We start from the raw sequence: 102,446 nt of genomic DNA on the forward strand, positions 1-102,446 counted from the left end.
TCCTCCCCCCACCACCCACCCTCCCCATGGATTCTCCCCTGTAAATCATCCCTGTGTCATCATTCTTCAGTGATGACTGTACAGCTGCAAAACGATAAGGAAGAGCATGAGACTCTCTCTCTCTCTGAGGGTGCATGAATGGGAAGGAATGTTTACTCCTCTGCCCCACACTCTCTGTTTCCATTCCGACCTTTTTCACCTGCCTTCGATTCTTTGATGTGTGTTGATTACTTTGCACAGAAGAAAGAGGGCATTTGTAGGGAGCAGGTGGCTGGCAGGCAGAAGGGTCAAGCATTCCCTTCCCCTCCGCTGTGAATCACAGCTGCCCCATCATTCTTCACTACTGATCGAAGTTCCCAGATTCTGTGTTTGTTACTTACCACCTAATTCTGGCTGGCCTCCTGTGGAGGACTGTAGATTTCATATCTGCAATCAAAACCCCTCTGCTCGTGTGTCTCTTGTTCCTGTGAGTAGAGGGCAATCAAAGGCTCACAGAGTCATAGAATCATGGAGCTGGAAGAGGCCCATGAGGACATCAAGTCAGTGCAGGAACCCAAATCAAAGCAGATCTGGCAGAGAGTGGTCCAATCTGGACATCTAAAATGTATTCCAATTATAGTCTGGTTCAGCATTCATCTGGACTGAGAGCTAGTTTCAAATCAACCTGGTGATAAAGGGACAAACCTTAATATTCATCCACCATTTCAAATATTAAGGGTCAATCCACCAATGTTTTGTGTGACAGAAAGCATGTTATTTTAAATTGAATGTCTCTTACTACCTTTGTAAATCACAGTACTCAAAGAGCATCAATGTATCCCATATAAGCAAGAGGTGAAAATTACTGGCCATGTTTTACAAAGAGTTGTAATAGCACAACCTCATCTTTTCAGTTTGTAGATCCTCTCAGTGGGTCCTGTCTAGTGTCAGAAATATCATAGTGTTACCAAATCCAATTGGATGAGGCTGTTCCTATTGCCATTCCTTCTTACCATGAGATGGTCTCACTGCTGGCTGAGAGATCATGTGTGAAGTTGCACCTGTGAAACTGCTAGACACACATGTGAGATTCCCTCAGCTCATTGTCTTTCTTCTCCCCACAAGACACAGACATGTCCAAGCAGATACATGTTCCTCGCTGATGGGAATAAACTTCACACACTCCGAAGTCAACGCTGAGAATCTGTCTATCTATCTAGCTACTGCTTTTCTCCTCAAACAAGGATCTCCAGGCAGTTTGCAACATTTAAGAACATGTAAAACACAATGAACAAATCTCTAAAAAAGTTGGACCAAACAAGAATTAAAACATATTACATAAATGTTGAAAGACAATAACTGCCACTCACCATCCTGTAAAATATCCAATTCTAAATGACCAATGCCTGCTTAAGCAGGAATGCTTCTGACTGCCAGTGGAAGGAGAGCAAGAAGGGAGCGGAATGAATCTCCCAAGGAAGGGCACTCTGTAGTCTGGGAACAGCCACTGAAAAAGCCCTCTCTTACATTCTCACTGGAAGAACATGAGAAAGTGGTGGAACGGAGAGAAGTGGTTCTCACAATGATCTTCACATTTGTGAGGGCTCGTATGGAGGGAGGAGGGGAACTCTCTATTACACCAGAATTTAAATGTGGAAAGAAAGCAGATGTTGGTTCTAGCCAGGGCAATGGGATTAGGGGTTCTGTCCTCTTGGTGGCCACATTGGCAGCATCCAAAAGTCGACTTCCAGTACTGCAGCAGCAAAATCCAGCAGAACTGAGGGCACAATTAGACGGACTTTTGTCCTGTGGTTTGGTCCAGGTTGGAGACAGGCTGGTTTGCTGTTTTTCCCAGTGACCACATGATGTATGTGTCATCACAACCCACCTGCCCAGGTCAGTGTCTCTTTGCACCCTTTTGGATCTGTCTCGGGGGCTACTGTTTATGTTTGTTATTTTGGTTGTGGCCTTGGTCTTGATCTTGGTTTTTGTGGAGGTAGGATTGCTCCATTTTGGTTCAGTTCCAGTGCATGATCCCTGGGATGGAACAAAACGGGTTGCTCAAAATTGTCCCTTTGATTAAGCCACTTGATAGTCTTGAGAAATGAAAACTTCCTCGCTTCCTGCCCTCAGAAGGAAGGAAGGAAGTTTTCCATTCATGTTTAATTGTTCCTAATGCTGTGTCATTTGGCAACAATTAAAAAGAAACTGGAGACTTCCTCTCCCTTTCCTTCCATAGGAAGGTGGTAAGGAAACTTACCATTTCTCAAGATTTTTAAGTGGCTCAAACAAAGCACGGATGAGGAGACAGAAGGAGGATTTTTGTTTGTTTGTTTTTTCTTTCCCTTTAAAGGGAAAGAGTATCAGTCTAGATCAGGGGTCTCCAAACTTTTCAGTATGAGGGCCACATCATATATTTGACACATTTCCAAGGGCTGAAGGAAGGAAGGGGGATCCAAGCAATCCCCCACCCCCACCGTCTTTGGGTCCTCCTGAAAAGTCCAGACCAAATCCATCAAAAAATAATTAATAACTGTGTGCCATCAAGTCGGTTCTCATGTATGGCAATCCTTTTAAGAGTTTCCTAGACAGACAGTACTCAAAAGTGGTTTTCCATTCCCTTCTCCTGGGGATACTCTGGGACTGTGCAACTTGCCCAAGGCCACACAGGCTGGCTCTTCTCCTGGGACACGCAGAGGGGAGCCAAACTCTCAACCTCTAGCAATGTAGCAAGACACCTAACTCAAGGAGCTATTCAGCCACTCCCATTAAAGTGGGAGAACTATTAAAAGGGAAAGCAGGAAGAGGCCTTGAAGTTGTCCATCCACAGTGAGCACCTAGACAGCAGGTGACTTTATAATCTTCTCTACTGTGGTGAGATTATACAGGGATCTGAGTAGTTTTTAGGGCCGTAGAGCAACCCTCTTGTTGGTGATGATTTCCTCATTCTGGCATGTGTTCACTTACTATTCTAAGGATACAGAGCCTTAAACCAGTGGTTCTTAACCTTTGTTACTCGGATGCTTTTGAACTGCAACTCCCAGAAACCCCAGTCAGGACAGCAGGTGGTGAAGGCTTCTGGGAGTTGCAGTCCAAAACTCCTGAGTAACCCAAGATTAAGAACCAGTGCCTTAAACAATAAGCTAAGGCCTGGCATCTGTGTCTAGAAATTACACACAAGTCTCTGTTCTAGTAAAGAGCTTGGACAGAGTAGTGCACAGTGTAGCCATGGTATGCTTCCCACTGCATAGATATATGTATACAGACACATATACATATAGAGATAGAGATGACATAAACATATACAGAACATATGCATATACAAATACATACAACCAAGTATAAAGATACCTGTTGTAAATTCCTTTTTCACTTAAACCCACAAGACAAGAGGCCTTCCCTGCATCAGTTTGTCAAGTTGCCTACTCACAACCTAACAAGAAGTAAAAGCCCATGGTTGGAGAGCCTTCAGATATTGCATCATGATATTCTTTATGTCCAAATCCTGAATCCTGAAGTTATGTCTCCCTCAGAGAGGTAGCACTACAATCCAGTCCCATCTGGTGCTGTTCTGATCTCATAGAATAGACCTTTGGTCTGGATGGGCAAGGTATAAATCTAATAAAATAAATAAAATAAAATGAATAGGCTGCAATGCTAACATAATCCTAAATTAGGAGGAAATGATATACATTATTCATGGGGTAAATTAGTTCTCCTGTGGAATTAACATCACAAGGGGAGTGTGATTTCACCAGTGACTTCTGGAAGGTGATTTTGTGAGTTAGTCTTCTTCTACGCTAACTTTACATATGTTTTCCTGCAGAAGAACACAATTCATAAGAAGTTTTCACACTATAACACTAAAGGAATTTTGCAGTCTTTGGCTGATTAATCAGCAGAATTGATTTTGATCAAACGATGCCCCTTTCCCGCTTATAAGCCTGCTTTTTATTTTTAATGCAAGTTCCTAAAAATCCATGTGTGAGTGATTCATAGAAAAAGGATTAGTTGTTTTTGTTTTTTAAAAGAATGACATCCTTCCTGGCTCCCAAAGTGGTACCTATCATGACACATGTATGTTTTCTTCTGATTTCAGCTGATACCTTCCTTGGGTTCAAATGGCAGTGGGTGGGATCACCAGAGGCAGAGTCCAACTGCACTCCTCCTCCTTTGCAAAGCCAAAGGGTAAACCTATACCAATCCCCTGCTTCTGATTAGGATCAGGTTAGCAACAGCCCATCTGCCTAGACAATGGTTCCCAACCTTAGGTCCCCTGATGTTCTTGGACAAGAACTGCCAGAAATCCTGGCTAGCACCCCACCGAGTGGTGAAGAGCTGCTGGGAGTTTTAGTCCAAGAACATCAGGGGATCTAAGGTTGGGAACCAGTGTAGCAGGTAGGATTTGCACCTGCTTTTTCTTTGTCATTCAATTCAGACAGTGAAATGCCAATTTCCAGGATTGATTAAAACTCATTTGATCCATCAGTTTCAGTTGCCCTGCAATCTCCAAACCTACCTAAGCATACACATGGATGCATCAAGTTCTTCCTTAGATGTTCAAATTGAACAGAAATATTGCTGGGTGGGTGCATGCACACACATGAAAAATTATGGGAAAATAAGTTAACAGGGTGAAACCTGAAGATAACACAAACATATTCTCTTACTAGCTGAGAAATAGCAATACAGTGAGTAGGTTTACTACCAGTGAGAATGCTGCTGGCTAAACTGGAGTATTATCCCCTTGGCTAAACTGAAAGATGCAAGGGCAAGAAATCCTTCTGATTTAGCTGCTCTTGCTCCTAGCATGCATGTATGCACATGCAATTAGCCAAGTGCAAACCCATGCCTGAAAGCAACACACGGGAGGCAGCATTGAGAATGCCCTTCACTGTAGGGTTAGTTTGAATGCAAGAGGGCTAATGTCCGTTTTCTAGTGGAGTGCCTGGTACCTACACGTTGCTGGGATTTCTGCAAAGAATGCTAGGCAGTCTTTGCTCTTCCTATATTCTTAAGCAGGAATGTCTTCCCAGGCAGTTGATAAAAGGTTAGGTATGCCTTAACAATTAGGCATCCTAAGTCAATTTGCAAACACACTGGTGTCCCATGGAGATGGGAGGACAGTCTGTGCAAGATAGTGATTTGGTTGCGGCAGGGATGCAGAGTGGATTAGCAGGTAGATCTCCGGGTGGTTTACCATAGATCACCACAATTTTCCAACTTATTTAACATCCTTAGAACCAAAGCAAAAAATAATGTTAAGTTTGATGTGGGCAATAACAGTATTACCTGTTGCCTTTGGCCAGATCTTTGGAGATGCTGCGCCTGGCCACTTTTAAAGTTTTATTTTAAAATGAGAAGAATCCCTGATCTAGAATAATTCAGAAGTAGATTGGTCTGCCCGTATGTGCAGATTATTCCAGTGCAAGGCACATGGCACACAGTAGCTGCTCATCATTTGTTCCATTATTTAAATGGCACGTCATATTTTGTATCAAAATATGATACAATATTTCCTCCATTCCACTGAGTATGGATAGTTCCAGAATTTGGGCAGGTGAACTAAGGCCCATCTAACTGCTGATGTTCCTCTGGGGCCTTCCAGAACAAAAGTATAAGACATTATGGCAATCCGACCTCTGAGATACAGTTCAAAAATAAGCCAGGAAGGTTTTTTATGCTGCAAACACACTGACTACACACTCAGCTCAACCCTGTCCCTGATGTAGAGCATCACAATAGCTGATATCATTTTGCAGTGAGCCCGTCTGGTGTAGGGCGGGTAGAGTATCACACTAGCATTCATGAGACCCAGGTTTGAATCTCTGCATGAACAAGGAAATTCACAGGGGAAGTTGTCAGTGACAAAATCACTCCTTAAATATCTCACATACTAAGGAAAATCTCTGTTAGGGTCACCATAAATCTGAAGCAATGGCACATAATATTGTTTTGCAGAATTTGCCAAGAGACTTTCTCTCCCCCATCTGATGTACAGAACTCTACCTCTCCTCAAACACATCAGAGGCCATCCAGATCTATTGGTCTAATTATATCCTAGGTGGGGTCCCACAAAACATCAGCCCAGGCTCTACACAACAAAGGAAGGGTCTGGCCATTGAGTCCTGGCAACTGGACTTCTTTCTTATTAGATTGAAATGTTTCACTCCTCATCCAAGTAGCTTCTTCAGTTGCTACTGAAGGAGCTACTTGGATGAGTAACAACAGGGTCCAACCTGATAAGAAAGAAGTCCAGTTGCCAGGACTCAACTCCCAGATAACCTCACCTGGATGACTAAGAAGCTTCAGATATAAACAGAGGAAGGACTTCACTCATGAAAGCCTCTCTTGGGTTGGGGAAGGCAACCCTCTTCACTCTAATAGATCATTTGCCTTGGGGGATCAATAGTGCAGGCAGTCTAGGTAAAGGTAAAGGTTCCCCTTGACAATTTTTGTCCAGTCGTGTTCGACTCTAGGGGGCGGTGCTCATCCCGGTTTCCAAGCCATAGAGCCAGCGTTTGTCCAAAGACAATCTTCCATGATCACATGGCCAGTGCGACTTAGACACGGAACGCTGTTACCTTCCCACCGAGGTGGTCCCTATTTATCTACTTGCATTTGCATGCTTTCGAACCGCTAGGTTGGCGGGAGCTGGGACAAGCGATGGGCGTTCACTCTGTCACGTGGATTCGATCTTACGACTGCTTGGTCTTCTGACCCTGCAGCACAGGCTTCTGCGGTTTAGCCCACAGCGCCACCACGTCCCTATGCAGGAAGTCTACAGATATATAAAAACACTTGCCTAGCCACCAGAAACAGAGACAATACTGCCTAGGCAGGGGTGGGCAAAATGTGGCCTTCCAGATGTTGCTGAACTGCAACTCCCATAATTCCTAGCCCACACAGCCAATAGTGTGAGGAGAGTTGGGCATAGGCCACACAGTGAGGAATGTTGGGATTTGCAGTTCAGGAACATCTGGAGGGCCGCACTTTGCCCAGGTCTGGCCTAGGGGAAGAACTGAAGAACTAGAAACAGAAACAATACTGAACGAATGGATCTTTGAAACCATTAGAGTTATGTATGGACCCAGGGAGTTCGACTGCTTGGACAGCTCAATGCCAGAGGATGGGAGTTTGAGTCCCCACTACGCCTCCCAGGAGGAGAGCCAGCCTGTGTGGCCTTGGGCAAGCTGCGCTGTCCTGGGGTGCCCCCAGAAGAAGGAAAGCAGTAGAGTAGACCATGTCTCAGTGTCCCTAGAAAACCCTGCAACGGGCCACCCTAAATCGCACTGGGCTTGATGAAAAGTAGTTATTACATATCATTATGCATTTGGGCTGAAACCTTCGGACTGGATCATTCCGGGCAGCTTCAAGGGAAAGCTAAAGCCAATTCTCTCCAGCCACAGTAGACCCACTCTGCCTGTGGGTAAAGCCCCTCAGCACCCATGTAAGCCCCGTAGCATTAAAGGGCCCACTCTGGTTTGGGCTGGACCTAAGATGCAATCCATGAAATCTCACCCCTAACGTACGGATCCGAGGCGCGTTTCCTCGGGAGTCACCCCTCGATGGCACCCAAGCAAGCGTCCATAAGATCGCAGGGTGGTGGGTTGACTTGTTCTCTCCCTTCCAAGCACCCTAAATGATACGCGAGCGGCGGCAGAGAGGAGGGCGGGCCGGCGGGGGCTGCGCAGCACCTTTCCTAACGCGCCACTTGTTGTGTCTAGAGAGGATTCACTCCGAATTCCCCCCCCCCGCTTCCCACCGAGGCAAGCTTTAGACAATAGCCGGGGGGAGGCCCCCCTCCCGGCTCCCCCTCATCTTCCCACTCCTCCTCCTCCTCCTCCTCCTTTCCTCCTGCAACTCCTCTCCCCACCTCTCCTCCACAGCTGAAGGCAGACGGGACTAGCAGAGAGGGGGAGAACAGCCACGGAGCCGGGTAGGTGACCGGGGGGGGGGGTTGCTTCGGGATCTGTGGAGAGATCGGTCAGCCTTCCGACCGAACGGCTGCGCCTGGGCTGGGGGGGGGGGGGTCGCTGGGGTGGGGGGGTCGGGGGTCTGTTGAGGGAGGTTCCTGGAGGGCTCGCCTCTGGATCTCCCCGCGAGGGCGATCCCGACGGATCTGGCCAGGGTCGACGCGCTGGCGAGCTAAGGAGGCGAGCTTCAGTCCAGGAGGGGCGAGGTGGGCTTGGACTCCCGTCCCCGGCCTGGGGTTGGAGGTGGACGGTAGGGAATCGACTGGTATGGTCAATTGGGAGCGATTAATTCCTCACCTCCATATGGGCACTGGTTCCAGCTCTCTCCCCCACCCCATCCCTTCCTTTAATTGACGATTGAAAGATTTCTGAACGCTGGGTTGGAAGAGGCAGCCGGTGACTTTCCGGTTGTCGAGGAAGAAGGCGCGTCTCTCATCCTTTTCTCATCTCTTGGGTTGCATCCTACGGATGAGGTTGGTCTTCCTCCACTTCTACCACCAGATTTGAGGGTGGAGGTGGGGGTGGTTTCAAATCAAAGAAATTGTCTGTCGGTAGGATCTGGGCACAGAAGGGAGTCCAGCGTAAACTGCACCAACTTCATCGTCGTGGAGATGAGATGTGGGGTTAGCCACTGGCTTAAAAAAAAAGATTTAAGCAAAGGTAAAAAGAGATCGGTCAACCGATGACCGAGATTAGTTAACGGCGATTTAGAACCTCCAGCAACCAAGGTAGTGTATCCGAATGTCATCTGCTGAGAAGCGGCAGGAGGTCGACGGTTGCCATCCGGTCACGTCGCAGCCTGGGGGTGCTCACTCGGCCCTTGGGGGGGGGCGGAAACAAAGTATTGGATCCTGCAGTCCCGGGTAGGGTTGATCCAACAGGATTCCTACATTCTGCACAACAACGTCAATTATAGAGCTTGCAGATACCCTAATAAGCACCTTCCCTTGAAAGTAAGCCTCGTTGTATTTCATGGGATTTCTTCTCCAGTTGGGCCTGGAAGCGTCACTGCCTGGAAGTTGCAACCCAAGGACGTTCAAGTGATAATGATAATAAATCTGTTAGTCGTAAATGTGCTAGGAGACGTCCCTGTAATGCCAACCCGTGGGAGAACCTGGCAAAAGCCATTGGTTTGGTCAGGTTTTCTAAAGGGAAAAACGCCAATCACTCTCTCTCTCTCTCTCTCTCTCTCTCTCTCTCTCTCTCTCTTTTTCTTTTTAAAGCAATAACTTTAGTTTCAGTCAATGGGTCTTCCTTTCGAGCGGCGGGCACCAGATAGGCTTGACCCGAGAGTCAGAAATAGCCCGGCGGCCGCCTCAAGCAACAGCATCTCGGGGTCCCATAAAAAGAAGATAGATTTTTTTAAAAAAAAAATCATTTATTTTGGTGCCGCGATATTCTCTCCCCCTTGTATGTTTACAACTCTAAATAGCCCTAGTGGGACGTTCTGTGACTTTCGCAGACCTCACTCGGCCAACTTCGGGGACTTTACGCGCCTTGCCTTCGGTGGGTCGGGGAGGGGGGGCACCCGCTGCTGTTCTGCCTCAGGCGGCAGCCTGCCATAGGCCGGCCCTCATGCACCCCACCGTTAAAGCGCTTTCCAATGCCCAGTAGCACAGGTTTCGGCCAGCGCTGGCGTCTCCTGCCGAAATTCGAACGGGCTTCGTATCTGAGAAGGCTTCGCCTTGGGTATCGCTTGTCTAAAGCGTAAAAGGAAGGGAAGTGGCGGGTGGATGGAGGGGGGGTAAGGTAAACCGTAGAGTTGGTGCTGTGGATAACTGGAGGAGCGAAAGGAGACCCTGTTCTATCGATAAAGGTATAAAGGTTTTTGAAGGGTCATCAGTATTAGGAGTGGGTCCCCCTCCCCCATAGCTTCCTTTAAACTCAGTTTCTCAGTGAAAATTCGAAAGAGAACGCTTAGGACCCGGACTGTGAAAGCGCAATATCATGGCTGAAACCCACGGGTCCGGTGAATCAGTGGAACTTAGTCCCCAATCATTTAATAGGCCTCCTCCAGAGGCGACTTATAACAGGATTTCGGCTATGATCAGGACGGATGCAAAAAACAAACAAACAAACAAACAAACAAAAAAAGACGATCCCTGTCGCCCTGTAAGGTTAATCACTTCACGTGTAGCTGACAAGGTTGGAAAGGTTTATCATAAAATAGTTCCTCCTTCAAAACAGATATATTTGAATACCGAGATGGAGAGGGGCAGAGAGTGAACCTTATAGAATGGTATTTAAAAATCTTCGGAGTTTTGTCCTAGGGGTTGTTTTGTCCTATTCCCGCCCCCGCCGCGCCCCCCCCCAAGAAAAACGCGCAAGGATTTTAAGATCTTCCGCTCTTACTTTATTTTGCGTGAACTTCGGTTGTTTCAGCGTAGCTAGTAGGAGAGGGTGTGGTCTTTTTTTCCACCCCCAATGAGGAAGGTGAGGACCTCGGCTGCGATCCTTAAGCGGCTTTATCCGGAGCCGTAAAATCGACGGCGGCTTTTTCTTTCTTCTTCTGTGGTTAAAACACAAAATACGGGGGAAATGGTGCACGAGGGGTTTCCCACGTCTCTGGAGAATTGTTCCCTATCCCAGATATGCTTTCTCTACATTCCAGGGCTTCATTTGGGGCGGGGAGTGAGGTGATACTTTGCCCGGGGGGGGGGGCTGCGAGAATGTAAGGACAAATTTAGAATTTTAGAAGAGTGTTATCAGGCCAAAATAAAAGATTTTTTTAAAAAAATAAAAAAGTTGTGGCAGGTTAGAGCCTAACGGTAATATTTTAATGTGAGCTTTTTCTGGGCAAAATCCACTTTCTCCGACGTAAGAGGAGTCGATCCACCAGACTTCCCACGACTCACGCCTCTGTCGGCGATCACACCTGTAACGGCACCGTTAGAAGCGCCTTTTGCCGAGGCAGCGCGTAAATTAGAGCGGTGATTCCTTCGGTGGCTGAGATTTGACTAGCCATAAACTCTACTAAGTTGAGGCGGTTGTGCGTATATTTCAACATTAGCCTCCCGCGCTTTATATAGCTAGGGTTAGGAAAGTCGTATCGAAATTAGCGACAACCCCCAAATAAACGTTTTTGTACCGACAATTCATATCATTCTTGGGTTCATCTCCAGGAGGGCACTAAACTGGGGCACGATCCGGTCCAAACGATACCCGTTTAACCTTTCTATCCTAGATATATTAACTCGGAACTAAAGAGGTAGGAGCCAAAGTGGTGTAACAGAGAAAGTGAAGACACGGGAGACCTGGGTTCGCTTCCCCGCTCCGCCCGGGAAATTCACGCGGGGTGTGTGGGAAACCGATCAAACCACTCCTGAAATGCCCCTCTCATACTTCGGAAACCCTGTTAGGGTCGCCAGACGTCCGACGCTACTTGACGGCAGATCACCTTGCAAAAGTTCAGTTGCACGGGGTGGCCTCTATCTCCGAGTAAAAACCCAAGAGGTTCAGACTGCAGCTTCTCATAGATTTCAGCAGAATATATATTTTTATGGATGAAACGCTCCCTTTTTTAAAAATCATGGAACGTAACCTGGCTGCGTTACTCTGAAAGCAGCGTCGCAAAGGGACGCTGAGGGCTTCATTTACACTTTGAAGAAGTAAACTCGTGTCGGTGTGTGTCATTTATGGTTCGGGCGACAAGGCTTCACCTGGCCTTTTTAGAGCAACATACCTAAAAAGTCAGGTGTCCCCCGTGAACCCCGGACAGTCAATTTACTGTACTTGCGGAGAAAGGAACATTTTTAAAAATAAAAATGTGCCATAACTTCAGCCCTTCCTATCCCTTCCGACGCAGACGGAAGTACTGTACCACTACGGATATAAAACTGTTTTCTATTCTCGAGTTTTAAACATTTATTTGTTATTTATTTGGTCAAGCCCTCGCCCAGTTATAGAAACTGAAGGAGTTAAAATAACTTTGGTTATTCTCAAATGAAGTGCGAAGGAGTTGCAGCTAAACCGAATTTTACCTTCCGGACAGAGTAGATGCATGGCGTGAATGGCTCGCAACATTTAAGTAAATCCCAGGGATTCTAGCTGGGACTAATAATTCGGTATAGGCTGTTTACGCGCTAATAGTAACGACCGAAGGTGATTAACAGGAAATATCCAAGTTTTCAAAGAAATGGATCGCAGCTAACGCGCCTTTGTCCAGGACCACAAGGTATCCGTGAATCTGAGGGCAAATTCTCAGAGGGACGGGCGATTCTGCCAATCTATTGCGAGGTAAACTAAGATCCATTTGATTGCCTATGAAGAGGAAGTCGTGCGATCGCGTTTTATGAGTTTTCCTGAGACAGACCCTGCCCTTTAACTTAACCCCCCCCCCTAAACTCACCGGGATCTATTGGAGTAGAATCGATAAGATGTACTTGCGCTATTAGAACAGCATTAGTAACAAAAAGGAGAGACAGGCCTTAGAGAGAAACACCTTTTGTTACCATCCGGTGTCGAGGACTTCAAAAACCATTCTTCTGTTGTAACTGGATTTTTTGGACTCTCTTCTTTCGTCTAATGTTTATGAAGAATGCGTCGTTTGATTATTCTGGTAAGCCACCAGTGTTAGGATGAGGTCCTATATAAAAATCCTAAGTGCGATTTACTCGCTTATCTCTTCGCTGCTTTGTAAACCATGATCCAACCGTTCTTCGGAGGAGTTCAAAGCAGTAGGTAAGGTTTTCCCCGTTCCCTTTTGGCCTCACAACACCCCCGCGAGGTCGGCTAGGTTGAGAGATACTGGAAGCTTCCAACTCGCAAAGGAATTTCATGGTAAACTGGGGATTTCAGTCTGGAATTTCCTACTCCTGTATTCACCACCAATATATGCGCCTGCATTTAAAATGTGGATTATCCGCCTCGAACCCGTTTGCTAAAAGGCGGTTTTATAAGCCTGGCAAACACACGTAAGTGTAGGGACCTATTCAAACGGTCTTGATTGCGTTCTGGGCATGGTTGTTAAGATGCGTGTTGCGTGTTTTCAGCACATAGTGTAAATCTACAGCATCCTGTTTACTCAGAAGTAAGGCGCACAGCGTTCAACGGGGTTTACGTTACAGGATATTTTTATACCAGGCATTGTATAATGTGATATGGGAAGCCTTTTTTTTCCTCCTGTTTGTCATTTAGACGGATCTGCCCTTAATAAAATAGAAAAGGCCTGAACAAACAAAAGATATCAAAATTCATTTCACTCGAAAATTGAGTCCATTTCGGCCCAATGAATTAACCCGAAGATAAACTCGGCTTTAAGTAGGTTCTCCACTTTGATAATATAATAGTGGAAGACGGTGGTCAAAAACCCGAAGGAATAGCCCTACTGCTATTTTCTAACAATACAAAAATGCAAAAAAAAGAGCCCTCTCTTTATATAATTGGCAAAAGATTTGGAAACTGCGCAATATAAAAAAATAATAATAATCCTTCGCTTTAAAACGATCAAACCAAGGATGGATTAAAGAACACAGAATCTGCTTTTGTTATCAGCGAAGTCTTTGAAGAACATCATTTTGAACTTTTTTCAGCTCTACTTCTGGCAGACCTATTAATAAAAGAACCACCATCATCTTCTAGTTTAGGAGGTATAATTATCTCAGTCAAAATCAAAATAGAAGATGTTTGTGTCATTGATACAAGGGGCTCGAGATCGGATTTACTTACATCGAGGAGTCGAGCGGAGGCTTGGGTTGTGAAAACGTTGGCGAGCAACGAGCATCGCCGTATTCGAACGATCGCTACAACAGAAACTCTCGGCCTTTGATGGGCATCGTTACGTTGGAACGTTGCTACTTGCAACGTTCTGATTTGCTCCGGGGTTCCCTTAAGAAACGGCTCTCGCGCCCGTTCTTCTGGCAGACTCTGGGAAGCCCTTTTTAAATCTCCTTCCTCTCCGAATTTATTTTTATCTATACGTCTCCAGATCTGAACAGGTACGCAATGGATTCCTGACGTAGAAGTAACGTGAATCTTAGAATAACCACTGGTACTCGTGGCCCATGTTGTTCTCGAACGGGGGATCAGCTAACACAGATCATCCTCTGTGTTAACAAACGCTTGGGGGGGGGGGGGCGGCGCAGAGGTCCCTTGTCCTTCTCAATCCTACAGCTCCGTGATTTAGGACCCAGCCTTTGGGGGTTCAATTCCCCACTGTACCTCCTTGACAGGGGTTGGACTGGGTGAGCCACAGAGTTCCTTTCCAGTTCTAAGATTATTACTATTATAAACTTGGCATGTCTTTAAATATATACACAGGTAAAAACTACAGTCATATCAACAAACCAGAGATATCATTCCCTCCCGAAACTTGGATTTCTGTGGAGGCCCCTGCTCTGCTCCCATCTCTCCTTCCAACCCACACCTCCTTTTCCAGAATTTAAATTTTTATCCCTGCATTTCTCTAACAATGCAGGAATAACTGATGAAAGTAAATAACCTTCATGCCGTACTAAAGATGTAACTATTTCAAAGGAAATGCCACTGAGTTGGATGAGGCTTCATTTCAGATAAATACTGTAAGATTGCAGCCTAAGACCTTCATTGTTAGTTATTTTGTTAACGGTGTACATTTGTATCCACTTTCACCTTAAAATACTCAAGGAGACATAGAGTACATGGCTCTCCTTCTTCCTATTTCATATTTGCAATGATCCTTGAGGTGAGTGAGGCTCAGAGACCAGGACTCTCCCATATTTATCCAGTGAGCTTCAAGGCTAAGTGAAAGCCTCAGGCTTCATGTTTTGAGGGGTCTCTAAGTTGCCTTTCCCAAAATGCAAGAATAAAATACATGTTGGGTTAAAGCCATGAGGCCTTTGAAACCCAGCCTTGTTAAGGTCTTGACATGTCTTAATCCATCCTTGGCTGGGAGAATGTTTAAAACAAGTCCTCCTCAATCCAAGGCTGGTCCTCTTTCCGCTACATTGCACCATCTCTCTTTTATGCTTTGCATGTGGTGTCTACACAGAAGTAAATCCTCCAAGTTCAGTAGGTTGGATCACAGCAAAACGAATCCAGGGTTGCAGCTTTAACCCGATAGAACCGAAAGCTATAGAGTTGTCCTCTGCAGCCGGATTGTTTCCTTTTCTCTAAAATTTCTCTGGGCTTGGTTCTCATCCCCAATCTTTCCTCTAGCTCCTCATCTGCATGCTGCTGTGAATTGAGTGTCCTGGCTACATCTTGAGACTTTCCTAAGGCAATTTGCTGCCTGAGAAAGGAGAAAATAGTGCAACACTACCACAGTCAGATGGCAGCATCACCCACCATCAGATCCTTAGGCATCTGCCTCATGATAGGGCCCGCCCTGCCTTGCCTGCTTCCAAGCTGCTTTTCTCTCTGTGTAAATCAGTGTGAATGAGTGATCCTGCCTTGCCTTTGGTGGGGTTGACAATGCATCATTCAGACCTTCCAACTGAAAAGACCCACTCACTTTCCAAGGACACTGTTTGTTGCATTTCTGTATGAGTTCCAGGTCTGGATCTGTCACCTTTTTGGCCAGAAGGCATGTCCAGAACAGGGATGCACACAGGAACAGAGAGGGTGGAAGTAGTTTAATTCATGATTTTGCATGCTATGAAAAGGGAAACTTTCAGAAGATGTAAGAGGGAAAGAAAGGCATCATTTTAATTCTGGAATATTTGGCTGCCAGAAGCTTGGGATCTGAAGAAGGGAGACAACCAATAAACAGACTGACGTGCAGAAATGAGGAGGGGGTCATTAGCTCAGTGTGCTGAGACACACGATGAGCATATTCCTGCGTCTCTCAAGCTACAGAGATTGGCCACTTTAGATATCATTGTGATGCTCCAGTTGTGAAAAAGAAAGCTAAGAGAGTGTTGTCTAATGTAGGCTACCTATTAAATTAAGGTGGTTATAAGAATTTGGGACTATCATCCTTAATTTATGTGATCAAACACTTATTTTAGGTACACTTGCTCCTAGCAGAAGTTTTGCTTTACAAAATCGTGACAGCTATCAAGCCCAGCAGAGCAAAAGGCAACACTACCAATGATGTGACCCAGTTTGTTTGTTTTTTAAAAAGTTTTGCAAAACTTAAGGCCTGTGATAGTCTCAACAGCATTGCCACCTAATTTACCAGAGACAGCAGCTTGTCATTTAGGTATTTGGAGGTGAGGATCTCTGCCCCCAGGCTATGAAAAGACTCACTTGCTGATTTCTGCTAATCAAACTGTTAATAAAACACAGAAACAGATTGTTTTTGTTTTCTCTGATCAGTTGGCACCCCCTGGATCTGACCACATATGACTTTGTTTCATTGGCTGGACCTTTTGTCATGGAGCAGGGCTAAGCAATATCAAGATTTTGGGGGAAAGTACCTAAACTATTTGTCATTATTCCCAGTGAAATTTGAATCATGGGCAAGCAATGTATGTACATGTGTTCCCTGGGCAGGAAAATAGGGAAAGGACAGGCCAAGAGGGAGCTCCTTCCTTCCTATATACTGGGGACATCAAGATATATTATAACTGTATTAGAACTCCAGCCACCCACGGAGACCTCTATTATTTTAATTCGAGTTCATTCTAACTGAACAAAATCTCATTCCAAATGGAATCTTATGAGACATTTCCATTCACTGCTAGGATCCAGGCCTAACATATTACAGGTTAATTATAAAGAAATGTTTCTGGGCATATTCAGTGTCCCTTTTCTTCAATGAAAACATCGAAGTCACATATTTGGTATTAATTGTAAACGTTTGTAATTGTCAACCTCCAACATGTTTTCCCTTCTCCTCTCTGTCCCTTTGTTCTTTCTCCTTTGTTCTGTTCTTTTCCCTGAGAAGCAAGTGCCAATCTCCTATCCTCTGAGAAAGGATGTAGTTGGAGTGTTCTGTTTGTTTTCGAAAAATGGTTGTTGTGGGTTTTTCGGGCTGTTTGGCCATGTCCTGGAACACATGTTCCAGAACATGGCCAAGCAGCCTGAAAAAAATCCACAACAACCATCGGATCATGAAAGCCTCCAAGAACACATGTACAGTATTGGAGAACCCTTTTGGAGATTCAGTTGTGGGAGAGCAGTTAGGCAACCTTGCCTGTTAAAACTGCAGCTAAAACTGTGCTCACAACCTGGGGTTCAAATCCCAGGTAGCCGGCTCAAGGTTGACTCAGCCTTCCATCCTTCCAAGGTCGGTAAAATGAGTACCCAGCTTGCTGGGGGGGGGCAATGTGTAGCCTGTATAATTAAAATTGTCAACCGCCCGGAGAGTGCTTGTAGCGCTATGGGGCGATATATAAGTCCACGGTTAGACTGTTGTAGACTTGTAGTTGTTGTTGAGCTCCGGTTCCTATCAGCCTCAGCCAGTGGTCAGAGATACTAGGGGTGATAGACCAGCACTGCCAGGAAGGCTTCAGATTCCATATCCATTCTGTAGTAGATTGGATATGGAAGGCAAAGCGTGGCCAACTTCCAGTGTTGATGGCACACCTGGCCTTCTGGATGGGATGTCCAATGCCTGCCATTTCTACAAATTCCCTGTGCTTGCTAGGGATGGGGATGGGGGGAATTAAGCCCACCCACACCTGGAGAGCCCCACTTTGCCCAGTTCTGTGGCAGCACACAGCCATTAGACTTGCTGATGTTCTGTGGCTCGACAATCTGCCCACTCTGCCCACTTGATGAAAGCAAGTCTTCCAAGAAAGTACCCCGAGATGATCTGGAGTACCTGGGGAGGTTCCTGGTTGGCAAGTAGTTGAGAAGGCAGGAAACAGGGGTCAAATCTTTCCTCTCCTCCTCCTTCTCCATCCCATTGAAGAACGGCAGTGACCATCAGTCTCTCTGGCCCCTAATCTCTTCTGTTTTTATGATGAACTGAGTGTCTTCTCCTCCACCTTGGCAGGCCCACCTTCTGCTGTCAGGCCTGGAAAATGAAGACGGAAGAGGCCCCGTCTTGTCTGCAGCAAGCCACACCAGTCCTCGGCTATGGTGAGTTTCTGAGATAAGGAAAGCTGTGCAGACAGGAGTGGAGTTGGGTTGGTGAGGAGATGCCTATGGGATGAATGCCTCTCCCTCCCCAGGTCATTGGTCTTCATTGAACACTTGCTTTGCTATCCCCCCATTCCAGTACATGCCAGCTGGCCCTAGTTCTGAACATGTCTTGGAAATTTTGATTTGGTCCTTCCATATGTTATAGCCTGAAACTCCTTGAAACCCTACTCAGCACAGCCAAATACAAGAGATTGAGGGAGTACTAGACCAAACATGGACTGACATGGTGTAGTGGAGAGAGTGAAGGACTGGGTCTCAAGAGGGCTGAGTTCAAATCCCTACATGGTCCTGGAAACTCACTGGGAGGTGGCAATTATAAACTAAGCTGGGAACATCTCCCACATGCCTAGGAAACCCTATTGGGGTCCCTGTAAGTTGGAAAGGAATTGATAGTGCTTTTAAAAGAAAGGACCAAAACATATAGAAGGCCAGAGATTCACCACCCCTGATATACACTCTCACTAAGAGAACAGTGTCAGTCTGGCTTTTACCATCCTAGGGAAGAACCTTCATGTTTAATGTGAATTAAAGCTCATAATAAAAATGCTGCAAAGTTGTTTTCGTAAAGCCACAAAAGAGGATACTAAAATTGAATCTCCTCATCTTATGTTGCTCTCCTCAATGCCTGCAGGACAGATGCCTGCAGGACAGAACATTTTCCTCCTCAACTCTTACTAGTGCTTCTTTGATGAGGGAAGGCATCGTTTACTTTTTTTCACTGTAACAGATATTAAATCAAGTATCAACAGCCTGGAGGCATGCGGTGCATCATGGCCTCTCCCAATTTGAAGAAACCCTTGTCCAGCAGGCTGAGGCAAAGAGGCAGTCCCGAAAGCAGCAAAATCCAGGAGCTGGACAGGGGACAGATTGTCTTTGTCTTCAGTGTGGAAGGGATTGTCACTCTTGAATTGGCTTCCTCAGCCACACTAGACGCTGTTCCAAGATCTCCATACAGAGCACATTACCATAGTCTCTCGAGACTGAAGGATGCCTACTAAGTATCACAAGGGGGAGACCCAGAAGTCTTATACAATGACTATCTATACACTGCCTGAAAGCCCTTGTCCACCTGTCAGTAAAATGTTTCTAGGCATAAGGCAGATCAACAACAATCAGATCAGTCTGTTTCTAGCTTGTGTTCCTCTTGCATGTACAGGTATTCATCAGTAATATGTTCTCAGTAAGTCTGTCCCGTTCCATTTCCACAACAGTCTGTTTTTCAATTAGTAAATACACATCATACATAAATACATACTGTATGATCCTTTCTCATCAGAAAGTATTTGGAAATGTATTCTCCCTAAAAATTTGCATTTTATATATATTTTTTGTATATTCCTTGAGCTATGGATTCTACCATAAGATGTTGTGGCTATATGTTGTCAAACTGCTTCTGGCTTAGAGTGATCCTATGGATTAGTCACAAACACCCCCCACCCCAAAATGTTCTATCAATAACAGCTCTGCTCAGGTCTTGCAAAAACAAAGCTGTGGCTTTATTTAAGGAGCCCATCCTTCTTGTATACGGTCTTCTTTTCCTACTGCCTTCAGCTTTTCCTTACACGGCTGTCTTTTCCAGTGAGTCTTGTCCACTCATGATAAGGCTGTATAGAAGCAGAGAATTGCAGTATCATTTATGATTGTCCCATGCCCAGGCTGATTAAGATTTGAGCTGCAGCTCCCTCTTGAAATTTCAAGGTGAGACACTTGACCCACAAGTTGCCCTTATACCCATGAGAAGCAGAACTTTTGTCTTCTGTAAAAACAGAGGGCTCCCTGTCCTTTCCATCTTGTTATTTTAGCGTGCAAGATATGTTGGACAGTAAACCATCTCTATGGAACTTGAGTCTGTCCCTCTTTATTCTGAAGTAAGACTTACTGTGTTCAATAAGGGCTTACTCCCAGCTAAGTGTGCATAGGGAGGCAGGCCCACAATATCAGCCTGCTTTGCCTCTGCAAGCAATGGAGAAGTCTGGGAAAAAATATATCCCTCTTTCAGTAACTTTCAAATAAGCAAACTAAAAACCAGTAATGCACGGAGGGGAACAGAGGGGCTGTTGAAATGGCATCTCGGGGACAATTATGCCAGAGAGTTTCCACTAACACAGCAACGCTTGGCATTTTGCAGTTAAATAAAGTGGAATAATGCTGCACAAGAGAGGACTGTTTTCACAGGGCCCAAATCATTTCCATTTCTTTATGACTTTTAATTTCAATATAATTATCAGCACATGCAGTAGGCTGGAGGTGTGGGTCGAAAGAGACACCACAATTAAAATGAAAGGCCTTGCTCGCAAATATCATGGCTTTCACTTGGCCTGATTTTCATTCTCTTTCTCTGTCTGGGGTAGCGGGGGCAGGATCTGCCACTCAGAGGAGAAATAGACAGCAGAAGTCTGGATTTAACCAAGACATCAAGCTTGTGTGTGTGTGTGTGTGTGTGTGTGTGTGTGTGTGTGTGTGTGTGTGTGTGTGTGTGTGTGAGAGAGAGAGAGAGAGAGAGAGAGAGAGAGATTCACAATCAAGAAATGTGTGTGTGTGTGTGTGTGTGTGTGTGAAAGAGAGAGAGAGAGATTCACAATCAAGAAATGTGTGTGTGTGTGTGTGTGTGTGTGTGTGTGTGTGTGTGTGAAAGAGAGAGAGAGAAAGATTCACAATCAAGAAATTAGAGAAAAGGGAATGTTGTCACCTTAAGGAGCACGGAGCTGAAAGAAGGTGGGGACTGATATTGTTTCTCAGATAGAAATGTACTCAATTTGATTTATAAGAATCAGGTTGCTATTACACTGTGATCCACATTTGTGCACTCCCACACAAACACACAAAAAGAATTTGAGCTACATATTGGGACTTGGAATTTTCTTCCCTTGATCCAAACATTGTCATGGCAAATATCAAAATCTTTCATTCTTTTGATAACCCTGCCACACATCTATAGAAACATGACTGACGTGTTCTCTTAATATGCCAATCCTTAAGCATTCTTCATCATCTAACCAAACCAAATGACACCCAAGCGTACCTGTAGCACAAAATATCCCTACTACAAGGTCCAATGATACGGCAAAGGAGTGTGCGTTTCCTTCTCTTCCCATGTGATCCCGCCAAGCATGCCGATTTTCCAAGTTATGGACCTCAAAAATAAGACATACAATCAGACATACAATAAGACATACAATACAGTCATGCAAACACATATGGTGCTTTCCAAGCAACCAATTACAGAAGAAAGCCAGCTAATCTGCAAAATACAGATTGAGGCAAACTCCTGCCTTAATAAACTGCCGGAGTATTCCTCTTAAGAGAACTTTTGCTTCTAATGATATCTTAAGTGCACTTTGCCCCTAAACATTTTATGTAACTCCCAGACTACAAAACCTATGATGCCATGTCAGTTTGACACACATGCATGTAAACGTGCAGGAGCTTTACATGAAGCAAAGAGTTGATCATCGAAGGAGCAGGCAGGTCATTTAGGGGTTAAAAATTATGTGAAATTAAAACAAGCAGAGGAACTTTCTCTGAGCAATTCCTTTCCAGAGCCTCAGACAAACAATTCAGAGCAAACTTCTTCCTGCAGAGTGTCACACATTGCTAATATCTATTGCAGGCTATTCACAGGCACTGTAGAGAATGTCATAGCCGCGGTGCCATAATATTGTTTGTGCACAGTTGAACAGGGAGGCAACCTTAGCATTTCAAACTGGCTGAATGCCACTTGGTCAATTGCTGTTTCAGAGAAATTAACGCTCAAACTGAGGGTATTTAGAGGCCTAGACAAATTTATCAGGACCTTGCTGCGTTTGGGGTGGGGGGTTTAGCCCCTTTTACAGCTGTTGCGTTTAGTCTAGGAATGTATAACTACACTGGTCAATGTAAGGTATGGTATTTTCTGTCTAGCCCAAAATGGATTCATGTATTTATGATTTATTTTAATGTTTTGATTTGTTTTATTTTAAACTAATATTTTCCTCTTGTGTCAGGCTAGTCTCATTTTGGCTGCTTAAGAATTCATACTTGGAGAATGAGTCTGCTATTAGTAAATAGGATGCTAATAATGTGTAAAGCTTGGAACAAAAGTCCTAGGGGGGAGCTAAGGTGCAAATATAGACTACAATTCTATATACGTTTCACTTCTGAGTGGAAATATATAGGATTGTTTTGTTGTATTAAAGGGAAGGGGGATGTTTCCCCCTCATATCTGAATTTTTTTTTCATTAAACTCTGTTTTTATATAGTTTATTTTCCCACTTAACATGAAAAAGCAAAACAAACTGTATCATACATTTAAATGACACATCATCATTTAGTACCTAAGAATACTACTGAAATTCTACCAAAATGTTCCAAGTACATATTTGTCATTCCAGAAATGCTATCAAATTATATTTTTCTTTAAAAATTAATACTTGTTCAGACTGACTGAATTTCACCACAAATGTTAAACTCCTCGTTTTAAATTTCAAGAAGAAAAACTCAAATCTGTCATATCCATGAACCTGGATTTTGACCTTAAATACAGATGTACCACTAAAATGCAGGTTGCATTAGACTGCATGTGTCTTCAGTTATCTACAATCATTAATAATGAACAGAATGTGATAGTATTTGAGATTGTGTGTCTTGCCCATTTCTGTTCTAAATGTTTTTCACTAAACTTGATAATTTTCACTGGTCTACATTTAATAATTAGCTAAGCTTAAAACTCATGATGTTTCATGAGTGGAGAGATTTAATCAAAGGCATGTTTAAAAAACCCTCAGCAATAGAATTTTCTGGAACAGGCTAGCCCCCCTGTGCCTCCTTGACAGGGGATGGACTCCATGATCCATAGGGCGCTTTCCAGCAGTATAGTTCTAAGATGGTGAAAGCAGTAGTTAGCTACCTGAGGCAAGGTTCTGTGCATCCATCCATCCATCAGCCGGCCGGCTGGCCAGTGGTCCATCTGTCCGTCTGTCCGTCTGTCCGTCTGTCCGTCTGTCCGTTCCTTCCTTCCTTCCTTCCTTCCTTCCTTCCTTCCTTCCTTCCTTCCTTCCTTCCTTCCTTCCTTCCTTCCTTTTTCTCTCCCAGACAAGCACACTCAAGCAACGTGTGAGGCTAAGAGTTCACCCGTAGGAAACACCCTTGGAGTTCCAACCTTCTGCTTCTAATAAACTTGAGCCTAGGTGGACAGTCCCTCGGTTGGCCTAAGGGACCAACCACCAGTGGCCTGTACGTGCAGCATATGGCTGCAACAGCAGTCTTCTGCCTCAATGAATACTTAGTAACTGGTATTCAGAAGCAAGCTGTCTTCACAACTGAAAGATGTATATATCTGTCATGGCTAGTAGCTATGGCTTGACCTATCCTTCAAGAAGTAGAGGTTGAATGATATTTACATACATGGAACTCCAATTGCAGAAGCAAACATAATGATCTCACATAGTGCTAGGTGTGTACCTGGAACTCACTGAGTACACAAATATTGAGTAGGATACTGGTTGTACATTTGAACAGAGGAGATTCTCTTTCTAAATGGAGGTATGAGGCCCTGATTGCGGTCATTTGTGCTGCTTTTGTGAGACTCTGGAGAGTGATACCTATCTTTAACACTGCTCCTTCTTATTATTATAAGTATCTTAGGAGATGAAATCAGGAGGTAAATTTCAGAGGGTGTTTAGGTGTATAGTGGCTACCTAAGTTTTGATGATGGAAGGCAGTGCTGGAATTAAAGGGGGCAAACATGGTCTGCCTCTCAACTTTTTATGATGGGATCTGTAGCCACGTGGCACTGACTCTTCACCCCAATCCATCTTTCTGTAACTGGACTAATGGCAGAGCATAAGGTGTCCGTCTGTATCACTTTATAAAATTTATGCACCTTTTTCTTCCATTAATGGCTACTTTAAAAAAAACTAGCAGTAAGGCACCATGAAGTCAGTCAAACAGTATTGGCAGGAGCTTTTGATGTTGACACCCTCAGATGACTACTTGGAAATGTTTGAGGAATGTGTGTTAGATCTTATAATATGCCTATTCACCTTTTGAACTCATCACAGTCCTTAAAAGGGTAGCACCTTCCATATGTGAAGAGGTAGGTAGCTTTCTTGTGGAGCTGGACCGACTAGATCTAATAAAAGAACAAAATGATCAATAAATAATGTTCTTTGGGTGGCATCTGGCTCAAAGTTAGAACTTCTTTTGTGTTTGTTAAATAACCACTCCAACTCCACCTACCTCTTTTGCCTTTTTGGTGGCCTGCAAGAGAAATGAAGCGTTAAACGAAATAACCCCCACTCCCATCCCTTTATCCTTCCTTGAGTAACTCAATTACCTTTCTGTAAAAATTAAAATGAAGCTATGTCTGGGCAATGAGACCTGCTGTCCAATAATCCCTGAGGTGTGACTCGTAGCCTAATTATTTATGTCCGACACTGTTACACAGCTCATGTGGATGGCGCTAAATTGCAGGCCTGGGTCACATGCTGTAAACCTTGGCAACTAGTTTGGTTACTTCATCTTATAATTGAAAGCCCGCTTCAGCTCCGAGGAGCAAACTTCAAGGGTCTGGGTTGAGTCCAGGGAGGGAGGCAAGCTCGCTTTATTCTAAACCCAGCCCTTCAATCGAACAAAAGAAGTCAATACTGTACTTGGTGTGCGCTAGAGCTAATATCGTGCAGTGTCAACAACAGTGGCTAGACCCGTCATCCAGTGTTTGTTCCACAAGGAAATGGGAATTGGTCTTCCATAGAAGATATATTGCTCTAGAAGCGAAAGCAGGAAGAGGCCTTCTACAGTAGCTTCCCACCAAGCCTAAGCACCTGGGCTTCCATAGGGGGTAAATATCAGCTGGTTACAGTTTTCCCTGCTGTGGTGAACGATACTGCTTTTTAAAATTTGCATCCACGCTTATAAATTAGCAGTGAGAAATATTATGCAAACCTGTACTGTATCTTCTTTTGCCTCCCCCCCCCCCCGGCTGATTTCCTCCTCTTTTTTTTGACTATGGAGAAGCAGTCACCTTAATAAGAGTCATATTTACTCCTGTTCTAATCCAGGAGCAGTTTTACCTTTTTAATTCCCCTCCTTCACGTACATCCATTTAAAAAAAAGCTCTCAACCTCTTTGGCTTTTCTGCTCCTGCATTTCCATTATCTGGTTTCCCATCCAAAAGAGAGGCCTCATCTGGAAATGGTTTTGTAGAGCTAAGCAAACACACAATCCCAACAGGACCAGTGATGTTTGGTTCTGAACGATCCAAGGAATATTAATGAGGATGATTTAAAAATGGGTTACACCTCATCATACATAACATCAGACTTAAAGTATGCCCATTGAAATCATTGGGATTTAAGGAAGATAATGGTCATCAAGTCTCACAGATTTTTAATGAGCCAATCCTAGGTTTGAATAAGCCTGGATCCAACTCAGTATCTTATTGTAAATAAAAAAGATTGGACATGTTGCCTTAAATGAAGCAACTGTGTTAGCAACAATTGCCAGATCCTTTATTTGCTATGTGAAACAGTGAATAAATTTTGACTCCACACCTAATGAAGGGGGGGGGGCAACAGGAAATACTTTTGGTTGTTGTGGGTTTTTCGGGCTTCTTGGCCATGTTCTGAAGGTGGTTTTTCCTAATGTGAAAGCCTTCGCGAATACAAGGAAATACTTTTGTTTACAATCCCCAGATTTCCTGAGATAGCTATCAAGATAAGTAACTTTACTGCAAACCCTTTCATATAATAGCCAGATGCATCAGCTGGGCTCACAGGTCACCCAGGAGTGCAGAGGGTCCTGATGTTTAAAAAATATCACTTTTTTAATCCAGTTCAGATCTCAGGTTTCATTTTAATGAGATGAAAGGGCCAACAGGTTTGCCAGCCGGCTGTGATCGATCTGGGCAATTTTCCAAGAACCTGAACTTCTCTTTCTACTCCTCTGATGCCATCTCAAAATGGCAAAGGTGTACATGGAGCTTGCTTCCAGGTGCACTTCTACATCCATGGGAAACCTGTAAGGTGCCTTTCCCTCTTCCTATGCCTTCATACTGTAGTTTTTACAGCACAAATTAGAAGTCGTTATTTAAAATTTTAAAAACCATGATTTTTTTAAAAAAAAAAACACACGCACACACATTGTGATAGCCAGTGAATGGTTAAACTAGTGGAACACAAAGTCAAACCATCATCTTCTATGCCAGAGCGTTTGTGTAGCCAGATTCACCTGCTTTAGCTCTCCAGTGACATGGCATCCCAAATGGGCATCCTGATCCTTACTTTCTGCCCACCTGGTACTCCATTGACTGGATTTTGTTTATCTTTCGTGGTTCCCAAGTTTGCGTTTTAGAGAACAGAGTCACTGCCTGTCTGAGGAATGGGTTGGCTTGGCTTTACAAGAAATGGCCAAAAGTGTCTGTGCCTGAATGCTCTACTTCATTTAACCACCCACCCCCACACAAACCTGCATGCTGTAATGCGGCAGCGGCGGCGGGGGGGGGGGAATACCTCTTTTTGTAACCCTTTCAGACCCAGCGGGATTTCTCAGGAGAGCAAGTAGATGAGAGCAAATAGAGACCCTGAGATTTCTTTATTCATGATGCTTGTAACCTGCCTTTCCTGCACTGAGCTCACATGGTGGACTTTTTCTCCAATGACATCAAGAGCTACATGGCTCCAGTCTTCGTCACATCCTCCTCTCAGCAATCCTGTGGTCAGCTGGAGAGGAAGAGAGCGAGTGGATGGCCAAGGTCACCCAAACATCTCGTGGCACAGTGGGAACTGGACCCAGGATCTTCCAGGCCCCAACCTAACACTTTGATCACATATATGTAAGCCGCCTAGAGTGGTCTTAACTGACTATATAGGCAGGATATTAAATAAATAAATAAATAAATAAATAAATAAATAAATAAATAAATAAATAAATAAATAAATAAATAAATAAATAATATCATGTAGACTGTATCAACATAGTGACATTTCAATGAGAGATAGGACTTTTATCTGTCTGTCTGTCTGTCTGTCTGTCTGTCTCTATCATCTATCTATCTATCTATCTATCTATCTATCTATCTATCTATCTATCTATCTATCTATCTATCTATCTATCTATCTATCTATCTATCTATCTATCTATCTATCTATCTATCTATCTATCTATCTATCTATCTATCCATCCATCCTAATATTCTCCATATAAACCAAGATACACAAGCGGGAGAAGATGCTGGTCAGATTTTTACGAGAACCTTCTGTTAGCCCACTCAAAACTGGAATGAACCACACCTAACCAGGTGAGACCACCTGCAGCTTACTTTAGAGCACTGGTTCTTAACCTTGGGTTACTCAGGAGTTTTGGACTGCAACTCCCAGAAGCCTTCACCACCAGCTATGCTGACTGGGGTTTCTGGGAGTTGCAGTTCAAAAGCATCTGAGTAACAAAGGTTAAGAACCACTGCTTTAGAGCACTGGTTTCCTACCTTGGGTTCCTGAATGTTCTTGGACTACAACTCCCAGAAATCCTGGCCAGCACAGCTAGTGGGGAAGGCTTCTGAGGATTTTAGTCCAAGAACATCCAAGGACCCAAGGTTGGGAACCATTAGTCTAGAGCAGTGGTCCCCAACCTTGGGCCTCCAGGTGTTCTTGGACTTCAACTCCCAGAAATCCTGGCCAGCAGAAGTGGTGGTGAAGGCTTCTGGGAGTTGTAGTCCAAGAACATCTGGAGGCCCAAGGTTGAGGACCATTGGTCTAGAGAGATGGATCAAGACATTTTGTTGCCTGAATCATGACAGGAAATGATCACCTGAAGTTAAGAAACATAGTATTTTTATTTTATTTATTTATTTATTTATTTATTTATTTATTTATTTATTTATTTATTTATTTATTTATTTATTTATTTATTTATTTATTTATTGTATTTATACCCCGCCTATCTAGTCATTTCGACCACTCTAGGCGGCTTAGCCAAGTTTGGCCAAATTATGTTGGCACTTTATGAGGAAGGAAAAAAACGAAATTCCAAAGGCATTTCTTTCTAGAAATAAAGATAACAGTAATAATATATAAGCAACAATTTGCTGTGTGTTCATCATACCCCACCCTACCAAATTCACTGCCCAATGTGCTGGAAGTGCATGTTGAGTTAGAGAGAACACATGGCATTCAGAAATGAATAGAAGCAATACAAAGAAGCAGACACCCGCGGTCCTCTCAGCTGGCCCTTCCACTGGGCAAAGTAGAGGTGATGGGCACTTAGGTGGCAGTGATCTGGAGGATGCAGTGGTAGCAGCAGTGGCAGTGCCAGGTCCCTGGATGTTTCCATCAGGCTCTGGGTTTTATGTGGATTGGCTTAGACCACACACTCCCATTAGGTTACCGTCTTCTATGGAGGTCTTGCTGGGCATTTCACTGCTAATGGAGATATGGATGGTGAAAAGCAAGGACAGGGTCTTTTTTGTGACTGCACCCCAGTCTTAGAATTCCCTCCCAAAGGCACATCTCTATTTATTTTCTGACTAACAGTCAAGTCGTTTTTGTCCTGTTGGATTTTTAATAGTTTTTAATATGAGACTGACAGTTTTGCTTTTGCTTTTCTTGGTTTTAATGGTGCTCTGGTTTTAATTCTAGTTTGATATTTAAATTTGTTTTTGGCGTTTTGTTTTATGTTTTGCTGTAGAGCATTCTTGACTTTATTAATTTGCCTTAGAGCATTCATTCATGCTAGATGGATTAATTCATAAGCAAACAAGATGGAGTACCAAGATTTGTAAAGCATTAGTTTGGATTTAAGAGAAGGGAATTGATCCCAATGAAACAAACTTGCCTCCATTCAAGCAGCCCATCCAGTCCACCGGAAAGCTACTCAGAAGCTCGGGGTCCCCAGCTGAATAAAGAAGGACCCCTGAATATCAAGCAAAGACACCGTCCATTCACAGAGCCTTTGCACTGTGCATGAAAAGTAGCTCCTGATATAATTCTATGTTTTTAGTACAGGCTTTACAAAAAACCCATGCCCTTCCATATTTCTATTAAAGAGAGGGAAATACTTAAGACAACACTTGCCTCAATGTGTGCCTTGCCCAAAAGCAAAGAGTGATTCTTTCTTCAGAACTGCCCTCTAAAAAAGTGGTTCCCAACCTTGGGTAACCCAGGTGTCTCTGGAGTTATTCCAGTCCATCTTTTCCTAAGGTCCCTTCATCAGACCTTTTTGGAACCACACATTTGACTCTATGATATGGAGTGTTTAACTAATATAATAGCCTTCATTTCCTTTCAACATACTCTCAGTGTTTTTTTTAATGCAAAACTAGATGTGATTTCTTTCATTTCCGCAGATTGATTGGCTTCTGTTCCTCTCGTTTTAGCTTTGTGTCTGCAAATAAAGTCTAGTTAAAAGAAGTGGGAGGAGATGAGATTGAGGATGATTATGCGTTTTAATAAATATTAATTAATTACATTCATGCCATCGTGTCAGTTCCCACTTATAGTGACCCTTTACAGTCCTGTAAACTGTGCAGCTTGCCCAAGGCTACAGAGACCAGCTCTTTTCCAAGAAGGCACATTGGGGAATCAAACTCCCAACCCCTGGTTCTGCAGACATGTGTTCTGACTATCCAGCCAGCTAATAATTATTTCTACAATATGAAAATGTATGCAAATGTAACTAATAAGTATCCAATTAATTCACTAACACTCATACAATTGATCCATTAAGATTCACGGTTGAGAGCCCTAATATTCATGCCTTTTCCTTAAGGCTTAATGGGCTGCTGGAGACCATACATTTCCTTGAGGAGAGCTACCAAAATCCACTGTTCCCACATGCTAAAGGAAACAGTAAAAAGCAAGCGGGCATATATGCTCAGACGTAGGTTTTCCCTTTCTCTTTGCATCTGCTTGCAACTAGCAAAGGCCGATCTGAGCAAAGCAATCTCTGCTCTAGAAATGGATTGGGCCATGCACAGAGTACATGGACCACCCTCAAAAATGGGGGCAGGGGGAAGTGCCTAAGGAAATTCCAGCTACCACAATCCATACGGTTGCTGTGATAGAAGGAAGGATGAAATTCTCTTGGAAAAACCTTCACTTCCCATTTGCTTCAGGCCTATGTCAACTCCGCCACTGAATGGGTTGTTTGTCACTGATCTGCCTGTCTTTATCATTTGCTCTCTCTGCTGGAAAACTTTTGTCGGTCTGCCCCAGATGATTGCCATGATAATCCCAAGGAGTCCACTGCGAAATATAACACTGTTTAAAATGAGTGTGTCCTGCTGAAGCCAAAGTATGAAGTAGGGGGCAGCACGAGAAATTTAGCTGCCTTAGGCAAAAGACCTTATGGCACCATCATCCTGCAGTTCTATCTAGAGAAGTGAACTGGGTTGATGTTGGCTATGGGACGGTGATATCTGCTACATCAGAGAAAGGTAAATTAGACTAAGGGGTATAGGAGATGGCTCCATCCTCCAAGAGAGAAGAAGGTCAGAGAGCACAGGAGAAGGACACTTGAAGCAGTTGCTTCCCTCTGCCAGCCATCAGGGAAGGAAGTAAGACCAGTACCAAATCTTGACTTGCAAGAAGGACGACAAATTCACCAGACAGATGAAGTGATGGATGCCCTTGTGCTGGCAATTAAGAGGCACTGTGCCATCCTTTTACCTTTTTCTGCCTCGGCAGATTTGTGTGTGTTTGAATGAAAAGGAAACAAAATGGAAGAAGAGGGGACAAAACACAGAAAGGTTACAAACAGAATGCAACAACAGCCGTAAAATTCCATTAACAGAGTAAGGCAATTGCATGATAAATGCTTCATCTGGGAATAACTGGTATCAGGCAATGGTAAACATAGAATTGAAATGAGTGATGGCAAATCACTGGCAAATCCTCTGAGTTTCGGGATTTCTCAGAGCATTTCAAGTTCTCCACTACTTGCCATGATTTGTATAAGGGCTTCGAAAAAACAGTCAGATTGATCATTAATTGAAACAAAACTTCATACAGTGGGAAATGTAGAGTCAATTGGTCATAAGTCTATTTTCCAGTAAGGAGGGTTGCAGCTGATTAATAATGCCTGTTGCCAGCCCATATGATTACACAGAGCTTTCAAATGAAAGCTGCAAAAGGAGGAGGAGGAGGAGGAGGAGAAGGTATGGCATTCTTCAACATTTTCTATTTACCTGTAGAACTATGAAAGATCTCCTGATCCAATAACTTTCTTTTGTAAACTTTCCCTTATTTATTTATTTCAAGTGTTTTATTTAATCTCTGTATTCCCCTACAGACTAAAATGTGTTTCTTTGATTTTACACACACACACACACACACACACACACACACACACACACACACACACACACACACACACACACACACAATGCACCTTTTTGATTTTGCATTTTGAAATTGGATGTTACTTTTTTTATTTCCATCAAGAATTAATGTCTTTCTAATGTACAGAAGATTCTTGAGGTGAGGGATATTTTGTCTCATAAGAGGTCTTGGGAGGTGCAAAAACACTATTTCAATCAACACAGTCAAACCCAATAAAACGATTTGCTACCTCCATCTCCAGTCTTCAGTCTCACATTGATCACTTCCTCCTATTGTTGATGGTTCTCTCCTAGCATGGACGAAATGTCCTCACAGCTATTTGGGCTTTGGATATAGCAGCTGTAAACAAAAATCACACCCAAACCAGTCTCCAAGATTCTTCAGCCAAGGAGTTCTTCCTGTAATATCCTTTTTCATTTGCTCTGAAGGATCAGTTTTAACAACCTCTACTTTTTGATTCTTATTGTGTGATCAAAATATTCTAGGTTTCTGCTTCTTATTTCCTCAGCATTATTCATTCAGATTAAAAGTTCCTCACTGGTCACCTTCTTGATCCAAGAAATTCTTAGCATCCATGCATCTATCTCTTTTTGCAGTTGCCTGTGTTAAGATTCATGATTCCGTGTCGTACAATAGAATACGTAGCACCATGCAGTGGGCATATACTGTTGTGCTGGGAGTAATTCCCACTGGATGGAATGGAACTGACTTACTGAATAGATAAATGAAGGACCATAATGTCACTGAGCAAAATGTCCTCGTTCAATTGTGCGCTGGTGGATCTTCCCTCTAACTGGGCTGCTCCACCTCTACCAGGATGCAACTCATTTTTGCTTCCATTGTTGCTGTTGTTTTCCCCCTACATTTTAGGCTCCGAGTCCAAAATGCGAGAAGTTTGTGCTGGGTGCAACACCCCAATCTCCGACCGCTTCCTCCTGAGGGTGAACGAGCGTTCCTGGCATGAAGGCTGTGTGAAGTGTGCCGCTTGCCTGCAGCCTCTGTCGGGGACATGCTATTGCCGCAACCGGCAGCTCTACTGCAAACATGACTACGAAAAGTAAGCCCCTTGCATCTTTTGATTTCTTTCCACTTGGCTTCTGAATGTGTTCGTGTCTGTGGTTACATGTGTGGAGGGAGGGGGGAACCCTGAGAGAGACGGGAACGCTGTCTTTTTCTGGATGATTGTGGATTCAGGCAACCTTGTTATCTGTCTGGTAGATTCAGTAAATAGTTACGTGCCTGGGGCATCTGGCCAAAAACAGCTGAGATGTCACAGTGGAACTCTGTGGGACTGCGAGCTTATTGGTTGCCACAAATTGATTGCTGTGATGTCACAGAGGCTTGGCAAAGCCTGGCATGGAGCCTGAGAACTGAAATGCTAAGGCCAGTTAATATCTTCTGTTCTATTACAGATAACCAATAGAGCAGCACATGGTTGGTGCAAATTGTGTCCGTGATTATGGAATGCTTCTTGACAGATGCTGTTTGTAGTATAGTTGAAGCTTTTATCAGACGTAGGCTTAGAGACAGAAATTCTTTGTCTATCCAAGAACAGAAATCCTCTGAGAGCAGAAGGCTTGCTGCAAATGAACTTATCACCATATGGATAGATTGTTGACAGGTTGCTGAAATGGGGGGGGGGGGCTAATGAAAACCATATGTGTTCAGAAGCAAGATAAATATATGGTTGAGAATCAGAAACCCTCAATTTGAATTAAGAGAATAGAATACGAGTTCTAGATATTCCTGCCTGCTTTACCTTATTTTGGCATAACGTATTCTACTGCCTTTTAAGAGCGGTTTGGGAAGCCAGGGAATAATGGAAAGCATTGAGACATTTCTAAGCTTTATTACATGCCCAGGAGGGGTAGGAATGTCTTTTCTCATTAATAAAAAATAAGCAAAGTAACATAATTCCACATCAGACAGCCAAGTGTGTTTGCACAGCAAAACCGTGAATTCATTAAACCTGGATACCAGGTGAGCAATAGCCCAGTCTGGATATTGTGAAATATTGGCAAGGCATAATGAGTCAGCAATATGAGGCTACCGCATTTAGTATGAATGTAGTAGCTCCTGTTATCCCTGATCCTAGAGTTAGAGATGAATCACCTTCATGGCATCAGTTGAGTTTTTCTCATTCAAAGCAAACAGATTCCACTGAAGGAAGGAGACTGATTTTTTGTTACAGTCTATGTGTGTTCCCAGTGCTCATTGTTTTCTCAGTGGTAAACTGTAATTTGGGCCTCTGTCTTGCATAATTTGGGGGACTAGATTAAAATTAATCAGTAAAAAAAAGCATGGAGCACTGGGAACATCCAAAGAGCACGGTAAATATGAATTTTTCCTCCAGTGGAAATTGATTGTTTTAAGGGACACACACACACACACACACACACACACACACACACACACACACACACACACACACACACACACACACACACACACACACAGAGAGAATGTATTATACAATTTTGTAATGCCGATGTGTGCATTTAGGCTTTGCATGGGGCCTCCAGTTTGGCTCAAAGGCTGTTTTGGTGCTTTACACCAAAATATTCAGGCCCATCTATGATTAATCCACACTTCAAACTGCTATCTCAAAATCTCAATCATCAGTCCATCCATTCACTTGGAAGAAAAAAATATTATTATTATTCCCCCCCTCACTCCACTAATATACATACATTTTTGGAGACACAAAAGACCTTAAAAAGGAAAGTGTACTTGCCAAATTGAAGATGCAATGAGTTGTGTGGTAGGTGTCTTTAAAGCTTGTTTGTTTTAGAACAAATACAAAATGCAACAGATGCATTCAGTTGAGTACTTTGGTCTTTTCTGTTCATGCTGCTTTTTGCCTTCTTTCTGTCTCCCTATTATTGACGGCACCTTCCTAGCTGTATTACTTGAATAGTTGCGCTAAAGAAGAGCCAGTTAAAACGAAAACTGAGTGAGGAAGAAGAGTTAAAGTATGGGCCTGAAAGAGAAGACTGTGAGCGTTAGGCAGTGGTGGGCGAGCATGGATAACAGGTAGACAGAATCCCTTTGCTGGGGCATGATTCTGAAATCCTAAAAAACACTGTTAATGTACAGAGTTACTATACTGCTGCATTGAATAAGGCAATAAAGGCGGAATACAATTTTCGGAGTTGACATGTTTCACTTTAAAGGCAGCTTGGTGAGCACCAGAGCTACAGAGGTGAGGCAGCAGTGTGTGGCAGAGGTGAACAGGCCAAAACACGCAGCTAAATCAAGGGCAGTCTTTGGGGGGGCATCATCCCCTTGCTGGGAAGCACAGTGCTTGAACCCTAAGAAAATATAACTGAAATATTTCACGGAAAGGCAGCTGGCTTGGCAAAGGGCTTGTCTCATGACTGATCAAGGTAAACTCAGGAAGCGATATCACAGTAATATAATGTAACTACTGAAACTGTTAAGAGAGGGAGTTGATGCAGAAATAAATATAGACACATAATTGAGGAGAGACAATGATATGGAAATTAAAAATAGTTCTTCACTCAAAGAAATACAGTTGGAATAGGAAATACTTTTGAAACAATAAAGCTTTTTCACAATATGAATTAAAGATGTCACAGAAGTGTATGTAAAACAATTTATAAATATGAGAGAAACATATGAGAGAGAGAGAGAGAGAGAGAGAGATGAGGAAAGCAAATTAACTCGGGACAACAAGGCAGAGTTGAGGCGGGAGGCAAGAATAAGTTTCACTATTAAAACACACATCAGTTCATACACAATAAACAAATGAGGAAACGGGATTAGGCTAGACTACTCTAATTAATGAGACAAAGCAAGCAAAAGTGGAAAGAGATGCTCAGAGGAAACAATAGAACTGCATTTTTAAAATGCATATATATTGTAATCCACCTTGGGTCCTACAAAGAAGAAAATGTGGAATGGAAATTAAATAAACACACCCAAAGAAGCCCTTCACCCTCAGTGTTGCAAAGTACTGCACCAGCCACCAAATTAAATTGCATGAGGTAACTGACTATATGCTTTCAGTGACTTCATACAATGTCTCCCCCACAAGCACTGTGACTGATGGTGGTGAAATTCTTGTCTGATAGATCTCTTAGGGAGCAAAGCCCAGCTTCGCTCTTTCTTCCTTGTGATCAAACTATGATTTCTTTATTTGGTCACGTTGGAGACGCACTAGCCAAAATCCTCTTCCGTAGCTACATGGATAACGACCATTTTGGAAGCGAATTGGCCCAGTTTAAGAAATCACCACAAATACTGCATTTTCTGTTACACTCTGAGTCATACAACTTAGTATGCAACAAATAGCGGCCAAACCCCTGCTGCTTAATGCAGTAAATCACGCCAGGGTAGTTCCATTGAATCAGTGGGCATTTTATTTCATCCTTCTCTTTTGCCTACAAGAAGTTCCAGGACTGTATCTATGCTGATTCACCAGAAGAACTGTCATGGTGGCAGCAGCAACGGCAGGAATATCACGGCTTCTGCCAAATCCTGCATCTCAGCACCTTCCTATCTCTGGCCCTCCAAAGGGGGTGGACTTTAACTCTCACCAACCCTATGTTAGGAGTGATGAGATTTGTAGTCTGGCACACCTGGAATGTGCTGGGGGTGGGTAAGATGACTACAGCTCAGTGTGCAGTAGGTCTGAAGCATAAAACTGCATCCCCAAAGGAGACTGTTCAATGTGAAAGGGTTAAACTAGCTCCTAACTCCAGGGCAGTTTTGTTGCCATGGTATTGAGAAACACTGCTCCTGGATGTAGAGATACACAGTGTATTTAGAAACAGGCAGACCTTGCAGATGCCAGTATGGCTGCCTACATGTTGGAGACCATAGTCTGAATATACGGAAATGCAAAATGAAACTAATTTCTGCTGCTGACAAATATTGTATGAAGTAAACCTTAAGCTACTGCTAGTGGGCTTCTTGATTGCCTTGGCATTGAATAGGAGACTAAGAGTCTGTCCACATTGACAGTGATTGATTGATTGATTGATTGATTGATTGATTGATTGATTGATTGATTGATTGACTGATTGACTGATTGACTGATTGACTGATTGACTGATTGATTGACTGATTGATTGATATACCATCCCATTAGTGTGAAGCACTGTTTGGGATGGTTTACAATAATACTGTAGATGCAAAATACAAAACAAAATAGTAAATACAAAAAAAAATAAAACATTAATAAAAGAAGAACAAGTGGCACCAAGGACAATTATCTGAATGTCATATAAGAGTCATGGTATATGGTCCTATGATAGCACTTTTTGACACGGATAAAAAGACCTTGTCCACTTGTGTTTCTATGTAAAATGATCCATCCTTCCCCTTTAAGAGCTGGCCTGTATCTTTCTGGCACAGGGCTAGGACACACAGTTTTCTGAGGATGATTCATTGAGATGCAAAAAAGCTCTTTGTTCTGTCTTCATGGATGGGTACAAAGAGTTAAAATAGATTGCAGTGAAGATAAGGCCCTTTTAAACAATCCTGGAGACAGATAGACCTCTGACATGGAAACACATTTCCCAAAGTTGACAGGAGTTCATACTAATTTGTCAGAGAAAAATACTAGGATGTACTCATTTTGTTTTAAACTATTCTTCAAGCTTTTCATCTAGTTACCAAAGACTTTGCCATATTATTCTGTTTGAAGAATGGAAATTTGTGGGCTTGGTTGGCTTTCTGCTTTGGTCTATAGATGTAGTCCAGCCGAAGTGAAGCCAACAGCCACACTGGCTGGGGATTGTCAAAGATGCTGTCCATTATCTCTGTCAGGTATGCCTCCGGGGGAGGCTGTTGCAGGTGGCCTTACAAGCACACTTCCAGCCTTCCTGCTTATATTGTTGTGGATTCCTAATAGAGGCTTTTCAGATAGTAACTTCATAAACAAAGATGAGGCAGGAAGCATCCGCCAGTTCAACTGCGTTTCCTTCAACACTTTTAGCCAGAGTGATAAGCTGGAAAAAGACTGTGGCGATTGCACTCTCTTTTAACATTTTTAGAAAATGATTAACCAGCACTCCAAACTCACCGCTCCTTTCAACTGCCAGGCCACATCTTGTGCCTGAATATACAAGGGTTGGGAAGAAGAAGTGGGAGGTTTATATATCTCATAACAGTGAGAGCTTTGATCATAGCAGGGGAAATCAGAAAGGTGGGGGGGGAGGGAACCCTGCCCTGCTTGTTCCACCAAGCTTCACACTCCCTTTGCCTACAGAGGGGAATAGCTGAGAGATTACATATTTCTGGTTTCATGCTTCAGGGCTTCAACAACACCACAGCAGCTTGTTCAGCAAAACTTGCTAGAAACTCTCACCCAAATCAGCCTCCAGAGCTACTGAAGCCGTGCATCTTATTTACAGAGGACGGCCCTGAATTTGACAGCATCCCTCCTTTCAAGGATGTGGGAAGATTGACCCTCCATATGCTTTGGGGTACTACTCCCAGAGTCCTTTGCCACTGGCAGTGTTGGTTGGGTCTTCTGCAAAGAAGCCCACCACATCTGGAGGACTAAAGCCCTGATCTACCTGAAAGGCTGTACTGCCCACATCCAGTTTAAAGATCAAGGACCATAAGAAGAGAGAGCAGCCAAGGGCTTTGAAGTTGACTGTTGACTATTAGCACCTGGGTGGGAGATGGAGCAGGTGGGCGCACAGGTCACCTGACCATAGTCTTGCCCAATGAGATAACTGTTAAAGAGAAACGGTTCGAGAGAAATGGTCTCTTCAATTCATATTGGTTATTTCAACTATTTGCAACTTTGGCCAGAATCCTCTTGCCCATCCTGCTTATGCAGAACTCTGCTCTGCAAGCAATGGGGCTTTCTTAGAGCTTACACAAAGAGGTATCAAGTAGCTGTGATAGCCCCACTGGAAACAAAGAAGCAGTCTCTGACTCGCACAAGAGAAAACCAAAGATCACCAAACTCTATAGACAATGGTGTTACACGGCACATGCTGCATATGTTGCAGAGTTCTGAATTTTGATTAGAACATACCTCTGTATGTCTGAGAAGAAGTGCTGGGACATACAGAGCAGAATTATATAGAGAGAGCTGAATAGACCACCCCTTTTATGTCTCATCAACTCTTAAAGTCTCAGTACCTCACTCTGATACATTCATTGGTAAGAGAAAAAAAAATAAAAGGTTTCATTTACTTGCAGTTGAATAGATGGAAATAACATAATTACTGCTTACAGAGTTTCAGGCCTCAACAAACTCACAGCCTGTTTCTAGCAGACTCCTGCATACTACATTCTAACTGCAGACACATCACTGCATACTAATTGCTAAGTGCATACTAACTGCTGGCAAAGTGAAGAGAGAGGGGGGAAAAACATCTAAGCAGAGAGGCAGGACTCCCTTTGAAATCAGAGGCAGGGAAGGAACAATTGGTTACTGCTGCATTGACTGACAGTCACCCCATCCCAAAAGTTCCCTCCCAGCCAAACCTACTGAGGGCAGCACACGAAACTGAATTAACTCAAACAGTGCAAGGGAATAAATTTAAATGGACAATGTTTATGTAAATATCCTCCTTTTCCCTTTTCTTGGGGAGGGTTGATGCCTGGCTAGCCAACCTCTTAAAAGCACAGAAACCCAGTATCCATCCAGTCAGATCATTGGCCCATCATGGCTGGTTGGCCCATCACTAACTGAGAGTGGCTCTGCCAGTTTCCATTCAGGCCTTTCCCAGCACTCCCTGGGGACTCCAGAACGTGAGCCTACCTGAGACCTTTTGCAGCCCCATTGAATCAGTGAGAATTTGGTGAGTCAACTGGAGAAGTTCCAACGATTCAGTGTGGCCCTCCTCTAGTTGCAGCTTAGTACACTAAGCCATATGAGATAAGCCACATGTAATAAGCAATTTCTAAACTAAGATGGACACAAGCTTTACAGTGCATCATGCTGCATGATGAACTTGAAAACACACTGCAGTAATATTCAAGCTGGTGATAAATGTATCTTTAAGGTGGTAATCCAGGATTCCCTAATCCCACCCCTGCCAAATGGGTTCACTGGGGAACATGGAAGTTGTAGTCCATGATTTCTTTGTTGGTAGATTCTATGATGTCTGAGAATTATGGGCATTGTAGTGTAACACATCTGAACAGAACCTGTATGGAGAGGAGGCTGATGTTGACATATGAAGCAGCCTTTTAAGGGTTGGGGGGAGTGACAGTAACAGTGTTGTTTTCAAAGAGCAGATCCTTCTTTGGCCACAGGCCCAGATAGGAAAGGAAATGAGGAGATGAGCTCGGAAGACTTTTGAAAACCTTTTGGGGAAAACTCTGCGTATTACTCAGAAGAGTCCTCTGAGTCTTGGCAACCCCCTTGAAAAGTTTTCTTTTAACTGTCCACTCTTATCTCTCCCTTCAGAAGAGAGAGATGCCTCCTCCGCCCCAATCTTTTCAGTCCCTGACGCAAAGCTTTGGCAGCAAAACTGGACCGGGGTAATAAAAATACCAGCGTTTGCCCACTTCTAAGTGATGCATAGCCAGAGGTCATGAGGGAGAGAACGGGAATGGAGGAGAGAATGAGACAGAAACAGACATAAGCAAGAAACCCACAGGACATGGGCTGCCTCCCTGTTTAAAGTAGCCTGGGCTGGAAAGGGGTTAGGAGTTGTAATGGGTCGTAAATCGAAGATGCGTCTGTGATGTTGATGAAAGAAAATGCAGAGGATGCACCGTTTCATTCAAGAACTGGAATAGTGGCTTGGCCAGCATGCTTAAGTATGGATCTAGAAATATTCAGCAGGCAACAAAAGTGAACAAAAAGGTTGGGGCCACAAGAGTCAACATTTTGAATGAACCAAGGCCCCCAATTTACCCTAGCTTTTGGCCACGGAGATAACACTGCCAATCTCTCTTGGATTCGTAAATACCCACTGTATTTCCCATACTAAGATAGGATTCCCCTCCAACCCACCCCAAGGCATGCCAGAGCGCTTTTTCTGTTAGTTGTCAAAGGAAACAGATACTGTACCGGTTTCCTTAGGACACGGAACAGATGGGTATTTATTGACACATTTCTTCTAATTCAGAATCAGTTCTACTGCAACTTACTGTTGTTTAGGGATATATACCATCCAGTTACTATCAACTTATGGTAGTCGCTGGAAATAATGATCACGAAATGGTCCTGTCATTAATACTCTGCCAAACTCAAATCCCTGGCTTCATTTACTGAGCCAATCCATAGCACATTATCTCTTCCTCTTTTCATGCTGCTTTCTACTTTTTCTAGCATTATGGGGGGGGGTTGTCTTCTCATGTTACGTTCAAAGTACATAGCCTTATTTTATTCATTTTGGCTTCCAGTGGGAGTTCAGCTTTCATTCAATCTAGAGCTCAGTTAATGTCTGTTTGGCAGCCTATGATGTCTCTAAAGCTCTTCTCCAACTCCACTTTTGAATGAATCATGGTTTCCCCCATCAGCTTCCTTCAATGTCCAACTTTCACATCTGCATATAGTAATTGGAACTATCATAGTAATTTTTGTCCTTGACCCCCAGCAATACAAACAGAATACTTTTTTTTTCTAGTTTTTCAAAGCTGATTTGTAAATCTTCTGGTTTCCTGACTGCCATATCCATTTTGACTGTAAAGATACAGAATAGCTTTAACAACCTTGATTTCTGATTTGTCATCATTAAGCTTATACTGTATAATTCTTCCATGGTCATTATTTTTGACTTTGCAATGTTCAACGGTGGTGTTGCTTCGGCACTTTCCTCTTTAACCTTCCTCATTAGTTCTTTTAAGTCACTGTTGCTCTCTCCCAGTAAGATGATGCCATCTGCATATCTTGAATTATTGAAATGTCTTCCCCCAATTTTCACTCTTTCTTTATCTAAATCTACTCCAGCTTCCCGTATGATATGATCTGAATACAGATTGAACAGATCAGGTGTAGATATGAGCATGAAGCGAACTACAAACCAGAAAAACCCACAAACTGGGCTGGTCCGTGGTTCAGTTCATAGTTTAGTTCGGGAATCGCATTTTGCCAAATCAAACCAAGGCACCAAACTCTTTTTCCCCGTTGCACTTAATTTTGTTTGGCAAAAGGGGATGCCTGCCCAAAGCCCTTCCCACTGGCCCTGCCAGCTCCCTACCTTGGATTCAAGCTGCCGCCACCTCAGTCCTGACAGGCAGCAGTCCTGGGCCAGTCGTGTGTGTACAAGTGACTGCCACTCAGCTAAGCAGTGGGTGACTGCACAGAAGCACAGGCCCAGGTCCTCAAACTGTCCACTGAGTAGCAGGCCCATGTCCGCATGTACCAGGCCCAGTGCCTTGCAAGGAGCCAAGCCTGCTGCTTCTGCACAGGTGCCTGCTACTCAGTTGACAGCTGGGTGCATGCACAGAAGCAGCAGGCCTGGGTCCTTGAAGCCCAGCCTGCTGCCTGCCAAAATGGTTGCAATGGTGGTGGAGGAGACTTCAAGAGATGGAAGGGAGTTGTCAAAAGCAGTGGGAGTGGGAAGGATGGGCAGGTGGATGGTTCCCCACCGAATGAACCCGAAGGACAAATCATGAAATGGTTCATTTTTCAGGGTGTTTGTGATAGTTTGTGAGCAGCCACAAACCACGAACCATCACAAGCCACTGGTTTTCCCGTTCATGCCCATATCTAAGCAGGAGATAAAATACACCCCTTGTCTGACACCTTCACTACTACTCCATTTTCTGCTTAATCTGGACTAAATATCCAATGTTTCTCACCCCCTGGCCACAACGCTGTTGGTGTTCATGCAAGGTCTGTGTTGTTTGCTGCAGCTGGCAGGTTGGCAAGGTACCAGGGAGTGCCTGGCCACACAACCGATTTTGCAGCTGCAGTGGAGCCTGGCACCTCATTAGCCTCACTTATCTCCAGTGGGTAATGCAAACCTTGCACAGATGCCAACAGGATTCTCATTCATCTGTGGTAAAAATCTTTGTTGCAAAATCCTGAGCATCAGTTTGCTTGTATGGAAAACTAATGTGGTAGTTCAGGATGGGCACAAACCGGTTCATCCCAGTTTAGCCCAGTCCAGAAAGGCAGCAGCGCAGGTGCTACTGCTCCCCTCCCCTGCCTCCTCAGCCAATTCAGCCACTCACCAGGTCCAGCTTACTTGTTTCTTCCACCTCCTCAGTTAATCTCCCAGTCACAAGCAAGAGCACAGACATCTCTGGAAGCTCAGCCAAGAGGGCAGGGCAGAGAAGCCTGAGCTGTTGCTGGGACTGGAAGATCAGTTGAGGAGGGGCAGGGAGCCTCCATGCTGGGCCCGGTGAGTGGCTGATTGAGCCAGAGGAGGCGGGGGGAGGGGAGCAGCAGCACCTGTGCTGTCGCCGTTACGAACTGGGACGAACTGGTTTGTGCCCATCTCTAGTGAAGTCCCATAGTTAGTGCAGTCTTTAATATTTCCTTTCATAGAAACAGGGATAGACATTGAATGTTTCCAGTCTGTGGACTATTGTTTTGTTTTGCATTTTTGTTGGTGTATTGCTGTTACGATTTTAGTAGATTCGGCCTCTATAGCTTCAACTAGATCTACTGGTTAATTTCTATCATGTTTCATTTCTTTAAAGTGCTTTAGTTATTTTCTTTATTTCTATGACACCTTCTCCCAATTATGGGACCCAAAAATCTGTCTTTCAATAAATTGGAACAATCTGACCCACCAACCCCCAAAGACAAGAGAACAGCACACTCCTGTACATCTAATCAGATGAAAGACCCACTGAATTCAATAGGACTTAGTCCCAGGTAAGTTTGTATGCCACAGCAATGTGCAACTCCTTGTATTTCCCCCAAAATAATAGAATAATAGTGATCATTCATAGAAAATATTAATGAAAGAAGTGAAATCCCTCTCTATAAAGTCCATTAACTTCACACACATATGACAAGCAGTCATCATAAGGAACATTTCTAGGGATGTTACCAAGCAACAGCTGAGAAAAGCCCTTCCAAATTAAACCAAAGAGATATTCAGTGCAGCATCTTTCTGCCTAAGTGGCCAGCCAGATGGTTCTGAGAATTCCACATGCTGGCCTTTTTTACTGTTGATCTCTAGCAACTGGTATTTGGAGGTGGCAGGCTGTTTCCTGGAGGCAATGTATATCTGTCATGGATAGTTGCTCCAGGACTTTGGCTGATCCCCTTGTTGGAAGCCATTTAAGGGGAGGACAATCACCACTTCTCAAAGCAATGACTTACAGAGTCCCACAAAGTATGGTGCCAAAAAGAAATACCTTCTATGTGTCCTGAATATCCTATGACTCAGCTTCAAGTTCATGAACACAAGTTGTAGCTTCAGGAAATGGAGAGGTACCTGTAAGTCCATCTTCTCCACATCATGCATACGCCCAGTCATGTCCCTTTCCTCAAGAGTCAGGGTGGTGTAGTGGACAGAGTGTCAGACTAGTATTCCAAAAGACTTGTGTTCAGATCCCCCAGTTGTGGAAACCTGGTGAGATGGGGCAATGCTAAACCACACCTTGAACATCTCATAGACCTCCAAACCCTGTTAGGGGTATTATAAATCAGAAGCTGCCAAATGACAAACAAAAACAACAAGCCCCTCCTTACTTGCCCATTGTTTTATTTTTTTTATTTTTTTGCACTGTTGTGCTGATCATCTGTTTAGAGAGAGTAAGAAGGATTTGGTCCATCTGCTCCCTCCTTCTGCCCCTGGAACATATTCTTTGTGCTGATGCCAATTATCTCTGCTGGAAAAACTCTCACAGGTTCAGGTTTTTGTGGTCACCGTGCCTGTTTCTGTGGAAGCAGTGAGCATTGCATATCATAAGCTTCAGTCTACAGTCTTTTATGCAATCTGATTTTAGATATTCTGCCAATGAGAGGATGTTTATTAAGCTTTATTTTTTTTTCCATCAGCTGTTTAAAACTGGTGTACAAGTTTGTAACTCAGAGACCTGTGATGTAGGGTGCTGTCTTACCCGAAAGCCAACATTCAGCTATAGGGACCTGCACCCATGCAAGGCAGGGTCTTGCACCCTTGTTTCTGACCTGTAACTACTGCTTCTGGAGGCTAGCATGGTTTCACTGAAGGGCTGTGAGCATCCTGTTCCCACCAGCCAGTCAGGCTTGCCAGCTGGCTGTGCTGGGGGCGGGGCTCCTTCCAGAAACTCCAGAGGCAGATTCCGTTCTATGCCCTGCCCGGCTTTTTCAAATTAAAATTATGCCAGCCCTACTCCTGCTCACACAGACAGGACAGATTTAGAGGAAAGTGCTTCCCACACCCTTAGTCTCTAGATTCAATGTGGCCACTAGCTGTGGATTCGGTTCCCTTGCTCAATGAACAGAGTTGGAGAAGAATTTTATTAGGAATCACAAATGGCATAAATTGCCAAAGTTTTACTTCCCTCATAGCATTCCTTGCTGTTGTTTTGTCCTGGACTTCTTTCTCTTGGAACAGCTTCATTATGTGATACTGAAGATTTTGGGCCAGATCCATTCTGAGGAATGGTGAGGTGTGTGTGTGTGTGTGTGTCTGTGTCTGTGTCTGTGTGTCTGTGTCTATGTCTGTGTGTCTGTGTGTGTGTGTACACACACAGATTTGGAGGCTACCTAGGCTAGCCAAGGCTACCTAGGCTAGCTCTTTCACAGCACAGTGGGGAATTGAACTTCCAACCTCTGGTTCCACAGCCAGGTACCTCATCCACTGAGCCATCCAGCTAGCAATTTGTATGTATGTATGTATGTATGTATGTATGTATGTATGTATGTATGTATGTATGTATGTATGTATGTATGTATGTATGTATGTATGTATGTATGTACGTACGTACGTACAGTGGTGCCTCGCATAGCGAGGTTAATCCGTTCCGGATTAACCTTCGCTATAGTGAAATATCGCTAAACGGAATTTAAAAAGCCATAGAAACGCATTGAACTTCGTTCAATGCGTTCCTATGGCTTTAAAACTCACCGTTAAGCAATGTTCCTCCATAGCGCCGCCATTTTCGCGCCCTCGGTAAGCAAGAGCAGGGTGCGAAAATGCGGCGCGGACCTTCCAGTGGCCATTTTGGAACCGCCGATCAGCTGTTCTCCCCCGCTTCGTTATGCGATATTCGCTAAGCGAATCGCTTAGCGAATATCGCAAAGCGAAAAGTCGCCATAGGGGCCATCGCTGAGCGAATGCTCCAGCGATGGCCCAGAGCGCCTCGTTAAGCGATTTCATCACTCAGCGAGGTGCTCGTTAAGCGAGGCACCACTGTATGTATGTATGTATGTATGTATGTATGTATGTATGTATGTATGTATGTATGTATGTATGTATCTCTCTCTCTCTCTCTCTCTCTCTCTCTCTCTGTGTGTGTGTAAACGTACAATTAAAGGCAATTTTATCAGCTCATTTTAGTGGGTAGTACATCTATAACATTGAGTTGCACAACTGAATGTGCAACTGATAACGTATACAGAAACTTCTTAAATTGAGGCTGTTCACCTCGAAAAGTCACAGTTTTTTGAGTAACAGAGCAACAGGATTTTAGCCAGAGAACTGTAGAGTTGGAGGGGATCCAAAAGATCACAAAGACCAACCCCCTACCCGCACAGGAAATCCGCAACTAAGCCATTCCTAACAGATGGTCACCCAACCCCTCTTTATCAGTCTCCTATGAAAGAGAGTCCATAGCCTTCCACATTAGTTTGTTCCAATGTTGAACGGCTTTTGACATCAGGAACTTCTTCCTAACTTTTAGTCAAAATCTCCTTTCTTGTAATTTAAATCCATTACTTTGGGTCTTAACTTCTAGAGCTACGGGGGGGGGCTGACACTTTCCTATGTCTTCCAGATGACGGTTCTTCAAATATCTAGTGATAGACTTCTGTGTGCCAGTTGTCCTGTTTACTACTTAGCCTACTGTGTGCCAAGTGGCCCAGCCATACAGGCAGGCGGCTGGGACCATGGTAGGGAATGGCTGAGAGAACTGAGTGTTCTTCTGGAAGAAGGAAAGATGATATGATAGTTATCGTTTTATCAATATAGTGATATACTGGTTGCAATTTTTTTAAAAAAGTTAATCCCAGGGCAGCCATGCAGCAATCATTTGCGGCCACCTTCCCTGCAGACTGAGAATGGGGAAAGCATCAATAGGAATGTGCACACATGCTATACCAGTAAGGAATGAATTGATATCTCATCAGTACAATTGAACACCAGCTTCTCAGCAAAGGGAAAATAGGCCAGAAATAAACCACTGGCCGGGAACAGGAGTCAATCTTGGCCATGCATCGTGTGCTTGGAAATTTATGAAATTATCTAAAAACCCACCAAATGGGTATAACTGGGGTTCTTTTGCCAGGTGTGAATAAGCCTTCAGTCACTGAATTAAACCTGAATGAAGTCCCTTCATTAAAGTCTAAAGCTAAAAGAGATGCATGTCTCCAACATGCTTTCAATCCCTAGGTGACATTTGTACAAATGAGCTGCTAGAAACTTGCATTGAACTCAGCTTGCAGGTATTTGGCCAGCTAGTAGTGGATTTTAGCTGCAGTATTCAGTTCACTTCTCTCTCAAGATGGAAGAGCTTTATCCAAGGGAGACCCTGCACTTCAGCTCCTGAGGGAACCTCTTTCCCTGCAGCTGAGCCCTTTACCTGGGAGCTTTTAGACAGGTCCAAGCCTTCCTGTGGAATAGGAGAGGCCCAATCAAACTTAAGCACAGAGCTATCTTCATCTAGAATTTCAGCCTCCTGGATCTCTGATGGTTCAGGGTTGGGCACTAGGCTACTGTCATCTGGAAAACCTCTAGAAGATGAAGGTCTGCAGAATCTGGTGGTTCTCTATCTATGTTTTCATCTGAGAGCTTGTTCCAGCAGAGCTGCAGCAGATGATGAAATTAGTGGGTTCAATTAACAGATTCAGATAAGAAAGAATAGGAGTCCTCTCTGATATCATTCTAAACCAGTGGTGGGCAATTACTGGCCCTTCAGATACTGAAGAATCTCAATTCCCATCAGCCCTAACCAGTTTAGCCAATATAAGTTAGTTTTTTTTAATTCTGCATGGATTTTCATCAAGCTGAGCACCACAGATCTCGCCCACCCTTGTCTTCAGATTGTATACAAGAACCACACGGCTCCTTTTCACTTTTGTCAGCATCACTCATAGTGAAGGATCCTGGAAGTTGCAGCCTAACAACATCTGGAGGGCCATAAATTGTCCACATCTTTTGTTGACTAGTCAGATGTGCATCTGTAGCATAAAGAGTATTTGGCCAGCCTCCCCACTCCACAGGCATCCATTCATCCATGTTAAACTGCATCTCATTTCCTGTACAGTTTTGGGTAGTGTGAATTTGGTAAGTTCACATACACATTTCTCCTGAAAAACAAAACAAAAAAAAGAAACAAAACAAAATATTGTGGCATTGTTCCATTTCAATGCGAGCTCTAGTGGATACATCAGAGTGAAAAAGTGGATGTATCTGTGAAGGCTCACGGTGGCCAAACTCTTGTTGCTTAGTAAGTCACCCTAGAGTAGGACCATTCAACCAATGGGGATTTAGTGAGTCAACTCCTTTGCAAGTTCCTGGGTTTAGAATGGGCCGACTCTAACTGCAATTTAAATTACAGTTAGAGTAAGCCCATTTTGAATCAATGGAACAGATGGAGAAGTTGACTCACCAAATCCCTGTTGATTCAATGGGCCTACAGTAGGGTGGCCTACTATGCTAAGCAACAGGATTTTGCCCATTGAAATATAGCAGCTAATCTTCAAAGTGCCACAATGATTTTGTTTTTTTATGTTTGTTTTGTTTTTAGGGATTGCTTTTTTTTTGTGGTCTTTATATACTTATAAAGCCTAACACAGCTACTTTTCTGAAAAACACAAATCTCCCCTGTATTTGGATGCTTACCCCCTGCTACTAGAGCCTTCTAACAGGACATATCATGGGCTGAAGCTCAGACCTTCCTTGTACACTGCTTTGATCCATTGGAGCTTGAGATGTAGTGGTACAAAAGTTCTCAAAGCTGAAGTGTCAGGACATTCTGTATGAGAGAGAATAGTGATGTCATCATGTGCCATGCATTCCAGGTTCTTCTGTTCCCTGAGAGCTTCAGGGCATTCCTTCCAGTATGGTCATGTGAGGCAAATTGGGGTAGATTTTTTTCCCCCAAGCAAGAAGCTATTACTGAGACAGTGAGCTTACCTCTGTTATAATGCAAAGTGGAATTGGCTTGGTCTTCAGTAGACACGTAAGACCTGTTAGGTTTACCAGAGAAGCCTGCTTGTGTTAGAAATGGAAAGTGGTACGGTTTCTTTCTCAACATGGATCAATGCAGCTGCATTTATCTGAGGGTCTTGGCTATGGAAATGGACATGATAAGCTCCTTTACTTCAAAATTTACACCTATACCACTGCTTTACATTGCTCTAGGGTGTCATGCACACATACACACACACACACACACACAGAGAGAGAGAGAGAGAGAGAGAGAGAGAGAGAGAGAGAGAGAGAGAGAGAGAAGCAAGAGAGTGATTTGCATTATTTGAGAAGAATCTCCCAGCAATGCCTACATGGCATCCTCAGCTCCCATCAACTTTCCCACATCATTCCAGCCTCAGCCGGGATAAACCAGGTTCGAGCCCAGTGCATGCTGGACCAGCAAATCATCTCCACATGGGACGGGGAGAAGGGAGGGGAGCAAGGAGGCTCCTTGGCCACGGAGGGCCGCCATTGGAGTCCATCCTGACGGCTCCGGGCCATCCCCCGCTCTCGCCTGCCATTCCATAAAAGCCGACTTCAAAGCCTGAGAAGGGCATCCGGGATGGAGGAGCTGCATCCACTTTATCATGGGGCCAGGCAGGCCCGTTTCCTCCCGGCAATGAATCAGAATTTATAGGGCAGGTGCCCAAAGGCAGTGTAGCCACAATTGTTGGGAAGGAGGGGGTGAGGAGGGAAGAAAGGTGGAGTTAAAGGGTTTGGAGGGGGGAGGGTAGGAGAGAACAAGCTGCGCCCTAAGTCGGGGAAGTAGCCAGACTAGGAAACAACATCCATCTTCCTCCTTAACATTTCATCTCTGCAGCAACAGGCTTATCCTTCCCCCGCAGCCAGCTGCAGCTGTCAGTTTTCTCTCCCTCCCCCTAAAAGCAGTTCCTTTGCCTTGCAAGGAGGAAACACAAAAAAAGCTTGGCTTGTGGAACCGCACTGGAGCAATGAGGCCGAAGAGGGATCTGAACATTAAGCTGCTGGTCCATGTTAGGTCTTGAACAATTGGCACTGGTCGGTGACAGCTCTTTAGGGCACCAGATGCCAGGCTTTTTCCTATCAGGACCAGGATAGAACTGGGGTTTGAAGATGTGACCTTTTGGTCAGAATCCTACTGGCATTCATGCAAAATCTGTGCAGCTTTCAGCAGCCAGTGGTGGCTAATTGGCAAGGTCCTGGTTGCATGCTTGGTCACATGTCTGGCTGGATAACCAAGATGCACCTTAGCTGCAATTAGCCATGGCAAGTTACCATATTTCGTTGTTTCTCTGAGACCTGTGGCCAACACCCAAATGGAATTTTCTCTGCTTCTTGGCACTGTTATCTTCTTTACAACCCTGCAGGATGGATTAGGCTGAGAGCTTGTGACTGTTCACCAGCCATATTTTGTAATGACATTTGGAATCTCTAGCTATGTCTTCAACACCAGTCTGGCCTGGCACGTCAAACTAGGAACAAGGGGAGAGCAGCCTCCCAGATGCTGGACTACAGCTCCCATCATCCCCGGCCATGAGCATTATGATCTGTAATTGGAGAAAATTGGAGATCAAGGATTTCTGGAGGCTGTCCACATCTCCCTGATAATAAAATATTTTTACCCCGCCTTGGATCCTTTCAAGGAGAAAGGCAAGGTGAAAATATTTCAAATAAATAAATACGCTGAGTCACAAAAGTAAGGCCCTAAGCACACCAGGTAGATGTTCCCCAGTTATTCCCCACTGAGATCATTGCCTAAATTTCTGGTCACACGATGCATGGCTGTCACTGAATCATTTTCCCAGCTGGAGGAGCAAGTGGGGAACATCTCCCCCTCCAAGAGAGGGGTGTTTCATTTTGTACCCATTGTGCATTGAAACATTCCTTACCGGTATGGCTTGTGTGAACGTCCTTATTGGTTCTTTTCCCCTTCTTTTTCCCAGTTCTTCCAAAGTGGCCTCCTCCCCATCTCTCCTCCTCCTTTCCCTTCTATTTCTCCCCAATAAGAAGGTTTTTTTTGGGGGGAGGGGGGCTGGTGGCTTCACTGTAGACTAACCTTCCCCTCAAGGAACATTGGCCTTTCCCACCTTTGAGTTCAGGGGTTGATCTTCCAAACCCCTTCCCAGCCAGGCGGCAGTGAGGGTAGGGAGTGTTGTTTGTGGAGCTGACCACTCTGCTGGGGGCTTTTCCCTCCAAACCGGCTCTGCTTTAGTCACCTCCGCTCCATGGCCAAGCTTGGGAAGTTAAACTTGGCAATTGTTGGCCCGAGGAAGGAGGCGGGAAGTGCTTCCTCTGCCTCAGGCACTGCAGCTTCGAGAAACGTTCCTCATCCACTGTTTGGCATGGGGGGCATGGGAGGGCCCATTGTGTGCAAGAGAAAATACATGGATTCCATGGTGTAGCCAGTCATAATGTTTCAAATAGGAGGAAATGAACCAGTAACGTTAAATGGGAACATTCACCCCCATATATATATACAACGTGACCATGATTCAGTACAACAGAGGTATGGAGTGTATCATTAGGAGTGGGGAACATTTATTTGCCTGGCGTGATCAAGCCCTCCGTATGCAACAGATGACATCTATGGTGATTTCTTAGCTTGAGGCAATTTGCCTCTGAAAGTCTGATCCTATCAAGGGAATTATGCTATGTGAGAATACAACCATCTCATTAGGCTTTGGTAAAACTCCCAATAATTGCAGATGCTTATTTTAATAAGCAGCAAGAAGTGAGGCCTTGTTAATAAAATCCCTGGTGCTTGTAAACATGAACTGAGCCTGTGTCTGAGGAGACCCGAAATAAGATTAGAGTCCTGGGCCAAAACTAACAAAATGAATTTCAACAGGGAGAAATGTAAGGTCCTACACCTAGGCAGAAAAAAAATGAACTGCACAGATATAGGATGGAAGACACCTGGCTAGACAACAGGACCTGTGAAAGGGATCTGGGAGTCTTGGTAGACCACAAACTGAACATGAGTGTGATGCGGCTGCCAAGAAAGCCAATGCAAGTCTTGGTTGCATCAATAGGAGTTTAGTGTCTAGATCAAGGGAAGTGATAGAACCACTCTATTCTGCTTTGGTCAGACCTCACCTGGAGTATTGTGTCCAGTTCTGGGCACCTCAATTCAAATTCCACCTGAATCTCAGGAAGATGTTCCTGACAGTCAGAGCTGGTCGGCAGTGCAATAGGCTGCCTCGGAGTGTGGTGGAGTCTCTTTCTTTGGAGGTTTTTAAGCAGAGGCTGGATGGCCATCTGTCAGGAGTGCTTTGATGGAGTTCCTGCATGGTTGGACTTGATGGCCTCTGTGGTATCTTCCAAACCTATGATTCTATGATAATAAATGACATATTCTTGCTCCAGTTTGGGTCTTCCCTTATTTGCATCGTATTTGCTCTTTGGACATTTAAGGAGGGCAACTGTGGCCCTCCACTTGTTTCCAGACTCACCATGGGATATGCTGTCTAGGGCTGCCCCAACATCTCAATAGGCTGGGAAGGGCAGTCTAGCAACAGCTGAAGATCCACCATGTAAGCAGTCCAGCAGGTTGTGTGGAATCCATGGAGCAGCAGGCTTTTGAGTATTCCAGGAACTGGCCTGAGAGGAGAATTGAAAAATATGGACCTTTCCTGCAGCCTGAGAGGTTCTAGAAGATGAGGAAACCTATCTGGTTTACATCCCACCTTACCTATAATAAGAACAGCAGGCTTCTATGCTGGGCTGTTGCAAGATAATTGCATTTGAGAGCACATGCTGCCTGCTTCCCTACCCCCATCCCCAGTTCTACATGGGTGCTTTGCATGGATCACTGTCAAGTTGGTCTTAAGTCGCACCGGTGACTTGACTCAGCTATTTTTTTCCCCCAGTGACTCAGACTTGACATTGTGACTCAGGACCCATCAACACCTCCTTTTTTTCTGGGTGGGGGGAAAGCGTATTTTTAATGCGAACTCAGACTTGGGGTTTGGGACTTGGGCTTTGGTACCAAGAACTTAGACTTGGACTTCGGACTTGGTACCAAAGACTTGGACTTGGACCCGGACCCAAGGAGTTGCCAACATCCCTGGTGCTTGGGGGTGTGTGCGCGCACATAAATGCCAGGGGGGAGTGGGATGGGAGGAAGGGGGAGAGAGAAAGAGAGAGAGAAAGAAAAGCCTGAATGTTTTGGAAATGTGGCCATGCTAGTCCTTTTCAGCAGAATGAAAAGGAAAAGAAAAGAAGCATCTGGTGACACTTTGGAGGGTTGCTTTTCTATCAGATTTTGTTGTGAATTATAATCCATCACTTTCAATGGGCTGTAATCCATAAATGTTTGTGCTAAAATAAATCTGGCGTGCTGAAAGATGCCACAAGAGTTTTTCTTTCCCCTCTTCCTCTTGTTATTCTGAATGTTTTGAGAGGCTGACACTAGCACTCCCTTTCTGGATGGCCAGTCCCTGCTTACACAAACTACATGTTTGTAAACAAACAACTATGACCAATCACCCCTCTCTGCTTGCCATCACCATCATCTACTACAAAGTGAGGCCAACAGAAGCCATTTCAAATCAATAGACCTAAGAGATGCTTTGCTTGGTTCTGGATGGATCCCAGCCCATTTCTCTGAATTGCTCATGCAACAACTGATTCTCTTTTAAAAAATCTGACTCTGGATCTTGCTTCGGCTTGCGGGACATGGGGAGAGCACGAAGCCTTCCATCTTCTCAAACAGAGCGAGTCATCTTTTGCCTCTTGGCTCAGCCCAGATGGAATGGAGAAGGCATTTCATGGCAACGACAGGGCTCTTAATCATACTCTGAGCTCATCTGAATGTTTTGTTTATAGATATGCCATCATTATGAAGTTTGTGTTTTTAATGTCCTGGGCTTTGTCAGTTTGGAAACGGTGTGAAGAAAGAGAGGAATAAAGCTGCGTGTAATTAACATCATTAATCATACGCTTGATGGAGGGAGGCGGAAATATCTTCCTATGCTCTTGCATCCATGTGAAAAGAAGATGGTCTGAAGCATGAGGGTAGAATCTGTATTGTTATTAGTTGGTTGGCAATAAGAACAAATTCAGTTGTTCAATGGGTCCCTTGTTAAAGGCAACAGCAGCAGCACTGGAGACTCATTGCCTGCAAACTGCAGTGCAGTTCCGTTCTAATCCTCCCTGGGCTACAAATCAGGGTTCAGCTCCATGCAAAAGGTCCCTAGGCTGCAAACCAGGGCTCATTTCCATGCAACAAGTCCCTGGGCATTAAAGATTCTCACTTGTAATTACTGACAGAAAAATAAGGGCAGGCCAGACAGAGAACACCAGCATGCCACATACAGCCAAAGGCTAGAGGTCCAGCATCTCTACTGTAAAATATCCTTTTCAGTATCAGAACATATTAAAAAGGCCACATTTCAGATTGCAATTTAGCTGGCATGACCAGTGGGATTCTAGGAGATGCCACCCCAAAAAGTAACTTTCCCAAGTTATGCATATGGACATTAGATTCCATCACTTAGCATGTTAGAGATACTGGGTGACATTCAACCATCCATTTTCTTTCAGCCTGCCTTCCCTCACAGGGTTGTTGTGATGAAATGTTAAAAAAGCTTACATGCCACCTTGATCCATCTGTTGAAATGGGGACAGTGCTGTTATTTCACAGCATTGTTGAGGTTAGCAAACAACAGATCAGACATAATTGGAAGTCTGTATTCATGTTTTGGATGTCCTGTAAAGATCCAGCAAATTATCTGCAGATTATTTGAAGGTGGGACTTTGGCGAGATCAGCCTCGGTCAGAGCTGTGGTCCTTAATTAATAATAATTGTTTGCTGCCACATCGATTCCGACTTATGGCAATTCTTTCCAGGTCTTCCTTATCCACATTACTGTATACTTTATTTTTCCTTCCAGTAACTCGGGATTTGCATAGCTTCCTTTCTGTCCACTTTAATTTTAGAAAAGCCCTATAATGTGGAGCAAACTGAAAGAACGTTAAGTGCCACAAGGTCACCTGCTGAATGTAATGGCTGAGAACCGATTAGAACTTAAATTGTCTATGTCTCAGCCCACCAACATAACCAATGTATTATTACATGGCACGGAAAAAATCAGGAAAAGGTTGCATGGTCATCGAAAGAATAGAAATGAAGGAAAAAATTCACTATTAAGAATAATAATATTTTTTTAAAAAAACAGCTAGCTTTCAATGATAAATCATCTTCCTCAAGGCCTTGCAGCAAGTTCTTGTGGGTAGTTCCAAAATTATAAGCTGTTATTAAAATCCAAAAGTCACATGGCTGATGGTGAGGCCAAGCTACCTTCTTAGCTGGAGATGGTTGCAGTCTGCAAATGGCTTATTGGAGGGGTTTTGGTTTTTTTTTTCCTGGTCGTTTTAAAGATGGTGACAGAACAGGAAGTGACAGCAGGCACCATCCTGTGCACAGACCAGAATCAAGACTACTTCTTACGTTTTGTCCAGGACAAAACAACAGAGAAGAAGAGATCCCTGCCCTGTACATATGTCATTATGTGATTGGACTGTCCACTGAACTCAACTGGGCCTGAATTTTGAGCATACATATGTAGGATTCTTCTGCTGACTTAGAAGTTACAAGACAACTACCATACATATAACCCAGCAAGATCATGTACTCACCTTATGGTTGGTAGTCAAAAAGCAGACCCACACTTTCTGTGGGGCTCAAACCTAAGAGTTACCTATCAAAGGAAGGGTTTCATTTCTCTACTGCTTTCTGCTGCTGCTGCTGCTTGGGGTGAGGCAGATGACACCTCCGATCCATCATTGCCTTGTTGAAGCCATTCTTTATCACATTGGCTCATTTTGCTCTTTGGTGCACAGTCACTTTTCATTAGCTTTCTCCCCAGACTGTGTGGTACAGAGGGCTTCCAGACACTCAGCTCATCCAGAATTAAATACAAACTTCTCTGTGTTGGGGGAAGATAAGCTTTGGGAGATGATGGGTGCTTAATATGTGGATTGGAGGCTGGTGGGTGGAGAGATTTATAATTAATAACAGATAGAAAGGCATCAGATAGAGATAATGTTGTTTTGAAAGCATATGGCAGGGAGATCAGAAAGAGATTTCATTACTTTGCTCAGATTTAAGAAAAATATAGAAATAATATATGTTTCTTTTCCATAAAGTTGCTCATTGGAGAAGCGTGGAAGTCACAAGTTACAAGTAGCACAGGGCTTTCCACTAGTTCCTTTTGCAGTAATGAGTAATTTATCAATTAGTTAAAAATTATAGTAAAGTTACTTTTTAGTATAGCTAGTTTCTAGTTACTTTCAGACATTATTTTCCAAGGAAATTTTAAGGCATTTAAATGCATTCTGAACAACAACAACAACAACAACAACAACAACAACAACAACAAACAACAATGATGACGATGATGATGATGTTTTACAGCGAGTATTTTCATGCATTTTCCTAGTAAAACTAATGCACAGTGCATGGAATTAGCTGTGAGGCTAGAAGGCCACAGTTTCCCCACCTTTGGTTTTGAAGCCATCCTGAATTTGGGGGATTATTTGCTGGATAACTGTGTGAGCGACTTCTTTAAATAAACTGAAAATTCATCCATTAAATGTGTGTGTATCATAATGTCCTTGAGAACAGTGAGAGCAGGGACTCCAAGTCAAAGGGTTCACACACACACACACACACACACACACACACACACACACACACACCCTGCAGAGATTAGGATCAGCAATACTATGGTTTGGATATCTCACTGACCTCAAACCTGCCTGAAGGGACAGCAGTGCTGGAGAGGGCTTGATGTTTAATATAGATATGAAGTTCTGACATTACACTAGCCACCTAAGGTTCCTTGCCCTGCTGTAAGTTCCTGGACCTTGGAATGTTTATTCCAAGAGACTGCCCAGGAATTTTGGCATATATGGCTGGTTCCAAGCCAGACCTCAGCTTTTTAAAATGTGAGCCATCTCTTCACTGAGGGTGAGAACTGCATGATTCATGATGTCAACATCAGGATCAGCTGGTCCCTGATTGTCGTTCTTATTATGCTTAGAGCAGACTCACTGAATTCAGTACAATTAAAATTACTTTAGACTTCATTTAGATACGTCTGCTCAAAGCATAATTAGGTCTAGTGCTGACTCTAGGGTGAAATCCAGTTGTTAATCTCAACTAGATAAAGCCCAATAAGTCAATTGTAAATCATTGCTTTTATAAGACCCATTGATTCACACGTCTTCTCTAGCTGGGATTAACAACTGGATTTAGCTGTACAGTATATATTGCCATTGCTATTGGTATTTCTGTATATTAGATTTAGCCCTATATATTTAATTATTTAGTAGATTTAGGAAACACACCCTGAGCCTACTAAGTGCCCAAGGTGACAAACCATAAAACAGAATTAAAAACTCAACATAAACTTCTATATTATTTTTAAAGCAATAAACACATAATGAAAGCATTCATTACAATCAGATTACAGAGTGACAATAGAGATCAACATAAATTTTACACCATTAAAAGCCCATCTCAACAAAATAGTCTTCACTCCATCACAAAAAGGAAATTCCATAGTCTTTCGTTGATGAAGCAACACTGTTCCCTTCAGAGCTCTCCAGGGTCCTGAAAGAACTGCCTCTGTCTTGCCACTTGGATCCTGCTCCTCATGGCCACCCCTTCCATTTTTAAAAAAATTTATAGTACCTAGGACAACATTCAGAGCTCATTGCAAAGTACATGATGGTCTCTTATCAGATCCAAAGCAAGTCTTTTTCTTTTCTTTCTTTCTTTCTTTCTTTCTTTCTTTCTTTCTTTCTTTCTTTCTTTCTTTCTTTCTTTCTTTCTTTCTTTCTTTCTTTCTTTCTTTCTTTCTTTCCTTCCTTCCTTCCTTCCTTCCTTCCTTCTTTCTTTCTTTCTTTCTTTCTTTCTTTCTTTCTTTCTTTCTTTCTTTCTTTCTTTCTTTCTTTCTTTCTTTCTTTCTTTCTTTCTTTCTTTCTTTCTTTCCTTCCTTCCTTCCTTCCTTCCTTCCTTCCTTCCTCCCTCCCTCCCTCCCTCCCTCCCTCCCTCCCCCTCTCTTTCTCTCTTTATTTTTTTTATTTTTGTTAGACCTGCTGTACCTACAATGCTATGGATTAAGCAAAGGCTGAATGTTTAGCTGGTGGCATCATTATTTAGAGTTCATGGAACATGCATGCTGCTTGGTAGGATTTGTTGGTTTGATTAAATCTTATGAAGATAAATGGGAAGCTGGGAGCTGAGGCGGGAGATTAGCTTAGCAGCTTCTTGCCAAACCTATCTGGCGTCACTCCCCAAAGGCTCTTCCTTTCCAAGTTTGACCCAGAACTTTGTATCCAAAGTACAAGGTGCCAACTCTCAATGGAAACATAAAAAAGTTTTCATCATTCAGAAATCTGTAGAAATTTTTTTAGAGAATTTATCAGTTTCCTTAACAGTTTCATACAAGAGCTCTCAACCTGTCTTTTTCACAAAGGGGCCCATCCGCTTTGTGATGACAGGATGATTACTGTTGCTGTTGCTGCTACTGTTATTATTATTTTATTCCACTTGTATTATACTAGGCACCCTTCTAAATGTTCATGGGTTTTGTTCTCAAATGTTCTTGACTCCAGAGAATTGATAAGATGGGCTTAACAACTATCCAGATGTTGTTACTGGCACCCACACAGTTTCTGGGAAAGTAACTCCTGTGCTGTTTGATCATTGTCTCTGGCCATTAGTTTTATGTGCCTCTTACCCCAGGTAGCAGGCTCAAGGTTCACTCAGCCTTCCATCCTGCCCAGGTCAGTAAAATGACTACCCAGCTCATGGGGGTGGATGGGAGCAGTGTGTAGCCTGCATAATTAACTTGTAAACCTAAATCATCCAGATAATGCTTTAAGCACTATGGGGTGGTATATAAACGACACACTTTGCTTTGCTTTATGAAATCACCATTTCAGGAGTGGCCACACTTAATGACATAACCTGCACAGGTGTTACTGTAAGGGGCAAATATGAATTGCATGGAGAAGGCTTTGATGGAGAATGAATGGGTTGTATCCTGAAGTCCAGAGACTCCTACAGGAACCATTTGCGTTCCTCTCTAGCCAAAGCAACTAGCAAAAATATTGTACATGCCAACATATACTTATAAACACACATATACTCACACTGTAACTTTTCAAAAGTGCATACCTCTAACCAAATGCCAGTTCTACAAATACAAACAGAAAACTAGCTGTAATGTGCCAGTTGGATTAGTTTGTAGATGGAGATGGTCCTTTCATTTGTCTTCTCTGTGATCAAGGCTTTGCAAATATCCCTTATCTTTATGAGCCATATTAATCTTGTAGCAGACAAGGACCCCAACATTTCTTGCACAGCCCACCAATACTGGCTTATGTTACAGCCAAAAGACTATTTCCTCCATGCCCTGCATTGTTCCCCTGCCACTTTGTGACAAGACTTGTATTGCAATGCAACTGATTATAGTAGGCATATTAACTAGTCTAGAAAGAAAAGAAAAGGATTCATGAAAGCACTGTTGCTCAGAATACATCTCAGACAAAACAGTCCTCTCTCTCTTCAGCATGCAGGAGAGATGAAATGGAAGCAGCTTCTCCAGCTCAGACTGCATGCTCTTCTCTCCAGTCCCTTTGCCTGCCCTACTACCCCTCTTTGTTGGACATGTGAGAAATTCAGCTTGTATTACTTCTGACACAGACGATGTTGTGCTTTGGATTTTGCACTTCTCTGAATTGTGCAATAGGTTCTTAACATGCTGACACAAAAATTTATTTTCAGATTGGGATTTGGTAGACATGTGGTGGACATGGAGGGAAATATCATGCATAATGCACTGTCTGTGGCACTGTCTACTAAAAATATGGATTTTAGAAAGAAGTGAAAGAATTCAGAAAAGTTACAGGACATGAGAGAACAGACTTTTGGGGTAATGACAAGATTTGAAACTGACACATGCCAGAGACAGACTGATTTGTCTGTCAAAATAAATTTGGGGGGTGGGAAAGAAAACATGGCTGCTCTCTCCCCTGCTCTTCTTGGTGCCAGAACTGTTAAAAACTCTCCTTAGACCTGGTTCAACTATGTGTCCTTCTGGTTCAATCCTGTCAGCCCTGACTTGCTGTTCGTATCCAGTGTTTTAAGCAAAAGCTTATCCCATTACCTGCTACCTTGGTTTTTTTTTTTTTTTGGTTTTTTTTTTTTGGTTTTTTTTTTGTTTTCAGTTTTAAGTTCAGCTTGTCAAGTATTTGTTTTCAGAGTTCACGCAAATGTTCAGATGCCTTTTTATGCACAATTCCTTTACTGCATATTTCTGGTAGACAGTTGGCATTAATAGGCCTCCTTCCATATGAGCCTACCCAGCAATTAATATCTCATCAGGGGGCCCTCCTGAAAGAGCCATCCCTCAAGGAGGTAAGAGGGATGGCTTGTAGACAAAGAGACTCATGCAGAGTGCGGGCAGCATACAGGTCGAAGGAAGGAAGGAAGGAAGGAAGGAAGGAAGGAAGGAAGGAAGGAAGGAAGGAAGGAAGGAAGGAAGGAAGGAAGGAAGGAAGGAAGGAAGGAAGGAAGGAAGGAAGGAAGGAAGGAAGGAAGGAAGGAAGGAAGGAAGGAATCGTGACTGAGATTCGTCTGGCACCAATATTAATGACATTTCGGCACCAGGTTGAAATCTTCCTGTTCCAGAAGATTTTTAATTGAAATAATATCAACTGTGGGTCCTGATGGCAATTTTTAGAGTACTATATTTTAATTGTATTTTAATTGTTTTATCTTTTATCTTTTTTATTGCATTTAATTCGTTGTATGCCACCCAGAGACCTTTGGGTAGTGTGGGCAGCATATAAAATCTTTAAATAAAAATGGAGACCTCAGTTCCAAAATTCAGTAATGTGCACATTTTGAAGGATTGTTGAGGTTTGGTTTCTTTCCAGTAATTAGGTAAATGTGCATTAAAATGCAAATGGAACAGATTTTTCACCCATTTGTACTTCTTCTGCTAAGCAGAGGTTCCTCTCTTCTCTAGTCGGCTTCATCAAATCCGCATCTGAAACCTGAGGGACATCAAGCAGGGGTCCAACTTGTGCACCCCTTATAGGCAAAGGGAGAAATTGTAGGTTGTCTAGCCAAGGAGCAGTGAAATCCTGACTCAAAGATGCTCCAACTGTACTGAATTGGGACATGTCAGAAGCCACCTGTGTCCAGCACTTCTTTTATGCTGGTGCAACTGCTGTTGTCTTGGCAAAGCCTTCTTGCACTGGCTGATCTCAGAGATCGGCTAGCAGAAGGATCTGCTGGTACATCGGCTTTGCTGGCAACAGATACCCAACAGGCAAGCCAAAGAAGGATGTGTGTGCATGCATGCTGCATGTATTTGTGTGTGTGTATGTGTGTGTGAGGGAGAAAAGCTTACACCAAACCTTCTCCAGCCCATGATACTAGCATGAAATTAGACCAAAATAAGGATAGTCCTAAGTAATGTTTATTATCCCTAGGCTGGAAAGGGTATGGTATTCAGCCCATTTTCAATGGGCCTAGCATCAGTTCAGCTGGCTTTTGGCCTTCTTGGCTTGGAAGAGTGGCAGTTGAAGGCACTTTGCAACAAATTAGGCCAGAGTCAGTCTGTTGGTACTCCATAGTTTCTACAAATGCTTCCATACTGGCTTAGCTTCAAGAAGCACGAGAGGTGTGCTACTATGCTCCTTATGAAATGAGAAGATCTCTTGTCTGAAGTCCTTGTCTGGGCTTTCATGAATCCAAGTGTTCTAATTTCTAACACATAATAATAATAATAATAATAATAATAATAATAATAATAATAATAATAATAATAATAATAATAATAATAATAATAATAATAATAGTAGTAGTAGTAGTAGTAGTAGTAGTAGTAGTAGTAGTAGTAAATTAAGATATAAAAGAGTAGAGGGTCTCCTTTAAACTCTTGCTTGTTCTTTCTCACATGGGGAGGGTGTGTAAGTGTGCATGTGTGCACAGATCTAATCTCTCTCCTCTCTTTTCCCCTTGCTTCTCTCCTTCCCAAGCAAAATTTAATTAAATAATTCTAATGAATGTTTAATGATGTTCTTTTGTCATTATTAAATCTGTAATATAAAAAAAGAAGCTGCAGCCGCTGCAGCCACCGTCTCGCCATGCTTTTCTTCCGCTAATCTCCCCCTCTTTCGCTGTCCCTTCTCTCTGACAACGGCTGGCATTCAGGCCTGCAAACAGGAAATGAGAAAGGGAGAAACAGGATATTGAGTTTGAATACTATCTGGATCAGTAATATCACCCCTAGCTACTAGGGGGAAAGGGGCCTTTTCCCCATGCTGAGAATATTAATATAGCCCACTGCGGCTTGCCAGGGAGCAGCCGAGAAATCAATAGGAATTGATTAGCTCACACAGAAATTCTCATATCTTGGAGGGCGATCCTCTGCCAGTGTGGAGGACCCTGTAGCAAAGAGTTTGTGATGCATGCCTTGGGGGAGGTCAAGGGAGTAGGTGGAATATCAGCCTGGGAGATTTGACTTCATGAGATCAATTCCTCCCCCACCCCCAGCCCCCCACCCCCAAAAAAGTGGAAAGGGAAGACTTCGGGACAGTCTTGGCTAGAAAGAACCCAGTTTAGACCATGATTTGTGATAAAAGTTGGTCCCAGTGCAAATTACCCTGTAGAGTAGTCTCTGGCGGGAGAGGGTGGGAGTTATTTTGTAACCTGAGTGGCATCAGCTTGTTTTGCCTAGGGAAACCAACCAGCCTAGCAGTGCAGAGGTGGAGCAGCATGAGGTGTCAAGTTTGGCCTTAAATCTTGGAGGAGCCAGTGTAGCATAGTGATTTAAATAGTTAAGACTAAGGAGACTTGGGTTCCAATCACCACTAAGCTATGAAACCTACTGGAAGGCAAACCTATTTCCTTAGCCTGAACTCCCTCACAGGGTTGATGTAAGAACTAAGTGGAACAAGGAGGTCATTGGGGGAACTGTGAGATATAATGGAATAAACAAAGAAGAGATTTTGACCTGAGTTCAAGTCCTGCCTCAATGCTGTATCCCACATTACCTGTTGCCTTGTACCTTCAAAAATGTAAACAGGGAATGAGACAAATGTGTGGTAACAGATGCTTAGAATGAAGGATACATGAAATAGAAGGTTAAGACCAGTTGTCATGATGGCGGAGTCAGGTTTTGCCCTGTGTAGAAACTGAGGTGTGAAAACAGCCTAACTAGGATGAGATCCCTCGCTTTGGCCAAAGTTCGGTCTTTTGTCTGTGTCTGTAAAATGGTAACAGTGCTGATCCGTCTCACTGCAGGAAGGAGGAAAGAGGGCAGCTAGTTGAAGACAACAATGATGGTCTTGTGCAAGTGCTCAATTTCAGTAACATGTACACAAACATGCCTACACACGTCATCTAGGTAATCCACCAGATCTTCCCAGGCAATGTTCCTCTGGGTAGCCACCTTGAGGGGGCCCCACGAGTCATCTACAAGAGGTTCGGCCTTCTCTGCGGTGGCACAAACATTGTCGAATTTGCTCCTGGTGGAGTGTGTCCTGGCCCCCTCACTGAAGTTCATATTTAAAAGGCAACTTAAAATGCTGCTTTTCAGTGAGGCCTTCTGCACCGACTCTATGTGATTTATGACTCCAGTCCTGCTGTATTATGGAGAATCTGTTGATGGTGTCACTTGGGTTATTCGTTCAATGTTTGAATCGTTTAGTATGTGTCAGTATTTCAGTTGCCTGTATTTTCTCCATCACTGTTGTAAACCACCCAGAATACTGCATAGCACTAATGGGGTGGTATAGAAGGCAAATAAATAAATAAATAAATAAATAAATAAATAAATAAATAAATAAATAAATAAATAAATAAATACATCCATCCATCCATCCATCCATCCATCCATCCATCCATCCATCCATACATACATACATACATACATACATACATACATACATACATACATACATACATACATACATACATATGTGCCCCAAGCACCTTTTTCTACAGTTGCTGCTGCTGTTAAACAAAAAAACAAACGAAAACCAGAGTCAAGGTTAGATACTATGGTTCTTACTTTACCAAACCCCACTCTGAACTTTCCAGCACCAGTTCTGAAAGCTTGTTTCAGCTGTTCTGTTTCCAAACCACCCTAAATAAAACAATCCTTCTGCATTCCTCTTGCTAAACAGTATTTCTGCCTTTTCACACTGCCCAGGTTCTTCCACTTAGTGTCGGTATCTGAAAGGTCAGAGCAGGATGACCCAGAGCACGTTGGGTATTGGGGATGGATAATGGCTGCTGAGCAAAGCCCCCACACCCTTGATCTCGAAACCAGCCTCCCTGCTGCTTTCCCTGGCCCCGGGAGGCCAACAGGGAGGGTTGACAACAATGCTGTTTTCTTGGGTGAGAGGCCATTTTCCTAGAGATAAATGTTGCTATCCACCAGCAGAAAGATCACCAGGCTGTGCGTCAATGCCATCTTTCATTTTGTGCTAGACAGCCGGGCAAATTGGCGGCAGTGACAGTGTCTCTTGCAGCCAAGGTGGGATCAGGGGCATTTGTGGCTTCCATCTCCAGGACCTATCCTGTGTCCCCTTGAATCATTTTATATTAGACTCTCAGGAATATAATGCTACAAGTGGGACCCATAACAAAATGCTGTGTGTGATATTCCATTCCGGGTTTCGGTCAGTCAGGCTCCCATCCATGATCTCTTCCCCTGACACTCCGTTGTGTCTCCACCGATCCACTGCCAATGGGAAGTTCAACAGGCTGTGGCATGTCCAGCCCTCAAGGGATGGCATGGCAGAATATATTCCTACTCCTACTCCCTACTTTTCTATTTCTGAAAGCCTAGGGTTCCCAAACCTGATACTTTCCTTGTGTTTCTCAGAAGTCATACTAAAGCAGGCAAAGAGTGGCCCTTCTCCAAGATGTTGCTGGACTGAGACTCCTAGATGTCGTAGCCAGCTTTGGCAGTGGTGAAGCAGGATGGGAATTGTAATCCAATAAAACGTACGTAGAAGGCCACTAGCGGGCGTCCTCTGTGTGAAACTGTCTAGGCATCATAATTCAGTACCTGAGCTTGCTATTAGTACAGTGGATGGATATTCATGTCTTTAATCAACCTTCCTTTATTCTTACAAAGATGGGGGAATATATTAAATAAATATACAAACGTTAAACTAAGAGAAAACAGAAGACGTCACCAGATCCAAAGTCTTAGTATTGCCATAAAAATACAGATACACCTCATAAAACTTTCTTTTTGACACAATGATTGTAACGTTTGCAAGGAGTTTGTGACATACGCCTATTTATTTATTTATTTATTTATTTATTTATTTATTTATTTATTTATTTATTTATTTATTTAACCCCACCTTTTTCTTTAAAAAGTACTAACAAATATTGGAAAGTACTAGCAGTCGAAGTATGGTTGTGGGATGCTAGATTGCCCCAGCACAAAGCTGCTGAGGGAATGTGTACATTTTTATGAAATTGGTCTACATAAATGCAGCAGTGCATTGTCTCTCCTCTAGTCTAGCCTCTGTGTGTGCAGCCAGATCTGGACACAGCTTCTGCATATACAAGAAAAAAGTACAGGGCCTCTGCATTCACCCAAGACTTTCCTTCTTGCAGGTCCACTAATTGCACAGACAAAGGCTACATATCTACAATTTGTATGTGTGCGGACTTGATTCACACTTTGCGCTGAGCAGGCAGGAATTAGGAACAGAGTAACAATAGACATGGTCACAATGCTTTTAATTCCATCCACCCCAGCCCGCCTCAGAAGGTGGTTGCTGAATATATGAAATAAGAGAATGGGAGACAGCTGTAAGATGAACGTGCATGCCAGAAATCAGACATAGGTACAAAACATCCAAGAGTGCAGGTTAGGATTAAAGAGGAGTCCTGGGTCAGACACCTTTTTAAAATTACTTATTGGTTTTAAATATGTCCTGGGACATGTATAAATAAAAACACACATACATTCGACTTTTCTCCTAATACCAAGACCCGACATAATTCACAACAGAATTTAAAAAACAAATGCAGTTAGGAAACACAAGAAGTTATGATATTAGCAGATTATTGCATTGAAACAAAGCAATTTAAGAGCACACCAGTTTGTTTTTATAAACTGCCAATCTATTCTTATGTGATGGTCCTTCCAGGGTCACATAAGTGAAAAGCATTCTGAACCTTATGATCTCATTATCTGTTGTTGTTATCTGTGGTCAAGTCAGTTTGGACTTAATGGCCATCCTTTCCAGGTAGAGAAGAAGAGATTTTCCATTTCCTTCTTCTGGGGTCACTGTGGGACTGTGCAGCTTGCCCAAGGCCACACAGGCTGGCTCTTCTCTTGGGACACAGAGCAGGGAATCAAACTACCACCTAATTCACTCTCCAGCCAGCATTCATGATCTGTAGCACAGCATATTATAAAGAGCAGGGCTGGTCCTGCCCTTAGGAAGAGTGAAGCACTCACCTCAGGTAGTATATGGTTGGTAGTGACAATAAGGAGCTATCAGAGATGGATGTGGGGCACATGCCCTAACCTGTGCCTTCAAGGTAGCCTGCTGTCTCCAGAGACAATGGAAAATGCTGTCCAGTGTCCTGTCACCAGAGCAGAAAAAGCATATCAGCTACTGGTCCAGTCGGCCTTTGTACATGGAATAGGGTGGCCCTTCGGCACCATCTAGTTTTTTTTCCTTCAAGCACCAAAATATCTTGCGCTGGCCCTAGAAACCAAAGCTATATCAATCTTCAGGTGGGAATGGTGGGAAATAATACATAATTATTTGGGGATTTTGCAGTATAATATCTATTTTCCATCTTGTTTCTTTGATATATCCAACCAGGTCTGGCCTGACTATGAATTGGTTTTGTTTTGTTTTGCTTTGCATTTTAATAAACACATGCTTAATTTTACATTCCCAAACCAATATGTGAACTGAAACACAATTATACCTTGATATTCACATTTCTTTGAATTTTTCAATAACCGTTATACAGTTAAAAAGTACATATAGAAAAGTGCCCCTCCCCCCGAATGTGTAGGAGTAGACATGTATGAAAATGCCTGCGATCTGAGACGAGACTGCTTGCAAAAGTGTACATATTCATGAAATTGGTCTACAAGGGTGCACAGAATGGGAGAGACGCAGGTGATTCCTCGTGAACTGCAGCACTGCAAGAGGAAACAAATGGATGACCAGCAATGTGAAGAAGAAACGTGCTCAAAGCTGAAATGGACAGATCCTTTTGTGCTCACATTGGAAGGCAAAGCAAGGCCACTGTTTCCAGCAGTCTCTTCTGGGAGAGATGTTATTTCCCGACTGCTGGCTGTCCTTAGGGAAAGGAGGAGAGGGGGCCGTAGATGCAACCTAGTTCAGAGGAGTGGAGCATGAAGCTGGCCTTTCACAAAGGTCTCAGGCTAGCCTGCGTCTTGAAAACTCAAGGCCTTGTTTGTGACAAGGCTGAGATGGGAGGCAGGAACTGTGTTCCCAGCTGGAAGGACACTTAGATCATTAGTAGCTCACCCTGAGGTGGGATATCTTCCGAGGATGGATTTTAGAATGTAAGATAGGATGGGGACAGTGGGCCCAGCAGGAGAATAAGGAGGCAGTCAAGAAATGCAAGTGCTGCCGTCTTTTTTAAAAAAGCAACCTGGGGTTCTGAGCTCCCCGCATTTTATATCCAGACCTCTGTGCCTGCTCAACTGCCTGGTGAACTTTCCTCAGCATGGATCATGTCCCCGGCAGAAAAAGATGGGGAGGGGGAGCAAGACTCGCACTCTCTCCCCTGCACGCACCCACCCACCCCGCTTTCTGTGTTTGATATGACAGGAGCCCTGTGCATTCTGGGAGATTTTAATAAAGAAGACAGGCCTGTGAAATTTAATAAAAGAGTTCATCAGATTATACGGCAATGGCTTTGTGCCACAGCACTGGCAATAATATCCACGCAGCGGGAGGGGGGGGGTGCTTTAACCCCTTGAGGGGCGGCAGGGCGGCAGAGTATTAAATCTTTCACCGGCATCAAGCTTACAGAGCTTTAAGACTCTCTGCAGCCTGGGGAACAGCAAGACCGGCAGTTTGTTTGCATGCTGGGGTGTGTTTGTATGTGTATGTATATGGGGGGGTGGGGTTGGCCCTCACGAAGTGTCGATTTTATCTCTGACATGATGGAAGGATTCAACCCCCCTGAGCTCACTGGTGCTGTTTGAATTAACAGTCTCCTTTTCGGCAGGGCTTCGGAAGTGGTGAGGCTAGAATTTGTTGGGGAAAAACCCCGTGTTCTTGATCGGGCCATCTCAGCCCTTCTCCTATCCTAGTATATCCCAAATCCTTTGGTGGCTGACTGTGGTGAGTCAGTAGGGAGTGGGAGACCCTTTGAGAATGTTCAAAACGAAGGGGAAAATATTCATGCTTATTATATATTTTTAAGGATCATCTAAGGTCCCCCTTCCCATTTCAGCTTGGGGAAAACAGAACCAGCCTCTACAGGAGTGTTGATGATTTAATTATCCCTCTACTGAATTAGACCTCCCCCATCCTAAGTCCCGTATATCTAACATATATTATTTTTTAAACATCATCTTGGCCTGAATCCAGTTATAAGTCCCAGCTAGAGTAGGGTCATTAGATCACTGGAATGTACCTCAGTGTTGATTCAGCACCCAGCACTGAATTTGGTAAGTCTACTCTAACTAGGTTGAACAATTGTAAATCAGGCCATAAATATTTGTTTTAAGCTAATCCTGATTTCATATATAAATACTTAGCTATTTTCCACCTTAAACTCCTGTGGATAAGGTCAACTGAGGGGACATAAACTGGCATAAACTGACAAAGCAAAGTTGGATATGAAAGTGGAGAGCTGGATGTGTGGACAACTTCAAAATACGACTTCAAAAGCATGACAGCGCCTGGAAGAAAAGGGAGTGTGACAATTTATCTTTTGCTCTTTATCTGAACCGCTATCCGTTCCTTGTGCCTGGGAGGAAGAACCTACAGCCCTGCAGATCTTATTGGATTTCAATTCCTGCCTCCCACACAGGGCTGATGGAAGTTGGAGCACACGAACACCTGCAGAGCCAATGGGTTCTCGTCTCTGTTTTAGGGGATAGCTGAAATGAGATTGGGGACAAGACGAAGGTTTCCATATAGACTCCCCATGTACAAGTGGCATTTCCAGGGAACACGCCTAAAATAGCTGCCACCTTCCTCCCCAAAACCAAGTCTTATAGAAGCCTAGCCAGAAAGTGGGGAATGGACAACCATAGAAAGTGGCCATAGAGAGCGTTGTCATCTTTCTCTCAACATATGAAGCTTTGAGATCATCCAGACAATGAGAGCTGAGAAAACCAAAGAAAGGGGTAGGAGTTTTGTCTACACAAGACAGTTACACTGTGGGATTCACTGCCACAAGATGGGGTGAAGTCCACCATCATAGATAGTATGAAGGGGAAACTGGACAAAGGAATAAAGGAGTGGGCTATGGGTAGGTAGAAGCCATGAGGGCTACATGCATTATGCCCCTAAATCATAGATTTTGGAGGAAAATTGAAAGAAAGGACTATTGCCCTTGTATTTTGCTTTTGAGTTTCCCAGAGACATTTTCCTGGCAGGAAATCCCACAGGGCTTTTGGTCTGACTTAGCAAGGCTCTTACATTCTTATTAATTATGATTCTTCTCTGACTTCTTCTTGACTCCTCTCTTCCGACAAAGTCTGCCTCTAAATTCTTTATCAAGCTCTATGAAAGCTGGAATTGTTGTTATTGTTATCGTTGTCGTCGTTGCTGTATTATTTTGAAATTTTGTTGGACGACCAGGCCTAAGAGAGATGCAGGGCAAGGAGCACAACAGGGCTGGGACAGTGGCTCTTGGCAATGAGTCTTTTATACATGCTCACCAAGAATATGAAAATATCTCAGACTTGTGTTTCTCCCAAGCTATCCCTGTTTCATATTTGGCTGTGAGATTCTGTGGGCAGGGCTGCGTGAAAATCTAAAAAATGTTTGTGTGTCTTTTTTTCCCCACAATCATGCACATTTTAACTGTTCTTGTAAAAGTCTTAAAGAGTGCAAAAATGCTACTTTAGTTGAAACTGTTAAATTCTTCCTCTTTTTTAATGTTAATTTCATTTAATAGCAACCCACATGGGGAGAGGGGGTTAGAATACAGTATTCCAAAACAAACACATTTTCTGTCTCCCTCCCCTCCCATATGAAACTATGGATTTTGTGTGTGTTTTGAAATGTGTCTCCAACAGCATCCCTGTTTGTCACACATAAGCTGCTGTGGCGTACTTGCATCCAGGGGTATATCTTGCACATATGGGTGGTCTTTTTGGTTTCTCTCTCAGTTAAGCTGCACAAGCTGAATTCCTGTTGGACAACCCTAAGGTCTTAGGTTCAGGGCTTGAGCGTTTGCTCTGTCAGTGATAATGGATAGTTTCTCCTAATCAACAGAGGAGAAAATCCCTTCTACTGAGTGAGACCAATGGTCGGCCAAGCAGAGGTATTATTTCCTAGTGTTAGCTGGGATGCTGGAAATTGTGCCATGCCCATGAGCATCACTCTAAAAAGGATATCCAGCAAAAACAAAAGAAAAATAATTTTAAAAAAAATAATATTAAAATGTTGTGGCACCCTAAAGACTAACTGTGATATTTTAATTATGAGTTTTCATGGATCAAGTCCAGTTCTTCAGAGATGTCTTTCGTTCTCCTAGATATCATCTCTAAATCACAACTGGATGAAACTCCTAGACTTAAATCAGAGTATATATTCTTGTTGCCTGTTCAGATTTTTTTAGTTTAGAGTAGGGTTAGGAAGTTACGTTTGGGATGATGTGTTGATGGGCATCTGAACTGTAGAAAGAACTGAACTGTGGTCCATGAACCAGAATAATGAGTAGACATTCCCTTCTGTGATGCCTAAAAACTGGCTGCTCATGAATAGTGCTGGCATCTCTGACAACTGGGGGACTGTGGTCATTCTGATAATATTGGGCTAGCCCTTTTTTTGTGTAGCTAATGCTGGAAGAAGATGGGGGTTGCATTCCAAAAAGCAAGGTAGGGCCACACATTCCTCATCTTTGTAATAAGGGTTCAGTTGGAATCAGGAAGATTTTATAGAGTCCAAGATGACATTTGGAGGGGGGTGGTCTAAAGTGGGTCAGAGCTTGGAAGGTGATTCTATTGCATCGGGCATGGTTGATGAAGGCTGCTGGGAGATGTAGTCCAAAAAAAGCCACTTTCTCAAGCTCTGGATTTAACATTCCCAGAGTAGAAGCGTGCCTGGTCATTTTATATAAGCTCACCTGAGCTCTGCACCAGAACAGGGAAATACAGAGGTTAATAATATTTTATTATTCAGAGTGATTAACATATTTTGGGTCACTCCTTGCACTCATGGGTGCTCAGAACAATTTACAATAAAGCCATAAAAAGATAAAGTGGAGAAAAATCTAGCACAAGGGAGAGAGTATGCAGACATTACAATAAAGCAGGGGAGCTCCCTAAACTTAAAGAGTTGTATTAATTCCTGAAAGCTCAGTTAAACAATATCATGTTTGCCAGCTATGTAAACTAAAGCCTGATAGTAAGGTGATGAATTTAAATTCCCCTGAATGGAAAGTTCTGCAACTGGAGGGCTGCTACGTACAATCTCAGTTCCCTGGATGTAGATCCTCGTGTAATGAAAACAGTTCCATCTAAACACTGAAAGGCAATATTAGCAGCCTTGCAAAAATAATAATTGTCTTAAACAGCAGCAGACTTGCTGAAAAGAAAACTTCTTCTTGGAAAGAGATCTCCTTTCTGAAGAACTGCAGTAGCTGAACAGGAATGCTCCAAATGGCAAAACATTGTTGAAGTTTCTATTTGTGGTTGTAATAATGGGAACCAGAGCAGTCAGACAAGGTCTGTTGGGTTCACCTTTTCCCTAGACCCCTCCAAGGCTGACCCCTACCCAGGAAATCTGATGACCAGACAAGGAAGGGGAAATCAGATCCAGAATTTGGAGTCTGGTTGCTTAGACGGATCTCTGCACTGAATTCATTCACCCACCATGCTATGTCTTCTGGTCCCCCAGTCCCTGTGTGGAAGATCAAGAGACCGCAATCTTAAGACCAGAGCATCATCATGAACAGTGCCTTCAGATTTCACCTGAAGGTTCGAAATTAATCTGATCTGGGCCTTTATGGGAGTTTGGATCATGCTGGGCCCACTCCTATTCTTTTTCAGGAGCTTCATCAGCTTCTGAAATTCCAGACTTTCGCTGGCCTTGTATAAATACCTTTTGGAAGTCACAGCTTGTCATCCTAAATTACTTGCTTCCAGATGCTTGCTGTCTGCTTCATGTACAGTATGGTCTTGCCCAGCACCTTGCAAAGGCCCTATCTTGGCCAACAAAGGAGAGGGCAAAGGAGAACGGGCAACCAGGACTGAGATTCAGGAAGACAATCTCTGGTGCCAACTTTGATTGGCTACCCATAGTCACTAACAAAATGCTTCTGTGCCCCAGAATTGGTATTCTCTGTCCCAGAGCTTGGTGTGTGTGTGTGTGTGTGTGTGTGTGTTTAGTCGTTTAGTCGTGTCCGACTCTTCGTGACCCCATGGACCAGAGCACGCCAGGCCCTCCTGTCTTCTACTGCCTCCCGGAGTTGTGTCAGGTTCATGTTGGTTGCTTCGCAGACACTGTCCAGCCATCTCATCCTCGGTCGTCCCCTTCTCCTCTTGCCATCACACTTTCCCAACATCAGGGTCTTTTCCAGGGAGTCTTTTCTTCTCATTAGATGGCCAAAGTACTGGAGCCTCAGCTTCAGGATCTGTCCTTCCAGTGAGCACTCAGGGTTGATTTCCTTTAGAACTGATAGGTTTGTTCTCCTTGCAGTCCAGGGGATTCTCAAGAGCCTCCTCCAGCACCACAATTCAAAGGCATCAATTCTTCGGCGGTCTGCTTTCTTTATGGTCCATCTCTCACTTCCATACATCACGACAGGAAAAACCATAGCTTTGACTATTCGGACTTTTGTTGGCAAGGTGATGTCTCTGCTTTTCAAGATGCTGTCCAGATTTGTCATCGCTTTCCTCCCAAGAAGAAGGCGCCTTTTAATTTCAGGGCTGCTGTCTCCATCTGCAGTGATCATGGAGCCCAGGAAGATAAAATTTGACACTGCCTCCATATCTTCCCCTTCTATTTCCCAGGAGGTGATGGGACCAGTGGCCATGATCTTAGTTTTTTTGATGTTGAGTTTCAGACCGTTTTTTGCACTCTCCTCTTTCACTCTCATTACAAGGTTCTTTAATTCCTCCTCACTTTCTGCCATCAGAGTGCTATCATCTGCATATCGGAGGTTGTTGATATTTCTTCCGGCAATCTTAATTCCGGCTTGGGTTTCTTCCAGTCCAGCCTTCCGCATGATGTATTCTGCATATAAGTTAAATAAGCTGGGGGACAATATACAGCCTTGCCGTACTCCTTTCCCAATTTTGAACCACTCAGTTGTTCCATGACCAGTTCTAACTGTTGCTTCCTGTCCCACATATAGGTTTCTCAGGAGACAGATAAAGTGGTCAGGCACTCCCATTTCTTTAAGAACTTGCCATAGTTTGCTGTAGTCCACACAGTCCAAGGCTTTCGCATAGTCAATGAAGCAGAAGTAGATATTTTTCTGGAACTCTCTGGCTTTCTCCATAATCCAGCGCAAGTTAGCAATTTGGTCTCGAGTTCCTCTGCCTCTTCGGAATCCAGCTTGTACTTCTGGGAGTTCTCGGTCCACATACTGCTGAAGCCTACCTTGTAGGATTTTGAGCATAACCTTGCTAGCGTGCGAAATGAGTGCAATTGTACGGTAGTTGGAGCATTCTTTGGCACTGCCTTTCTTTGGGATTGCGATGTAGACTGATCTTTTCCAATCCTCTGGCCACTGTTGAGTTTTCCAAACTTGCTGGCATATTGAATGTAGCACCTTAACACCATCATCTTTCAAGATTTTAAATAGTTCAACTGGAATGCCATCACCTCCACTGGCCTTGTTGTTAGCCAGGCTTTCTAAGGCCCACTTGACTTCGCTCTCCAGGATGTCTGGCTCAAGGTCAGCAACTACATTGTCTGGGTTGTCCGGGATATCCACATCTTTCTGATATAATTCCTCTGTGTATTCTTGCCACCTCTTCTTGACGTCTTCTGCTTCTGTTAGGTCCCTCCCATTTTTGTCTTTTATCATGTTCATCTTTGCGCAAAATGTTCCTCTAATATGTCCAATTTTCCTGAACAGATCTCTGGTCTTTCCTTTTCTGTTATCTTCCTCTATTTCTTTGCATTGTTCATTTAAGAAGGCCCTCTTGTCTCTCCTTGCTATTCTTCGGAAGTCTGAATTCAAGTTTCTGTAACTTTCCCTATCTCCCTTGCATTTTGCTTCCCTTCTCCTCTCTGCTATTTCTAAGGCCTCGTTGGACAGCCACTTTGCTTTCTTGCATTTCCTTTTCTTTGGGATGGTTTTCGTTGCTGCCTCCTGGAGCTTGGAGAGAGTTCCTTTTTTGAATCCCAGAATCCCTCAACGAGCAGTGTCCATGCTGGGGATGCAGGATTTGTATGCATCTCAGACAGGCAGAAGAATGGTCTAAGAACTAGTGAGGGATGCCCTGAAGCCACATTTAACTGAATGCCTAAGAGGTCTCAGGTTGGCCAGCTGGGCCAAACCTTGCTGACTCCAGAGCAGAAAGGGTGTTGAATTCAGTTTGGTCGGGAGCTAGCCTCTGGGATCAGAGAAAACCCACAGAGTCCCTCTGAGTCCAGGGTGTTCTCAGAGGTAGAAAATATACCAGGCAGCCCAGCCCTGCCTCCCGGATCCAGCTTCAATTCAAACTGCGGCCAGCCATTGATGGTTGAGACTCAGCCGCCTTAATCCATGTTGCTTGACTGTGGCTTTAAGGAGACAAGACTAGAGAATGGGGTGGGGTGGGCGACTGGATATATATTTTCCCCTTGAGACCCTTGTTCATCACAGTGCCATTGTTAAGAGGATTCCTGGAAATGAAAAGGCCTTATTGTTTTGCTTCCAGGCCGCCTCCATCCTTTGCTCCTGGCCCTGGCCTTGCAATCTGGAGAGCAGCTTTCAGCCTTCCCACTTCAATATTTCAGGCAGCGAAGGGTGGATTTTGGAGCTGAGCGCTGAGTAAACAGACCCTCTCTTAAGCCAGGGACTGCTTCATTTTGACTAAATCTTAACCAAACAAGGCGGCTTCATGAAGCAGAGAGCCAAGTAGCCTTGGAGGTGGCCTCAAGTCCCGCTTCATTAACACCTTTTAATCCCGCTGGTACATTTTTATATTCTCTAAATTACCCTTCCCAGGCTCAGGTCAGGGCTCTCTAGGCTGTTACAACAGGCCTAAGAATTTCACAATAACTGCCCCTGTTTCTTCCAGCCACTTGAAGAATGGAGTGTCTCCCTTTGGGACAGCCTCCCTTTGAATGGGTTTTCATTTAAAACACAGAGGGAGCAAGCTGATCCTCTTTATTGAAACAGATATAAGGGAGTAGCTTTGGAAAGTTGCTTTTTTGGGGGGAGAGGGGGGAAAGGGAGAGCTCCCAGAATTCTCCAGCCAAGATGGGAGTTGTAGTTCAAAAATGGAATTTTCCCCATCTGGGACTAAGGCATCCACATGAGCTGTGAGATTCCAGGAGCTGCAGTCAAAAAGATTCATTTCCCCAAGCTTGGCTCTGAGTAAGGGCACGTGTTTCCCTCAAAACTCTAAATCTTAAAATCATCACATTGATATTGGCACCTTCCCTCACTCTCCAAATGGTGCCCAAGGAAAGCATCAGTGGCTTGTAGTTTCTGACTGTACTTTGTATGGAGAATAAGAACTACGAGGCCTCCAGAACAGATCTTGGAAAAGTAACCCATTTGGGCTAAAACAGGCCATTGTTGGTTGTGGATTCTGATAACTGTAGTCCAGAAAAGCAAACTCAAATGTAAGGAGGAGCAGACAGCCCATGGCAACTGTCCAAGATAAAAATTTCCAGCCCACAACTATTGTCTGTAAATATCCAGTTCTTGCCAGGCGCGAAGCCAAGCAGCCAAACAGTGAAAGAAGGTAGGATCACTAGAATATGCTTTTGGCTTCCATTCTTCACACAAAAATGGTGTATTGGTTGTTGCCGGACACTGCCTATCCTATGAGGTTTTCTGGTGCAAAAGATTTTGTTGCTATAAATCAATCAATCAATCAATCAATCAATCAATCAATCAAGGCCACCGTCTTACACATGTGATCCAGAAACAAGTCACTACAAATGTGATTTTCTTTATAGTCACTGCCATAGAGTCCTCCTCTTTCTTTGGCCTGGTGCTCTCTAGATGTGGTAGACTACAACTCCCATCATCCCCACGCAGCATCCAGCACTGAAGCATGATAGCAGGCTGACACAGAAGTGATGTGACATGATGGAGAAGGAGGAGGCAAGAATGTTGACATTACCCTATGGGGAGGGAAGTGAAAGGAAACCCTGTGGTTACTTGAGAAAGGCACTTCTGATGTAGCATGAGAAGCAATTCATAATGAAGAAATGATAAAAATAAAAAGGAAGACCTATGTGTGCGAACTTGAAGATCAGGAGAAACACTCAGAACTTCTTTCTCTTCAGGCAGGCCTTTCCTTAATGACTGGTGGTCTGAGAGGGGTTTTTAACTTCTGTTCTAAATGTGCTTTAGTATTGATAGTTTTTACCATTTTAAATATAATACTTGTTAGTTCTTTTTTCATATTTGTATTCTTACTGTTTTTAGCTTTTAAATATTCTTATTGATGTAAGCTGCCCTGTTTAAACAGAAAGGTAGGATAAAAATATTTCTAATGAATAAATAAATAAATAAATAAATAAATAAATTATAGGCCACTTCCAACTCAATTCTGTGATTCTATGACATTCTGTGGCATGTTTCTATCACAATGCATCATTTCTTCCACAAATTGAACATGTGGAGCAACCTTTTATCCCACTTGCATGCACTCCGTCCTTTCTCTCTGCCCATTCGTGGTATCCTTTTTCTGATGCCACCTTTTGACGGGTGCGCTGACTATCTTCCAATCATCATACCCATTCACCTAAGCACCACTCACACAGGCAGTCTTATATGCTAGCCAAATCAAAATGTTTCCGCTTCAGGATCTCCCCTCCCCTCCATCTCCTTTATCAATACATCAAGTTTCTCAGAGCAGGTACACTGATGTGGTTATTTACAGTCAGTAATTATCAGTGAAGATTAACATAAATTTGCAACTCTTTGTGGGTATAGTTCCTGCTTTGGGTCCATTCACCTTTTATTGGCTCACCTACTGATCCCTATCTCCAGCCACACATAGCTCTTTACACTGTTTGTCGTACACACATTATTGATGCCCTATTAATACATGGCTACTGCAGGTATTCTTTCACACACACAGAGAGAGAGAAAGTTGATGCACTCCCTAAATACTCCAAAACAAGCCCAAAACATTTTGCTGCCTGAGGTGAAGGAAAAGATGATCTGTTCACACCCATTTCATGTACAGAAGCCAACCTGACAAATAGATGAATCTCACGTCATTGCTGGCTACCTCAGTAGAATGGAGAACAACAGAGTTGCTTAAGAAACACCAGGCAGTTATGATACAAAGGGACCTCTGTGCTATGACAGCTTGCTATTGTTTCCCACCAGGCTATAACTAGAGTGAGGTAACCAGGGCCTCCCCCAGACTTCTGCCGAGTGGCCTAGCAGCCTGGTCTACTACCATAGGAAAACATAGTTGCAAACCTGATCTCCAGGACAAACCATCAATTTTTACCATGTCATGCAGCCCATAAGCTTGACCATTAAGGAAAGCAAAGTGCTTAGTATACCAGACGCTGCTGAAGCAGTGGAGGGAGGGCAGGTCTACCATGGTCTCAGTAGACCTGCCCTCCAGCCCAGACTTGACACCAGGATGGCATCCAGATGGAGAGATGGTTTAACTGCACTGTCAGTAGAGCAGCCCTCCCTCTTTGAGAAGTAATTCTACCAAGGTCTCAGTAGACTAGACCTCTGAGCTGGATCAAACAGAAAGCCAGTTTCTTTATAGATGTGGTATGGAAACACACTTTTGATTTGTTTCTGTAGCTGAGACAGTGTTGTTGATCTGCTGTGTACAAGGAGACATACTGGTTCAGTACTATACAGTACTTATGCTGGTTGAATAGCTCATTGGTTTAGATATGTGGCAGCAGAGGCAGAGGCTGGAAGTTCAGTTCCCCACGGTGCCTCCTGTGAGTAGAGCTAGCCTGTATAACCTTGGGCAACCTGCACAGTCCCAGGGCACCCCCAGAAGGAGGGAACAGTAAACCATTTCTGAGTACTCTCTACCTGGAAAACCATGAAAAGGGTCACCATAAGTCAACATTGTTTTGAGAGCACATAATGATGATGATGGTTACTCTAATTATGTCTTCAGCCTTTCCATCCGTATCATAAAGTCCCATTTGACTCTAGTCGAATTGGATAGAGTTTTAACTTCTGAACAGTTGAAATGTTCTTAAACATTCCTAACACCTCAACAGTTGAGCCAGTGGCTGGAATTGCACATAGATCAACTTAAGCCTTAACTCCGATAGTAAGTGGGTTCAGAGCTTTAAAGCCTGCAACTCATGGTTTGTTTAGTTTTTCACCCCTTCTCCTCATTTAACTAATGTACAGGGTAAATGTCCAATCCCACTCTTTTTCTCCAGCTCTACATGTTTTGGGATTTAACGTGATGCTGAGTCTTTTCTTTTGTGCCTCTGAAAAGATTACCCACATTTTGGTTTCATAAGATGATAAAGGAGAGAATCCCGGGCTTACAGTTTCACAGATAATGTATGATACAGGTGTGTATGGAAAAAGTTTGAGGACTGGTTCCAGGACAGGGAAGAAGTGAAGCAAAATGAATTGAAAGATAACAGGACTGCTGAGGCAAACTTGGGGGGTGGGGGTGGTCACTGTTTTCTCCTTGCTACAAGATTTCTCTGTGCAAGATTCTTTTTCTCCTCCAGAAATTTTGTAGAAAATCAGGTAGGATTTTCAGAAATGTGGTGACCATTTTTACTGGAAGAAATGTTAAGTTGTAGAAGCTTGTTATAAGTCTTGTGCAGGATGGCATCTTTCCTGAATAAGATTCCCTGGAAAATATATTAAGCCACACAGAATGTAGAATTTTCTTGCATAGAATAATGGGCCAAAGAAAAAAAGGAAGACAGAGAGAGAGAGAGAGAGAGAGAGAATAAATTAAAAATAGGAAAATGGGACTGGGATCTCCTTTTTGCAGGAATATGGGGGATATTTATGATTTAAGAGAAATGACTTGCAAAATGGTTTGAGCTCTCTGCAATGCTGAACCTATTTGTTTTGCTCAAGAAATTATAGCCCTTGTCTTCTCTCAGTTTTCTTTTTCTCTGGTGAAGCTTAATTTGGTCTTGAGTTGCTTAATTTTTAGCCTTGTCCCTGGAACTTTCATCCTTCCTCCATTTAATTTTGATGGAATCCAATGATGTAATCAGCTTGTTCAATTCCAGTATATTTTTCTATTGCCCTGCCTCTTTCTTCCAGCCTTGTCTTGTAGCATTGTTTCTGTAAGAAAATGCAATTGCAGAATCAGTCTGGAGGCAGAAATAGGCCAAATCATGCTCTTCAGGGCCCCTGTACCTTTAATTACAGATGTCCTGTTTTGCAGGCTTGTTTCTTCCTGATGAGTGCCATAAGGGGGCGAATAATGTATTTTCACTGCTCTGGAACAGCCCTTCTTAATTGTCTCAACATCAGTTTCTTCTTAACCACAAGGAGATGAAAATTTGATTATTGTTTTGTTAACATTATCATGTTTTTCTGCTTCTCATTTTTTAAGCGAAATAGCAGTATTTCACCATTAAAAATTAAATATTCTCCCCTTGTGGGAATAAAAACTGACGTTGAGACAATAAAGAGTGGTTATTCTAGGAGCAATTAATAGGCTGTTCATTTTTAATCCCCCCACTCATAGTAATCAGGAAGCAACAAAACAAACCTAACCCACAAGGGAGAAATTTTCGATTAACATTACTGGGAACCTTTGCTGATAGAAACTTATTTATGAGTAAGCGTTATAAGAAGATCTGAGCCACTGAAAAGGGCATTCCTGGATTATCCAGTACTCTACTAAATTCTTGTGTGGAACCTCTGTTTTAAATCTACATTCAGTTAATTTTCAGAAAAACAAGGTCTCAACTGTGTTAAATAGCTCTGGTATGAAAGCAGCCTCAGCTGCGCCACCCAAAATGGTGGCTGTCCCGTCCTCCACATAATGCTAAAAGCTCTTTCCAGTTACCACGTCTGTCAATCCGGTACCAATAATAAACCAGTTTTCAATCCACTGGTGACTAACAGAGCTGCCTTCAGTTCCCATGGCAACTAAACAATATTACCCAGGCTTAAACGGATTCGGACGATATTAAAAAAGCAGCCTCTTTAGGAATTCCTGGTGCTGAGAATTTTAATTTTGCGTAATGCGAGCTGACACCATGTTTATGAGGTGCTCGCTGCCTGTTTTCTTCAATTAGTGCAAAGAGGAGCGGATTTGTTTTCGGGGCTTAAGGGGAGATACGTTTATTGAGTTATGAAGTAAGGAGGGGGAGCCAATAGATGCGGGTCACCCTGTCACTGCCATCAATCCCATAAGATGTAAATTCAGGGGAGATTTGTGGTAAATGCCATGGATTTTTAGACCTATACAGCTAACTGCTTCACTCCAGCAAGGGAGGGTAAAGTAATAGGCTGCTGTGTTTCTCAACATGCTTCTACAGTGATCTGAGGTAACTTTATAAAAAAAAAGCTACAACAATAGTTGTGATTCTCCAAGAGAAAAACAACAAAATCCTTAGCTAGACACTCAGCTACTCTCAATACTACCCAACTCTCAGAGGGCAGTACAGAAAACAATGTAGATATTCAAATTATATGACCAAAAAAAATATGATTGAACATTAAGATGAGCTTATTGACAGGAAGAATTATGTACTAGAGAAATTGATACCTTGGAAGGTGGTGGGCTCTTCTTCCCCAGAGGTTTTTAAGCAGAGGTTGGACAGCGATAAAGAAATACTCTTGACCATAAATCTCCAGTTCTACAGGCCAGCCTTGTCACCTTGTGCAGGAAAGAGAAGTGCAGAGATACGTACACACTTTACCACACATTTGTCCTCATGGCAGCAAAGATCATGCAACACCCTGAAAAGGATTGAAATAAGTTTCAAGCTTCTTTCAAGCTGGTAGATGCAAAACCAGCTGCCACCCAGCTCAGAGGCTCAGCAGGAGCAGCACTCTTGGCAAAGTGACAGTAACCAGGACAGCTTGGTGCTTACTGAAGGACGAAGCGAAGCGCCTTCCAATCTCTGAATTCTACTGGCAAGTAAAGAGAAGGGCAGGATTCTTGTCTGCAGTTGCCAAACTCATGGGTAGTGCTGGTGGGTTTTCCTGTATCATAGCTTTTGAGATGACCCTTCGAAAAACAATAGGTGTGGTCAGATTGAATAGTGATGACTTAGAATTTCAACAGGAAGATCCCACCCTACATTCCACATGTTTTCAGTCACTCTTCCTGGAGTAGGCCCAAATGTAGCCCTTCTATATGTTTCATTTCTTCACCTGCTCCAGTACTGTGGATTTTTGAGATAGGGGGTGGTCACGTCCCCCTGGTCTGAATACAGTGGACCCTCGACTTACAGATGGCTCAACTTAAAGACTTTTTGAGTGACAGACTTCTCTGGCCGCAAAATTTAGGTTCGACCTGCAGCCGGAGAATCAACCTACAGACCAGGGGGAGGAATGGAACAAAAACACCAGTTACAGATTAATCGGTTTTCAATGCATTGTAGGTCAATGGAGCCTCAACCTACAGACTTTTTGACCTGCAGCCACTGTTCCAATATGGATTAATTCTGTAAATTGAGGTCCACTGTAGGCTCTTTAGATGGGCAAAGGATGGGGGGAGGGTGAGTTAAAATCCCACAAGCCTATTCAGACCAGGGGGAAGTGAAACCAACATGGAGGACAGATCACGAATCTCCTCCCAACTCTCCTCAGACTGAAGAAGCTACTTGGATGAGTAGCGAAACATTTCAACCTAATAAGAAAGAAGTCCGGTTGCCGTGACTCAACATCTAGATAGCCTCACCTGGATGACTGAGAATCTTCACAGTTATAGTACTGTGTGTCCAGGAAGGCACAGATGAAAGAATAGGGGATCTTCAGACATAGAAATACATAGTGGTTTTAATTGTTTATTTATTAGTAATTTAAACACAGGACAGTGCACCCCTCCTTTTTTTACACTTATCTATCAGAGGTAAAATTAATCATCAACTCTTCAGATTCTCACCTCTGAATGGGGCTGGCAAATATGCCACAAATATTGGGTAGTCAGCATCAAGGTTTGACACCCAAGGAATCAGCTGACATGCAGCAGCAGATAGTATTTGACATTTTTCTGACATGTAGGAAGTCAACCTTGACAATATTTGACAAACTGCTATGAAGCGGCAGGCAGTATCCAAGAAAGGGCAGCCAATGTTTGGCAGTCCTTGAAGCAGCATTTGGTGACTTTTATATTCAGTTTCATGTACAGCAAAAGAAGAATAAAAATAAGACAACTTGAAGATTAGCAGATTTATTTCTGGGTGAGCATTTGGAGATGTATAATCTACCTCCTCAGACTCATGAGGACTGTAAATCCACAAGCACTCCCTCTGAAATGAATCTACTAGTCCTTAAGAAGCCACTTTACCTTTGATTTTATTTTCATTCTTTTTTTAAAAATATGTACAGAAACCAACTAATGCCTCTTTTAATTCAGCTTTAGTTACCACCACCCCACCACCAACAGGAGAACTGGGAAGGCCCATTTTTACTTCAGATGCTATATTCACCAACTTTCCACTATCCTCCAAAATGTCATTTTATAATTCAGTTTCTCCATGTTTATTTCTATCCCAGTATTTTCTCCAAGGAGGTCAAGCCAAGGTTCTCTCCCTGCTCTGTTGTTGTTTTTTCACCCTCACAACAAACCTACCAAATCAATTGCTTGAAAGACATTAACTGTCCTTAAGTCACTTAATAAGTATCATGGCTTAGTGAGGATTTACTTATTTGTTTATTTAATGAATTGTATAATATGCCTATTAAAGGTGATAGGCACATTTCTATTCCACCTCTTCTCCAATGAGCTTCAGGTGGTGTTCACGCCTCTCCTCCTCCCCAGTTCATCCTCAGAACAATAACCTTATGGGGGGAAATCAGACTGAAATTGATTCAGTGGTGGCTTATTCTTGAGGGGCCAAGGGACCCCACACCAGGTTCAGGCTATCCCCAAGTCAGACCATTACCTCCTAACCAGAGGCTGTCAGCCTCCTTCCATGTTCCCTTCCTGTTGAACAGTGCTATGAGTATTGTGAGGAAAAAGAGGGAGGGAAGGGAATGCATTTAAGTCAACTGCAACAAGAGGTAGGGACATGTCTAATTATGGGCAAATACAGTATGTATTTTTCTGTCCTGCGATTGCATTGTATAATTAATGAGTGGGTAGTGGGAGAGCTGAGGCTGTGTTTCAATGAATGAATGGCTGTCAGCTGCTGTGGAAGGTTGGGCGAGCAGATATGTGAATGCTTGCCTGTCTCTATGTATGAATGCCCACTTTTTCCCCTGTCCCTACCTGTCATCCCTGATTCCAGCCACCATCAGCTGCTGTGCCTTCTGACCCATCAATCCCAAAGGGGCACCTGCTACAATAGGTGGGACCCAAATCATCTGGATCCAAGCTACCCTGACTCTCACCACTGCACTGGCACTGGAAGCATTGTTCATTGCACCCTCAATCTGTGTAAGCGTGTGCCTTATTCTGTTTGTCTCTCTCCCTGCCCACATCTGTATGCCACATCTGTATTCCCCTTTTCTCTTCCTTTTCCTCAGCAGCCATAAATCCAAGAAAGGAAATAGGGACAGGAACCCCGTTCAACCAACCTGGCCTGCAATCAGAGCAGGCCCTGCCTCTTCAAGCCAAAGTGCGAAGCCAGGCCGGGTGGTATTAAGGAAGCCAGGAGCTCTTCCTGACTAAATCCCCTCCCATCCCATGCTCGGCAAGAGTTTGCTGGGAGGATTAACCCGCGTCTTGTTCTCAATCCCGGTTTATGAGTTTCCCCGCTGGCTGGGAGGATCCTGTGTGTTTAAACAACAGCCTAATTAATCCGCATTTTATTACTTTCGCTTGTCAAGTGGCTAAAGAGAAGCTGTCAGCCCAGCCAGCCGCCCTCCTCCTCGCGTTTGTTTAGCTCCCAAATTGCTTCATCAGAACCATCTGCTGCAAACGTCTTGGCTGGGGTTATTTATTTCTCTATTCAGACGCCTCTCTCTCTCTCTCTCTCTCTCTCTCCATGCCAGGGGACTGGATACTTTCAAGGAAGTTTTAGGGTCAGGGACCCAGGGGTTGGGTGGGCTTGCTTCATCCCCACCGTCATAAGTCTTACGACAGTTCAGTGGAAGACCCACCTGTTTAACTAGACAATCCATAGAGAGGAGGGCCAGGAAACAAGTGGATCTGCTAAAATGGAAGAGTTATTTTAATAATACAATTCACACACACACAAACACACACACCAAAAAAAAGGAAGGAAGGAAGGAAGGAAGGAAGGAAGGAAGGAAGGAAGGAAGGAAGGAAGGAAGGAAGGAAGGAAGGAAGGAAGGAAGGAAGGAAGGAAGGAAGGAAGGAAGGAAGGAAGGAAGGAAGGAAGGAAGGAACGAAATCTGATACTGCCGATGAAAGAAACCAAGCACTTGGGGACACAATGAGAAATTCACAATTTCTCTGCACGGACCTCTGGAAAGAGGTCTCAGGCCCTGATTTGTTTTGTTTTGTTTTGTTTCTTTTTCCAAAATAGTCATGCCACTGCTTCTAAGAACTTTCCTAAACAATGGAATATATAGGAAAGTTCTTAGTAGTAGTATCAGTGGGAATGGGGAAAAAATCTATAAGACAGAAGAGAAGCTGCCCTACAACCAATTCTGGTGGTGAGAAACAACTCACAAGAAACAACTGGATTTTCTTTTACTTCTCCTAGAGAAATCTGGTGAAATCATCCCCCGCCTACCCCAATATTACTGCCCACAAATAGGGCAGAGACTTTTCTTACATCAATGTAATTAATTTTTTTTTAAAAAAAATACACTTCTGAACAGGGAAAATGGAAGGAGGTGGGGAAAATGTAGATATTATCGAAGACACAGCTATCGCACTGTTTGTCAGGATATGAAACACGCTGGCTTAATTTTTGTAGAGTCCATTTCTGTTCTTCTAGTCGTTTCACCCGTTCCTGAGGCACAAGAGATTATCTGTTTTCTTAGCCTGCTCCTACTAACTTTATTTAGCAGTCTTGGGGGGAGGGACAATTTTGCTCAACCCTGTCCCAAAAACTCTTAAATGTGGTGAAGAAGTTTATTCATGGCTTGCACTTTTAAGCCACCCATTAACTGGAGTCCTCTCGGTGGTTACATTATATTAAAAGTATAAAATACAACTACAAAACAACAATAAAAACAGTGACTGTGGAAAGCTGGATATGAAGCCAGCAACAAAGAATGAAAATGTTACAGCATGTAAAACCAAATTAAAACTAAAATTGAATTAAATTCCCCTTGGGTAACTCATAGTGACTCTTCCTTTGCAGTATTTGTTTCATAATTCTACATTTTCCTCCACCTTCTTCCATTTCTCCCTGTCCAGAAATGTGCTTTTCCCTCTCCCTTTTAAAATAATTTCATTGAATTTAATTTTGAAAAGGGGCACACTAGGGCTTCGGTAGTCAAATGAGTCACACTCAACTAAAGTTTTTTATTATTATAAACCTCAGAATTCTATAGCTTATACAAAGAACATTTGCTGAGCTAATAATGTCAGACTAGGGGAGTTGGGGTGGAACAGCTGGACTATCAGTGTAGAGACCTGAGTTTAGAGTTGCTGTGATGCTCCCTAAGAGCGGACTCCAATAATGCCTGTCCATGCAAAGCAGCATCCCGCAGATCTGGGAGTGAGACTGTATTCTGGAATCCTCTATAATGGCTCTGGAAAGTAGGGGAATGCTCCAGATCCATTTTTTGGGGTTGTGAAGAGGAATCAAAGAAGGAGGAGGAGGAGAGCTTTGGAGGTTCCTCCAGTCATGTGTTGGACATGGCTGGAGGTGACCTTGGGTCAGATGCTATTGGTCAGCCTAACCCATCTCACAGGCTTGTTAGGACAACAGAAGTGGAAGTTAGAGTCATGTAGGCAAGCTTCATTTCTTTGACGGAAAGTGGAATATAAATGTAAAACAGAAGCATGCTTGAGGAGGTTTACAGTTGTCCCAAATTCTCTCTCTCTCTCTCTCTCTCTCTCTCTCTCTGTGTGTGTGTGTGTGTGTGTGTGTGTTTTGAAAAAGCCCTACGTAAGACAAGCTTGAACATTCTAAAAACTGACACATTGGCTCCTTTCACTTTGATCCTTCTTTGGATGTGAGATACATTTCTGTCAAATTTCGCTGGAAGTCACTGAGGGGATTTTATTCGGGCTTCTTGAGAAAAGCAATACATTGTGGGTTTGGTGGCAGTCTGAGCAGCCATTCCAAGCAAATATAAGTAACAAGCGGGCAAAGATGAGCCCTTAACCTCAGTATATTTTCTTAAAAGGGACTTTTTCCCGGTTAATCATCATGTTTCAGCTGGGAGACCTTCCTCAGTTTTCTCCAACAAGCAGATTTCAACTCCTCTTTAAAAATAACTGGTTCCCAACATTTGTTTCCACTGCCTTTTCTCAAAGGTTGCCCTCCAAACGGTATGGTGGCAAGTCTTTGGGTCCAAATTCAAGTTCGAGTCTTTGGTAACAAGTCCTAAGTCTGAGTTCCCATTGAAAACAAGTTTTTTCCCCCCCAGGAAAAAAAAAGGGCGGATGTGGGTGGGTTCTGAGTCACAAGTTGAATCGAAGTCATTTTTTAAAAATGAGTCAAGTCCAAGTTGGGATGTGGTGGCACTGTGTGGGATGTGGTGGCGTTGTGTGGGATGTGCTGGCGCTGTCGGTTAAACCGCAGAAGCCTCTGTGCTGTAAGGTCTGTAGATCTTCAGCTGTAAGATCGAATCCATGCGACGAAGTGAGCTCCTGTCGCCTGTCCCAGCTCCTGCCAACCTAGCAGCTCGAAAGCATGCAAAATGCGAGTAGATAAATAGGGACCACCTCGGTGGGAAGGTAACAGCGTTCCGTGTCTAAGTCACACTGGCCATGTGACTACGGAAGATTGTCTTCGGACAAAAACGCTGGCTCTATGGCTTGGAAACGGGGATGAGCACCGCCCCCTAGAGTCGAACACGACTGGACAAAAATTGTCAAGGGGAACCTTTACCTTTACTTTTACGTCCAAGTTGAGTCACCAGTGTGACTGAAGTCCAAGTTGACAACGAATCTCATGACTTGAGTCTCCATCCCAGCCCTCCAATGCAGTAATATCATCACTTCAGCAAGGGGCGAGGCGTTACCTATATCTTTATTAGAATGCAGAGAAGAAGCCAGACTCTAGCCCGAAGGTCTTTGCTTTGATCTTTCCCAATTATCTTTATCCTAATTGTCAGTTAGGATTTATTAGGGGAAAGAGTTGGTACTATTTAGGAACCTCAGTAAGGTAATAACTCTACTATTATCAATTTAAATTAATCCTTGGTAGAAGCCAGCAAATGATTAATTATGGTGTTTGAGAAACATTTGACTCTCAACCTAAAACAAAGTAATAGAGATTGTTTCAGGCTCACCATGTATTCCTAACCTGCACTCCATAAAACGCAGAAGAGGAGGGAGGGAATATTTGTATAGGACAGTGGTTCCCAACCTTGGGTGCCCAGATGTTCTTGGGCTAAAATTTCCTGCAGCCTTGACTGCTAGCTATGCTGGCCAGGATTTCTGGGAGTTGTAGTCTAAGAACATCTGGGGGCCCAAGGTTGGGAACTACTGGCATAGGAAAATAAACAGAAAGGGGAGGTGACACTCTTGCTTGCTTGCTGAGTCTCTTGGGTGGTGTGAGTAACCATAGTTTACCAGGTTGAAGTCTCAGGGCTTTCTCATTGACAGGAACCATGACACCACTTGCCACCCCTCCAGACTACCCAGTCCTCTCTGAGCTTGTCTACAATCCTCAGGTACCTGGGGAAGAAAACAGATTCTCCATAAAAATTGTATTATTGCAAACTATCCTTGGCAAAGTCTTGGAACCTATAGCCAGTTTGACCAATAGCTACAAGTTGCCATTTAAGGTGTCATATCTTAGTTGCACATGTTATTATTTTAGCTGTTGCCCTTGTAGTTCTTGTGGGAATTGTTTGTACTTTCAGTGGATGTGGAATGGGAAAGTTGTTGTTGTTTTTCCATTGTGAACTGCCCAGAATAGTGGCTTGCTACTACATGAGTGGTATATATATATGTAACTAATATATAAATTATCCATGAATTTGTAGATTTGTCTTTTGAAACCATCCAAAGTCCTCTATAGCAGGGGTCCCCAACCCCCAGTCCACGGTCCAGTGCTAGTCCATGGGCTTCCCAGAACTGGGCCACAGAGATGGATCTCCACCCCTGCCCGCCTGCACAATGGGCGTGTCATGCTCATGCGGGGGATGTCACGCTCACGGTGGGTGTCACACTTGTGCAGCGATGTGTCACACTCACACAGGGGCGTGTTGTGCTCATGCAGGGGCATGTCATACTTGTGTGCATGTGTGTGAGCGCAACACCCGCCCCATGAGCACGGAGGTGCCCCTGCCCTTCCGCACACAGCGCACACACCCCCAACTGGTCCACGGTCCCAAAATGGTTGGGGACTGCTGCTCTATAGGCACCTGAGGACAGAACTAGATTATATATTTAGCACATCTTTAGCATTTCCTTAAGTGCAAATCTGCTTCATTATGTGTGTTGCAAACTTGCTTGCTTTTTTTTGCAATTTGTAATTGAGAGGCAAACATGGACTTAATTTGCCAGTCTGATTGCTTTAGCATGAAGCTTTAAAGGAACTGCATGTTTGGAGAGAAATACACATCAACATTAATTTAGATTTGACTTTGTGTGCTCAATTTGAGGTAGAGAAATGGGCGTTCAATAAGAATGAGTAACAATAACCTTTAGATAATCAGAGGAGTGAAACTGGAAAAATTACTTAATTTCACCATACTTGTTGGCATGTTATGTATGACTGAGACAGGTGTGGGTGCAGCAAGCTTAATAAGAATGATTTGTGGCCTGGTAACATAGATACACTTATCTACAAGTAGATGTTCTTCCAACTCCAACAACTTAACTTAACTTAACTTAACTTAACTTAACTTAACTTAACTTAACTTAACTTAACTTAACTTAACTTAACTTTCTTTCTTTCTTTCTTTCTTTCTTTCTTTCTTTCTTTCTTTCTTTCTTTCTTTCTTTCTTTCTTTCTTTCTTTCTTTCTTTCTTTCTTTCTTTCTTTCTTTCTTTCTTTCTTTCTTTCTTTCTTTCTTTCTTTCTTTCTTTCTTTCTTTCTTTCTTTCTTTCTTTCTTTCTTTCTTTCTTTCTTTCTTTCTTTCTTTCTTTCTTTCTTTCTTTCTTTCTTTCTTTCTTTCTTTCTTTCTTTCTTTCTTTCTTTCTTTCTTTCAGGCTCTTCCAGACCAAATGCAGTGGCTGCCTTAAAGCTGTGGCTCCATCTGAGTTCATCATGCGAGTGCTGGAGAATGTCTACCATGTCCATTGCTTCTCCTGCTGCGAGTGCGAGCGGCGGCTGCAACGTGGTGATGAGTTTGTGCTCAAGGAAGGGCAGCTACTGTGCCGCAGCGACTATGAGAAAGAGAGGGAAATGCTGAGCGCAATCAGTCCTGCTCCCACTGAGTCAGGTGAGAAAGTGAAAGAGAGTAGGAGCAAGGGCAGCAGAGGTCTGATGTGAGGGAAGTGCCCCTGAGCATTTGCAGAGTGCTGTTGCAGATGAGCGCAGGCTGCTATAGTCAGCAGCAGCCGCAGAAAGAGAAAGCCCAGGACTTAACCACTGCCCCTGCCTGCAAAAGTATTGGCCCCCAGCAGGCACTTGATTAGGCCAATGGCTGCTGATTCCATCTTCAATTAAATGTAGTTAGTGGATCTTGTTGCATCATTTTGGATTTTTGGTTAAAAATTCCTCTAGCTGCACAGCAGGAGTGAAAGGACTCACAGAGAAGAACAGCTTCAAATTCTCATGGATTAGTTCACCCCTTTTCTCATGGATTAGTCTCAATAACTCACCCAGCCACATTATTAGAAGGAATAGAAGTTTAATCAGTTCCAATGGATCTGATCGAGCAGGAAACTGACAAACACGACTGCTTTCAGCAACAGACCTCAGCAGACTCAGAGAGGAAAAGAGACCCACTGAGCAAAGCGTGAGCAAAAGAGACACTGAGCAAAGCAATTGAGCAGAGAAGCAGGGCTATTTTTGAATTCAGAGGCAGAGAAGGAACAATTAGTACCCCTGAATAGATTGACAGTCACCCCAGTCCAGAAAGGTCCCTTCCAGCCACACCTTCTCTAGGCAGCATGCGAGGTTGTAAACACTCCGACAAAACTCCCACTGTCTCTTAGTCTCCCCTTTAATTTATCTTTGGGAGTGAGGACTGCTGTTGTTGTAGTACTGCAGTCCCTGTCAGCCCTAGCTAGGAGAGCTAATACTGAGGAATCATGAGAAATGTTGCATTTGGATCTGCCATGGAACAAATACTGTTTTAAGCATTACCCCCCTGTCCCCCAGGGCTGCTGGGTTTCTGAAGAGGAGTTGGCAAGCAAATGTAATTAACTAACTAGCTAACTAGCAAATGTTGAGTTGGTCCTGACTAATGGTCACTCTTCCCAGGAATAAGAAGTAGTTTAGCCATCCTTTCTTCTGATGACTTTCTGGGGCCATGCAGTTTGCTGAAGGCTACACAGGCTGGCTCCACAGTCAGGTGCTCCAACCCACAGAGCTCTCCAACCAGCCAAAGACACTTTAGGAATCCCGTATCTCTGGTTCAGGATGCCAGGTTAAGAGGATCATTAGTAACATGTTTTTCCTTTATAGTGAAGAGTGAGGACGAGGATGGGAGCCACCCCCACGGCAAAGGCGGGGAGGAAGGCAAAGACCACAAGCGCTCCAAGCGCCCACGCACTATCCTCACCACGCAGCAGCGGCGAGCATTCAAGGCCTCCTTTGAAGTCTCCTCCAAGCCCTGCCGGAAGGTCAAGTACCCCTTGCTTGCTGGCTGGCTTCATTCACAAGGCTTAGACTGTATTGCATTCCCATTGTTTTGCTACCCATAAGCGCTTTCTTAAGAAGATCTATGTCAGGCCACATGTAGAAAGGGTCACCATGCTGGTTTCATTTTGCAAAAGTGTTGTCTACCTGTCAATAGAGCAGAAATGTATGGTGGTGGTAGATAAGAGTAGTGAGAAGGGCAAAGGATGGTTATTCCTTACCCAAGTTGCCAACTCTTCACCATGCTTATCAGGACTTCTAAAGCCATCTTCAGCCACTGTGTTGACACATGGTAGGTAGTCTAATGATGTCTTAGTTGGGGGGTTTTCTTGCTTTTTAACCAACCCTTTTTCTGTTCTCCATGGTGAGCAGGTGAGGGAGACATTAGCAGCTGAAACTGGCTTGACTGTCCGGGTGGTGCAGGTCTGGTTCCAGAACCAGAGGGCCAAGGTAAGCAATAGCCTCAGAAGTTTGCCTTTGCAGGACTATGTCCTTCCAGCTGTGGCAGGAGTGAAACATGGCAGACATCTCTGGTTCATCCAATGAGGTCTAGTTGCCCCAACTTAAAGCAGAGTTTGGAAAAGTTCCTTTTTGAGACTACAGCTTCCAGAATTATCCAGCCAGCATGCGGTCACTAGACCAGTGGGTCCCCGGGGGTTCTTGGACTAGAACTCCTAGAAGCCTTCACCACTTGCTGTGCTGTCCAGGGCTTTTGGGAGTGGTAGTCTGAGAACATCTGGGGAACCATAGTTGAAAGCCTACTAAAGCTATCCATACAAATCTCTGGCTGCCAAAAACAACAAGCATTTTGACTCTGCTAGCCCTCTTTTGATCTACCCAGCATGGAGTCCCTGCTATGCAACAAATGGCTGACCGTGATTCCTTTTAAATTTTAAAAAAATCATAAGTGGAATTCCCCCGTCTCACAAAGGTGTATTGTCCCATTATCCTGATATCGCACCAGATCAGGGATAAGCAAACTTCTGCTTCTCAAACCTTTTGGACTACAATTCTCATAATTCTCTTACCAGCTTGTGGGGGGTAACATGAACTGGAGTCCAGCAACATCTGGTTGTGTTACAGGTTTTCCACACAGATATGGGAAAACCTGCCAGTTGCGATTAGAAGTGAGTTGTGAACTTTGCATTTGTCATCGGCCATCTATATTTGTCAGAAATGAACTGAAATGAAGTCTCAACTCCCTCCGTTAGCATTGGCCAGTTTGATAGGGACATCAACTCCTGCCATGAGGACCATAATGTACATGCCTGCTTATATAGCTATTAAAGATTAGCTATCTTTCAGAGGGCAGGAGTTGGCAATTCTTTACAAGGTTCAACAGGCCTAAGCACTCAAATCTCGGGGCACAGATGGATGTATTTCCTAGTTTTGGTTTATCCAACATTCACCTTTTTATCATCATCATCATCTTAGGTACCTTCCATGACTGGTATGAAAACATTTTGAAAAATTTAGCAAAATCCTATAAAACATCTTGCCAGTTAAGTTGTCTCTATGAACAGACACACAAATCCAATAATTCTACAGAAAATAGTTTATATGTGAAAAAAAATTCCTGTGAACAAGTTCTGTTGGTTTTTGTTTTGTTTTGTATCTGGGACATTTACAGCAAAGTTGCTGGTGTGCTTTTTCAAACATATCTTCTGCTTTCCTAAATGTAGTGCTCAAGTATCCAACAATAAAAATGCAGTAAGCTGTGAAGAGATAAGTGATAAGGTAGAAGTAGAAGATCATATAAGCTCAACCATTCCTCAGGGTTGCTTTAAGCTGAATTCAGCTACCTAGCTACTATAAACCAGAAACACTGGGTATCATAGGAAAGGTACATATAATTCATAACATGAACAAAAAATGTTCACATCACCTTTTCATTCAAATGAACATAAACTTATAGAATCACAGGAAAGTGAAGTTGGAAGGGGCCTGTAAGGCTATCAAGTCCAACCCCCTGCTCAGTGCAGGAATACAATCAAAGCATATTTGCCAGGTGATTATCCAAGTTTTTCTTGAATGCCTCCAGTGTTGGAGCCCTCACCAGCTCCTGAGGTAACTGGTTCTACTGTCATACTGCTCTAACAGTTTGGATGTTTTTTCTGATATTCAACCGAAATCTGGCTTCCTTTAACTTGAGCCCATTATTATATGTCCTGCACTTTGGGATGATCGGGAACAGATCCTGCACCTTCTCTGTATAACAACCTTTCAAGTATTTGAAGAGTGCTATTGTATCTTCCTTAGTCTCCAACCTTTCCCTGCTTTAAGGATGCAGAAACTGTAGAAAAATGGAAGTGTTAACTCTTTTCCATAGTCTGAGTCTTCTCAAGTGGAGTGCAGTTTGAGGGTGAGGTGCCGACTTTATGTCGATTTCTATGGCTAAGCCTTGTAGAGAGCCAGTGTGATGTGGTGGATAGGATGATGGACTACTCCTGCTTAGCCATGGAACATATCTGGGTGTAGTAGTAGTAGTAGTAGTAGTAGTAGTAGTAGTAGTAGTAGTAAAACCCACTCCTTATATATCTCATGTACTGTATCTCAGAAATATAGGATCACCATAAATTGGAAGGGACTTGACAGTACTCAATGGACATGGCTATGCTTTTAGCAGTGATCTGAGCTACATGAAGTACAAGAAAAGAAAGTTTCACACATACATTCATACACAGAGAGTATAAACTTCACTTTTTTTGGTTACTGATGCTCCATATAAGCTGTTATTCAGCTGGAACTCTCACAGCAACTTACAAACATCTATACTTTTATTTGATTTCTCTACCGCCCATCTGGCAGCCAAGGCCACAAAATCCAATCAACTAAACCACCAACTGGTTTTTTCAGCTTGAACCCTACCGTCCGCAGCACAAGAGCAATGCCTGGAGAGTCTTTCTCTGGTCAGCTGGCAGCCTTAGTCACTGTAGTGGAGGAGGTGGTGAGAGCCACGTAGCAGGAGGAAAGCGTCTTTGCAAGGCAAGGGGAGGCGGGGATCCCCCTCACCCCAATTTAGGAGGGGGATTCTGTCCTCCCTTCCCCCTTTTGTTGCACCCCTGCCCAGGAGCATCCGTCCTCCTCCTTACAGATGAAGAAGATCGCCCGCAGGCAGCAGCAGCAGCAGCAACAGCAGCAAGAACAAGAACAGCTGGGAAACTCCCGCCTGGGGACAGGGAGGGGGAATGGCCGGAGCAGCCGACAGAGCAATGAAGACAGTGAAGGTAAGCCACCCCTCAAGGGCCCTTGACTGGCCCAGGATTTGAGATGGGCCAATGGATCTCTTTCGTAGCCCAGCTGGGCTTCATCGGTGTTTGTTGCAGAAGCTTACTCTGTTCCATTCTAACCCAGTCGGTTGCCTTTCGGGAGGGAGGGTCCTGGAAATCTGCCTGAAAATTAATCTTTTAACACATGTTTCTGAACACATTTCATTAGAAAATGGGCCTTTCTAAATGCAGCTTGGAGACATAATCTCTGGGGGACTACAACGCCCAGGCTCCACTAGCCAATGTGGCATGGGGGATTCTGGAAGCTGTAGTCCTGATAGGCAATTTTTCTAAGCTGTGTTCTAAAGGCCCTTTCTCTCCAGGTATGCATTTTAAACACAGGTTAGAGTCAAAACCTGCCATTTTCGTTTTATTTTCCAAACGCATTTCAGAATGAAAATGTGCTGTTAGCACAAAAATTGCAAAGAGAACTTTGTTTTGATTCATTCCATGAATCAGAGAGTGGAGAGGCAAGCTGTTCCCCCTCGAAATAAGGACTGAACAAAATCCTTGAGCTGCTCTCGTTGTGACTGAGGGGGCTGCTGCGCACAGAAGGGTGCTCTTTTCTAACAGAGCTCCTGTTATCTTGAAGGAGAGAGGAAGAGATGAGATTTCCCCTGTATGGAGTCATGGAAAGTCTTCATTTGTTGAGTTCCTGCCTGCCATGCACAGGAACAAGAGAGACACAAGACACAGCAGCCAGTAGAACTTAAGAATCAGGAGTGTTGTTTGACCTGATGTGTACATGCTACAAAATGAGATGGGAGAGTTTGCTATTCTCCTCTAATGTTCGGCAAGAAGAAAACTAGTGTAAGAAAGAGAAAGGTTCAAGCCCAGCATCTACTTTTATTTTTCATACTCTTATGGTGAGAACTTTTCATTTAACCGAGGCACACGGGGCACCTTGGAAGGATACCGTCCCTTCTACCACTTCATTTGGCTGGTTTAGGTTGATCTAAATTTTGGTAAGATCTGGGATTCCATCCCAGGTGGGAATGAGCGAGTTGTGAAGGGTTCATTCTGTCTCACCTGAACAATACTTTCCCCAGCAAAACTAAAACAATTAAAACACTACAGCCTTGGCTCTGAAAACCTCCTCCTCCTTTGTCATGATGCTTTGAGTTTCTAAAGAACATGGGCCTACCTTCTACATGGTTCACATCAATGAACGGATTTCAAGGAGGCCTTTTGCCACTTAGTTTACACAAGAAGTGTCAGATTCTTTCATTTGAAATAGCTTTTCCTAATCTGGAATCTGATGTTTGAGTCTAAAGGCACTTTCCCTGCCAATCATTAATTTTCTATATGGAAAAGCTCAGTGGTCTGTTGCTTACCATCTCTTGTTCAAAGCCTGGAAATGTTACATTTGCACTAGAACTCCCAGAATTTCCCAGACAACAGAGCCGGTAGCTGTGGCTTCTAGCACCAGACTACTGTATTTTAATTTGATTGTTAGTAGTACTTATGGAAAGGCTATGATATATAAGAGCAAGGAGTAGGGTTACTTTGGCTGAGCCAGACAGGTAAACTTTTACTACTCAATTGCTTTCTCTCCTTGCTTCAAGGACGTCTGGGACCTGCACAGGGTTATGACAGGACTGATTACTGTGTATGGAAAAAAGAGAGTTATTCTTCCCCAAATTCCCTGGGGAAGTCATGACAATCACATCAGTTAAAGCTAACTTTATGTATGTCCTGGCATAACTCTTCTGAGCCATCGGCCATCTCCAAGCTCCCCCTGTCAAACTTTGATGTGGAGCCATGAGGGCTGGAAACTTGTTCAGAAATAAAGAGAAATGAATTTGAAATTATTAAGAGGTGTCTTTCTTAGAGCTGCTGGATCAGCAGTATCGAGTTCCCCAAGACTGCAGAGCAAAGCACAGAAAGTAGAAGCTTTGCAATAACACCAAGGTAGGATAAGCAAAGGTGGCTGGATAGCTCAGTGGTCTAGAGGTTGGGAGTTCAAATCCTCATGGCACCTATTGTGAGTAGAGCCAACCACAGTCCCAGGTTGCCCGCAGAAGAAAGGAACTGTGAACCACTTCTGAGTACTCTCTATGTAGAAAACCCTGGAAAGGGTCACCATCAGTCAGAATTGACTTGACAGCACATGATTATTTTTAGGATAAGCAAGGGGCAACTGTTTCTGGCCTCTTGGTTGTGGAAACAGGCACAAGAGAAGTCCAGATAAACAAATCAGGTAAAACTCTCCTACGTAGGTAATGTAACAAGAGGAGCCAACTGGGAAATATTTTTGGTGGCTACGTAGGCAGCCAAATGAGCTGATCTGGAGCCATTGCTACCATTCCTGCAGGAGCTCAAAGTCCACCCGCCCTCAGCCTAACTTAAAATACACACTTGAGGAGTTTTTTTTTCAAGGTCCTCTGCGGGTGTTGGTGTTTGGGGAAGGCTCACTGCTAGCTCATGGGGAGTTTTTCTAGGCCCCATGACACCACTGTCAGGGCTACATATGCCAAGAAGGCTCCTAAGTTATAGTGCTGGTGCTCCGCTCCCTGTTTTGCTCCAAATGGCACAGTGGGGCCAAGGGCATGGAACTGCTGCTCTCTCCCCAGTCCCCTCCCCTTGCTCCTGACTTCTTGGGATGCTGTGATTCCACAAACCCAAGCTCTGGCATCATCTGGAGATGGATGCCCAAGCTTTCAAAGCCACCTCACATAAGGAGATCAAATTACCTCTTTGTCCAGCACCATTTACCCTGGGATTTTTCTCCTTGCTTGGGGGGCTGGGAGAGCAGAAGAATAACTCCGGGAGGCAATGGAAGACAGGAGGGCCTGTCATGCTCTGGTCCATGGGGTCACGAAGAGTCGGACCCGACTTAACGACTAAACAGCAACAGCAACAACCCAGTGCTAACCTAGAGCAGCATTTATTGAGCCATCACCCATATTTTTCTGAGTCTGCCTTTCACCCAAATCTGCTGCGGAGGTACCACTTGCTTTAGAAAGGAAGTGAGAGTCAGGTTGTAAGAAAGAAAAGTAGATTCTTAAACCTTTTAGAAAATACTAAATAGAAAGCATCTGTTCATATGTGTTTCCTCCCCCTTTCTTCCCCCCACTGATTCCCCCATTGATCAACAGATGGCGCCAGTGTGCATGGGATCGATGGTCTCATGGTGCCCTACTCCAGAATTGCTCAGCAGCAGCTGCTTCCCCTGGATCAGAACAGCTATAGCACAGACCTGTACCGGCAAGGGCTCACACCGCCCCAGTTGCCCGGAGATCATCTCCACCCCTATGGTGAGTCCCTTTTCACCAAAACTCGTTTTCCCTGCAGACCTTCGCTTAAGCTATGCCATTCTAGTTCTTTTTTCAAATACCCATGTCCTGAATTACCATTCTGTGAGGTCTTTATAGGGCAGGGATGACTGACACGCGGCCCACAGACTGTTCGTGTCCTCTTTACTGTGTTTGCAACGACCCGCCCCACCAGCCAGTGTGTGGCTCTGTGACGCAGCAGCTGCAGCCCCTCAGTTTCACATTCAACCTTTTGTTTTCATGCCAAGTTGTATTCCTCAATGACTCCAAGAAGCCTCCCAGACAGGGACAGGTCTTCTTTTAGAAGGGGGAGTCCAGGTTCGTCTGTGCAAGCATTTCAACAAGAAACACAAAACAAAAGCAAAACAAACAAGCAAACAAAAGACACTGTGGCACCTGCAAGACTCACTGCTACAGTGGACCCTCGACTTACAGACGGCTTGACTTACAGACTTTTTGAGTGACAGACTTCTCTGGCCACAAAATTTAGGTTCGACTTGCAGCCGGAGAATCGACCTGCAGACCGGGAAAATAACCAAAATGGAACAAAAATGGGTGGTTACGGATTGATCGGTTTTCAATGCATTGTAGGTCAGTGGAGCCTCGACCTACAGACTTTTCGACCTGCAGCCACCATTCCAATACGGATTAATTCCATAAGTCGAGGGTCCACTGTATATTTTTCATGGAACTTCTCTACTTTATCAGGCATAGAATACAGAGACTACCTGGCAAAACCTTCATGCAAGGCTCAAAGATAATGGGAGAGAGGAGTGTTAGGGGAGCAGTGGGGTCAGTGTTCCGTTCATCCTGATGGAAGAGAATAATGCTAGATTGATGACAGATGACAACATCAACAAGCAGTTGTTTCTGGTTGGTACTGTACTAGAGCTGTGTGTGCAGTGTGTGATGTGGTAGGTAGAGCATCAGAATAGGACTCAGGAAGATGTATTACATGCCATCAAGTTGCATTCTAGCAATCCTAACAGTGTTTTCAAGGTTAGATAATAAGGAATAGTTTTACCGGTGTCCTCCCATGAGTTTCCATGGGTGAGCAGCAATTCAAACCCAAGTCTCTTGGGTCCTAGTCTGTTACTCTATCCACTACACCGTTTGGGAGATCTGGATTCAAATCCCTGGTTGGCCATGGAAACTCATGAAGGGCTGGCAGTGGTGAACCGTTCCTCAAACAACAACAATTCTTTTTCTTCTTCTTCTTCTTCTTCTTCTTCTTCTTCTTCTTCTTCTTCTTCTTCTTCTTCTTCTTCTTCTTCTTCTTCTTCTTCTTCTTCTTCCTCTTCCTCTTCCTCTTCCTCTTCCTCTTCTTCTTCTTCTTCTTCTTCTTCTTCTTCTTCTTCTTCTTCTTCTTCTTCTTCATTATCATCATCATCATCATCCCAGTCAATGGTATTATATAAATATATAATAATAATATAATTATATAATACCGGCCAATGCTTTTATAATTTGATTCATTTTAAATAACAATAGCAATAACAATTAGAACTGCAGAGGTGGAAGGGACCCTATGGATCATTGAGTTCAGCCCCTGTCGAGGAGGCACAGTGTGGGAATCGAACTCGTAAACCACAAATGTCTCATATAACAGGAAAATACTATTAAGGAAGCAACTTGACAGGACATAATGCCCCTAGTAAAGGTAGCCCTTTAGTCAGTGGGGAAGGTGTATTATTTGGTCTCCCTGCCAAGGGGAAGGCAGTGCTGTCCTACCCCAACAGCAGCAACCCTGCACCTTATCTGAATTAAAACAATTCTGTGCACTTTGAAGTTGATGTGCACACTTTAGAAGGACCTTGTTTTTTGAGAAAAGCAGTAGTAGAATTGATAAGGCTTCCTTAGCCCTTTGCAGACAGTCTGGAGAAAAAGTACATGAAACGGACAAACCTCGTTGATTTCAGAAATAAGCTGCTCCACGGAAAATCCAAAAAGGACTTTCTAACTTCTGGAATCTCCCAGCAGCCATGGACACTGGTGTTTGTGCTAAAAAGAATACAGTAACCTTTCCAAGTTCTGCAGAGGAAGGTTTTAAAAAAAAAAACCCTCAGCAATAATGTTTTTTTTTCCGGCAACTCAGATGAGACAATTGTGTTGGGGGTTTTGGTCACAGTGTAAACCAGCAGTTGGGACGTGGGGAGGAATAAGAACAGGCACAACCTGACCATTTGAGATTCATATCATTTCAAGAAGAAGCAAGCGAGGAAATTGTGTTGCTGGAGAAACAAGCTTGCTTTGAACCACCCCACAAACAATCTCACTTGCTCTCAAGTCAATATAAAGTCTGCTCTACAGCCTGATTCAGCCTTCCAGCGTTCAGGTGAGCTAAGCACATGAGGAAGGAGTGCAAGCCAGCTTTGCTCCCGGGAAGTGGCACATCCGAAGCAGAAAGGCTTGTCAATCTATGTGAAGCTTCTACCTGTAAACCAGAACATAGGGAAGTCACATTTCTGGCTGACATGGGGATCCTACAGGGGGTCCTCTTCAGACCTCCCACGTGCATGCACAAAGTCATGGTGGAAGACACAGGCTTAACTCATAGGTAGTGAATGACCTGAATGTGCTTTGGATGCGTTTGTTACATGGGGCAATGAAATACAACACTGCTAGAATGAACCGTGCCACTGCAGGTAAGGTGTATGTTTTCGGAGTGTTTCTGAATGTCTCAGATATGAGAGACAGTGTAAATCATGTCTCTTGAACCCTGAGCGTGACTGCAGCTCTGAGGATGGGCGATCCATAGCATATAGTTTGGCACATCTACTGTGGTGCCCAAAAACCCACCACGACAATTGGACAAAATTCCCAATTTTGCCGCATGTTTCCTTCCCCAGGATGAGAGGAGGTTGACCTACTTTGGAGTGAACGTTTTGCCCTTTCTAAGCAATTTTGATTCTTTCTCTCTCTCTTTTTTTTTTTCTTTCTTCTCTTTCTCTCTCCCTCGCCCATTAACTCAGATTCGGAAGGCGTCTTCCACGACATGGACAGCGACACCATCGGTCATTTGGGGGACTGCCTGTTGTCAGCCGCAGAAGCCAACCTCCTGCAAACCCGCGTGGGCAACCCCATTGACCGGCTCTATTCCATGCAAAACTCCTACTTCACTTCCTGACCCTGGGGGCAATCTTGGCTCTTTCGCCACCTGTACATCATGCTGGGCTTGGGAAGAGAGAACAGGATGGAGAAGCAAGACCTAGCCGCCTCTCTGGACAAACTCTTTGGACCCTTGCAAGGCAAATCAAGCCCCACAGCCTAGTGAGGCATTTGAATGCTGGTTCCTGTGTCCCACCTATAAGATCTTGAAGGACTTTGCTACACTGCCTCTTCCCCTTCCCTTCACCTGGCATCCTGGACAGTTTCTCGTGGTGTAGCTGTATGTAGAGCAGTGTGGGGGTTTTTTTGTATTTTAACTGTAGGGCATTGAGGCTGAGTATAACACAACAGCAGCAGAGATAGGAGGTCTAGTTTCTGATGAACAAAAGGTTTACAGCGCTGTTGTGCTTTTTTTAAAGTGAGTTTGTTTCAACAGATAGTTCCTTGTGAATTTTCTTGAGCACTGATAAGACCACATGTTTACATTTTTCATGATACTGCCAGCGTACAGAAGAGCAAAGGTTAGTCCCCAAGAGAGCAAGTTCATCTGAAAAGAGTGTGGCTTGGAGGATAATTCGACACTGCTAATCTTTATTTCTTTCATCCCACTTTAGCTACTACGGCTGCCTCCCCTCTCCCACCCCTGCGAGATGCTGAGAATTCTTTGCTCAGAGATACTACCTCCTCCCAGAACTACACCTCCCACAGTCCTTGTTGAAGTGGGTAGACCTTGATTTAAAGCAGACATGCTCATTTTGCTGGGTAGGGCACATTTTATATCCACACTGCCATATTGTAATTCTAGGATGGCAAATCTTTAAAAAAAAAACACACACACATACACACACACACACAAAACACCCATGTGGAATTTGGCTTCCACCGCTGCTGGAAATTGGATTATGTTAGGAAGAATGCAAAATGACCAGAGGGAGGTGCATGGACACCAGGTTATCAACCTGTGGTCTGGATTAGAGATGGAGATGACTCACCATTTTGGCAAGTCATCCCGCTTTATGAGTCGTCAAAAGCTGATGACTCATGGAGCACAAAGTTGCCCCCATGAAGTGACAAATAACAAAGTTATTTTTCGATTTGTGGGCGGTTATTTAAAAAAAACCCTGTCTCCCCGCTGCCACTGCCACACCCCCACTGTCACCGGCACCACCCCCGCTGCCAACCCCCCACTGCTGCACCGCCTTGGGAGCGGCAATACCGATTACAGTAAGATGGTGTTGGCGGGGGTAGGGGGGGCTAAGGTAGGGAGAGGAAGGGGTGGGTGGTAGGCTGTGGGTGTGGGTGGCTGCCTGTCAGCTCACTGATCAGCTGATCTGCAGCCGGTAGGCAGATTATTTATTATTATTATTATTATTATTATTATTATTATTATTATTATTATTATTATTATTATTATTATTATTACAAAGGATGACTAAAAACAGGAAAATATTCATTGATCTGTATTTGTCAGGACTTAAAATTTCATGAATGCGGATCGATGAATATTTAACGAATTGGCTATTTTTGTCAAAAAAGCCAATCTGTTTTTATATTCGTCCCCATCTCTAGTCTGGATCATAAGAACGTCAAGGTGAGCAATGCTGGATCAGACTAAAAAAACCCCATCTAGTTCAGTGTTCTGTTCATACAGTGGTCATTCAGATGTCTATGGGAAACTCTCAAACAGGACATATAATATATATATGTCCTGTTTGAGAGTTTCCCATAGACATCTGAATGACCACTGTATATATAATACTGCCCTTCTGCTCATGCTCCCCAGCAGCTGGGATAGAGCCACACACAGCCTCTGGCACAGGTTTTTATCTATAGCCACCAAAAATAGTAGCCATCAAAAACCATCCTTAAACTTTATAAATATGCTCCTCTGTCTGTTAGTGATCATCATTGCATATTGTGGTAACAAATCCTATAGTCCAGTTGT

The 102,446-nt window shown here is 43.6% G+C and overlaps 1 protein-coding gene and 2 long non-coding RNA genes across 4 annotated transcripts; 1 reads left to right on the forward strand and 2 right to left on the reverse strand.

The window, feature by feature from the left end:
* The first annotated feature begins 7,822 nt into the window (after positions 1 to 7,822).
* Positions 7,823 to 100,934, forward strand: LOC110071748 (LIM homeobox transcription factor 1-alpha). 2 transcript variants are annotated; one of them, XM_072991275.2, is made up of 9 exons: positions 7,823 to 7,918; positions 17,815 to 17,900; positions 32,144 to 32,330; positions 89,253 to 89,485; positions 90,676 to 90,833; positions 91,222 to 91,299; positions 93,920 to 94,076; positions 97,217 to 97,375; positions 100,366 to 100,934. In XM_072991275.2, the coding sequence occupies exons 2-9, from the start codon at positions 17,843 to 17,845 to the stop codon at positions 100,518 to 100,520; spliced, it is 1,185 nt and encodes a 394-aa protein (XP_072847376.1). In that variant the 5' UTR covers positions 7,823 to 7,918; positions 17,815 to 17,842; the 3' UTR covers positions 100,521 to 100,934. The 2 variants fall into 2 exon arrangements, with proteins under 2 accessions (XP_072847376.1, XP_072847375.1); XM_072991274.2 differs by having other exon boundaries at positions 7,825 to 7,918; positions 93,944 to 94,076.
* LOC144587086 (uncharacterized) lies at positions 18,648 to 23,211 on the reverse strand. Its single transcript, XR_013542251.1, has 3 exons — positions 22,849 to 23,211; positions 20,986 to 21,097; positions 18,648 to 19,567 (listed from the first exon to the last, which is right to left on the reverse strand). It is a non-coding gene; the product is annotated as an uncharacterized LOC144587086 (long non-coding RNA).
* On the reverse strand, positions 76,262 to 83,258 carry LOC144587088 (uncharacterized). Its single transcript, XR_013542252.1, has 2 exons — positions 80,926 to 83,258; positions 76,262 to 80,708 (listed from the first exon to the last, which is right to left on the reverse strand). It is a non-coding gene; the product is annotated as an uncharacterized LOC144587088 (long non-coding RNA).
* Positions 100,935 to 102,446: the final 1,512 nt, after the last annotated feature.

Source organism: Pogona vitticeps, chromosome 2 (assembly GCF_051106095.1).
Source record: "Pogona vitticeps strain Pit_001003342236 chromosome 2, PviZW2.1, whole genome shotgun sequence".
Taxonomy (NCBI): Eukaryota; Metazoa; Chordata; class Lepidosauria; order Squamata; family Agamidae; genus Pogona; species Pogona vitticeps.

Excerpts from the sequence above, each read along its gene's own strand:
- LOC110071748 (XM_072991275.2), top strand. The coding sequence starts at position 17,843 with ATGAAGACGGAAGAGGCCCCGTCTTGTCTGCAGCAAGCCACACCAGTC. Across the intron at positions 91,300-93,919 it reads TCCAGAACCAGAGGGCCAAG|GAGCATCCGTCCTCCTCCTT; the intron begins GTAAGCAATAGC and ends ACCCCTGCCCAG. Across the intron at positions 97,376-100,365 it reads AGATCATCTCCACCCCTATG|ATTCGGAAGGCGTCTTCCAC; the intron begins GTGAGTCCCTTT and ends CCATTAACTCAG.